The sequence below is a fragment of the Ammodytes marinus genome (genome assembly GCF_949987685.1).
Source record: "Ammodytes marinus genome assembly, chromosome: 3".
NCBI classification, from domain to species: domain Eukaryota; kingdom Metazoa; phylum Chordata; class Actinopteri; order Uranoscopiformes; family Ammodytidae; genus Ammodytes; species Ammodytes marinus.
The window spans coordinates 24,596,655-24,740,833 of record NC_137232.1 but is presented as its reverse complement, the minus strand read 5'-3'; the positions used below and the strand labels follow the sequence as shown (position 1 = coordinate 24,740,833).

Below are 144,179 nucleotides of genomic sequence, written 5' to 3'. Positions count from 1 at the left end.
GCACAAAAGCCTGGTCATATGAATTCATTATGTATGGTCCAGATCATGTGATTAATTTAGCCAATGTCGTAAGGTTATGCGCAAATCGCGCATACACACACACACACACACACACACACACACACACACACACACACACACACACACACACACACACACACACACACACACACACACACACACACACACACACACACACACACACACACACACACACACACACACACACACACACACACACACTTAATTGCAGGTTCAGCAAGGAAAGAAACAAGCACATACCTCAGTATCACTGCTTGTTTTGGATATTTCTGTCATATTCTCCTCTCAGAACTGTTCCTTAAGTTTCACCAGGCAAGAAACAGAAAGCAGTGAAAAAGGCCTTGGAAAGCTCCTCTGACTGTGTCACTTCTTCAGTTTCCGGGCACCCCACGTTACATAAGCGCACCTATTCTTCCTGCCTCACTAATCGGATGGCATCCAGTTCTCCTCTCCAACCTCCCACCCCGCCTTGGCCTGAAAGCGCCTTTTTTTCAAAAACAGGTACACTTTCTGTATCTGCCACTCTGCATCTAGACACGTTTCAACAGCTCCTCCCTGCTTTACAGCTGCAGCCAATCAGCAGCTTGGATGCAGACTCAGAGCTGACTTCAGAAGAAGAGGTGACACTCTGCAGGGAGCTCAACAACATCTGTCCTGTCGCCTGCTACAAGTCTTTCATGCCCTCATTCCAGAAGTGAGATGATTGCACACACACAAACTAAATCTTTGTCACAAACACACCTGATTAATTGAATTGTTGAATGTGTAGATATGTCCTAAATGAAACATAGAAACACCTGGAATAATAAAAAGGCTGAGAAAATAAACCAACAAAATCAGACATACAAAATCAAAGACATGGGGTCTGAAACAACAGCAGTATGCACTTAATTTCTTACAATGGCCGTCACATTCAAGCCAGACCTCCCAGCTGGCAGTGCCAGTTCCAGAGTGACACAAGAGGAATCTGTGTGTGTGTGTGTGTGTGTGTGTGTGTGTGTGTGTGTGTGTGTGTGTGTGTGTGTGTGTGTGTCCATGGTGGGGATGAGAGGTCATTTGTAGCCTACATGCAACAAATAATCTTTTTTATCTCACACACACTTTCTCTGACCTCTCTGTCTTTCTCTCTCAAATACACACACACACACACACACACACACACACACACACACACCCTTAAGTGGGCCATAGCACAAATCTTTTTCATTACTCTAGGTTTTATAATGCTCACCCATTCTTAAGGAATTAGGATTTTGTGATTAAAAGAGAATGGGCTCAATGAGGCTAAGCTATCTATTAACTTTTGATTGACTTTGTAGTCTGTGACAGTTCTAGTGACTTAACCATAGCCTGACACAGTCTAAACAACAGGGATAGAGATGTAGTTTGAAAAGCTATATTATAGTTTATGTTATAATGATATATTTTAACATGAGAAAGAAGGGGAGAGCAAAAACAGAGGCAGAATTCAGCTGAGAATTCCTTTTCTGCCAACGGGAGGAAGAACTTAACATAACATGATCACAATCTCAATAGCTCTCACTGCAAGTGTGCCAAACTATACTACGGTAATAATTACCATAAGTAGTAGAGAGAGAGAGAGAGTAAAACAAATGATATTGGGTCAACAGACATGCCGCGCAGACAAACCAAACAGTAGGCAAATCTCACTAAATCTCCTTTAAATGTGACATATGTAGAGAATTGGCCCAGATGAGAGGGTGAAGTAAAAAAAAAAGTTTGGCTAACAGACGGGAGACGTTACTTCCTGTTAGGCAAGATGGTGTCTGGGGAGATGACTTCAGGTCTGCTGTAATCCTCTCTGGCTGGCCCTCATGAGGGTGATTATCATGGACCGTCTGAAAGGGCTGACAGTACCAAAGACGGCTTTAGATGAGGCTGCGCATGCACACACAAGCGCACGCACACACACACACACACTGACTTACATGTTGTCCTGCACAGACACAGGGGTCAGACACACTACACCTGACATTAAAGGGCTGTAAGGATCACGTTGCCTACCGTAATTAAAAAGTCTCTTTGTGCCTGTTTACATTGTGCTGTCGGCTGGCTCGGGTTCAGCAAGGCTGGAATGCATTCTTTGATGAAAAGTCATTGCACACAGAGCAGCATCAGTAGCTTACAAACACTGGCATTCAGAAATATCAAAGACCCCAGTCAACCCACCAGACAGGAGTCTGACCTACTAATTGCATCTGCACAAAGCACGACTGTCTGATTTTAAATATGTGTGGAGCTGTATGTGAGTGCAGAATGTTATTTACTTAATGCAGTCGATGCAACGTAATCGGTAATGAGCCCCATGGGAACAGACAGCAAAGGGAGGGCAGTGCCACCTTCTGCTCACTACTCGAAACAGCTTGACTATTTTATAGATGTGCATAAAAGTGGTGTGTCATGCATAGTGCTGTACGTGCATGTTTTTTCACAGCAGACATTTTTTCTTTTAGTAGAACAGGAGTTAAAAATGACAATAACAATGGCTTCAAATGTCTGCAGTAATAAAATGATTTACAATCTCAACATCACAAAAAGTTAGAGAAGGTCACAGAAGAAACAGTATAAAATTAGCCAGAATATAGGGCCTTTTGTTTTCTCTGATGAGGGCACCGTTACATGGCACTGGGGTCAAATATTGTAATTCATGCATTGGTATTGTACTGCAGGGGGATGAATTTTGTACGAAACCAGTTCTGAACACGAGAACAACTTTTACCCCAAGCATGAACTCATGTGATTTTGTCAACAGAGCAGCGGTAAAAGCATGTGATCGTTCAGAGAGTAAAACTCAGGGAAGAATGGAAACCAGTGCAGAGGCAGGCGGGAAATATGCAGAACATACGAGTTGGATATACTGGACATTCGCTCATAACAAGCTGTCTGAGAAAACTGGGTGAGACGTCTTCAAAGTAAAATGAACGCTGACGCCCTCTGAAGCCGATATCCACCACCTCTGCAGGAAGGTAAATATTGTTCCACAACAGCAAGGGCTGAGGAGACGCTGGATCTGCTGAACTTACACTTCCTAGGCTTCCTCCTCCATTCAATTAAAGTTCTTTATCTGACACAGAGAGATTCCTGTTGGAAAGCAGCTAAAGCATTCTCTCACATTGTTTTTTCCCCCCTTAAAAAGGGTTAGCATGGGGCTACAAAGGCTCATGTGGCTCTGGTGAAGGGGGTCGGAGGGGGGAGGGTTTCCGTTGGACGACTTAAAGAAAGGGAGAGGCTTTTCCAGATTAAAAGCGAGGAATTCCTTTGTTCATTTTAATTCATTTAAAGTCATCGCATATTTTCAAAATCAGCTCAAACTCAAGTTATTCAGAGAGTATGTTCATGGGATGCTGGATTTATGGTCAGGCGCTGTCACCTGTGGCTTGCCCAGCCTGTACGTCCAAAAACCCACATGGACACACACCAGCTCTGCCTACAGAGAGTGTGATTTAAAGCTGGCCCCAAATCTGTCTCAAGATCATTTTAGCCATGATTTTGTTGATAATTCTTAATAGGGCTGTCAAACAAATGCACCAAGAATCAGAGGGAAAACAGCAGAAAATAAGGCAATTATGACCATACGAACGGTACTCTCAAGTTTGGGGTGTTTTCACTGCCCTGCTTGTAATCTTTTCCAACAGTTTGAGAAGTCTGAACTGCTTCATTAGCAGAGGCACGGATGGTATAATGTTTCCAGGCTAAATCAAGAAAGAATTGTTTAAAAATATCATGCAGATTTAGAGCTTATGGAAATCACCCACACACAGGCTGCTTAAATTACACTTGAGGAGCCACAACAAAGAGTCTGCTTTGCCTTGAGCTCGGTAACTGTGTTTTATTCAAAACCTTTGGCAGAGACATGGACAATTTAATGACTTGTAGTGTTTATTCTCAGTCATTATTCAAAACGTGAACCAGGAATTATTATGTCTACTGGTTTCCACTGAATTCCAGGTAGCTGAGCAAATTTATGAAGGAACCGCAGAACAAATTGCAGGCCTTGGATCCAGGGTAGAAGAGTTCGATTAATATTGATTTAGACTGGTGAGTTGCAGCCGAACAGAGCAGAGAAAGACCAACACCTAGAGGCAACAGCAGACAAAACAAGCCCAACATCTGCTTGGGTGGTGAACTCTGTCTGCCCTGGTCAAAATGAAGTCAGTGGGTTGTGGTGTGGACTCGCTTCAGCAACACTGAACTCCAGCCCGTCTAACTTCCACATTAACTGAACACAGAAACCACCGTGTGTGATTTTTGGCCCTTGTTGAGCCTTATCACACCACTACTGAAGAGGGTGAAGTCGGAGCCACAGATCTGCTGAAACAGTGTTGGCATTGTGTCTCGAACAGATTCAACAAGAGAAATTACATCAGCGTCTGGACTGGGTTTCCTGTCTTGCCAAAGTTGCTGATCAAGTGGAAACAAACACAAAGTAGTTAAACTATTCACAGATTCATTAAGGAACCGCAGACCCCCGCCAGGCAATGTTGGAGGTTGACTATTTGTTACATCATGTATTTTTGCACTACATGCTAAACACCTGCCCTGGGAGACAGGGCGTGTGTGAAGTTTATGAACTTGCAGCTTTACTACTACATTAACATAATCAGCCCTGTGTCTGCAAATTTGAGCTTGGCCTCTAAATGTCTTAAAATGCTTTTATTGACAGTAAAATTCTTCCAAATGTAATGTGAAGCCCAAACCAGCAGCTGTGTGTGCACCCCTGTTTTGTTGTTTCCCAGTATCAACGTAACTGTTTTCCATTTTCTGCATCCCTCAGCTTAAAAGGCAGCAGTGAATCAACAAGCAGAGCGGGTCGTCCACTAACCTTGCAAAAGTATTCATACCCCTTGCAATTTTCGACATTTAGTCACGTTATAACCACACGGCTACATTTATTTTATTGGGATTTTATGTGATAGACCAACACACAATGGCGCATAACTGTGAAGTGGAATGAAAATGATAATTTTATAATTTAATAATTTTTTTTTTATAAATAAACTGAAAAGTGTGGCGTGCAAAAGTATTCAGCCCCCTGAGTCAATGCTTTGTAGAACCACCTATCGCTGCAATTACAGCTGCAAATCTATTTGGGTATGTCTCTACCAGCTTTGCCCATCTACAGACTGACATTTTTGCCCATTCTTCTTTAAAAAATAGCTTGAGCTTCAGATTTAGTATCAGATTGGATGGAGAGCGTCTGTGAACAGCAACTTTAAATTCTTTCCAGAGATTCTCAATTGTATTGAGGTCTGGAATTTGACTGGACCATTCTAACACATGACTATGCTTTGATTTAAACCATCCCATAGTAGATATGGCTGTATTTTTAGGATAGTTGTCCCTCTGGAAGGTGAACCTCCACCCCAGTCTCAAGTCTTTTGCAGACTCTAACAGGTTTTCTGTCCTGTATTTGGCTCAATCCATCGTCCCATCAACTCTAAACAGCTTCCCTGTCCCTGCTGAAGAACAGGACCCCCAAAGCATGATGCTGCCACCACCATGTTTCACGGTGAGGATGGTGTGTATAGGGTGATGTGCAGTGTTAGTTTCCGCCACACATTGCATTTTGCATTCAGGCCAAAAACTTCAAGTTTGGTCTCATCTGAATATGCTGTGTCCCCCGCATGGCTTGTCGCAAGGGTTGGAGGAAGGTGCTCTGGTCAGATGAGACCAAAAACAAAATTTTTGGCCTTAACGCAAAGTCCAATGTGTGGTGGAAAACTAACACTGCAAATCACCCTATACACACCATCCCCACCGTGAAACATGGTGGTGGCAGCATCATGCGTTGGGGGTTCTTTTCTTCAGCAGGGACAGGGAAGCTGGTTAGAGTTGATGGGAAGCTGGATGGAGCCAAATACAGGGCAGAAAAACCTGTTACGCGCCCCACACACATCCTGCGTCTACCTCTGGAGCGCGTCGCGTTACCTTACTGCTGCCTCTCTCGGACTTTTCTCGGACACACATGCAACGTCTCAGCAGCTGCTGCTGCAGCGCTGCTTCTAAAAGCCCTATCTTTCTACATAGAGTTTTCATAGATAATTCCCATTAAAAATGAAGTTCTTTCATGTCATCTATGATGCATATGATTTATATTGAGTCTGGACAGTAATCCGTGCGCCCCATTGCCATTTTTTTTCTTTTTTTTTGCCATATTTTCGCTTGTTGGAAGTTTTATTTTGAAGGGGACACACCAGGAAATGGTGAAACTACAGCGAAAGCTGCCAGTATGAAGTCAATATGACTCTCAGCAGAGTATTTCAAAAATCACTTTACTGATTTATACGGGAGAGAGAGAGGGGGGTGTGGTCGGGGAAGAAGAAGGCCGTAGACACAGATAGAGCAACGGAAAACTGTTGCGCTCATCATGATCTTTTTTATTTCTTCACTATATGGATCTCTATATGTGTCATTTATCCAAAAATGAAATGCCAGAACTAATTGAAAATTAGGTTTTAAATCCCTCGGATTTTGATTCCACAATTAAATCGTGAAATAAAGGCATTATTCGCGTATACGACTGAGGAATGTTTTATTTTGAAATAAACACACCGGGTAAACGTGTAAATAGAGTGAATGCTGCTGGTATGACTGTCAACAGAGTATTTCTCTATCAGTTAAAGCACAGAGACGCGAGAGAGACGCGCTGCTCTCAGAAAAAAAATAGGCGAGCCTCCTGAGGTGAAGGGGAGCGTCGCTGCAGACGTGCCTCCGACGCGCCTCAGCAGTGCGTCTGAGGTTGGATGTGTGCTCGCTCTACGTTGATTTCACAGTCTGTGACAAAAAGTCAGACGCAGATGCGAGGTAGACGCGCAGTAGAGGTAGGATGTGTGTGGGGCGCGTAACAGACTTGAGACTGGGTGGAGGTTCACCTTCCAGAAGATTAAATACCCTAAACATACAGCCAGATCTACTATGGAATGGTTCAAATCAAAGCATAGTCATGTGTTAGAATGGCCCAGTCAAAGTCCAGACCTCAACCCAATTGAGAATATCTGGAAAGACTTGAAAATTGCTGTTGACAGACGCTCTCCATCCAATCTGATGCTGAATCTGAAGCTTGAGCTATTTTGCAAAGAAGAATGGGCAAAAATATCAGTCTCTAGATGGGCAAAGCTGGCGGAGACATACCCCAATAGACTTGCAGCTGTTATTGCAGCGATAGGTGGTTCTACAACGTATTGACTCAGGGAGGCTAAATACTTATGCACGCCACGCTTTTCAGTTTGTTATAAAAAATAAAAATTAAAACCATATTTCATTTTCATTCCACTTCACAATGATGCACTACTTTGTGTTGGTCTATCACATGCAATCTCAGTAAAATAAATGTACGTGTGTGGTTTTAATGTGACAAAATGTGGAAAATTCCAAGGGGTATGAATACTTTTGCAAGCCACTGTAACAGGCCCGGTTCTAGAAAGTCAGACTTGGGGGGGCCCGTAGAAATTTTGGGGGGGCACACTGGGCAGGGAGACTGAAGATGCGAGCGCGCGCAGAGCGCGCGAGCCGAAATTTTTTGCCCTTGTAAGATCTCTGCGTCTGCTTTTTGGCACATTTACTGTGAATTGTGTAGAACACAATATGCAAATAAACGTTGAGTGTTGCTGTGTGGGAAATTTGATTATTGCATGTTTTTTTTCTCCAAAATGTTTATGAATAACATATAATATACATTATATACAACATAATGTGTATGTATATAAAATAAATGATTGTGATGTAAGTGTTTTATTGGCTAATTTTATTTGATGCCTCAAATGGTGAATTAAATAGGCCTACTTCCTATTAGTCAATGCATTGTGTGTCTGAATGTGTTCTCAACAGGATAATGCAGAACTGATTTAAAAAAAAAATACACTTGGTTAACAGCAGCCAACAGTAGCCAGCTAATCTATATTTTACAGTAGGCAATTTAAATCATGTGTGTGTTTGTGTGTCCAACAGGACAAATGCAGAACAGATTTTTTGGGGGTTTTTTGATTTAGTTAACAGCATTCAACAGCAGCCAGCTGATCAATATTAATTTAACAGTAGGCTATTTCAATCATATATATGTGTGTGTGGACCCAATTAATTTTATTTGACATTTTCTTGGACAGCGAACGAAATTTTCCGTCCGATAGTGGGTCGGGAAAAAACCCAGACCCACTATCGGGAAAAAAAAAAAAAAAAAAAAAATCTCAAATTTTGGTTGGGGGGGCACAGCTCACATCTGGGGGGGCACGGCCCCCCCTGGCCCCTGGCTACCGCCGGCCCTGCACTGTAAGTAGGTGGTTCATTCCCCAGCCTCAACTCTCCTCATGTCAAAGTGTCCATGAGCAAGACACTGAGCCCCAAATTGCTCCCAATGAATGGTTAAACTTGTGTCTTGTATGTAGCTCGCTGCCAATCGTTGTATGTGTGTGATGAGGAGGCACATTGTAGAGTGCTGATACTGTGTTCTACCACACCACAGGCCTCGTGAGGACGTTTCCATTAACACATAATCTTAGTATGCCAGTCAAGAGAGCTCAGCTAACAAATTATATGTGGAAATGTTCCTTGAGCCTGGAGTGGATAGACATGGTTTTTAAATGCAACATACTTTACTCTATTATAAAGTAGAATGTACCGGTATACCTAGTTTATCTTGTAATCTCGGAGATCAGTAGGAAAGAGAATAGTTTTAAAATTAATCATAGTCAGAAACAACCAGCATGTACTGTACGTATCACGAGACAGTTTCACATTTAAATAATTTGTTTATGTATAATCTGTATTATTCAATTTTTTTTTAAATAGACGGTCAGTGTGTACCTGTAAAGCCTTGGTACCATTGCACAATACTTGTCATCGACACTTTACAGCTAAAGTGTTACCTCAAGTGAGAAAACAAGTTAGATATTTGATATTGATACATTCTCACATAGGCGGATGTGTGATCCTCTGCACCAACTTATTCCCTATGAAAGCATTATTTAAGAAATCTACCACATATAGGTCTGGAGACTAAGGAGAAAAATATACAATAAGAAAGTTTCTCTCCCAAATTAATAAAACATTTGATGTTTCTTCTAGAGCTACCTTGGTTTCCCTCCGTTCCCGCTGACCTTAGCCTTGAAGGATCATCACCATGGTGATAGATCTATTTATCAACAGCATCATTGATTGACACATTGAGCCTATGACAGCCTGTGAATGACAGGATTCAGTCAATCACAATATTACTCCCTGTGTGCTCAAGATAATGAAGCTGTGAGCATATTAAGCAGGTTAGAAGTTCAAAAATCACATAGCTACAGCTTACTGGTTACTGTACGTTTAGATTAGTCTTTGACAAGAAAAAGACTGAATAAACAGAAAATGTGAAGATTTCTGCCAAATCTTGACAAGGATTCAGAGATATGCAGCAATCGGTGACTCGAAACAGATGGCATTGGTGACTTCTGGGGTGGCGCCAACATGAACTACACATAATTGTCCCCTTCCTTCTCTTTCCATCTGTTCTCCACCCCTCGGATGTTATCCACTTCTCTAATCTTGATGCCCGCACACACGCACACACAAATGGGAAGCCTCGCTAACTGACTCATAGGTGATGTGACACAAGGACATTCAGTTCAAACATACGTTGTGCTATCTAATGTGGAGTCAGGAGGATTCACCCCCTCAAATGGGTTTCACACTCTTTTGCCACTTGATAGATTAACCTTAGCTGCCCAATATACAGCACAGCTAGAATTAAACGATAGAAAACAACTGGCTACCAGAAGATAAAGATAATGATAAAGAACCGTCTAACATGATCATTGTGTCTGCCAACTTTTCACATTACGTATAAACCAGGAGAGGATGTCTGTGACAGACGACTTCTGTCATATAGCCTAGTAGTATTTCACTTCTCGTCACCATTCAGATGACGCTCTGCACTTACCATTCTGAAGACAGCCAGGACACACACACACACAGACACGCAAGACCCAAGCAGAAGGCAGAGACCGACCGAGAGCTGCTGCAGGTCTGTGCGAACAAACGTCCTGCACCTGCAGCTCCAGTAGAGCTACGCAGTCTTACAGCCAAACATTAAGAACGTAATACACATGCTGCATCCTGGGCATGACCGGCTGGTGCTACTGCAAAAAGGAGCAGCGATCAAGGAAAGAGGAGAGAGAGAGGGAGGGAGCTACTCGATTGTGAGCGTCAGACAGTAGGGGGAAGGAAGAGCTGTGTAAGATTGGGCTTACTGAAGAAAAACAGGTTGTATCAGGGATATCAAACACCTGACACAGCAGTGGCTGACAACTGGAACCACAATCTCTGATAATGTTAATATTACAGCACCAAAATAAACATAAACATGATCTCATATGTAATTATTTGGGGTAAACATGGACTAGCTCAAAAGACATACTTAACAGTGTTTTATTGCCTTGATAAATTACTTTTACAAATTAAATAGCAATTACTAATACATCTGAGTTTGTATTTAAGACATGTCATAAATGTTACATTACTTCAATTACGAGACTGCAGCTATAACATGCTGAAATACATGTCAAAGTGTTCTCTTTACCTGTGATTGATGTGGTTTTCTCGCAACTATCTCAGAAATACAATAAACATGTTTATAGTTTATTGAAAGCCAAAACAAATAAACAGCTGTAAGATCACTACAACCAACTTCTGAAACAAGTTAAGATTAAAAATGTGTTGCTGTTTCAAAGCTGCGGACAAAGCTGTCCCCGGTTTGTTTAGGTAACTCCTGATGTGGCTAGGGCGTGTTTGGGTACACTCAGTGGGGCATGATACTATTTAGTTAGGCTGTGCAATGGCTGCTGCCCACTTACACAAGAACAGAATCGTAGAGTTTGACAGCCTTTGACGGTGCAGTGTCAAAGTTCACACTTTAAGCCCAAACTTGTCACTGGACTTGAATGTAACACACAGTGATTAATGGGGCCAGAACCTTTTTCCCTTTGCTAATAATGTTCATTTTCGAAACCTCAGTTGTGCTCAAATATACACAGTCACTATTTCCACTGAGTCTTACTGTCCAATTATCTATGCACCTAAGAAGCGGTCGAAGTGAGTGGCACAGATACACCTGGCATCCTGCAGGCTCTCACAAAGACATAGATTGGTTGCTCAACTGGCAATGGCAACCCATTAACGCTGCCAACTTTAAGCTTGGAAAATGCTTTGTTTCATCATCACCATTTTCATTTGACCCAGAATGTTCTGAGAGGCTGAGTTTTATATTGGGTTTTTTGCAGATGTGAAAACTAGCACAAAACAACCTCAAAGTCTTACTTCTTACAAGAATGCATGGATGAATAGGGTGTACACATATAGTATGCAGGCTATTAAAATTGAGATATGCATTTTCTCTGTAAAAATCTATTTATTTCTATAATGATTGAGAAAAACGCAATCACATTCTTTTGATAAAGCTGCTAAGACCATACCACACCCGGAAACCTGAATAGCTGCTAGACTTGGAGATGAAGCCAGTTTAACCAGGCTGACGACTTGTCAGGGAGACAACGCTAAGTGGCACAGCTTCTCCAGGAGACATATTTCCAACTAATCTGGGAAAGTAAACAGCCTTTTAAAGCAAGCTGCACTCACTGAATGGAGTTAAAAAGCCTATGGGTCTTGATAGCTGTGGAGAACAGCAGGGACTGGGGCACCACGGCACAATGTGACAGTGATGTGGAGAGAAGGATGTGGGTGAAGGGCAAGTTCGGGGGAATGAACCACAACTGACAAGGAGACAACAGCAGAGACTGATGCATAGAGACCCGGAGGTCAGGGGCTGAGAATCAAATAACATCACTTAACTCTCCAAGCCCCCCCCCCCCCCTGCAGGCACAACCCCAAAAGGACAACAATTATTAGCTCACTCAATGTGAACAGACATGCAGTTCACTTTCCTGCATTTCATCCGACTCACTACAATTAGAAGTTATATATGGCAATAATAACCACAAAAAAATGGTTTAACTGTACATAGCAAAAAGCCTCTGCCAATGTCGAGAGCATTCTGTCACTGCATCTGTTGCAGAAACTCTCAAAAACAAATACCACCAGATGTTCATAGTACAATCTCCATAAACCAAAAACAGCAGATTTATGTTACACAAAGTGACCAAAGCAGTCACAAACTAAACTATGCTTGGGCAAAAAAAGCACAGAAGTCAGAGGTTATTTACTATTGTCAAACTGATGCTCAGTGGATTGGATTGTGATCTCTGTGGGTCATGATATACAGACTGGGTAGACAGTGGGTGACATTAATCCTGTCGGGCCATCTGTGACTGAGGAATAGGCTGCTCCTCTGTTGATATTTGTTTAAATTAGTGTGTGATAGTCGGGCCTGTGCGACTGCGAGGTTGAGCTGTAAACTCCAGATGTGTGTGACTGTGTGTTTATGTTCCCCGACCATGGTTTGTCTATTTATCTATCCGTGTAAGTGGACTGTTAGCTGACGAAGCTGTCGTCGTCTAGCCAGCCAGCAGATGGGCTCAGTATAATCCAGCCAGCCACATCTGTAATGTAAAGAAAACACAGCTATTTCATAGGAGAAATAAATGAAATACCATCTGAGCACTAATGTCACAAGCTGGCCAATGGGACAGCCTCCACACACATCCTACCTCTACTGCGCGTCTACTGTGCGTCTGCATCTGAATCTGACTTTTTGTCACTGACCGTGTAACCAACCTAGAGCAGCCACACATCCAACATCAGACACACTGCAGACGGCCGTCTGAGGCACGTCTTCTAAAAGCCCTATCTTTCTACATAGAGTTTTCATTGATAATTCCCATTAAAAATGAAGTTCTCTCGTGTCATTTATGATGCATATGATTTATATTGAGTCTAATATTGAGTCTGGACAGTAATCCGTGCGCCCCATTGCTTTTTTTTAATTATTTTTTTGGACACATTTTCGCTTGTTGGAAGTTTTATTTTGAAAGGGACACACCAGGAAATGGTGAAACTACAGCGAAAGCTGCCGGTATGAAGTCAATATGACTCTCAGCAGAGTATTTCTCTATCAGTTAAAGCAGAGAGACCCAAGAGAGACGCGCGGCTCTCAGAAAAAAATAGGCGAGCCTCCTGAGGTAAAGGGGAGCGTCGCTGCAGACGTGCCTCCGACGCGCATCAGCAGTGCGTCTGAGGTTGGATGTGTGCCCGCTCTAGGTTGATAACACGGTCAGTGACAAAAAGTCAGACGCAGACGCGAGGTAGACGCGCAGTAGAGGTAGGATGTGTGTGGAGGCCGTGTTCTCATGAATGCTTTGAGGGACTTTCTTCCAACTTTGCACAAATGTTCTCTCTTATTCAAGGAAGAATCAATTCGATTTTGGAGGTCATATGTCAAAGGACAAGGGCACTGTCCACTCATGCCATATAAATGCAATATCTCCGGAATGCTTTGTGGTATTTTAATGTAGGCAGCGGGAAGCAGCACTTTCAGGAGTGGGTACGATACCCCTACCTCACATCCTGCATAAATGGAAGTTGACATACATGAATAGAAATGTGAAAAATGCATAATTTCTGGGAGGGACTACTCCTTCTTGTTCCCGTCCACTAGTTGGGAGCAGGAATCTGATTGCTGACCTTAGTCTGAATTCTCAGGCTAGCTCTATAAATAGCCCAGACACCAGCCAATGCAAGACTCCTAAGTAAGCAGCCAGGGCTAACTCGCCAGGCCCAGGCCTTTTGTCAGGCTCTGGAGGGTCCAAGCTGTTGATTTTAAAAGAAAAACAACAACCCCAAATCTTCTTCTCAACTCACTCAAGTAGGTCACTTCTTCAGTGTTTACAGGGAAAAGCACAATGCAGCTATAAATACATGATACAATCCCAACTTGGCAAAGAGCTTATAATTCAGTCAACGCCCTGCCATTCACATTTTAAGATGTCAACATCTGCAACTGCATTCAGATGAAACCAGTGTCTCTTCAAGCAGAATGGTATGCCTGCAAACATAACAATGCACAAGACTTCAACATTTCCCTCTAACGCTCATGCTGCAGAGAAAGGGGGGCACCCCCTTTGGCACGGCTCATAGGGAAGCTGGGCAGCGATGCGAGACAGACACTGGTGCCCCAAACTTTTGCCTCACTATGCAAAAAGAAGATATTTAGAGAATACTGGCGTTCAGCTGATCCAACACCAACATGAGCTGGGTTTTAAATCAGCAGAAAATCTCCCCTAAATCCAGCCAAAGATTAACAGCTTCTGACGGGCCTTGGAGATATGCTTTTAGACACACCAAACTTATCTCACACTTTTTTAACTTTGACATGACATTTACTGTTTAAGCTTCTTCGTGTAAACAGAGCAATTCCAACTGACATGCTGTGTGTGTGTGGTTTGCTTTCCTTAAAGCACAGGGGGATCGCCACACAGTGTCTTGGGATGTTATCCAATTCCAATGTTTCCCTCGACTCGTGCTGAAACTTTCCCAGTGAAAACAATGTCACAACCAAAGTGGCTGAGTGGAAAAGGCCACAAGTGTCATTTTAGATAAACATGGTCTCAGAGCTACATCTTACTGTCCCTATTGTCTTCAAACCAAAACCACAAGAAAACTACATTACTTCACTTCAACAACGCCTGAAATACAGTCTTCTACTTCCTTACCCAAATACATAATTATGCGACGCCTCTCAGACCCATTTAACTTCCTAAGATGAGACGTTACACCGAACCTCTTCACAAGGTCACATCTTTTTAAACACACACTTCCAAATGTCCGCAATGTGCGTTTTGTAATTTGATCCAAACACATCATCAAAGGTTCAACACATTCCACCTCCCTCACGGTCCTCCTAAAATATGTCACATTCCTCACAAACATAAATATCACAAACAGGCGGCACGAGACGCCTGGCAGTCTGCTGTGGCAGTGGTTAACAGGTGTAGTGGAAGGGCAAGGACACTGAGGGCGTTTATTTACTGCCCTCTGTGGTGGGAGACTAAAGGAGCCTGCAGGGTCTAACAACCCTCTAAAACCTGGGCATTTAATGAATCCCTTGACATGAATAGGCCTACCTCCTGAAATAAACATGAGAATAACATTCAGTCTGGGTCCCAAAATCGATATAAAATGCCGGTAAAACTAATTGTAGCACTGCACTGAATAAATAACACTGGTCATTTGGTAAAGCAAGAAAGGAACCTCCAGTAATTAAATTATTATTGAATAGCTCATCAGAATCTAAAATGCTTCCATCCCAGTTTGATTGCCAGCAAAAAGAAAGCTTGGTTCATGTCTCTTCCCCTGGCATCTCAAGGAAACGGACAGTTTCAGGTCAACTTTTCCTCCAAACTCTTTTGAAGGGAATACATGTCGGTTTTCAAGGGTAGCCCTGCAGGCAGGAAGCAGTGTTAATAAAACAGGGAAAATGATTCCGCCCCAATCTACACTGTAATGAGGTCACTTAAAGACTCAAGTGGCCAGTAAGATGTTGACGGTGACTTAGATTTGCTTACAATTTTCCAAAGTGTAACCTGGGTCTGGTCCAGCTGGTGCACATGCTCTGCAGTTAACAGTATGTGAGCTATTAGGAGCTATTTTACAGTTCACTTACACAGGTAAACATTGTTCCGACCTTGAAAGGCTCTATATTTTATGGGAAATTGATTTGATTTAGAATAATGCGGTTACTCTGAGTTAACACAGATTCTCACATAAAAGTTTATTTAAAGACAAATAATGTTCTCTAGTCTCTTCACCTTGTGTTTTTATATCAAGGATTGTTAAAAATATCCCCAGAGGTCAGTGTGACCCCGTTCTTTTTATGGAAAGTAGTGGGAACTGGGATACACCTGCTGTAAAAACCCTGTTTCCTGGGCCTTTGTAAAAAACAACAAAACAACAACAATAATATAAAAACAAACACTAAAGATACTCTGAGATAGGTCTTAATACGAACTGTGTACCACCCCAAAAAGAGTTGCCCCCTGTTAATCTGCTAAAAACTACGGGATGTTTTTCTTGTTTCTTTTCAATGACCAGGAGTCTAAAAAGAGACTGGGAGAGGTTTTCCAACAGTAAAAAATAAGGAAGTCATTAGCTGCTTAAATACTAAGGCCGGCTCCATAAAGGAGAAGGTAATGGGCATCCACGCCTCTGTATCGTCTTAACCTTTGAAGATCACACACACACACACACACACACACACACACACACACACACACACACACACACACACACACACACACACACACACACACACACACACACACACACACACACACACACACACACACACACACACACACACACACACACACACACACACACACACACACACACACACACACACACACACACACACACACACACACACACACACGATAAAACAGACACCTGTAATTAAAACCACCTCACACAGCAACAGTAAATGAGTGTGTGGTTTCCTGCCAGTCAGAGTTTTTTTGGAACACTGTATATTTTCGCAATTTTGGTTAAAACTCAAGCAATATCATAGTAATTTATATCATATTTACTGTGAGAAGGGTTAATATCCTTAATTAGGAAATATAAATAGAAGAACAGGTAAAAGGGAGGTAAGAAGTATTTGAGACTTTACATATTAGGCAGCTAGTATAAAAAAAGTATTTCTTGATTGGTCGACATTTCTAACATCTTCCTTTAAAAAGTAATTAAGAAATTCTAAATTGCACCTAATTTATGGACAAACAGTTAGACAGATACAACGCCGGGATTGCGACTGCAATTTTCACAATCAGGGAAGCGTTCTGCTAATGCTAAATGTTACAGTACATTCATACCACGAGTTATAAAGATGTTTAGGTTCCGAAATGTTTTCCTTTACAGTGAGAGTGGATAAAGGGTGGAGAGAGATGGGCATAATGAGGGATGTTCCTGTAGTTTAAGCGTCTGGATAACAGGGGAGGTCGACACACCACAGGTATGTGAGTGTGTTTATGTGGAGGTTAAAGAAAGAAAGCCTGGAATCCAGAGGGAGTGAAGCCTATAAGCGAGATATACTAGACGGGGAGCTACAGAGGAAGACAAAGAGGAGGGGAAAAAGGTTTAAAAGAAGTTAAAGGGGAGAGAGGTTAAGGGGGAGCAGGCTCCATAGGAACCGAGGGAGCCACATGCCTTCTCTTTGATCCTTCAATGAGACGCACATGTTGTGGTGTTCACCCAGTTCTTATGATCCCAATTCCCCACAGACGCAAACTTAAGACACATCCGTCCCAAATCTCAGCAACAACACCACCGTTTTCAGTCAAAGCAAAAACATAAGATCACGTTTGCAATCTTAACACTGGTCTCATCAACACTGGCCACAGTCAATACACTGAAGTTGTAGCAGCATTTTCCCCCCCAAGAGGTTGAAATGGGAATGTCGAGAAAAGACTGTCTTTCTTCTTAATAAGAGTTTAACAGAAAAGCTCAAATCTGTCAGATTTCAAACATTGTAGCACATTTTTTCAAAGGCTGAAATTTCAAGAAAGATAAAAGAGGCTTTTACCGCATGAAGTAACATCATTATGCGGAAGGTGCAGATCAGATCACAACTGATTCCCAGTATCATTTGAATAATACATATAGAAAATATGTTCCCAGAGGGAGCAAAAGAGCAGGATAAAGTTTCCACCAGTAACTATTCGCATAAAACCGCTCAAAGAGTAGTAAATATTTGCTGAACGGTGGCATGCCAACGCTGCGTTTATTTCAGTGTCTGGCTTCAAAGGAGATGGTTGTGGACAGATGGATTAAAGTAAAACAGACAGGTGGCTCAGACTCCGATTTGATACATACGGAAATCTCACACACTGTGCAACATTGGTCAATAAAAGTCCTCTTGGCCACTGTTTACTCAAGTTGGGGTTCTCCTGCTTATGTTGGCCGAGAGGTCCGGAGGTACATGAAGTAAAGGGGACAACCAAAGTGATAAAAAGGCCACTCAAAACCTCAACGACTGACTGATTGGTTCACTCACGCCAATTTCCTCCGAGTCTCTCACTAAACCACTTCCTAAACCCACTTACAGTAACTTTCTGACATCCATCATCATGTCACAGCATGCTAACACATTCCACTTACACACAAGTGCCTAAATCTGATACCGCCGTCTGGTTAAATATCTGTTTTGTCTGTGTGTGTTTGTGTGACTGCTGGTTGAGGATGGTGTTGACAGAGGAATTCAGTAGGATGATGAGCAATCAAAGTGGTTTCTGTAGTGGAAGTTTGTTTTGAAGATGCAGGCATGCTTCCATCTGTTGAGCTGCTCCATCTACATGCTTTTCATCACTCCTCACACTTTCCAAACAGTTGCTTTGGGTCCGTTTGTGACGATAAGGGGCTCATTTCCACTGGCAGACTGAATCAAGATAGATGGTTTATGTCCTCCAGAGACATTAAGCATCCTTTTACTACATCCCCTCCCCTCGAGAAAAGATCTCCACCATCTCTCCTGCTCTTCCCCTCGGCTTGCTTGGCATTTCCTCCCGCTGTCCTGCAGCACGGTTGGAGCATCTGGAAGTGTTCTAAAGGGGAGTGGAGGGTGCTGCAGCTGAGGACCATGCTGGTTCTAAACAGGCATAACTGTCATCTCTACGCATTAGGCCATACATTATGACCCACACCAGAAAGAATGTTCAGCACAAAGGCTGAAAAAAATGTCTGATCTGCTGCTGCTGATAGGGTTAACACGTGTTGGATATGATATTTAATAACTATATTAGTTGGCATTTCAAAAACATATAAATAAATATCTTAAAGGCTGAAAATGTACAGTCCAAAACATTATGTAAGGCTTGCACCTAAAACTTCAGTGCTACAATCCATTTAAAAAATTCACAAAATCCCCCTCACAATTTCTGCAGACATCACGTCACATTAGACACATCAGATGCTTTCCCTTTGACCAATTTGCATGTAGCTGTTCTACTACCGACATTTTAACGTAACAGTATCTGCCTGATGTGCAGCTGTGTCTTCACAGTGTTTGCAATAAGAGTAAACTATCTGACGTTGCTCTAAGAAGAACAAAGATTATATCAAGGCATCTTGGCTCTCTGCCTAAGGCTAACTGTCCATCCTAACAAAACATCAGTCTGGTTGATAGACCAAAGCTCACAGCAACACATAAAATGTAGGAAGTTGCAGTAGGAGAAAACTCCACAAGGTATACTGCAGTGCAGACTTTAGACGTTACCTAAAATGCAGAACTCAACAGAGCATGTAGAAATACATCTGCTTCATCACTCGCAGGTTTTACATGTCAGCAATAGCAATTCAGAAAATAGTCTGTGTCTGAGAGGATGGATTTTGTTCTTATTTAAAGAGTGTACTGCTGGTTAGTACACCGATATCTTTATGTATTGTGCAATGTATTACTTATGCCATATGCTTTTAAAATGGTGGAAGACAGAAAAAAACCTCTAGGGCGTCTACTACTGACATTTTATAAAACTTTTACCTTTAATAAGCTGCACAGTAGCTGAGGAGGAAATAATGTGTCACTTCGTCAATATATTGTTCCAACAAATAAGCGTTATAAATAAGATAAAGGCTAATAAACAATAACATTATGAAACACACAATGCTTATATCTGTGCTAAAGCTAACAGTGTGTTGTGGTAAAAATTCCCTTTACTCTTTGCTTTTCAGTCACCAAATACTGAAATATGACTGAATGACAGCATTGAGTAGACAAACATAAGCTAAACTATGAACACATTTTCAATGGGCTGATCCCAGGAGATTTGGACATGACTGTGCTCCAAACCACAGACTGAAAATCTGAAGGAATTCATTCCTGTTCCCAAAGGGGCTGGAGGTTAGGAATAGATGTCCCTTGTAGTATAATTGTGCAATGGAATCAGAGTATGCAACAAAAAAATCTAAAATCAGCCACACAAGAGAAGTAAAGTAAGGCAGCATAATGATACATACATATACAGTATGTTGCACTTTTAAGGAAATAACGTTTTCTTGTTATAATGTTATCTGAAAAATGGTCTTTTCTCTGGAAGAGTAAAAGTATGTCTGGGATTGGCGCTGTGGCATCTCCAACCAGAACTTTCCAGAGAGTGGCAATTGCAGTCATACCCCTCTCAAAAGATCTGCATACAGAAATAATCCTGTACTCCCTTCAATCATGGTGGTCAGACTGCTTTGATAACCTGCCCCACTTTCTACCACAACGCTAATCATCTCCTGTTTGGTAGAACTGGGTGCCGGACCTCAGAGGGGGCCATGGGAACTGGGCTGTGAATATTTATAGCGATTGGAGGGCTTGGCAGGGGCCACTTCTATGAGGCTTATAAGGAATGTCTAAGGTCGCCCTCTGACCAAAACTTCTGCAGAGAGAGCTGAGGCTGGAAGATTGGGAGGCAAGCTTGGGCTGACGTGGGACATCTGCAGAGATGACACAAGCCAATTAGTTTGAGGGTCTGGTGAACAGGCCCAGCAGGGACAGGAAGGAAGCGGTGAGCATAGGAAGTTAAGATGTCAGAGGAAGACCAAATAGGGCAATTCAGAAAGCATTTTAAAGCCTTTATAGGGAAAAAACTGTCTTCTAGCAGATATTCCTGAGAGGTTTGTAGGGGAATGCATCCAATTGAGCATAGCGTTAGTTCAGATAGGCCACAGAGTCAAGCTCAGCTCTCATTCTAGCTATATCAGCTGATGTATCTGCTGATTCCTTACTAAGCATTCGATTTGTAAATCTCATAAAGGGCGCCTTATTTAAGCTCCTTTAGCCTTCCTTCCTTCCTATGTTATCTCCTCTGCAAGCCGCTTTGCAACCCACCTCCACCTCAAATACTAATTTTCATTCATGTCCAACTAAATCAATATAATTTGTGGTGCCTGGCTGCTCTCTCACGTAATTATTTGTTGTGTAATGAAGCTGTATGGTCGTTTAAAGTAATAGTTCAACATTTGTTTTTTTCTTCACTCTCTGGTTCCAGAAAAGGCGTAATATAAATGGGCAAAGGTCGCTCATCCACATTAGTTTAGCTCAAACACTGGTAGTAAAGGTGAGCCAGTCAAAAAATAAACTTTACAACATCATTAAATGCTCCAGTGTGCTTGTTTGGACTTGTTTATTCAAAATCAAATACATACTGGAATGTAACCAGCCTTCACAGGCACTTCATGGTTTCCTTCAAGTATCGATTCTATAACCTGGTAAATAAAGAAGTACTAACATGCACACCGGAGCCGTTTTAATTAACCCAGTATGAACAGCAATACGACAATAAAGGAAAGTGATGTTTTTCAGGAAAGACTTGGTAGAAATGTATTCAAATATCCATAAACATGTTTTAATTTGTGTATAATCTCTTGAAAATAAATGTTTTTGTATTACCATGGAGTGGTATCTACATAGGACTGGGGCACGCGGCGGCTATGTTGCACCGCCATGTTTCTACAGTAGCAGAGAACTGACAAACTTAACGGCCTTGTGTGTTTTTATATGGAGTTGTTATCCGCCGGAAATGCACCTGTTGGAAGATGAAGAAAAAGTACTATAGCATAAATAACAAAATACATCTTCGCCTCATCAATTATATTGTAGAAAGAATTGAGGCAGTGATGATACCGTCTTTTCTTTTCTTTTTTACGATATTTTTTTTTAGGCGTTATATAACCTTTATTTGATAGTTGAAGAGCAGAGACTACAGAGTGAAAATGGGGAGATGACAAACTGGAAAATCCCCGGAAACTTAAGTAACTAACTTCTTGTCCTTAAGGCCGCTGTAAATCTGTACATTCTCAGAACGGGAGGGGTACCAACTGCTGATGGCTCAAATAATATTTTGGTGTCCCAGTGAGCCATGACACTCAAGGTAAACCAGCATGCTCAACACCAGGAAACTGAAGCATTTAATCATCATGATGTAGTGGTTAGAGCATCCCCCCCAAAGAGGCCCAGTCCTCGTCGCAGCAGACAGGGGTTCGAATCTGGCCCGGGTCGATCTCTGCATGTCATTACACTTTCTACCCCATTTTATCTCTGTCTCTCCAAACTGTATAATAAAAGCAAAACTATCTTAAAAAAGTATACACCGTGGGGGAGCCCTTAGTTCAGTTGGTAGGGCGTCCCCCCATGCAGAGCCGGCCCAAGCCTTCAGGGGGCCCTAAGCGAAATATGATTAGGGGGCCCCTCTCCAACGTTAGTGCTGCTGAAACTATAGATCTTTGTCAAATATCATTCACACACACAGTGTTTTCCGCTAGTACCTCCACTGTGCGGCTGTGCGAAAATATTTGACAGGCGAGATTCAGACCCTCCTAAGGGGGTCCGGGGGTATGCCCCCCCGGGAGATTTTTTTAACCTTTTTAAAGTGAAATGCATGAATCTGGTGCACTTTGAGAGGAAAATTAAGAGGCTAAATCTGAAAAATTGTGTGAACAAATAATTTGGAGACACTGATGAATTAGAAGCTATTGAAGAAGGACACATGGATTTTCCATAAAAAATATTAATATAGTAAGGCGTCCCCCTCCCGGGCCGGGCCCAGCAGCAGACCCGGGTTCGATTCCCACCCGCAGTCGTTCTCTGCATGTCACTCCCCTCTCTGCCCCATTTCACCTCTGTCTCTCTGCACTATCAATAAAGCATAAAAATGCCCAAAAAATATCTTTAAAAAAATATATATATATATTAATATAAAATTAATTATTATGGAGGGTCCTCTGGGTTGGGCTTGGAGCTCTTTTTCTTTTACGGGACATATTTCTCTGTAATATAGTGAATGCATTTAAATGCAGTGTGAGGAACTAAGCAGAAGAACTCTGTTGTCCAGCTTCTGTATCTTTTTTTCCACAGACAAGGCTGAAATAGGCTATAGACTATACACAGTGCATGGGCAACTGAGGGCAGCCCCATTTCCAATTGTTTTTAAATAAACTCAATACACACTGTGCATGGATGTGAACGTGACATGATCAGATAATTTCGGATTTCCTCCCAGATGAACTGATAAAATTTTTAGGCTATTAATTATCTAGACCAAAACATTGTATTCCTTTTTTTGTATGATAACTCACATTTGCACAATATGATGTTAATATCAAACACACAAACTAAAAAAAAAAAAAAATTATTTTATTTTATTTTTTTTTTGGAGTCGGGGGCCCTAAGCGGCCGCTTAGTTCGCTTATGCCTCGGGCCGGCTCTGCCCCCATGGGCCTCGGCCAGCAGCGGACCCGGGTTCGATTCCAGCCCGCGGTCGTACTCTGCATGTCACTCCCCTCTCTGCCCCATTTCAACTCTGTCTCTACACTATCAACAAAAAAATCTTAAAAAAAGAAAAGAAAAAGTATACACCGTACTTTCTTCTGCTACGTGTTTGGAATACTTTGATTACACCTTTCATTAACATACTTAAGTCAATGTGACGGCTTACAAAGCAGCTTCTCTTCCTGTGGAAAGAAATTGGCCTCCTGAACACATGATTCCATCTAAAATTGACAACAAATCCCTCTTCAAGCGCTCATCTTTTATCATCTCTTTGCTGTTGTCTTACAATGGCCCCATGTCTATAGTGAAGTGTTGCGTGCCTGCTCCCTAACCCGATTGTTTGCCCTCGCATCAAACTGAAAAATCCCAAAGGACCGCCTGTCACAGCCAAGCCAGCAGGCCAAAACCCCACCCCCCTAAAGCCTCTGCTCACAGAATCAACAGCCCACACAATTTACCCAGTGGAGAGTGACACAAAACGATGGGTTGGTTTACACTGATACGCCACCCTTGCTCAGTGAAGGGCTCACACAGCGTGGCACTATTGTTGGAGTGTGGATCAGTGAGATAATGTAATGGTTGATACAACTGCTTCAGACAAGAGTTTTTTGCTAACATTTGATAATAGACAGTCAGGATACCCATGATAACAAATATGATAAGATCTATGTAATGGAAGAGAGAGAGAACGTATGATTAAGTACAACTTAATCATGAATCAAAAAAAAATTCCATGAGTCATTGAAGTGAATGCATTGTAAGTACATCTCACACCCATCTCTTGACATTTCCTTGCCTTAATCGCTTGACTTGTTTGGTTGCCAATAACATGTACTGTATGTGTCTTCTTCAACAATGAAATGATGAGTTGACGAACGGGTGTGGTACTGCATTTTTTTATTTCCAGTTTCTGCCATTCCAGTTTGCCAATGAAAGCGACTAGCATGCACGCACCAGCAGTGACGACAAATGAGAAAAACAGACATAGCTACAGGGGAAACCAAGGAGGTGGGGGGACGGGGTGGCATCCACTGCAGTAGCTAGCAAGCTAATGGGCTAATAAAGTCCAAGTATAGACTGCCTACACTTTGGCTACAATGGCAAGCAGCAATTGAAGGCACAGAAAGCTAATGGCTAGTTCAGTAAAAGCCACAGAGGAATGCACCGTGGTCAATGTGTGTGTGTGTGTGTGTGTGTGTGTGTGTGTGTGTGTGTGTGTGTGTGTGTGTGTGTGTGTGTGTGTGTGTGTGTGTGTGTGTGTGTGTGTGTGTGTTTGACTCTGTGTGTGTGTGGGTTTGTGTGTGTGGGGAGAGAGAGAGAAAACATCCCTTCCTTTGCTTCTCCATCCATAACTGCCCATGAACAGTGATGTTGTCCTACATGTCTCTGTGAGCTTGTGCAGCAATTTTACGCTAACAAAAAGGAAGCCACAGCCGCCACGCTCTTGCACCACCACACCCCAGAGTCCAGCCTGCTTTACAGCAACTGGGTGTGGATGAAGAGGGAAGGGTTAACCTGGAGTGAATGATTGCTGTCAGAGAGGACAGAGACGCATTGTGTTTTTGTAGACATCTGCTTATTTAATCACATACCAAGCAGTGAAAATTGCCAAACCGCACTGACAGTAACCTAGTGAATGCCATGGACCAGCCAGCAGCAGCAGTAGCAGCAGCAGCAACAGCAGCGTCTGGGCCTTGGACAGATGTTGACAGTTTCCTCAGTCAGCAAACTGCAGCTTTGTCACATAGGCTTGGAATGCTGCTAAGGAAGGAACCAGGGTTTGTCGTCACACCCACACAGATCCACTCCTCTCCACCCGTCTGTGAACTGTTTGGGATTGAAAACAAATACGCCCCCGCTTTCATCCCCACTCAGCCGGGGCCAAACACAGCTGTAAGGCCATTGGGACGTAGACAGTGACATGGAGAGGAGGAGTAAAAAAAGAAGAGAGGTTTTGACACCTAGGTGGCAGACCACTGGTTACTGGAAAGCATCTTCACTCTGAAACCGATGATATGCTTGAGGAGAACTGCTGACTCTGCTAAAAGATGGTCAAGGCAACTATGATCACTACAATGTGAAGAGTGAATCTCAAAAATAGGAGCAGCCGGTATAGACGACCTAAGCCAACACGTACACAGTACACATAGCAGATTCTTAGTTGTCACCTTGCGAGACGAGGAACTAGAAAATCTGGGCTTTGAAGACACACCTTTTCTCACAAAGACAATTCCTCTTTGTAAAACCATTAAAGCACATAAGCTCAGAGAAGTCACAGCAGCTCAGAGCATTCACAATATCAAGAACATGTTTAAACACCTTGAGAAGAGGAATCATTTGTCACATAATGTTTCACATTTAGACTGAACAGTAAACTGTAGTGTCGGAGTTTGAAAGCTAACATTTCTAATGCATAAACTTTCAATGAACACAAACTGCACAATCGCCAGCTTGACCAGCAGCGGCTATCGAGGGCACTACAAAGTCCTCCTCTTGCTGAGACAATCAAGGCCAAATCTCCAAATCTTCACCTACGATCTACTTTGAGGATAACTCGTTTTCTTACCTCATCGTCTGCTCAGGGGAGAGGGATTCGATCAGCAGGAGAAATCATTTCACAGTCCGCATCCAATGGAGGTCAGACACATAGGAGAGGGACAGAAACACATTGTTGTCAGCAAGATGAAAATGTTGAATTGGAAAATAACACAAACACGTGGGGGAAGCTGATTGACACTCACATGGTAACATTAGTGTTCTGATCTTTCTGTGGTAATAATTAAAAAATAGTTTTTGATACCTGGATAATCCAGTTTCAAATTACATTGTCAAAGAGAGGGAGATCAACATCCTGTCTAGACGTGTCACATAAAACAAGTTGTGTATTATAGATATAGACTGGTTACATTTTTACATTTTCCCCTGCTTTATGAGTTATAAATATGATGCAAAAGGTTACTTTAACACTAATTGGTGTAAATAGGACTTATTTAAATATGAATTTAGTCTTCACTAGTTGACCGATCAAACAGCCTGTCCAGGGGTCTTTGTTTAAAATGAAACTTTTGCACATCTTTTGACCAAATAAAGCTGTCTAAACGTTTAAAGTTGTGTCAATTATTATTCACACTTTATACAAATAGGACAAACTAGTGTTTAATCAGAAAGATTTTTGGCAACTACATGGCCGGTAAGTATGTGTGTTTGTGTTTGTGTGTATGTTTGCACACATGCGGTATGTCCGTGATAAAGCTTGAGTGAAAGTATCCAAGTTTGCACACTACAGAGGTTGCATGAAACCTCATCTTCAAAGGTTCCTAGATTTACAATGGGCGATAACTGAAAACAAAGTGCAACGATAAAGCAAATTATTACTGGATGACAAATTTGGAAAACCACTACTCCCACACAGAGAAAACAGCCTGCTGGCCTCTCCAGGTATTAGTCAAGAGTTGAGATGCCGGCCTGAATGATTCATTATGTTTGCTGCTTACTGATTCTTACAGTGCTTAAGAGGCAAAACAGGAAACTTACTGGCAGGGTTACAAATATTGATTCCCACTACTCTACTCAGGACCATGGCTGCGCTTTGAGCTCACTGAGCAGACTGTGCTGAGACGCAGGTCAGGTATCTGAAATATCCTTACAGACTCTGCCGTCATTTACAACAGCAGAAATGTTACAGCTGGCAGGCAGTGCTTTGGTTGTCCCTGCATACGGACAATATATAATGAATGAGATGCATGTCGCTGCTGCTGCTGCAATTCAAAACACAATAGGCATTAGTGTGCATCGCTGTTGACAGAGCAAGCACATGAACAGAAAAAATACACATCCAATATGTCATCTGATAAAACAGAGTGTCTCATTACAGAGACGTTCTGCACAATTATGCTGCTCCCTTTCCTAGTTCATTTCTCTTGTGGTTAATTTCTTGACCTACATTGCAGCGGCCCTCCACTAGCGACGCTGCCAGCACAGCCAAAGGTAGCGTCGGAGATAGCAGCATCTCTCCACAAGGCTTTCCCGAGTAATGTTAGCCGCTGCTGACTGTGCCACCCATGCACACCACTCACTCACTTTTCCTACACTTTGTTACTATGAGGGGCAGGGCTGATGTCTGGGCTTCAGTGTTCTAAGAAAAAGGGACATGTTGCTTTATTTGTTAAATGGGTTATGGGCTCTAAATACAGCAGGCCTACATCCCATGTCTATCTACAGCTCGCAGCAGGTCAGTTCAGCTAAAAACGGAGACCAATTGGAAAAGGAAATGTTACGTTTCATAATGTCTTCAATTTCAAGACCGATGTCTCAACCATTCTTCAAAGAAATATCACTAAATGTGGAAAAGATTTTCCAGTGAGATGAAACTGACATAAGTGACGCAAATGTCAGACGTGGATAGTAACATTCTGACTTATCACTAAAATGCACAATTTGAAGCTACTGCCCACAAAAAATGAATCGGCTGAGATGCCAATGGTAAATCTTTGGGTGCACAATTTCATGACTAACCATATAAAGAAGAAACTCTGAAACATGCAACATGAATTTAAAATAGTTGAGTTTATCGTCTAGTAAGGGGTTCTGTCTGGTAAAAGGAAGTAGTATTTAGTGTAATAGAGAGGGAGTAAAAGGGACACAGAGAGAGAAAATTAAAAGCTTCTGAGAATCTTAACTTTGGTTAATGTGTGTGCAGCATAAGACAATCCTAGCACCAGTTCTCGTCATCTCCCACGTTCTCCCGTCTATGTAAACACCACAGGGTAACAGTTTGGACCAGCCAGGTGATTCAGCGTGACTGCAGCCTCCATATCATGAGACTGACATGACAGGAAATAAGCCACTCTCTTTGCAAACAGGCTGGGAGCTTATACAGTCTTCAGACATGATCAGAAACAGGTGACCTGTGTTTGATACAGTTTCAAACAGGGAAACTAAATCTCTTTGATGCCACCAGACAGGCATTTACTCTAGACTGAAAGGAAGTAGGCTATGGAGCTGCACTATGTCCCTAAGTCAGCTGATATTATCTCACTGAAGATGTGCACAAATACAAGGATTTCGAGTTACTTGCAATGTACTTGAATACAGAACTATCTACAGGGAGATAGAAACAGACCAAGGGCTAAAACAAGGAAAACAATGCTGAACAAAGACACATGTAGGTGAAAATATAAGTGCATACAAATATAGCAAAATCAATAATAAATATTGACTGGATGTATTGACAATATGTACATAAAGTGGCTGGTTATGTAATGTGTAGGCTATAGGCTATTGAAACATGCATTGTGCCGGATTCACAGTAATAGGACAAATGTTAAAGCACCGTGTGTAGCATTTTTATACTCTAGTCTAGAGTCTAGATATATAATTGTTGTTAAGTGAAATAAAAGAAGAAATAACTGACAAGTTCTTCAATCTGTGATCTCCGTGTATGATTGAACATTCCGTAATGCGAGGCAGTGAAAGTGAAAAAGCTTCTGCGGAGCTGCCTGAGCTGCTTTTAAAGTCTGCAGCAATAGTTTAGTGTGGCGAATCCCGGTGCCACTCCTGCAATACATTGCAGTGTGGATCTCACAATGCCCAGGCTTTTCGCAGATATTTTGTTAAGCAGAACGAAGTGTTCCCTCTGTCCAGTAAGAGTTTAAATAGAAAATACATTAAGATGTACACACACCTGGATAAAAATGTGAGCAAAGACCAGCCCCTTTTATCAAGACGGTTGTGTGTTTAACGGCTACAAATAAATAAATACAAATAAAGCGATTTAATGGGAAGGTGTCATGAGACGAGCATCCACTGGAGTAACACAACATCTTAAAGCTAATGGTACTCACCGTGGTTGAACATTACGGACCGAAACCGGTTGTTGCTGGACGGATTTTCCATCTCTCAAAGTTTCAGATAGCGCCAACGACTGCGTCCTCATATATTTGATTTTTTTTCCTTCTTCTTCGTCGTCGGTATTTCCGTAATTTCCTCTCTCAATGTGAACGCAACTGCGGTGAAATGACAGTCTGCGCGTGTGTGTGTGAGTGTGTGTTTTGTGTTGGACCGGACAAACCCGTCCCCCCTGCGTGTGTGTGCGCGTGAGTGTGTTTAGTGGTGGCACACACACACACACACACACACACACACACACACACACACACACACACACACACACACACACACACACACACACACACACACACACACACACACACACACACACACACACACACAAACACAAACAAACGCACAGCTCACAGCTAGTCAAGCTGGTGACGTCACGGGGCACCAGCCGTTGCAGCAGCGGCTTGGGAATGAAAACAATCGCACGTGGATGGGATGGGAGAAGAGGATCACATGCACCTGCAGAAAAAAAAGTGCACCTTTCCCGGCGGCAAAGGTACGTTTCTGCATTAAAGGGACAGAACACATGTGTGTTTGACAGTAACATAAGTAGGCTACTATTGCCTGAAGCTACTCACCTAAGCATTTGTCATTTAGGCTATGTTTTTAAAATCTCAAGCACTAATGTAGCAAATTAGCTACAATATCATCCCTGTCATCTTTATTTGGCTGTATTAGTATCAAAAGTAACACTGCTAGTAGTAGGCATGGTATTAGGCCGATAAAGTCAGTGGAGGAATGCAACAAAGTAGACTAGTCCATCTACATTTACAATATACAGTCTAGGGGTTACTTCTACTTTACTTGAGCACCTTAATTATACTTCTACGCTTCTACATTTCGGTACATCTTCATCTGAATTAATTAATTTATGATTAATTTTTTAAAATTAAAATCCACCTTTACTGACTACAACATTACATATTTGGTTTACCCAATAATAGTAAGTCAGTAACCTAGAATAATATAATACTGACAGGGGACAGTTAGGCATTATAAGTAGGCCTACTTTTAATTTAGCTGATAAGTGATAATACCTCTGAACTCTAACGTAAATCAAACTTTCAAACAAGGCTTTCAATCCGAAACGTGTATTTGTACACTGTGGTTTAGTAATGGATCTGAATACCTTTTCCATATGATTTGCCATTTGAATGAGTGACACTAGAATATATAAATACTAACCTGAGGGTCAGGAGATTAGCAGCTGTATTAAGTGTTTTGTAATCATGCTTTGAGATTACCCTTTTTATTTGACCATATATGCAGCAGATATATAGGGACATCTAGTGGTTGTTTGTTTACATATTTTCAAATGAATTCATATTAGGTAGCCTATTCAAGTTAAATATAGGTCACAAAACTGCAGCCTTTCTGTGGCACAAACAGGGAGAGACATTGACAATAATAAACAAATACTTCCAGTTTGTTTTAGAAGAAACAGTTTTATTTTTTAGCTGTGACAAAAGGGGAAAACAGTCGCTTCTTCAGAGTCTTAATGTTTACGTTCAGGATTAAAGTGCAGAATTGTTTTCACAGCTTGTGTAAAAAAAAAATAAGACAAAACAAATTAAAATATCTAAACTGACAATGGAGATCTGGAAAATATAAATATGATACAGAACAAGATGAAATCTCAAACAACACAGTATCAGCAATGGTTTTCAATCCACTTGAATCAGGCTTAAGATATATTAAAAGAAGAAAATCATTTCACGTTTTCGAGTCGTTGGCAAGTCTAGCTTACAACAAAGGCACAGCATTGTTCAGAGGTAACGATCCTTTGCAAAGAAGTGCTGCGGAGACATTGTCATTTATCACCGACGTGTCTCAACAGACACACCTAACATGCTCCATATGGCTTGTACAGGAATGGAGTCAGAAACATGGGAAAGCCACTCATGTACAGTGCATGCCCACGGACCAACCAGTAGGGGAGTGGGCTTGCTAAAACAGAAGCGTATTTTGTGTTATCTACATATTGACAGAAGGTTGCATGCTCTTTGAGTGTCACTATTACGGTTGAAAAGCTGCTTTTTCTATTGAGCTGCTGAATTAACTACATTTTGAAGTAAGCTGCAGAAAATGTATGGTCCTGAGCCAAAAGAGTACGACGAGGAGGTGAGAGGTGAGACAGGCCAGTTTCAGTGCTCTAGTATCAGAAAGACCAGCAGTGGTTGCAGCCTCTGTGGGCATCACACTCAAATCCAAGCAGTCAGAATCAACACAGAAAGTCATTCACAAAGGACCAATCTGTATAGGCAGCAAGCAGAGCCGGGACATCACATCCTATTCATAGCAAAGGCCAGAAATCGTTCAAATTGGAAATTATATGAAAATAATATAAAAATAAAATAAAGTCAGTAGGTTACTTCTAGAGATGTATGACTTCCTGTACAGTAAGATCACAGAGGGATCAATCAGGCTTCTTCCAAAACTGTTCAAATCTAAGTGGAAATATGCATCTAAAAAAATCAAGTCATTTGGTCCAGTTTGCTATGAAGAGGAGGATTTTTCCCGGATCCCATTTTTACAGTTGAAAGGCTCCATCAGTGTCTTGCATTCATATATCAACCTGAACTGACATAATTTATTTCCTTATCACAAGTAGCCCAAGTTAAACAAACATGGCTTCAACGCGCCATTTGGTAATATAGTGCAAATTAAAGTACTCAAATCTATCCAAAAAGATTTCAGTGGTTAAACATATAAAAAAAAACAGATGCTGTATTTTTTTTCCTCATTTTCTTTTTCAGCCTATTTTCGCTTTTGTCTTTTTTTGTCTTTCATTCTGTGTTTTCTTAATTAAAATGACATAATTCAGAGACAAAACTGCACGATTTAAAAGCTTAGTAGATATAGCTAGTACATCATGCAGCTGGTGAAAACAAAGGCAGGAAAAAAGTTTTTGTAGAGAGGAAAGGTATGTTAGAAGGTGCAAGAGAGAAACTTGACGGCGGAAGAGATTATTTCTGTGGCGTGCGCATAAGTATGAAGACACATACAGAAGCAAAGACGGACGAATACATACGTGATATTTACAGAAAACATTTACATGTAAACTAACAGTGGCTTGACCACCGAAGGAGAAGATGTGGACAGACAGCTGACATGGTGATATTAGCCTCACACCTGATCTATTGAACAGTACAGGGAACACATTTGATTGCTCTAAACATTTCCCAAATCTCATATAACTCAGAGCTTCATAAGATGCTCATTTAGTTCACCAATTTTGACATGATTCGACAGTCCAGTATAACATTTAAGTTCACTTCAGCACACCTCTATCTATGGCTGCATGAAAACTCCAAACGAATAATTGGATGGATAGAGGGAAGTGGCTGAATGTAACATCAATGAGCTTGAACTAAGGGTTGGAAATATTTTGTGGTGATAAGATGAACCTCATCTGAAATGCTTAAAGCCCTATATAATGATTATTGCCACAGTGGTGACAATGTTGAAGGAAACAATTGATAAAGCTTTCAGCTGTGCCCTTTTAGTTGCAGTCACACCTTACCTCTCCTTAATTTCAACTCATCGGCCAATAAAAATATGGCAATGTAGCATACGTATACAAAATATGTCTTTACATTTACAATATTTAAAACATTTACAATGTTGCCAGCTACAGCTGGCATGTGTACGATGCCACGTTAATATGAATGAGTAATGCTACAGCTCTTAAAATCGGGAGACAATGTACCAATTTTTATGCAAAAGATGTGTACCTCAAGGTTTAGTTATAGCTCTAAAATCAATGAGGGAGAGGGGCAGCGCCACAGACACATGTACGTGTGGTAGTTCTTGACCAAACCTGGCCAGAGGGACACACTGAGTAGGGACGTGAACTGACAGCAGTATTTACAGTAATGCACTCGTAAGTGAGCTATTGAAAGCCGTAAACGTTTTGTTTGACTTGTACAAGTGGACAGCAAGTTTGGCCCCTCTCCGTTCAGTTTTGATATCCAAACCAAAAGCTAAATCAAACCAAACTTTCACAGAAACACCTCCAAACATATTTGGGACATTGTTCTCTGTAGAGGCCCAAAGGGAGGAGGCTTAAGTTTTTTTTATGCCTTGTTTTTTGGACTATTAATCCATGTCAAAATACACACTGCAGTAAGTATTCTTGAATGGAATGACAGCTAATGTTAAAAACTAAATGGTTCAGGAGTTGAATTGTGATTTGAATGTTTGGGTCTGATTGCATATGACATTACTTTAGCTTCGGGTGCAGCAGGATCAAGCTATCGCAGTTAATGTCTCTTGACTCGACTTGACATTGAGTGTGTGTGTGTGTGTGTGCACATTTAGCACAGGTGGCTTTTCAGATCCACATGTTCCCCCTGAGTCTACTCATTAAGCCTGAGCCAGCCTACACCCGCAGTATCTGCTTCAAACATGGAGGAGTATTAACACCACTCCTACAGCCACTGCACTGCCAGAGGAAGGCGATAGCTGCCCATGCGGGGTAAACTCTAATTTCTCACTCCTTCTGTGGAGTTAAGCCTTACTCCGGCTGTTCGGGGTGGGTGTGCAGGCGGTTTTCAGGGCGCGCAATGCTGTGGTTCTCCCAGAAGGCCTTGTTCAGCTGGACCAGTTCAGACACCAGGGGAAGACCAATGTCCAAGTGCATCTTTAGGTTCTCCAGCCACTCCTCCAGTTTGGTGAAAGCAGGTCTAAAGATTAAGGAAGCAGATAATGATCTTAGTTAAATAATCTATGATCACATCCAAACACAATAAAGACCAGCATGTTTGCTATTCATTTAGATAGCTTCAGACTTGATTTGAATATATTTAAATTATGATTGCCATTATGAGTGTCATGCATACACGGAACTACAGTATATTAGGTTGCAGCCAACAGAAGCAAAACTTAGCAGATTGTTGTCAAACATGGAGTGGGAGGAAAATAATAAATGTGTATGTTGGGTCACTGTTCCTTTAGGTTATATATCAATGTGAAACTTTAGTAGAAAGTCTGACCGTTTGTCTGCATCAAGTTCACAGCACACAGCAGCCATTGGGAAAAAGTTCGGGGGACAATCAGGGGGACAGAAGTGCTCCAGGAAGCCAGACACATTCAGCCCAAAGTCCATCGCCCTGGGGAGGTAGTCAGGGTCTGCGTTCACCCTGCCAATTATCTGAAAAGAGCAAAAAAACAAAAAGACCAAAATTGCGAGAATGAGTTAACAGAGTTAATGATAGAGCTGTCGTAGAAGGAATCCTCTAGTTCCCCCTTGTGCTGTAAAACCAGTACACCCTCCTAACTGAAGCTGATCCTTCCCAACACACCACAACTACTGTTTGTCTGCCCGTCATGTGCCACATGAAAACAACTTTTATTTTCTGCTCCCTCTAATCCCTGCACTGTTCTATGGCTAATCGTGTCCATCTGGGGAAGTCATATTCGGAGCCAACTAAACTGTTGAGTCCAAGTTATGTGGGTGCATTGTGTGCCAGGCCCAAAGCTTACCACACTCGAAGGGCTGGGATATATTTTGGAAAAAATAATATCATTCACTTTTGGGAAAATATAGTTCAAAGGACTTTTACAGTGGTAGACTTGGGCCATATTTGGGGTTTGAAAAGGTTCAAAGGATTTAAGCAGCTTTTACAAAAGACAGGTAAGCATACTTTCAAGGTTTTGGAAAAAGCTACAAAGCAATTTTAGTTCTGCTGATCAAACAATAGCCTGAACCTTGGTTGTCTGTCTGGATTTTCATTATTAGCTAAATTAGAAGGTCACTTCACTCACCTCGCAGAGCATGATACCAAAGGAAAAGATGTCTACTCTCTCATCGTAGCTCTTCCCTGTGAAGGGAAAAGAACAAAGTTAGGCAGTTGTTCATTTTTGTCATGAGTTCAAGAAAATGTGCTGAATATTTAAGAGGAACATAGCCAACATCTTTAGATTTTTTTTAAAAAAGTACCTTAGGAAGATATAAAATAAATAATTTAAATAAATAAATCACTATCTCATCTTCTTGAAAACGTGCCCCCTTATATCATACCATGGATCATCTCAGGAGCCATCCAGTAGGGGTTTCCTACTACGGTGTACCTCTTCCTGCGGTCGTGCCTCTTCAGGCCGGGCAGTTTACCCTGCGACAGCTTCTCTTCGATCTTGTCGTCCACCATGAGCCGAGACAGCCCGAAGTCCGCCACCACCACTGTGTTGTTCTAGACAAAGAAAATACCATGTCAGAAAATATTGGGATACTGCAAAACATACAGTTCATGCAGCTTAACACTACGAGAGAGTGATAACAGAGATAAAAGATTTGGGGAAAAGGGAATGTGGAACTAACGTCAAAGCTTCAATTTCTCTCTGTGTGGATTTTCCAATGTTTTTAGATGCGAGCTATACAGTGCAATCCTTTTGTTTTCACGTGACACTCGTACAATACTTTCTCTGTTTGAGAACGTTAAGCTGGAAGTTTCCACTACACGTGCCTTGTGTGGAGTGTGTTTGAAGAAGGCTTAGTCTCCTGCTAACAAATCTCTCCTTTGTTTTCATATAAGATGTGCCCCAGCAAACGACTGGTGCCCTTTGTTAAACCCTCAAAGAAAACATAATGTATATGCAGAGGTATGTGAGACACACACACACACACACACACACACACACACACACACACACACACACACACACACACACACACACACACACACACACACACACACACACACACACACACACACACACACACACACACACACACACACACACACACACACACACACACACACACGTTCTTACCTCTCGGACCAGGCAATTGTGTGAGTTTAGGTCCCGGTGGATGATGTTCATGGAATGCAGATATGTCTGAATAACAGATAGATGGACAAGTAGAAGAGGACAGAAATTCAGAAAAAATTAACTAGTGGACAGGAGAAGAAAAAAAGCTTTTAGTATTAATCTTGAACCTGCGCCAAGAGAAACAATCCTTCCTTGTTTTAGGTCAAGAAGCTGGTAGCCTATTGTACAAACAATAATCATGTCATGCACAACATTCATTAATGTCTCATTTCATTGGAAAAGATTAGGAACCAGTGGTCTAATCCTGCAGGAATTCATGCTGTAGTTGCCATAGATAAGAGGGGGATGGTAAAGATTGTGCACCTTATTAAAAGTAGTGTTGTAACTCACTAACATGACCACTAGAGGGAGGCAGCAGTGACGATGACTGAATATTCAGTCTTTGAACTCACCATCCCAGCAGCTATGTCTTTGGCAAAACTGACGCGCTGGTTCCAGGGATAGTTGCAGTCCTGTGAGCAAGATAAAAAAATACAATACAAGTCATTGTCATTGTCACCAGTGATAGTCACTGCTGATTTATCATCACATCTAACCAGAACTACAAACACCCCATTTCCTCCATTACTAAAAGGTCTAGTCCATGCATTATCATTACTGAACAGGAAGCACACACACACACACACACACACACACACACACACACACACACACACACACACACACACACACACACACACACACACACACACACACACACACACACACACACACACACACACACACACACACACACACACACACACACACACACACACACACACACACACACACACACACACATCTGCAGGCACACACACCCTTCTTACCATTTTCTTGATGATTTCTCTCAAGGTGCCTCCTTTTATGTATTCTGCAATGAAGTTGAGTCTCTTGTCCTTGTAGAGGACTCCGATGAACTTGAGCACATTCGGGTGCTCCAAGCAACGCATAACCTTCACCTGGTGAAACAAAGTCAGTTGTTTTTAGTCTACGGGATCTTAGCCACTTTGCACACTTGTTTGGAGGGTAAACACTTTCCATGGACAGTTAAATATTAGTGCTCGTCTTATTATCTAACACCGTTAGACACCAAAAACACAAATACATTTTCCCTCAATTTATGCTAGACCCATGAGATGTATAGTGATCACAAATATTCACCAAGACTGACAGATATTTTCTGTATATGTATGGTGCTGCCTTCTTGGCCAGGTCATTCTTGAAAAAGAGATTTTAATCTCAATGAATTTTACCTGGTTAAATAAAGGATATTGATTGATTGATTGAATATATATTTTTTATATTGATTTTCCTGTATGTTCTTCAGTTGAACTGTGTAATATAATTTTTACTTTAGAATTAACAGCAATCAAGAAGTGTTTAAAATTAACATTCTCATGTTAGGTGACAACAACTATGAAATATCATTATGCAATATTATCAAAATAGTATAAATCTGACTGAGTTGACAAGTATATCTGACGGAGTTGACAAGTACGTATATCTTATGGATTTGACATATTTGACGGTGGTGACAAAAACCCAGATGTAGTCATTTTAACCATCAATAATCAATAACAGTGATTTTATCAGACTTGCTCTAACAGACACACCAAATCGCCTATTTTTGTATATCATCCTGTTCTTTTTTAAGAATCATCCACGACAAAAGAACGAAGATTGTGAGAGTTTCCATAAATACAGTATTAGAAAAACTAAACCCTATTTCTATATTTAATATAATTATAATAACTTAAAAACCACCCAAATATGATGCCTTCACATTGAATCTCAACTCAGTCATTGGCCTGTCACCACCGTCAGACAGGAAATCTGACGAAGTTGACGTCTTACGGTGTTGACATATTTAACGTTTCTTAAACAAAACAAATGGAGTTTATCTAGTAGCCATTTGGTTTTTCTGTTGATGATAGGTGCTAGTATGAACTGTTTCAGGAAAATAAAATGATTTCAAATAACTTCTTCAGAAATTGTAAGTCGGTGTTGACACATCATGGTTGTGACATAGGACTTTCAAGATTTGGAATGTAAAATATTCTCAAAGAGGTCCTTCATAGTGACAGCTGCCCCTTATTTTGCCTGATTTTATTACATTTTAATGGATGTCTGACGGTGGTGACAAAAAGTGTCCCACCACTTAGAAACCTTATAAAACATGAATGTGTTGTAGAAAAACAGTTTTTATTGATATGATAGATTATTTGGGGTTGCTTTTGATAAAAAAGTTATGTTTAAATCATTAAAGTACATTTTGAATAGGTTTTATTATGAAAGATTGAAACCCTCTCTGTGGACACACTGTTTTGGACGTCGTGAGAAGATAACAAGTGTGTCATATATTTGACATAATAATGATAAAATAAAATATAAGGGGATAATTGTGCTTCAGAAATTATTTTCTTAATCACAATTTAGAAACAATTATCCTGACTTCAAACATCCCGATTAGAAGGTTGATGATTGAGTTAACGATACTGAAACAACAAACACAGACCTTTCAGGGAGAATTTCAAACACTCCAAGAGTAACAATCTCTCAAAAAGTCGCACAGGAGTCTAAACGTCGGTGTATGAGTCATTCCCTGTTATCTTTTCAAATTAAGGGAAGGACGGTAGCGAGATGAAGTTTGTGTGAGAGGTCAAATAAGAAAGGAATGTTTGAATACTCCCATTCTTCCTATTGCAGAGTTTATGTATTTAACACATTGCGACACATTGACATCAAGCTGCCATCGTATTCAAAAAACTTATTTTTTTCTTCTTAGGAAATGATTTATAGTGAGCATACAGAATATTGTATTATCTGAAGTCAACACTTATTAATTTTAGATTTGCGTCTACCTCTTAAACAGGATTCCCTAACGTGACATTTATGACTGTCCACTCACCTCTTTCAGGAATGTTCTCTGTGTCTCGTCATCAAAGCGAATCAACTCCTTCATCACCATCACCTCCCCCGTCTCTCTGTGGGTCACCTGTAACAAGACACAACAATTCAAGCTGAGCCAGCTTGGGAGACGATATTCTCATGCAAAGTTATCCAGAACAGTGTGTGAGATTTTCATTTCACCTTCTGTATGTTGTCATGGAAACTCAAAGATATGTTATAACCACAAACACTTGACCTACCACCCAGCCACACATCTCTCACTTATTAATGCTGCCATCTTCTGGAAGATGCAAGTATGACTACATTTCCTCCCTAAAGTGTCAACCCATGCTGCGCACACAGGCGTGTATGAAAATATTCTAACAGTGTCTGACCTTGATGGCCTGTCCAAAGCAGCCTTTCCCCAGCACCTCTCCATGTATGAGGTCAGAAGGGCGGAAGATGCGGTGCGTCCGATTGGAAACTACACGGAGCGACTCTGATCGATTGATGTCCTTCCTCTGGGAGATGGGGGATGCTGCGTTGCTGGAGCTCGGCGACTTATCGATGCTACAGCTTCGCCTGGAGGGTGAAAGGGGAGACGGGTTAGAGTGACAGGAAGAGAGAGAAGAGAAGGAAAGGGAAAAAGAGGGACCAAGAGGATACAGCAGTTATTGTCTTACGTGATCATGCGGGATCTCAGGCTGTTGATGTCGGGGTTGGGGGGTTGGGTGATGGGCAGGATAGGGCTGGGGGTGGACAGGGGGCCATCCATCTGCTCTTCAGCCTCTGAGGAGCCTCCCTCCAGCCCAGGACTGTGAGGGTCGTGTTCCAGGGTGAGCTGCAGCAGCCGGCTCGTCTCCTGGATCAGCAGGTCGATCTGTGGAGTAAGAGGGAGATCAGAATGCTCAGTCAATCTACAATGGGAACAGCAGAGATCGCTCTAGTGGCTAACCGACATTTGCATATCTACAGTGAAAAGTAGAATATGACTGTTACAGTGTGGTGAATACCTCATCCAGGGGGACATTGTGAATGGGCGTCCCGTTGATCTCAAGGATCTTATCTCCAACATGAATGGAGTTTTTCATGTCTGGACTGATGCAGTCGGTGTCCACCCTGAAAAAGTAGAATAAGCAGAAACATTTAATCATAAGAACTCCTTTCAGCACGGGTTGAAAACATTATCGTTTGGACCCAAAACTGAGATGTGATTAAGTTGCAGCTCATTTGAATAACAGTGACTTAGAATTCTGCTCATCTCCTATTCCTTCCACTCTATTATACAATAAAAAAAAAAACTTAAACTCCTACGTTTCTTGCACAATGACCATAAAATATGCAAACACACACAAGAGAAAAACTAACAGATGATGGACTCACTGGGAGACTCTGACAGTGGGTCCATTTTCAGGACTGTAGCCGTTGGTCGGGCTGAGTGGTGTGTCGATGGCTACGGAGATACCTCGCCCTCTGCGTCCGTTGTTGCCCTCTGCAGCGGCCGGGATGGACACCAGTGTGACGGTGTGGGGGATCCGTGGACATGGCGATGAGTCCGGCAGCGACACCGGGGTGACGATGGTCTGGTAGTAGCAGTGGCCACTGGAGCCAGAGAGGAAGAGGGGGAAAGGGGGTGGGGAGGAGGCAGTTACGTACAGTGAAGTTTAATGGCTCTACAACCATGACATCATAAGAGGAACGTCAAGTTCTCATTAAAATAGTTTTTACAGTGTCACATGTTGTTGACATCAAGTTGCTTTAGCCGGGTTTTGGAAAACACTGTGCTGGTATTGTTCAGTTTTGTAGGTCAATGTGACTTATAATTAATCAAAACTCTTGTCTCTAAGTTTGGGTTTACAAACAAGAATATTTTCCCCCGAAAAATGAAAAATGCAATGCTACCAAACTAAAACCCGTGCTGAAACACAACACACTCTCTCATTTATTCTTCACCTCTGAGTCAATCACACTCTCATCATCCACTTCCACTCAGAGAAGAGGACAAAGGCTGTTCTGTCTGTGTATCTCTGTGTGGTGCAGCTTTTTTCACTTTGAACCTTCTGTTTTTGAAGCCTGAGGCTTATGATAGTGACAGGCACACTAACACAAGCTACACAAGTCAAGAACAACCTGAACCTGAGACAGACACAATATGAGGATATATATGAAGAGACGGAGGATTTCCAAATGTTCCTGAGTTTAATCCGAGACGTCAAAACTGAGAATGTTAAAGCTCTCAATGTCACGTGACCAGCTTCCAATAACTGTACTTCAAACATGTTTGAGCTGGCTGGAAAATTCAATGCACAAAATACCAAAAACGTGCACCAAATGTTAATTAATAAGCTCAATCATCTGTGATAAATCAGTAGCTGTTGTGAATTTCCCAGCATGCTTTGAGTCAGCTGTCAATGATTTTGGAAGCCAAGTAATAAGCTGCATAAATTTAAGATGTTTTGTCAATCAACTTCAGCTTTAGCTTCTTGTAATTTTTTCTGTGGCTATGGTTTCACTTCAAAGGGATTTCAAGTGTATTCACTTGCTGCAAAAGAGGGAATTAGGAAAACTAACTATAACAAAAATAAATAGTTTAATGTGGTTAATTAGGACGGAACAGAGCTACCACACCACAAAGTTCACAAGCTTTGATTTGCCAGGGTTAGAACATTAGGACAATTAAACCCCTCTCACACAGTCTGATGAATGACAGGCTTTGATATTCGGTTCTTCGCATTTCTTAAAATATTGCCCACGATGCTCACCAGTAGAGTTTGGATCTCTCGACCAGAGCGTATGTGTCTCCATCACCGATGAACGCCCTGCAGTTCAGACAGGTGAAGCATTCTGGGTGATATTTCTGTTCTCCTGCGACCTGCGAAAAAAAAACTGTCAAAATTATATTCTGCCATCCATGTGCTAGGAATATTTGACGTTATGGGATGTCAAATGGGATTGTGTTTTTTCAGAACTCTTGTTAAAGCCCTTCAGAGCAGGAGTTCACTCCAGTTCGTTTGATGTGACGGGGCAACAGGCAATGTGAGGCTTTCATAACTGGTGGGAGATGTAGGGCGAGATCTGGTCAGACTGAGAGCTGATAGATTCAATTTGCTGCTGCCAGATCCCCCCTCCAGAGCTTAGGGGCAGTTTTGCAAACAAGGGAAAGAGAGGGAATTGAGTTATAGCCAAAAAAAACAGGGCAGGCAATGAGCAGATTAATCAAACTGGCAGATCTGAGGGCGAGGCTGGCGCTGGAGATTTTTTCATTTCTTGGTGTTCTTCTTACGACCAACGGGAGAAAATAAAAAGCGTTCAAATTATCAGATAAATCACAAAAACATGACAATTGCCTCATGACACACTTTTACAGTTGCTCATTAAATCGGTTTGTCCTTGCCTGTTGTGACTCTGAATGACTGGGAAAATCAATGAAATGGGCCTCCACATACCGTTATTGACCCCTTTTAACTCCTTCAGGTAATTTTTCACCCAACCATGCAAAAGATCCACCCACTCAAATACCTAATGACTTCCATGATTAAACATGAGCTCAGATGTTAAGCACTGAAGGTCGAGTCCACCAGAGCTGTTCATTCGCTCCCCGGAGGCTGTGGCTTGTGGTTTCATTTTGTGCTTTTAATGGCAGAAAACATTTTGGAGGGAGTGGGGCCCCGTGACAGCACTTCTCAACTGCAACGATCTGCAATGCTAATTCAGTATGACTGAGGAGGGGCCTTGCATGGAGGAGTGCAGAACAAAGAACAATCAATTCAATTCAAAATTGAAATTGAAAGCATAGAAATTATTCAAAATTGAAATTGAAAGCATAGAAATTAAATATTTTTATTTAGAAAATTTTACAATAAGTAATTCAGAGAACATTGCTGGATCATAAATGTGTTACTGATTTAATTTGTAAAAAAGGCTTTTACAGTATTTATCAAACCACAATCAAAGAAAAGCAAAAGCTCATGGCTAATCGCTCAAAGAGAGGATGGAGACTTCTAAATGGGACCATAAATCTGAAACCAAAAGGGGAACCTGAGACAAAAAGGAAGAAAATTTAAAGATCAAAGAATCAATAATGTCATCGCTAACAGCCATATGTCTGCTGCCCCACCCTCCTGGGAGAGCAGCAGTGAAACCACGGGCGCACACAAACAGATAAACACATGCCGAGGGCCCTCAGGCTGCAGGGAGGAAGACACTGTACAAGCATGATAATTAACTGCTTTTTAAGTCATTCATCTGAGCAGCTCCTTCCAGCTAAATACCGGGAAAACATGCCTTCACTTCATAAGGAGTAAGAAGTAAGATAACGCTCCAAACTTGACTGTTTCTACCCTCTATTTTCCTGTTTTTGGAGTGGGAACAATAAAGACTTTACAACAACTAAAAGCCACAAGACATTCAACCAGCAGAATAGGGATTGTTCTCCTCATTCCAGAGAGACAGATAGAGAGAGCCAGAGGAAGAAACCGAGATGTAATGGCCTTGTAATAGACAAGGGACCAGGGCAGCTGCAAGCCTTACTGACCAAATTAATTTCTTTATTTGCCCTCCAAGCAGCCCCATGAAAAGCAGCCACAAACAATTGCTGCCTTACATCTGCAGTGAGTTGAAACCCATAGCATTAGAAAAACAGAAGTATGTAAGAGACATGAGTATATAGAGAAGGTAAGGTCTTAACCCTTTTTTAAAGTTATATACAGCAATTTTTTTAGAATTATAATTATTTGTGGTAACACAGCTGTGAATTTTCTCTTTATGTGTGAGCGTGAATCACTTAGGAGCAGCCAGACAAATGGGATAAAGAGGAAGAGAGAACAGCTGGACGGAGACGGACCTGACACTATGGCTGCCATTTGCTCCCTATGCCATGCGGGCATTTTAACACACACACACACACACACACACACACACACACACACACACACACACACACACACACACACACACACACACACACACACACACACACACACACACACACACACACACACACACACACACACACACACACACACACACACACACACACACACACACACACACACACCCTTTTCTACAACCACATTTGACAGGCGACAGCTGCTGCCCTCACAATTACGATAAGCTTGCTCTCTAAAGTAGACATAAAGATGAATAGGGAGAAAGAAGTTTCAAAATAATTTGTCACTGCATGTGACATCAAACCATTTGACTGCTTGACCAACGGCTTTCAAAAGACAGATTCAAGGAACATCACATGTATGACCAAATTACAGCCTTTACTTTTATCCCCACGCAACACGAAAATGTTGTGCGTGTGTGTGAGATATGAATGACTTTAGTAATGTGTATACGCTCATCATGCTCACGAGTGCGTGACTGTTCTAGCTGGTCATAGCCTTGCAGCCCCTTCTACTGATAACAAACCAAACTGTGCACATGTCTCCCTCTGGGAAGGATGACAGGGTCATGGAGTAACCATGTAAAGTTGCCCCACAATGTTCAGTTGCCAGTTAAAGACCATAGTGCTATGTAAATCAATCACTAAGAAAGATATCTTGAAGAGTTCAATCAACAATTATCAACTACAGTAACACACAATCCCAAATTTGTCAAATATCTCAAAAAATTCAGTTTCAGAGGCCAATCAAAAATAAATAATTGTATTTATTCATGCGTACATTTTAGAATAATTTTATAGTTCTTCAGTTTATAGGCTGTTTAGAGCGGGAAAACTCAGATTATGCTTACATGGCTAACATTAATTACCTCTTAACGGGTCGCATTAGCAAGCTAACGTTAGTTATGTCACTTTTTTAGTTAAGTTAGCTACGCAGCAGTTACAACTAAGTTCCTGAGTGATATATGGTATCAACTTATCTCTGAAGGAACTAGTTTTGGTGGGGCGACCAATTTTCAATTAGTGTTGGGTAAATCTCAATTTAGTAAACACTTACATTACAACCAGGCTAAAGCTCTTGAAGGGATACAAATATATTCTATAAGAAAAGGATCAAAGCTTTAAGAAAAGCCTACAAACATTATTCTAGTTGCGACATTGTGTTCACTCCAGTTATCGTCTTGTGAACCCCAAGCAGTTCCCCACCACTTGGTTAGGAAGCGCTGACTTAGTCTTTTAGTTGGAGGGTGACAGCAGTCACTCTTTGTGCACTAGATTATGAGGCATCATTACACTAATTGGCTCTGACATATTATGCTAAATAATGCCTTTCTCAATGCAAAATTGCTTAAGCCAACAACGCCCAACTTGAGCCAATGCTGCTGAACACACATACAATTATCCTGCAGCAGAGAGTGTTGGCCTGGCATGTCAGGGGCCTTAAGCTTTATTTTATTTTTTATGATTTATATGAGTGCCCTTAAGAGCTGTGGAATGTGAACGATCTTCCTTAGCCGTTTGAAGAAATTTATGATGGCCTAACGCGCTCAGTTACACTAAACAGCTAAGAAACATGTTGGTAATAAGTCAGAGATACAACTACTTGTCAACTATGTTGACTTTTCCGGAGCTGAGGTCTAGCTAATCACTGCCCTGGACATCAAAATGACTGGATGTTAATGGTTTAGATTTTACTTGAAAACTATAAAGTGACAATCATCAATCAGAGGCTACTAAATGTTTCAAAAGGGAAAGTAACGACATGAATAATAATAATAATAATACGGATCATTAATAAAATCCTATCATGTAGACGCAAAATACTGACGTAAATGAGTATTTGTGTACACACTATCATAAAAGTAACATGGAAAATGTTTGATTAGATAACATTTTTAACACCCATTTTACTTTTATAATATTTATAATTATTAATAGGATTTTTGTGTGTATACGGTGACATTTGATCCATCAGACTGTTGCCGGGAGTCTGTTGCTTCTGGGGCTCCACAGAAGAGAAGTACATTTTTAGTTTATCTAAAACAAATAATAAATAAAGTAATTTAAGCAAAGATGAATTAATTTCACTCCCTAAATTAAATTGCTTCCACCCGCTTATACTTGAATATTTCTGTATTTCCTGTAGCCCTCCATGACATTATTATAAATAGCTTTGGGACTGTTTTCAATGTTAAACACATGGGTTGAAAGAGATTGAGAAAAACATATCACTGCACCTTTGTTAGTGATTGTGTTCATACACAGCAGGATCTCATCAGGAACCTCTACATGCCTTGTGGTCCCTTTACTTCCACAAGTCCCACATAAACACTAGTTGGACCCTCTGACTTCACTCTGCTCTGGCTAAATGTGGAGCTATGACCTCATAACAACACTGCTGAAGGTGCTTCTGAAAGGCCTCACTAAATTATGGGAGAGCTGGCTCTGCTTAACCTCATGCTTAATGTAATCAACTTCACTCCAAAAGCCTCCTTCACTGGCTAAAGTCAAAAACTCCATATGTGACACATAGCGGAATAATTGTGTTTTTAAAGTGACCTTAGGTGGATGTTTTGAAGAAATAGTAAAAACAGCATGTGCATTAGGTATCTGATAGTCACCAAAGAGAGGCATACAACTGAGTTAGATACCCAACATGTGCCAAAGGGAATCTCTCAAGCAAAAATGGACAAAATAAAAAACACAATATATGTTCTAAGGGTAAGTAACACACTGCAGGCAGCAATCAAGGCTGTTGGAGTAGAACTAAAGTCAAAGGCAGACATGATTCCCTTTTAGACTGTCTAAAAGCAGGCATCATTTAAGCAAATACAATTAGACTGAAATCCTGAGATAGAAGACAGTGGTCCACATTGATTTTCACTGAATGGAAACCCCCTTTTAGTCACAACCAGTACATTACCACAGTATACATAGGCTCCAGCTTTAGAAAATGCTGCACATGTATTCAGCTTCTTCTCTTCTCTCTCGAAGTCTAAAGTCCATTGTGGTAAAATATGGAAGTTATTTACAGTGTGGTCTGCAATGTAAATAAAAATAACACGGTGCAGGCAGTGACACAGTTATTAGACATGAAAACTGTCGTCCGTATCTGAATATGTGCACACTTTGTATCCTACTTTTATCTAAAGAAAGAATAGCTGTCTAAAAATAGCAAACGTGCCATGGCTCATCAGTTTTTCATGACATGAAATAGAAAAAGAAAAAAACTGGAGCACCGGGGAAGCAGATCTGTAATTACTAGGCAATACACTGACCCAGTTTAAAATGACACACAAAACACAGAAGCGTAAAAGATGCTTTAGCTTTTAGTTTTCAAATTAAAGAGATAAAGACGAAGAGAGAGAGAGAGCGAAGAAGCAACCGGCAAACCATCTCAACCGGCCACTTGAGACTGTCTGCCTCCCTGCCTCTCCACCGGCCCATGTACATCACCCAATAGATACCCAGTTACCCCGAGCAGCAGCAAGAACAGCCTCACCTTCTTGTCCCTCTTCCAAAGCCTGAGACAGCAGAAGCTCCAGAAAAACAAGTCTCCCACCATGTCAGCGAGAGCTGGCGTGTCTCCTCGCTGTTCTAGTTCATTCTACTGAGGCAGGCGATTCCCCCAATGTCACAACAAAACACTGGCATTTGCCAAGCTGGCCGGAGAGAGGGAGCTGCCGGGGGAGGGAGGACAGACAGAGAGAGAGAGAGAGAGAGAGCCCACGCCTTTGCAGCTGAGCTCATCTCTGAATCAATGTCACTCCTCCTGCCTCCACCCCGCCTCCCAGCATGCTTTCCTCTACTCGTTCACTTTTGCTATGACCTCATCGTTTCCTGTTTGGCCCCGCCCACTCTTGCACACGCGCCACCCGGCGGCTTTAACCACACACACACACACACACACCCCCCCACCCCCTGGTGTCTTCAGCAAATTCCTCCCTCCTGCTCTTCTGACATGCTGCCCCCATTTCTGCAATCACATTTCCAAACTGCAGAGTGACAGTGACAGGCTTGACACTATGTGGGGGAATCATGTTTTTCATTAGATAACTTGTTGTTGTGCTAATGCTAAATACATTAAAAAAATCTCTGAACATACAGTATACTGTATGAGCTTTTCAATCTATTCCTATGATCACTATAACATATCCTTATTAGAGCTGACCTTTTTTAAATTCACTAATAACATTAAATCAATAAAATGATAGAAATTAACGAAAAAGGTTATGTCTTCAAGTTTCTAATTTCAAATCACATGAAAATCAAAAACTCAACTTAAAATGGCATGAGTTAAGGGAATAACAGCCATCTTTACATTTGACAGGTTGAAACAGGAAGGTGTGCTATATTTATGCTTGTCATTGTAGCTCTCACTGTGTGAGTTTCAACTATATACATTTTTTAAACTGCTTATCTGACCAACTTTCAATGGAGACACGTCCTTTAGTCACGAGCAGAATACGTTTAATTTGACTGTCTCTGATTACATGTAGAGAACAGATTACATTACATAACAGTACAGTAATTAAGACACATATGCTTGTGTGGTCTTTATTATCGCCATGTCCTTCCTCTCCTGCCTCATATAATCTTTTGCCCCTGTTTATCTTTTGCTGCCGCGTCACTCTTTCTTCCACCCTCCTCTCTCCCTGTTCATGTCCCTAAAAATGTCCTGCCGCCCCTCCCCTTGATACAGGCCAGAGCTGGGGGAACATCTGAGTGGGCAGATATTAATAGATGGTCAGATGTTAAGCATCAGTTAAAGACTGCAGAGGAAGATGGCTGGACAGAAAGCTTGATTGAGTTACTGTGAGAGTTGCATTAGAACCAGGAAATCAACTGTGGCACCAACATCTAGGGTAAATATCAACAAGCAGATGATGCAACAAATATTCATGTTCAGTTTCAATATTTGGATTGTTCACACAACTTGCTGTATGGAAACGGCATTATTCAGCTGTTTTTAATCTTTTACGAGCCAAATATTGTTGAATTTTCCCACTTCTAAAGTCTGTGAACAATATATCTTTAAACAGAAGGTAAATAGTAATAAGTTAAAATACTCGTTACTGGAAAAAGTTAGAACGCGTTACTGCCCAACACTGACAACAGTGAAATGTTGTGTCTATGTGACTTCATGTTCAATAGGGTGAGGTTGAGTTGCTGGAGGAAGCTCAGAAGTGAAACCCAGCAGCACACGGCCGTGACACCGGGGGGGATTTCAGTCTACAGAGACCGCTGCTGTTTTCGTCAGGGTTTCCACTCTGGAAAGAGGAAACGCTAAACAAGCTTCAAAACACACTTTAGTCAAGATTTCTATTCAGGTTATGTTGATATTTATTGCAACATATAAAATAAAATAAAAACACATTTGTCTTTATACAATATCAACCTGTGAGCAGTTGGTCGACATAAATCCTGAAGTTCAAGCCTCTATCACAGCAAAGAGCCGTGCAGCTGAAGTGTTCTTGAGAAAGCTGCTGTGGCAGGACACCCTGACCTCTGACCTCCCTCTGGAGTTTCAATAAATAAAACCCTCGCTTATAAATATAATGCAAGCGCCAAGTTCAGAACAGACTGGAAACTGTTTTCAATGTCACTGATGAGATCATCAACAACAGCAGATCTGGTTGCTAAGAAAAGAATGCCATATGCTGACCAGCAACAACAACTTAATAAAAAACATTTCCCAACACTTATTACACATGTGTCTGTCTTCAATAAAAAAACAATCATTTACTGAAACAACTGGCAAATTCCTACTCAACCACATAGCCACCTCACACCAGTGGGAGTCGATAAAGGTTAACTGTAGATCTGGGACATTCCACTGTTTTTTTGGCCAAACCAAAATATCTACATTTCTCAATACCACATATGTATATTACAGTATCATAAAATCAGAATACAAATATGAAAAGAATGCACTGATTCAAAATCTGCTGTCTCTCACCGTTGGCCTCTGGTTTTAGATTCTGAAAGTACCTACATGACATAAAACCTTTCAAATGTGTATCTATTGGAATATAATTAGTAAAATCCTAATTTATCACATTGTACGTCATAAAAACAAAGCAGGTCCGATATTTAAACCAATACCCCTCAATGTTTTACTCTTTAATTTCCTTCTTTATCTTGTCCATTACAACTAAGAAAATGTATTGTGATTTAAACAGAAATGGTTTGAGAATGTAGGAGGAAGGAGGTATTTCACGTGTCGTAACTTTCACAACATGTGATTTGAATTTCATGAGGGAACATATGATGCCGAAAAAATCCCAAAGAAACTTAAGCACTTGTGGTTTCAGGGAAACTTCTTGAATTTTGACCTCCAAGTGTATCGGTGCTTTTTGCAATCTCAAAAATATAGAAAGAGAAAAAAGAAACAAAGAAAGTCCCCAGATGTAACATACTACCAGTATTACAAAGTAACCTTCTGATTGGAGTTGTTCTGTAAGAACAAACATGATGAATGCATACAAAACTGAAATTTCAATATTGGTCAAAATAATAATGGCATCTGGTGGTTTGTGCTTCAAAGGTTTTGGACACTGAAAGAAAGCATCTTGCATACTACTTCAACAGCTTCACTAGAAATTGACATAAATAGGACCAAAAGTATCAGCCGGATGCATAATTTTCAGTCATTGGAAAGAAACTACTTGTCCTAGGAAAGCCTTAAGGTGACATCAGACAGGTGTTGTACGATCATCGAACAGCTTCGGACTTTGTCCGACTTTTTCCGAAACTTCAAACTGATATTCACACCCACTTCAGCGATTTTCTATGTGTATGTACGTGAGAAATAAAGATGGTTTGACCTTCTCTCTAAGCTCTTCTTTTTTAATTTCACAACTACTTCTTGTACTCGGTCAGTAGCAGCAGACCACGGGTTCGAATCCGGCCGGTGGTCGTTCTCTGCATGTCATTCCCTTTTCTCTGCACCATTTCATCTCTGTCTCTCCAAAACTGTCTAATAAAGCATAAAAATGGCAACAACAAAAAAATCTTTACATTTTTCTCTCAAATATATAAACACCCACTATGCTCAGTATCATATTTTTGTATTTGAATATGCTGTGACGGTCACTCAAGAGTCCAGGACCTTTACTGGCCCAGACACAGAGATCTAACCACGGTGTCACACAATCGTTCGATGAAGAAGGTTTGATCCAAAGACATGGTAATTGACAACATTGTCAAGTGTCAACATTGACCTGATGCCCTCAGAGTGCTGTGGCACAAATAATGCAGTAAGGGTTAGAAACCATGAAACCAGAAGCTTCTCCGTCGACATCTCACAGACCCAGGTCGATGTCTGGCTCTCAGCCCTGACTGCAGAAGGGCTGACTGACTCTAAACCGAATGTGTGATGGACAGACAGGGAGTGAAGGAGGGCTGGTAGGAGAGGAAATTCAATCACATCAGTAACTTAGTATAAAGCACATCAATCAGCCTCAGTAAGGGTGGTAAATAACTGAGTAACTTCCTCTGGCTGAATTACCACCAGCTTACTCAAGGCTGAAGGTGCGGACAGGAGCAGAAGCTGCAGACTCACTCCTATTTTTAACATAACATAAAAACAACAGCACACTCACACTGTACAAAACACACAGACAGTGTCTTCAATTTAATATTATAATCGAAAAGCATATTCAATCAGAACAATAGCCCCATCCACAGGCCAGCTCTGGTTATGGACAAACACATTAAAATGATAAGGAATCAAACTTTGAAAAAATGCACACTGCCAAGACACAAAGTTATAATGAGCTTGATAGGTTCTTCTTGAGCTTGATAACAGAGGACGACAAACCCAACTGCACTCAAAGTCCACTCCACTGACTCACTTTTCCGGAGCCTTCAAGCATTTTTACATGTCATTTTTAAAATGCTTATTTATATGTAAGTATAATGTTCAAAACTTTAAGTCATGATATCTGGCCACTGGTCACTTATCTCATGGTTTTCTTATTAACTTCTCATCATGTTTTGTTACAATAATGTAAACTATCCAAAAAAAGGCAAGCAATCAGTATCAAAAATATCATCTCCTTGTTGGAAGTAAAAAAATAAAAATAAAAAAGTATTTAAAAAGAGCAAAGTAAGGAACAACTTGTATGAATTACGAACTCACTTGAAATCACAAACACAGTTTGTTCTCAGTGTTCTACTCATCCCTTGTGTATGTCTGGCTGACCACCATTAGATCTATGTTTTCTGTCTGCAGACACTGACTCATCATTGCATCATGAAGAGTATTCACTGACTGTCACAGCTACTTTTTCAGCTACAGTGGCATGAGTGGATTTTTAAAATTAGAACTGTGTTTCCCTGCTAATCTACGCAGAGTGACATTGCAGAACCAGAGTAGACATTGCCTTTTCTCTGGGCATGGAGAGGGAGCTGACCTTGGTGTGCAAGTCTACACAACATCCCAATTGGATTTGGCCATATTGGCAATCCAAGCCTGATTGGCTGGCCCATCTCAAATTTACTAAAGTGTAATTGCAGAGACAGTCAATCAGCGAGTTTGTGCTGTAAGAGAGGCAATAAACAAGAGAAGGAGAAAGAAGGGGAAGGGTAGTGCAGCAATCTCTCAATCTAATTCACTTTAGAGTCTCCTACATGTTTCATTACTGAGATTGCACAGCAAAGGGCAAGCTGTCTGCAGGCAGTGTAAATGATGAAATACACACACGCGCGCACACACTCAGAGATGCAGAGAATGAATGATTTCTGTTCATCGTAGCCATGACACATGACCTACCAAAGCTGCTGGCTGGTGCATCTGACCTGGAGGCAAATGTGTCACATAAGATGCCCAATGTACAACAAATTAACTCAGTTTTGTATTTTAACCAGTTTCTCTTTTGAAAGGACCGTGAATTATTGATCAAAAGTCTGCGTTTTGGATGGCTTTTGAGGCCCTTTATCGCCTAATAATTATTTCTTAATAAAAAGTCTGAAAGAAAAATTTAAATAACAATTTAAATTTCAGGAGTTGAATATCCATAATTTTGTGCAATATTAGCAATACCACACCTTAACATTTTACTGTCAGCTATTAGTGTCCTAGCTTCTAAAATGCAAATGATAGTGTTTTCTGTGGATCATTTCCCTGACAAATGAGCTCCACATTAAGTAGACAGGCGGTAGGTATTCCAGAATATGAGCCTCAATATTTCCACACACAGCTGACAAGCTTTTCATATCGTCTGCTGCTATGGCTGATAAGTCTAATTTTACCTCACTGTGGGAACACAGCGAAGATTAACGAAAAAAACCTCAGCAGAGTTTACCAGCGATGAATGAGCAGTCGCTGTTGTTGAACATGATCAAACTGTTTCCGACCACATCACAAGTTTATGCATAAACCCTTTTTATTTATTTTTATCAGGTATTTAAACTCCATAGAAAGCGTCCTGCTGCTCGGTCACCTTTTAAAAACGTTTAACAGTTAAAACACCTGATAAGTGACTCTGTACAAGGAGACACTGACATTCAGTATTAATTAGGTTCTTGACCAATCAAGAAATACACACTCTCCTTTGATGCTAGCATATTGTCTTTTCTATAGCGCAGTAGCACTTATCAGCAGAAGCTCAGTCTATTGTTTATGTTCTTTGCTGTGCTTTGACCGTATCTACTCTGCACTGAGCCTCTCTGCTCTCCTGTGCCACAACAACAGCTCCCACTTTCCCTGGTGATCCGTAAAATAATCTGACCAATCAGCCAAAGGCTTCAGGGTCAGTTACAGGTCAGGCACAACAGTGGCACGCAGCAACTGGCGAGGCTGTAAATCTATGGACTCAGGCATGTGTTTGCATGCATGCTCCAAGTGTCACAGCTCAAAGCTGTAACTCAAGATTTATCAATAAAGAACGAGGGAGGTGATGAGAGATGAGAGTCAATGGATAGATCTTCTTACCATGATGAGGCCGGTGGTGATCGGGTCGTTGCAGCCGTGGCACAGCTCCCCGTATTTGGCCCAGTAGTCCTTCTTGCAGAAGAGCTTTCCATCTTTTTCATAATAGCAGTGGGACAGCGAGGTGCTGCACTGACAACACCTGATTTAAGAAGAGACAGAAAGAGATACATGAGCAGTTGAGCAATTAGATCAATACTGAATGTGAGTGACGCATCCAAAATGTCAGCATAAAAAAAAAGTCAGAAATATGAAAGAGATGCATGATACAACATGATATACATAACTAGTTATTTCATTTTGATTAGTCTAATAATTATTGATTCTCTTCGATGTCAAAGAATAGTGACTCAGTCCAAAACCTTCAGTTTACTACAATAGAAAAATCTCCAAATCGTCACATGTATCTTGCTTTTTTAAATAGATGACTTAAACGAGTAATTTATAAGGATATTTTGGATCAATTGCCTTTCAAAAGACTAATTGATACGATCGAACAACTATTATTTTAGCAATGATTGTAACATATTTCAACATTTTAGTGAGCAGAAAACGCAGCAAACATAGTCCCCAATATCGACAGCCTGTCACTGAATAAGCAGAGCAGTTCAGACCTCCATAAAAGGTGCACAGCAAATGAAGCTGTTAATGTGTTGATGGAACATTATGTTGCCATGTGACACACTGCAGGGCCCCAAATTATAGTTGTTAGGCAATAATAGTCTCTTTGTGGATCTATCACTCACCACCACACCAAAATAAGGTGGAACAGACAGCAGGTGAGATCACACAAACAATGATTGGCCTTAGAATACATGTGATGGATGAAAACAAAGATAAAACAATGTCATTTCAGTCAACTACAACATGCTGTTCGATATAGATTCCCCTCACTGTCTGAACACAACATTTAATCAGTCCCGTAAAATTAGAAAGATTTTAAAACTTCAATCAGTGTCAGAACTGAATTGTTTTTTTGCCGACAAATCTGCATGACACGGTGAGACATCGCTGTTAAGGGACTAGCCCTGCCTAAGTTACCTGTTTCTGTGATTTTCGACGGTCTGGTCGGTTTCCTTCACCGCAACTGTACCCATGAAAGAGAGGATGGTAGCTACTGCTTGCTAGCCAGGCATTTAAGTAATGTGGGTCAAACACCAAGCTGCCAGAGACTAAGCAGGTGTTGAAATATAAAAGTATTTAGCTTATGTCTTACAATAGCAGGCTAACCTAACTATCTTCCACTTTCCCGAATGTGGGCTACTTAGCCTTAATTGCTAGCTCTACTTTTAAGGCTGGAATAGCCTACTAACATAACAAAAGGGATGAGCTCTACCAAAATGCGAAAAGCCAAATTTAACCAAAACAACGCGTCTTGTAGCCATGGCTTGTAGCCTACAAACAAGTTGCAGCGCACCACGGAAGTTGACAGCGCGTCTCCAAGTAACAACGGCTGTCACACTCACATGTGATGATGTTTTCTCAGATTTATACACAAGAAGAAGAAAATATGCCTATAGATTTTTAATTTACTTAGAAGAAAGTATACTATTGTGCGGCAGTAACTTTAGTTTCTATATCCCATATATTACACTAAGTGCTCGTCGTGTTTCAGGTTTCTGCAGGTGTTAACCAATTCAATTAAGGATTTGCAATTTAAGACCTAATAGGCCTAATGAATAAGACAATTCAGATTTTTGGATTTTAGACTATAAAGACTTTTTCAGAACCTGCGGAAATCCTGAATTGGAAAAAAAAAACCTGTGTTGTTGAGTGTGTTTTTCTTGGTTGATTTCATCAATGCGACCATTCAAAAGTAATTTTTCTGCACATAGGGCCTACAGTCTGTCTGACCCTGAGCACCGTTGGACATGTTTTTCTGCAGAGCACTGTTTGGTCTGTCCATTTGCCGCCATAGTCCACCAAACACCAATACCAAAGTGGCTCTAAAAGTCCAGGATGACGTCAACCTAATAGGCATCAGATGCTGACAGAGTGAGCGGCGGATGACAAAGAGTCGTGGACAGACCGAGGCTGATTATGTGGTGACAGAGAGAATGCGTGGAGGATGTGACAAACACTTTGAGTTCACCTACAATGCAAATAACCAAACACAGGCTGCTGCACATGCTGGGCTGATATTCAAAACAAGGATAGCACACAGGTGTGTAAAGATTGTTTCCTGGTAATTGAAGACTAACGATAACAGGCATTAGATTTCTGAAGAACACAGCAGGTAGAATAACACACTAACATAACCTCAGTAGCACTGTATTATTATTACTATTGATATAACAATGTGTCTGTACTGTGCATGTATATACTTAAGTCTTTGAAAAACAAAAAAACATGATGTCTCTTTAAATGCCATGAAGCAAAATGTGTGCTAATCCCTTTACTTATGGTGAACTCATTTCAGAACAGTACATGCGACTTGCATCTGTGGGCATGCATGCTTGTACAGTATGTGCTTGTTTGTAATCTCTATAAATCTGTGTCAAACGGCAATGACTAAGTGACTGTCTCCCCACTCCTTCCCAGTGGAGCTTCCCTCCCATCAGCCAGCCGTCTGGCCCGGTCCCCTCTCAGGGCGGCTTAATACTAGTCATATTTGCTCTGACAATATTGTGCGAGTGTGCAATGGCTTCAAAGGCAGCAGCAGAATAATTCACTTTATCCCCTCGTCTAATCCAGATTTCTTAGATTTTAGTGACATTGCTTCGTTCTCTGTGTCTGGTTGGTGCTTATTCTTGCAAAAATCTTCCTGAAGAAACCGAACAGATCACATTTGAATTTTTGTCAAATCTTTTAGTATCAAAACATATTTAGTACATTTCCTGAAGCCAGGTCCATACGTCATGAAACATGTAATCTAAATATTACATACTACTTTCAACATTAGCAATTTAAGGTTTTCGCTTTTCTTTGTCTCATTTTATTAGTAAATTCAATATTTCAATATCTTTGAACTGTTTGTTGGACAAACCATCAGTTTAGGCTTTAGAAAACTGTGAGGGTATTCTCACGATTTTCTGACATTAATGGACAAAACGATTTATCGGTGGAGCAAGACAATAATCAATCTAGTTGCAGTAGAATTGTTTAGACCCCAAATCTGTGCCCTTCAATTTCCTTTCATTCCTTCTATCCTGCTCTTTATCCCACGTGGCCTGTTGGTACAGTACCAACTAGTGAAGGACTCAATATTCAGCAGAAGCAGCAACTCTCTATGACTTTGCCCCAAGGTCTTGCACCAACTGTAAGCCTGCACATGCCAGCGCACACACACACACACACACACACACACACACACACACACACACACACACACACACACACACACACACTTTATTTATTTATTAGACAGACAGACACACCCACTGTACCCGGCATCTGCATGAGGAGCTTCAGTGCAGCTCAGCAGACTGAGGCAGAGCTCAGTCTGCCTCAGTCTGGGGGGGAGAAGAGGAGGAGAATTGGAAGTGGGACAAGGCTTTCAGAAGACGTTGGCAGCATCTTTGGCTCTCTGAAGCTCAATAACTGCCTTTCACTGCACACACACACACACACACACACACACACACACACACACACACACACACACACACACACACACACACACACACACACACACACACACACACACACACACACACACAGACACACACACACACACACACACACACACACACACACACACACACCTTCATACCTGGGGAGAACGCACACACCCTTACACAGGAGGGATCTTAATGCTCTGAGGTTCAGTTCCTTCATGGTAAATCCTCGAAAAAGCTGAGCTGGGAGCGGCAGGAAAGTATTGAAGATATGAGTGAATACATTAGTGACTCCCAGATGGAGAGGACAGAATTTGATAATCTTATCTCAGAGGTAGAGGAGGCAGGCAGCAACGCTGTTACAACTCTTACATGATGAATATAACAAAGTTAAAACCCACCACCATATTTAAAGATCCAGTGCTTTTTCCATTTAGTGTATTAATGTGTGACTGTGTTTGCATGTGCGCATCGGCACAGACGTGTAAGAGGATTATCAGAGTGAAAGACTCAGAGAGAGTCTTCACCCGTGCTGCTATGATGCTTTGAAAATCCGCCAAATCTAGCTGAATGAGGAGCCTAACAGCCTCTCACCTTACTGTGCAAAAAAAAGAAAAAAAAGAGACAAACTAAATATAACACGCCATTCTGCAATGCAGTGGATAAAAATGTGAAAAGACTAATATAAGACAAGGAGATATCAAAGACTTTATATCGTTTGACGAAAAACTCGAACACAAAGAGAAGGAGGCTCTGGTTGCTCAGATATTAAAAGCGGCCATCAATGAGTGAGAAGAGCACATTTCAGACATCATGACTGAAGCTGGATTTCACGAGGTTCAGGAAACAAACAATGACAGAGACGAAGAGAGCGCTGGGGTGGGGGTAAGTAAAGCTGCAACCGTCCCCCCCTTCAGCTCAAATCCCCAATGGTATTAGCTAAAAGTGTCTGGGAGAGTATAAATTCCCTTTTTTCAGGGTCAGTAGGAGACAGCCTTTTTCCTCCAGACTCTCACCTTCCTCTGTCTGCTTTCACCAACACTCAACTCCAGCTGAGTGCTGTCAAATCTACTTACTCCGTGTCTGTAATCTGTAGAGACTAGTTTTCATTATCTGAGAGCAATGTTTAGCCTTCTAGGTCAGTGGTCCAAGGTTCATAAGGTAGGAGAGAAGAAAAAAGTGAGGCTAACGTGCTGATGTTGAGCAGGTAAAATGTTTTCCATGGTCAATGTATTCAATAGTTAATTAGACATTTAAGTCTAAACCAAAGTGGTGGACTGAACAAAACCACAGTGCCTAGAACCACTTTGCAAGCATGGCTAAAACCAGGCCCGGAGTGGCTAATCGGGAGAACCGGGAGCATTCCCGGTGGGCCGCTCTGGTTTTTGGGCTGCGAGGGCCGGCCCAGTCATGGCACTGGGTTAAAATATCATTTTACCTATTGGTGCATTAAAAATCATATTATTAGTCCGCAGTTAAGTTACTGCTAATGGAAACTGACCATTTCCTACAGCTTCAGTTTCACATTAAAAGCATCTAACTGGCGTAACGTGAGATTACTTTTATTTTGAAGCAGAATTTAGGGCCTCCTAGCCCTGCTGCGTGTCTCTCTCTAGCAGCATGTCGGACTACGAGGTGAAAGATAACTTGTAATTCTGCGCTCATACCAAAGGCTTTATGAAAGTTAGTCACAGCCCCCAGTCATATATGTTCAATGCATGCTCGGGACAATGGCGACTGGAGCGTCGGCTGCACTGGGATGAGCCAGAATCCGAACATGTAGGCCTATTCGGATGAGCACGGATAATGAGATGATCGATCCGAATATGTTTATTTCGCGAATAATCTCGTTATTATTCAGGAAACAACTATTTATTTATTTTGCCTATCATGCACTAAATTGACGCGGCGCGTTCTGCCTTAACTTGAGTGGCACCTATCAGCTGTTCATCTCCGCTGCCGTGGCAGAAAAGAGATAGGCCTAGACCAGCTGCGTTTATGCATGGCCCCGTGAGCTGCGGTCTCTCCATTCCGCTGGATGTTTGTGACCCCGAGTCACCTTCAGTCCCTCCTGACTTTTATTTATTTCAAATCTCTGAACGTGAACCACGTCTCTTCATTTAATAAAATCGATCTTTAAATATTCGATCTGCAAACACTTCGCTTGTTTAGTTCATACAATCTGTTTATAACTAAGAGATTTGCTCAAAAAAAGTTTCGTTTTTGTGCGTTGATCAATTAGACCACTAGATTATAAAACGCTGTTTCCTAGTCTAAAGTAATTATTCATTGAACTAAGTTAGAAATTAAAAAAGAGAGGGAGAGAGAGATAGCGAGACAGAGATAGGCCTATGAGAGACAGAGGGAGAGAGAGAGAGTGAGAGAGAAGAGGGAAATAAACGGGCAAAATAAATCTTATCTAGATCGATGATACAACTTAGTTTAGTTAAAAATAAAAAGGGACAGAGATGAAAAAATAAAATAAATTGGGCAAGTTTATGATTTACTGTGATGTAATAGGCCTACTGTTTCAGACTCTGAATGTTCAATGTCCCCCAGTCAAACGTGTAGGGGCTTAGACAGTTATAATGAGAGAGAGAAACAGATGAGTACAGTATGAGGAAAATATGCCTATCTCATTATTGATAATATGCCAATATTAAATCAATTTGAGGCTCTGAAGGGACAATAATTGTTGTTTTTTTCACACATAAGCCCATAAGCCCCAGCCACTTCCGGTTTCATATCCGAATACAGGTAGCCTACATATAGATAGGCTAATTGTGTTTGTTGAACAGATAGCCTACAGATAATGACGTCTCCGTACACTCCTACTGCACATAGTAGCACCATGGCAGGCACCTGAGTAGGCTATAGGCTAAACAGGAGCATTTGAGTCCACACAGTCTAAAAACACAGAATTACAAGGGTGCAGAGAACAGTGCACTGCAAAACCTAGAGCAGACGTACATATTAAGGTTGTTATTACATTACATTAATAATGTCGGCGTGAAAGTGGGCTGATCTGAGGCATGAAACTCCAGGGCTGAAAATGAGTCCCACTCCGGCCCTGGCTAAAACATATTAACATAATACTTCTAACAACATTTCTCTTATTTTACTCTATTCTTGTTGTTATTCCTTTTAAGACATATCCAAAAGAAAAACAATCTTGCATCATATGAAACATATAGAGGGGTCAAAAGAAGATATAGGTATATATAAAAATCTTTTAGTTTTAAGGTTGTTGTAAATCTGAATTTGAGAGCATTAAATATAAATCAGGATATGAGGATTAGATATACTTAAATTGTGTGGACATATGGCATGTGTTCGTGTTCGTGTGTGTATAGAGGATATACATCTTTTTTTAAATTATTGTACACCAGATGCATTATCCAGCTGCTCTTTAGTTTTCTGCTATTATTCATATTTATTATTCCCTGTGAGCTTGTCGCGTTGGACAGTTTCATGATGTTAAATGTTTTTGAATGACTGTGCTTCCTATTAATCATTATGACCCGGGTCAATACCTGACATCATTCATTTGTCTCGGTTTGTATGAAAAGAGCTTAACGTTGAAAACATCAGGACTGAACAAATGAATGGAAATAAAATTCCATGAGGGGCCCAAGTGCTGAAGAGGAGGAAAATGTAAGTATACTGAGCGAGAATCGATAACGTGAATAAACTAGAACAAATTTTAAAAATTGATTTTCTGCAATAACCATTCAGCATGTTCAGTCCATACAAACACTGTATTGTACGCACACATAATCTAGAAACTATGTTTAATAAACAAAACAATAAATAGATGAAAATAGAAAAAAATGAACTAAATAAAATAATCCACGTAAGACAGGCAGATAGAGAATGTATTATTAATCAGGGCTAAATGTTTCCATTATTTCATTTGTTGAACTGATGTGCAGAGCGAAACGGTCTGACATGTCAGCTGCGTCTCAAGTATGAATCTGTCCTGCAGCTGCCAAACTGGTCCTGAGATGATGCATATGTCTTGTATCTTCTGCCAAATGTGTCTATAGCATAGTACACGTTTGAACTAATGTCTGCAACTAGGCATGGGACGATGATAATTGAATGTCGTGATTATCCTGGACAAAATAACTGCGATTCAGATATTATCCAACACAACACAAATGCTAATTTTTAAATGTGTAGTTCATCCCAGAATGCAGATATTCAATCTTCCATGATATCTGACGAAGAACAGCGAATCAAATCCTCAGATTTCAGACGCATGGAGTAAAGAATAATTGGCATGTTTTTACTATTTTTGCTTAAAAAACGACTGAAACAATTAGATGATCAAAATAGCAACAGATCAACTTATCAATCAATCGCCTAATCTACACAAATCAGCATGTGAAGTTCCTTTATGTAAACATGCAGCTCTTGTATTTTATATATTGTCTGATCTCAGTGTGGCTTAAGAAGAGCCCTCGAATGCCTCACGGTGAAATAAAGCCAAAGCAGAATTTAATACAACCCCCACACAAACCTTCCTGACCATCCTGCTCTGGTGTCAGCGTTTTATGGTTTGTGTGTGTGTGTGTGTGTGTGAGTGTGTGTGTGTGTGGGTTGGTGTATGTGTGTGTGCGTGGCCACAGGTCATTAAAGGATGCGTGGGCTGACACTTCTACAGGAAGCAGGAGCTGTCAAAAAGGAAACAGTGTGTGTGTTCTGGTGGAGGTGTGATCAGTACACACACTAATGACAGATGCAAAGCTGAAAGATTTACGAGTAACCACACCTCTCTCAGACACACGTGTGTATTTCCTCATTAACTATTAAATCTTTCACTGTAAACTAAGAAGGATATCCATCTCCTTTCTATGTGCAAAGACAGCAGAAACGCCTTTGAGTACCTCTGATCAATATACCATTACACATTGGTCGGCCCAGCCTTGAAGTCAAATGGACAATAAAGCTCAAGCATATTGTATCTGAAACAAATGTGTCTACTGCATGAAAAAGATGTCAGCTGCTGTCACTGTGCTTGCAGGCTATGCTGAAATCCTCACAGACAAAGAGAACACACAACCTATGGGAAAGAGACGAGGGGGTTAGAAGGATGTGTACCACACACACACACCCACACAAAACCACACACACACAGACGGGGGAAAGTCAAGCCGAGGAAATGGCAGACGTGTCTGGGGGAGACCCCTCTCTTCCCCCTCGGAAGAGACACAAATAGACAGAGATTCCTGGTACAGTGCCGATATTTCCATTGCTGAAAACTAAATGAGCCTCCCCACGGATGTACCTGTGTGACGAGGCTTCCCACTAACAATAAAACACAACTTTTAAATGGATTCAGCTGAATGAGTTTGGCTCACACACAATAACACGTTCAAGGCAACATTTGTCCCATTCCCACGCACCCCTCCCCTCCCCCTTCTCCATGGCAACACAGAATGCCACAGCGATGATGTCACCCTCTCACACAAAAAAGAAAACAAGAGGCATTACCTCATCCCTGAAATGATAAGTCTCCCTCTAGTGGGTGCTTTCGACACAGTCTCACCCGCATTGACACCAACATTAACTCCTCAAGACTCAAACACAGTAGAGAAGAGAACCAGCGGCCTGTGCATTTTAAACAGTAGCTGTTATTGTGGCCCTTTCTTTAGCCCTGGCTCTGCTTTGGATGCTGAACAAATGTTTCAGACTGTGGGAGACCATCTCTTTATTTGTCGCCCGGTGGTTTGTTCAGTGGGTAAACGGGAGCCCTGGCAGACTGTGAGTAAATGATGTGCACGGCAGCAGTTTCCTTTGTGGCGTTAAGTCGTCCGGACTGAATGACTGTCCGCAGCACAGTCTCCATAGTTCCACTGAGTGGGGGGCAGGGACAAAAGGTTTCAGCGAGATCTGGGAACCAATATGAGTGTTGTTCAGCAGCAGGATTCAGCAGAGCTACTATTCACCATCAGGTCTCTTTTGACAAAATAGTTTAGAGTGACAGCTTCAACACATACAGAGGAAACTAATACAGGAACCAAACCTTGTGGGGGAACGAAAACCAGTCCAGTGAGTCAGTTCAGGTAGCAGAATCTCAGTCCCATGTGCAATTAAATTAAAAAAATTACAATAATAATCAAAACTGGAGACTTCCGGTTGGCACGCGGTAGAGGATGGCAGGCTAGCAAATCGCTCTCCCACCTTCTAAATATATTTCCCCGGAATCAAGTATGTTAATGAAATAAGACACGTCCAAACATATGGAAGGGGATAAGAACATGCGAGCCAGGGGCAGAACGGCCACAAGGACTGAAAGAAATGAGAAATCAGCCATGGAGAGTGACGACGGTGTCAATGCTAACTCGCCTAGCCCGCACAGGCTTGATACTACCGAAGCTAGCTTGCTGGCTAATATCCACCCCGAGATCAGGGCGATGCGTGCAGATGTAAAAAAGGAGCTTAGTGCACATTGTCATAAGCTAAGAGAGGACGTTAAGAACGATTTGGCTGAGTTCAGAGAGGAGATCAACCAGACACTGGGAAACATCAGGGAAGGTTTGAAAACTACAACAACACAGGTGGATGAGGCGGAGCAGCGCGTAGCTGAAATAGAGGAGTTCAACATGGAGTTCGAAGTCGAGCATTGAACATGTTCAATCGACGGCGGGCAGTCTTTCAGTTGGAGCAATTTGATTTGTGGAGGGCTAGCGAATCAGTGAAGCCCGGAAGTGAGGCGGGTAGCACAAACAGCTAACAACAGTTAGCCATTGTTTTAATGTGTTTATTTGTTTCGTTCAGCGAGTACTCACATGCATCAACCCTTGTTGACTGCTCGACACCATGCTCGACACTCTGCTAAAAATGGTGCTCTTTATGGTCCATAAATATAAATACGTATTTCTATCTATGTTTATGGTCTAGAGAGCCGTCCCACCATTTCCGGCTTCCGTATTTTTTCGGGCCACAATACAGATTAGCGCCGCCTGCTGTTATGGAGAAATTACGTCCCGCGCAAGCGCAGAGCGTACGGAAAGTCAGCAGTCGGCTTGGTGTGTTCTTTGCACTTTTTTGGCCGCGACGGGAAGACTGGAGCTGCCTGAATCGGCAAACTCCATTTTTGGGTAGTCGGACTGGTGTGTCCTGGCCTTAACAATACTGTAAACTAAAGATTCGGGTAAAAATATGACAAGTTAAGAATCATTTACCAGACACCTTTGTGTTTACAGTGATGCACTTTGACTATTTTGGAATTTAAGACTGAGGCATGTTTGTGTCCCTCTCAAACAACATAAATAAAAAATTTTAAATGACTTAATAATACATTTTTAATGACTTTGGACTGTTTTTTTACATTCACACTATGTCAGAGCAAGTCGAGATCAAGTCAGACAGAAAAAAATGTAACATTGTTTTTTACACGATACAAGAATTTAACAATGAGCTTTAATACTTAACTTTTAAGCATACAGGGAGGTCCTTAAGGTACTGTCACTTCACCAGATGTGTGAGACAAAACGGCACATTTTCGATGAAAAGATCAAGGTCAAATATAAATGTGACAGGACTCCCACAATATAGAGAAAATGAGGGAGTTAATCTTCCTTTTCTTTAATCACATAAGTCTATCTACCCCACTAACGCGACAAAATTGAATTTCCAAAGTGTGATTAAAGTATTGTAGTGCGAGGCAAAGATTAGAGCTCAGGAACAAGTGATTAATCAAAACATGCCGACACTCAGGACGACTCTTTTCTCCTCTCTGCAAATGTTATCATCGGGTTTGAACTCTGGGGCCTGGTGGGGAGGAGGAAGAGGTGTTCTTGGTGCAAACACAGAGCGAAGTCGCAATGGAAAAAGAGTAGCTTAAATCAAAAAGTCTAACAGCTTAAAAAGGAGAATTTCAGTGCAATACTGACAGGAAACCTTACTAAAGGAGCTGTGTTGAAATAAAATGTATGTGATGGACTAGGAAGATAAAACAGCACAGACGTCTTTGTCTTTAAAAGTTTACTCTTTTCTGACTCAATCTGTGTTCTATTCATGTAGCACTAAAACAACATATGTAGTGTAAAGTGAATTTTCATATATGGCTGAAATCCCATTTAATACCTAAAAGGGAAAAGTGTATTCTCTAACAGTTTCAGGTCTGTAACAATGAGCTATTTGAAGAAAATAATAATTTATAAATCCAAATATAAATATAGGTAGTCAAACTGTGGGAAGACTTAACTTCTTCTTTACTTTGCAAAGAAATACTTCAATGCAAGGTGGGAGGTGCCATAGAAATCGGACTGTAAAACTGTCACAAAAGTGATTTATGTTTAGCTATTCCTGATTGTAGCATTTTTACATTTACATTTACATTGCATTTTATTTCTGTAATTTTAGGTTGCCCCTTGAATATCTGCCAGGGGACAACAGATGAAAACTAGCCTCTTAGGCTAACTCTGGCTCACTCACATGTTGAATGTTGATTAGTGTGCAATGTCCCTGAACTAAACCAATAAATAAATAAATCATCTTTGTCTGTAGATGGATCAATAGATTATACAAATCTAATGCAAGGATGCATTCTCAATAAATATGTATAAATCTAATTATGTATGAACATATTTTATTCACATGAAAGTAAGGATGGGTGTATTTACAGTTGTGAAGTTATTCGCAATATAAAAACTGACAAGATACTGATCATTAATCAGCTGACAAGCTGTCTAGCGCGCTAATGATTAGTACATGAGTTGGTGACGATATAACAATATTTGATTCTAAATAAAACACACACACACACACACACACACACACACACACACACACACACACACACACACACACACACACAGCTTCCTGCCTAACAAGCAGTAAGGAGTTTTCCTTCACTTTTTTGACTCACTGAAACATAATTTTGCTTAAAGCTGGCAATACAAATGAAATTTGAGGATGATACTAAAGTCGACACATACAAGGTCAGTCACATGTAGGAGAGCAAGCAGGGTTTAAAAGTGTTATTGTTCAAAGCCTTGAAAAAAAGAGGGAAGTCCCAGACAAATCCAGAAAGACAGAAGTGTGACAGTTGTGTGGTGTGGTGTTAGAGAAGTGATGCAAAAACATTAGTGAAACACCGAAACCCACAGAGTGACACATTTCTGTCTCTGTATTATTAGACATTGAGTGTAATTTAAGCATTTATAGCGTTGGATGATGCAATTGTTGTTTTAATTCAGATTTATGTCAGTTTTAAAGTGTTTCTGTGTGACAACATAAGTGGAAGTGACACAGATGGTCAGCTGATCCACCTGACAACCACACTAAACACAGAGCAGCCACTCAGCTAAATAATGAATTGGACGTTCGGATTGAGAATGAAATATATATATGAAAATTAGACAGACCAATAATTAATAATTATAAATTGCAAAAAGTAAATACCTAAAATTTCAGTTAAAGTGATCGAAAGTATTTTGTTGGCTTGCTTTACTTTAAAATGATGTAACGTAATCTCAATTTCATCTGTATTCCTAAATTCAAAAATAGAGCTTCAACTATTAGATAAATAATCAATCACTGAATAGAAATAAAACTGCAATTATTTTGACAAACTATTATGACATTTTGAAGCAAAAATGCTAAATCGTTTGATGGTTCTTGAAGTTATTTGAGGGATTTTACATTTTAAAGTCGTTAATGCAGTACAACTCGCTATTAGGTCATGTTCATTATAGTTATTTGAATATTTCTGTATTTCTTTAGTTTTTTTAGACCAAATTAGAAAAAACGAAAATTGACAAAGTTGAAAAACGTAAAAACAACGAAAAGTCCTAAAAGCGCTTAAAATAATGGAAAGTTGAATAAAATCTATCACTTTATGAAAACTAAAGCAAACTCTCTACGGAGGAAAGGCGAGTGATAAGAGTTGACCTAATGTAAAAGTTTGTTTCGTTCCGTTTCACTCTGTTTACAAACTATAAACTTTTTCTTTCTCTGGTCCACTTACTTTCTGTGCTGCCTCTTGCTGCGTTGGCTCTTCGCCGACATGTCACCCGTGGGAGCGACGGTTGCTCTTGTTTTGACAGTCAGAAGACAGACTCGTGTCAGCAGCTCTGATGTTGTACGGCCTCGCTGTCATGGGCATTAACGTCTCTCTCTCTCTCTCTCTCTCTCTCTCTCTCTCTCTCCCCCTTCCTAAGCTTCCTATCTCCCTGCAGCTGCACAGAGGTTCGCTCATCACCATCAACCACTTCCTGTTATCTGCCCCACCTCCCTTGTGGCTGCTTAATTCTTTATTTTAACCTCATGAAGACTCATAATGGGAACTGCCCACTTCCTGTGCCTGTGCTCAATACCCTTTCCTTTTATTATACAGTGCCTTGCAAAAGTATTCATACCCCCTGAACTTTTCCACATACAACCACACAGGTTAATTTATTATATTGGGATTTTATGTGATAGACCAACACAAAGTGACGCACAATTGTGAAGTGGAATGAAAATGAAATATGTTTTACAATTCTTTTTATAAATAAAAAACTGAAAAATGTGGTGTGCATAAGTATTCAGCCCCCCTGAGTCAATACGTTGTAGAACAACCTATCTCTGCAATTACAGCTCCAAATCTATTGGGGTATGTCTCTACCAGCTTTGTACATCTACAGACTGACATTTTTGCCCATTCTTCTTTGCAAAATACCTCGAGCTTCAGATTCTGCGTCAGGTTGGATGGTAAGCGTCTGTGAACAGCAATTTTCAAGTCTTTCCAGATATTCTCAATTGTATTTAGGTCTGAACATTGACTGGGCCATTCTATCACATGAATATGCTTTGATCTAAACCAGGGGTTCTCAACCTTCTGCAAGCTGGGCCCCCCCAAAGCTGGGTCATTGCAGTTGGGCCCCCCCACCGACCCTGACACCCCCCCCCCCCCCCCACACACACACACACACACACCACCCTACACAGATAGATAGATAGATAGATAGATAGATAGATAGATAGATAGATAGATAGATAGATAGATAGATAGATAGATAGATAGATAGATAGATAGATAGATAGATAGATAGATAGATAGATAGATAGATAGATAGATAGATAGATAGATAGATAGATAGATAGATAGATAGATAGATAGATAATCTATTATTGTTATTATCACAAGGGCTAGGCCAGTGGCGCACCTTTGAGTTGAACATTGGGTTTAGGGTTGGGGTCCGGAAATTTCTTATATTTTAACGTTAAATTCTGGTGCACTTTAAAAGCTAATTATGAGATTGTATCAATGAGACACTGAGGAAATGTTTTTTTTTTAAATCTCCTTAGAAGAGAAGAAAATAGTAGCCTAAATAGAACATACACAGAATAAATTCTACAATAGGTATACCTGTTATGAAAAAGCTTCACAAAACAAAGTCTATGATCAATGGGAAACACTGCTGTCTGACAACCCAGTTCAGAGAATGTTTCAACTATTGAGTCTTGGATTTGGAAAGTGGCCAGATTTAGCTCAAAATGCTACCTGCGATTAATGTGCTGTGCAGCCTGAACGCGGAGTTGTGAGTGTCTTAGTGGCGATTCCAGGAAATTTTGACTGGGGGTGGCCAAGGTGGGCCACAGAGCTAGAGTGGGGTGGCCATCGCACCCCTGAATTAATAGCATGTGATATGCTGTACAACCAATTCAAAGATGATTTATAATCCCAAATGCCCAAATCATGTTAGTATCCATTGTAATGTTTGTCAGAAAACTAAACCCCTAAAGGGGGTCTGGGGGCATCCCCCCCAGAAGATTTTTTTGTGTTTTTAACATGTAATCTAAGCATTCTGGTGCATTCTGGCGAAGATAATAAAGGAAAAAGTCAATATTTATTTCAGTTCAGATGAATAGTAAAATTAGCAAGACAACATAACTTGCTAGCAGCCAGATGCCTAACAACTGGACAGAGGGACGGACAACTAGCTTTTGACCAAATATCTTGCTAAAAAAATAAACCTTTATTTATGAAATTCTGCCCTAAGAACATGTTACACTTGCTAACTACAAACTTATATTTTTTTATTCAGATTTCAAAAATCTGCTGGGACACGTGCCCATACACATGCATGGGTGGCACGCATGTCACAAGCACACTTATGCTGTTTTCAAGACCTTTGCTGACCAGAGACCAGTTCTAGTGGCCACAGTCCTACCATTAATTCAGTACTTGAAAATTGCAAACTGATCTCATATCAGTGGATTGGAGTGTTTGTGTGATGAACTTGGCAACTACCTATCAAAAAAAGTTAAGAAAGAAAAAAAATACATATCATCTCTGAACTAGGCTACATATCAGGAAAAAAATTTAAATTACAAAAAAAAAAAAAAAAAAAAAAAAAAATTAAGTTTTTTTTTTTTTTTTCCCATCCCCCTCGCGCCCCCCCGGCAGAGTGTCCGCGCCCCCCCGGGGGGGCGCGCCCCACCGGTTGAGAACCACTGATCTAAACCATTCAATTGTAGATCTGGCTGTATATTTAGGGTAGTTGTCCTGCTGGAAGGTGAACCGCCGCCCCAGCCTCAAGTCTTTTTCTGCCCTGTATTTGGCTCCATCCATCTTCCCATCAACTCTAACCAGCTTCCCCGTCCCTGCTGCAGAAAAGGACCCCCAAAGCATGATGCTGCCAACACCATGTTTCATAGTGGGGATGGTACGTTCAGGGGGATGTGCAGTGTTAGTTTTCCACCACACATTGCATTTTGCCAAAAACTAAAATGTTGGTCTCATCTAACCAGAGCACCATACTCTAACCCTTGCCACAAGCCATTCGGGGGACACAGCATAGTCAGATGAGACCAAACTTGAAGTTTTTGGCCTTAATGCAAAATACAATGTGTGGCGGAAAACTAACACTGCGCATCATTCACCCTATACACACCATCCCCACTGTGAAACATGGTGGTGGCAGCATCATGCTGTGGAGATGCTTTTCTTCAGCAGGGACAGGGAAGCTGGTCAGAGTTGATGGGAAGCTGGATGGAGCCAAATACAGAGCAGAAAACCTGTTAGAGTCTGCAAGAGAGTTGAGAGTGGGTGTAGGTTCACCTTCCAGAAGGACAACTACCCTCAACATACAGCCAGATCTACAATGGAATGGTTTAGATCAAAGCATAGTCATGTGTTACAATGGCCCAGTCAAAGTCCAGACCTAAATACAATTGAGAATATCTGGAAAGACTTGAAAATTGCTGTTCACAGATGCTTTCCATCCAATCTGATGCTGAATCTGAAGCTCAAGCTATTTTGCAAAGAAGAATGGGCAATAATGTCAGTCTGTAGATGTGCAAAGCTGGTAGGGACATACCCCAATAGACTTGGAGCTGTAATTGCAGTGATAGGTGGTTCTACAGCGTATTGACTCAGGGGGAATGAATACTTTTGCACACTACACTTTTCAGTTTTTCATTTATAAAAAAAATTGTAAAACATATTTCATTTTCATTCCACTTCACAATTGTGCGTCACTTTGTGTTGGTCTATCACATAAAATCCCAATATAATAAATTAACCTGTGTGGTTGTAATTTAACAAAAAGTGGAAAAGTTCAGGGGATATGAATACTTTTGCAAGGCACTGTACATCATCTGTTAAAGCCCTTCCACCTCCTCACAACTCATCTGGTTTGCCTACCTCCTCACAGGGGCCCCTGCCTGAGGTGTTGTGTTTTTTGAGGATAAGAGTGTAACCTCACACACAGATAACCTAAAATGTAGTCTCATTCAGACTGTAATCCCGTCTGATCACGCAGTCTCAGACGAGCCAGCTGTGTCAGATATCGCTGAGTAATAAAAGCCGATACAGTAATAAGTGTAAACGGATGGAGAGGCCGCTGCACTGACAACAAGACAAACTGACGCATAAGTTCATCTCAGGAAACACATTAATGATATCTTGACTGGAGATGGCCAGAGACGGAAAGCAATAATTTATTTATGCTACTTTATACTTCTACTTCACTTTGAGTGAAAAGATATAGTTACTAAAATATACTTTACAGATTAAAATAGTAAATAAAACATTAGATCAGCTTAGGAAAAACAACACATTGTCACAAATATTGGTCTTCAGATGTTGAAAGACCAATATCTCTCCGTTATAAATAGAGATGCACGATCCTCTATTTTTCAGTACGATCCGATTCCGATATCTGGGTTTTGGATATCGGTCGATACCGATACTGTCCAATATCATAATAATTATACATTTCTTTGTTGGTGGTGATGTTATGTATAAGGTGAGAAGGCTAATTTCTTTTAATTGTATCTCAATTTAACTAAGACCTCACAGGGTCATATTTGATGCATAACCTACACATCAGGGGCCTAGTTCAGGTAGCTGGTTTTACATACTCTGAGTTTAATCCTGCGCTCTGAGTTGGTCAACTCAGAGCGCAGGGTTGATGAGTAACTCTGGGTTTTCGGTTACAGAACAGTGGATCAGCGTTGGGTCAATCAACTCTGAGCGTGTGCATAAAAGCCATCGTCAATGGATCGCTGATAACATGATTCACCATGGAAACAGAAGAAACAAATGTGTGATCCTCCCACTTCTCCACTTCTCAAAAAAAACAACTTCTCCGCTACTCCCACTGGAGTTAGAAATATTAACGAATGAGTTTATGGTAGCCTATGGAGAAGAATTAACGGGGATATTGTCACATAACTCTGATCTAATCTCCTCGGCAATTCAGAAAAAAACAGAGCAATCATTTCGCTTCTGTATGAGAAGCCATAGTCTATTTTAAAAAGTTACACATATCAGCAGTAAAGTAATAAAGCTGGCGCGGCACAGCATTTCTGACAGTGTTTTATATTCGCTGTATAATATGTTGGGAAGCTATAGCCTAATAGCCCACTGTGCAGTAAATAGACTAAACTGTCACTTCTTTTAAATGGGGAGTGAAAGACATTAACGTCTGACACATAAGGTGACAGTTTCCATTGAAGAGCCTGATTGATTTATTACCAGATCCATTTTCCTCAAGTGATCACAGTTTAAATTATTATATCATATTCATATTAACGAGGCTCGTCTGTGACTTTAGGATCGCACAAGTGAACAGTAAAAATCGCGTGCAGCCGCAGCGTTACATAAATCTGTTCAGTGGCACAGACGTTAAAAAAGCATACAATACAAATAGGTTTATTAATCTGAATGTAGAGCATGTCACGATGTGTAAGGTGGCCGCCTATATGAACGGACCGAGGGCTGAGAACAAGGCTACTGATCAGATAAATGATCGGTCAAACGTAAAATCATCAAATCATCATTAAATGATAAAAACATCCCGATGGAGATTTCTATGGAGTGATTTTGCTTCAAACTGTACAGGGACGCGTGTGACAGTGACAGATCTTTCTTCAGTCGGAGCTGCAGCGTAAAGTGAAAACAAACTCAGGGTAGGTCTAACCACCTATCGAGCAGGTTAGACCCACGGCGCATGTTGCCGCAGTAACTGACTCTCGGTTGCGCTGAACCTGCTACCTGAAACGGAAAACCCAGAGTTTCCACTAACTCAGAGCGAACAAACTCTGGGTTGCCTCAAAACCAGCTACCTGAAATAGGCCCCAGGTCTGCAACTGATGATTAGGCTATCTTATTTTATCATTGATTGTTCGGCTAGTAAAGCGATTAATAACTTTGTCTATAAATGTGAAAACAAGTTAAACAATGTCTGTTATTGTTTTCCCACAGCCCAGTTGATTCAACTAACAGTCCAGATCCCAAAAATATTTAAATTAAATCATTAAATCGTCTCATGAGAGGCTGGAGCCAGCAGATTTTGATCAATTTATCAAGTGATCACTTAAATATCACTAAAAATACCCAGCTTTGTTTGTATAGAAAATCTCCTTGTTGAGAGTCTTTATGATACACTGTGCTCATTAGCGTCCATAATAACTTTACTGCCTTGTTAATTAGCTCAGTGTGCAAGTTATGCACCAAGATTTATTTTCCGACTAAATAATCAGACACACCATGTACTATCCACGGCTTCCTGCAGCGTCTGTCACTGGGCAGAGTTCATCTGCAGGTATTAACAGCTGAGTCACTGCAGCCATTTATTTCTGATTTCGCCCCCCTTCTCATCTTTTGTTTTTTTTCAATGTTCTGTATTAAGTCTTCACGCTCATAGATCATGTAATCCGAAGCAGTTTATTCTACAGTTAATTTGCAGCGAGGTTGCTAGTGCAGACGTGACTCAGGATGTAGCCTACATGGAACAGATGGACAGAAAAGTGTCCTGCAGCACGGGGAACCCAGGGACCAGCTCTGTGTCAGCTCGTCCTTGAGAAAGACTTGCCATGCATAAGCAGCTTTTAACTTCTGTTTTTATTATACTTTAGTACTATTATACCAAATAATATGCGAGCAAGCACAATATGAGTGCAGGTGCACGCTGGTTGTAAAGAAGAAGGTTGTTAGCGTAAGTGCTGACACAGCACCAGCCTTTGTGGTCCTTTGGGACGTCTGCTGGAGCCGTGAGTGTGAAGTAGACATATTTTTTTTGGGAGGAGCATGGTGCTGCACTGTGCTGCAGAGAGACTGCAGAACAAAATGAACAGATTGTTAAGAGGATGCTGACTAGCTTTGCTTCACCATGTTCATTGCAGTTTCAAACACACAGAAGCAAAAGGATCATAGAGGATGCTTACAAAGAGTACAAAACTAGAGGTTGGGAGTGATTCCAGAGTCCAATCTTACTGATGCTACACACCTTACTGGTGTCTCAAATCAATGCCATAAACGACTTTAACCTAATCCCCTCAAATCCACAGCAGAGGCAATGTAACTCAGCATCTAAAGAGCCTTTAGTTTGAGTCCTCAAGGCCTTTTCATAACTGCTGAATGAGTAGTTTGAAATAATGATCCAACATGTAATTTAACAGCGAAGCAGGTTTTTGAAGATAAAAACATTTTTTAGACACACAATGTAATGGACTTAGTAGAATTCTAATGGATGAAGGATCTCCAAATATTTTTGATTTGTTTAGAGTTAAACCTGCAGAAACTCTTCTGACTCTTGCCCCAATGTCAAGAAATAATAATAATAATAATAATAATAATAATAATAATAATAATAATAATAATAATATAATAATAATAATAATAATAATAATAATAATAATAATAATAATAATAATAATAATAATAATAATAATAATAATAATAATAGTGTTGATAAAATATACATTTCCTTTAAGCAAAGGGTTAGGGTACATTTGTTGATGTTCATTAGTAGGAAAATGCCATGGATTAAACAAAAATTAACACATTTGGTCAAATGATGGAAACAGTCATAAAGATCAACCTAAGCCAAGCTGGTAGTCGTCACCATAGACATAATAAAGGATAGACGCCGCGTTGGGCGTTGAGCGCGAGAAATGCGGGCGCCATCTTGGACCGGTCAAAACTGATGAAAACAAATGTGCCTACTCGGTGATAGTAAACAAGATGCCTCCCTGTAGCTTTTGAAAATAATTGCTTTGTAGCTTTTTTTTAAAAGTCAATGGGCCCCCCTTACCCATTACTCCTATCAACAATGAGTGTGAGTGTGCTCATCCCTCAATAATAATAATATAATGATACATTTTATTTATATAGCGCTCTTCTCTCACTCAGAGTGCTTAACATTTTTCAATAAACACATACATGTATTTGTAGAGAGACTAACTATCTTATCAACCAGGGACTTGTAGGGACAGTTGGGGGAACAAGGGCTTATTATTTTAAAATAGTAGCACATTTCTGACTTAGCCCAGCATACCAATTTATTTTTATTCCCTTACACTCACACAATTGTTTAACAGATCAACAGATCTCTACAAAATAATCAGTTCACACAGATACATTGTTCTTCTTTATTCACTAAAGCAAACAGTTTTTTCACAATTTGCATGTTTTCTACTGTATGCTACTAGTTTCTCGTATAAGATACATTTACACTAATCGACTGCACCAAATATTGCAATTTTTTGTATTTCTGCACATGACATTAAATAATTTGAAATCTGTTGGTGGTATTGTTGAAATAAATAACACTTAAAAAACAACATCAACAAATTCTTCACACACAAATGAAAAAAGGCGGTTCTCTACATGAATAACCAAACCAATCTACCCTCAAAACTATAAAGTTGGCCTATGTTTGGTTGCAACATTTGGGCTTAGTTCATTCTCCTCTCATCACTGCAAAAGCACTGAAATCATTACAAAAAAGTTCTTAATCTTTGAACTCAAATCTGTTCCTTCAATTATTTCCAACTTCTTTGTGCCTTGTGTCTTTCTTTGCATTAAGAACTTTTTAGGTCTATTTTTACTTTTTAGAAAAAATACAGAAAGCAGGACCTTGGTGGTTACGGCAATAATTAAAAGAGGAGGATGCTGCTCGTCAGCTTCATTGTGGTATGACCCGGCTGGTTGGTCAATTGGCCAGGTTTGTGAAAAACTGGTCAGACCTGGCTGGTTGTGTCAACCTGAAGACTTATGTCAAAGCCTTTAGAAGGTATAGTCCCCAAAGGGAAATTCTTTTTCACAAAAATGTACGTTATGTGGAGAGATAATTTAAACCTGTTTGTAGACTCAGGACAATTACAGAGTAACTAATGTAGAAGAACTACAAAAGGTACCCAACCTGTTTTTTCATGGGGTCCAAATACTTTTCACAACCACACCCAGACACAAGTAGCAGGTAGGCCTACATGTGTTTTCCGTGAGCAGGAACGACTCAGGAAATATAATCCAGCCAAAACTGTTTAATATCAAAACCCAATCTTGTCACCATTTGGCACACAAAGGGTTTATAGGATGGATTATGTTTGAAACAGTTACTCCACTGTGCTCAATCTGAAACATTTTGAACATTTCTGCTTTTCTACTGCTTTTTAAATGGCCGTAAGCGGAGCTGCGGCTCTGTGTAAACACCCAACTTTGAATAGATATTGACATAAATATCTAAAAATAAAGTTCAGCTTACTTAGGTTCTTGGCTTCCAAAGACCATGGGCCCCCCAAGTGGCTGGGCCCTAGAAAGCCTTCCCACTTTCTACCCCTTATGGGCGGCCCTGACTAGTGGTAGCAAGGCAAGGCAAGTTTATTTATATAGCACAATTCAGATACAAGGCTATTCAAAGTGCTTTACAGGGGCAAGATTAAAATACACAATACACATTAGAAAAGCGAATTAATAGAAATAAAACATTTAAATAAAATTACAGGTTAAAATTGAAACAGAAAAGTCTTCAGACTTGATTTAAAAGCGCTGAGAGTTGCAGCAGACCAAGTTTTCTAGCAGTGAGCTTTTGTAAGTTAAATAAATAGATAATGTCTGTACTTGTTTTACAATTATTGCACATTGTCCTTGTGTGTGTGTTTCAGTGCCGTTTGTGTTCAGTGCAGTGATGGCTTGTGGAAAGAAGCTGTTTCTAAGTCTTCTACCATAGGCCTAAAACAACTGTCATGTATCTAATGTATGGCTATTCTATTATTGTTTATAGGCTATGTATATTTATATATCCCTAATCATATATTTTTTATTCAACTTATTAAAATAGCTGACGTTATGCTCCTATCTGTGTCTGCTTCTCTATCATATTCATAGTGTGTGATTTGCAAAATACCGATCATAGCCTACATCACATCATAGGCTATCATAAAGGTGACCAGACGTCCCCATTGTTGGTTGCCTGTCCATGGCTTAACAGAAAAAACTACATGTTCCCGTTTTGTTTTTGAAGACACAACATTAGGTTTTTCAATATGATTGCTAGTCAAAATGGAAATGTCTCCGTTTTCCCCCTTTTCGGGGATTATGATCCTCGTTTTGATCTCGGACGTCTGGTTACTTTAGCCTATATCATATCAGAATCTTCTATGATTGTTAAGCCCACTATGAATATTAAAACACGTCGAAACGTGTGCCCTTTATCATAGCTACATGTATGATCTTTGCAGCAAAGAAAACCACGTGAAAATCAGTTTGGTATTTAATGAGATATGATTAATTACATGCGCTGACAGTTCATTGCACCTGCCAAACAGACTACACTGAGTGGAACGTTTGACCGGTTCAAGATGGCGGCCCCACGGCTCGTCAGCGCCAATAGGCAGTAGCGGCCAACGCGGCGTCTATCCTTTATTATGTCTATGGTCGTCACTACTCGTGATGGTTGCTACTGCTAATAAAGTTAAGACAGTCTCTGTTGTATTTTGCCAAGCGTACAGTGGACAAACAGAAAGTCTTGTTTTCCCATGAAGGCCACAGTACGTACAGAGAGAGTTGCTGCTATTTACTGAGGACCCAAGGGAGGCACTACAGTCTTTAATTTAGAATTTCCCCCACCCTTTCACTCATCATGTCCATTTCCTTTTCACTGCTGTAATGCTTTCCTTTGCAGTGCCGGGCCCTGCAGCTGGAGATTTTCTGTTTGGATTTAAGCTCCAGTCCCACTCGTCCACTTCACACAAAAGTCTTGTCTGACTTGCAAAGCGATCTTAAATCCTACATTTTAATGACAACTCTGCTCCAACAGAGGATTTGGATTTTAAAAAGATTATTATCCTTATTCCTTGAAAAGGTGGGGGAAACGTCAGGAAGATTTCTAACAGGCTACAGCTCACATGACTTCACTACTCTTTATTCAACAATCCTGGTATCTGAAGTGTCACTGTGTGTTGGGCAGAAGAGCTTCAGGCTGCAGGCTGATATCTGACACTTCAATGGAGTGTGATGGAGCTGGCACAGCACCCGGATTGGACTCAGCTGCACAAGGCTGTTGTGCACCAACATACAGTAAAAAGGAAATGCAAGGGGGCGCTCGTGCAATGCAAAGTAGTGCTTTTCTTTAAAAGGGCAGAGTGCATAAATATGCAAACTAACAAAATAGCTGTCCTTAATCCGCACTGAGGCAGTAAGGATGTAACTTTCTATCTGTACTCTCTCACACACACGTTCACACACCACAAAACCATTGTTCCCTACTCAGATTTCCCATTTGGACATCCGGCCAGGGCCAATCATTAATGAGACACTAAGCGCTGAGTTTTCTACACAGCGAGAGCCAATCTGCCGACCGGCTTAGATGAACAAAGTGAAATGAGAAAGTGGACATTTATGACCTCGACAATACTAAACACCAATAGAATGAAATTAAACACAAGCATTTTTACAGATGTTTGAAAGAGTCACATAAAGATGCTCAAACCACTGTGAAATGTTTCTATTCGACTTGCAGCAAACAACAGCTTAGTAAAACGCAAACTAAATTCCTGTTGCACTGGATTTATGTGAACCGATTGTGTCATGACCACGTCCACAATCCATGACCAGTAAATATTAGCTCATGTGGCTAATGTGAGCAGATACCCATGTTACCAGCAGAGTAAAAGGTCAACTGACAGATAAGTTTAAATAAGGCAGAATGTGTGAAGGTTTGCTGTTGATAATATCAGGGTTCGTACAGCTTTTTAAGAGTAAAATTCAAGCACTTTTCCAGCACTTTCAAGATACAATGTCAACTTTTTCAAGGAAGCCGAAGCTTTAAATATATACAGTATATAAATAAATGCTTATGATTTCATACATTGCCTTACCTGTAAAATGGGAGTGTTCATAATATAATGTGTATGGACAATCACCAAATTGCAGTATGGCCCTAAGGAGACCTTTATCAGTTTAGTTCATATGCCAAAAATGACCATCTATCAGGTTAATAACAACATGACTATACTTGAGCAATATCACATGAGATGGAGCATATTGTCACTCTATATCAGTGCTGCTGCAGTGTCCTCTCTCCCAGCCAATTATTTTTGCTAGTGTCCTGCAAGTTTACATATTGTTCATAATAAATCAGAAATAAAGACAATTGGAAAATGTGATAAAACATAAAAAATCTTATTAAAATAAACTAATTCATGAATTGCAAAGTCGTAGGACAAGTTTTAAGTAAACATTGGGTGTGGACACATTAGAAGTGGAGGTATGGGGGTCCCCCCCAAAAATCTTTGAGCATTAAACACTTAATTTCCTGCATTCTGGTGAATTTTTATGAAGCAATGTGTGCCTTTTCTGCATTCATTTTAATGAAAAAAAGGAGAACATTCACGGTTCCGCTGACACAAATTTAATTGAATAGCCTACAATGCATGTGTAGTGCTTTCAAATATCTCCTGTAGCCTATTGTTAAAACATTTGGTTAAACTGTAATAAAGGTAATTATTCTATATCATGTCTACTATTGAGGGTTGAGTGGCTGGTGGTATTTTACTAGCAGCATTAGGCTTTATTCAAAGAAGAAAACAAGTAGGGAACAGTTCAACACCAATGCAAACCAACCTACTAAAATAAAAACATCTGGGGACCAACCCAGATATTTTATTTTAGTAGGCTCCCTCCTCTATGCTACCTTAATTTGTGTTATGAAAAGTGCTATAAATGTGCAATACATAGGATACAGTTAATTACACAGAAGAATAAAAGCATTTTTATTGGCGGATGAGCCATTAATAACTTTGCAGACCTAATTTTCAAACAAATGTACCAAAAACAATGTACAAAACGATCCAAAGAACTTCTGAATTTACTTGAGTGAAATTGAAGCGTTAATATGTTTGATGCATGCGCGATTGCGCGCTCACCGGCCGGCGGGGACACAATTCTTATCAGCGGAAACTTGGCACGCTATCAACACACATAGAGAAGGTGCAGGGAGGGGGCTCGCCTCACGCTTCGAATGCACAGTGCACATCAAAGTATAACGTTAATGCGCGTTCAGAAAGAGGAAGTCACGGCACTCATGTCTGTTAAGCCCGTATCTCACTGGGCTGCAACAGTTTGCGACAAGTTGGAGACTGCAGTCGCGAGGGAGTCTCTAAACTGTCTCCAAACGTTCGCGGAGGTCTCAATTTCCTCGCATGAGTGTAACATCACGTTACAATGAAGTAACCCCCAAGCTTACGTTATCTAGCTAACAACATGAATTTGGAGCAATACATTATTGAAAACTAGCTGGTCAGCTAATTGCTAACGGTGTTGAGCATCAATTTAGCATGCTATTTATTTGTATCAACAAGTCAATTACACATACAAACTCGGGATTTGGTGTAACTTGCAAAGAAGAACATGATTGAACAGTCAACCAGAGTGACATAGTCCGATACGTTTTAACGAAAAAAAATTCTCAACTGATTTACCTTTGGCAGGAACTCTAAGTGCCGATTCCCCCATTGTGTACAGCTGGAGGTACTTAAAGCAGACCGTACAGTAGCCTATGCCTGTCGGTTATTAGGGCCTCGTCATAACCAAATGGAAACGGATATCTGATATGGAAGTATCGGGAGCAATAGGTCCATGAGCAGCGACTCGTGGTTCTGGATAATTCCTGGAGCGATCGCCAGGTGTGGCGCGTGTCCCAGGAAAGAAAACACGGGGAGCAACTGCACTCGTGCATACAAGACGGCGGCGAAGAAAACATTGCGACAGATTTTTTTTTTAATTTACAGAATAAAAAAATTAAAGAATTTGATGAATTACGACACTGGTCAATAAAGAGAAAATCCAGCATTTTCCAGCACAGTGTTCAGATTTCAAGCACATTTCAAACCTTGAAAACACTCGATTGAAAATCAAGCATTTTCCAGACTTTCAAGCATCTGTACGAACCCTGTAATATGCTTTTATTACACTTCTACTTTCAGTTAACAACAGGGTACAAAAGGGCCTGGTGTGATGCAGCAGGAAAAACAGAGCTGGACACAGCCACTGAACTTTTTCCAGGGTCCATTAAAATAAACATCATTAACCATTTTTCTCAGTTCTTTAACCATATCTATTATTTGTATTTCACGGTGGGTTTATGCCTGTACTGGATGGCTGACAGTGTTAAGATGACAGAAAATGGAGAGAAAGTGAATGAGGAATGAAATTGACATTGTGTAAACGTGTTTGAGAGACTCTGTGTTACCTGAAGCAGACAGTGTGCCAGTCACTGCTGAGGGCCTGGAGGTACTGCTCATCGTAGATCCTCTGTTTGCATCCCGCACAGATGGGCAAACTTCCTCCAGCTGTAATGACAGCAACACGGCAGGTCACAGGTTATGCTGATAGCAGCCATGTCATAGATCATCATGCTTATAATTTGTCAGAGATGGGACTGATTCCATCATATATCGCTGTCAAGGAGCAATACGGCCAAAATTCACTCATCAGATATGACGTCAGAAATCCACGTAGTCTACTGATACATATTCCACACACCAATTTATTAATCCAGTTCTCTTTTCTATACATTTTAAAGGATTCAATGCTTTTGTTGTGAATGCTTTTCAAGTTGGGGTATGGGTGCTCCGTGGCGTAGTAGTAGGTAGAGTCCGTACCATATTGACTAAGGCCTCGTCGCAACCTTTATTGCATGTCATCTCCCCATTTCAACTCTGCTCTTCATGCGTAGTAACAGTTTAAATAAATTGTTTTAGAAAACATTTTAAATTTGATGCATATTCCTATATTTCTGCTCTTTTAGTAAGAAGTGCTGTGCTGTTTACTACATTCCGTGTAACGTTACACATAATACTAACAACATCAATAATAGTAAAAATTATAATTATTATCATCATATAAAAAGCTCTGGTATTGTAATCAGTATCGTTTCGGCAGATATCAAGGTGCATGTTTCGAAATCAGCAGACAAAAAGAGAATAGGTGGATCCTATTCAATCAATAACAGTTATTTGATGAGATGCTAAATTGCTGATTGTATGTTTGCATTTGATTGTTGTCTTTCTCGTACAATGCAATTGTTAATAACACTCCCTCAGGCTTCAGATATCAACACACTGATCGACTGGCAGATTTGAATGAGACTATCACTCAACAGAGGTGAAACCATTCACTATTTAATGGAAAGTGTTTATTGTTTGGAATCAAATCAAAACATTTAGTGAAATAATGGTAACATATTAACAAAAAAAAAGAGCATCAAATGGCTTTTAAGTCAATGATTCATATTCCACCTAATCATTGCAGAAAGATATAGATAAAAATAAGATGTAATACCTATATTTTTTGCCTACGACATAAGGGAACTTGCTTTTGGCAAAAATCTATAGGTTTTCAAAGGAAACTGGAAGTAGCATCTGTGATATTTCCCAAAGGTTATTTATGGGGTTTTAGTCAGAAAAATCTAAGTTTGTTCAAAGATGAATAAGCCCGTTCATGAAATACACCCTTTACTTCTCTTTAAACTTTCATAACAATTACGCCTAAAAGTGCCAACAACACAATTATAAGAATAACTGTAATAAATAGTAATAAAAACTCTTACTTCTTGTGGGAAACATAGAAACGTTTGTTTGAGTTTCTCCTTTGATGTGAACACAGATTGACTTGAACTGTTTCCATGAGTCGATCCTCCCACTCTCTAATGAGGAAAATGTTCATTATGATTAGAGTTGGAACACCTAATTCTGTAAACTCAATTCTGTATTCATCTAACAGAGAGCAGCACAGTGTGTGTGTGTGTGTGTGTGTGTGTGTGTGTGTGTGTGTGTGTGAGTGTGTGTGTGTGTGTGTGTCCTTGAAGCAGATAGCAGGCATCAGGCCACTAGAGCAGATATTATTGTTGCTGCTGCAGTACATCCGCCCGAGAACAAATCACATGCCCTTCATATCCTGAGCAGATATATCCTTTACTGTCAATTCCTCCTGTAACTCCTACAGTGTCCATGTTTTGTTTAGTTCTCTCTGGAAAGGTACTGCCTGAGATCCCAAACCTTCATTTCACTTAAAGATAACTCCAGGGACATTAAGTGCATGTTGTCACCTTTTCACATTTAGATTTTTAGACTTAAACTATTACCATAGCACTCTGAATGGGTGTGGGAACGATTTGTTCTGATACTAGGAAAATGCATTATGCATTATGATAATATCAGTGGCATCCCTGTTATTATGTAAGCTGTAATGTAACAACAATATTCAAATACAGTATACTATTTTTTACCTTCACTACATTATGTCTTCAGTGTAAGCAAAACCACGTGTAGGCCTATCTGAGTGCCATCGCTCAAAAGTCAAAACAGCTGTTAACCACATCTGGATATTGGTGCCAGTGTTTTGATGCTGTATCACAAAAGAAGGGATGGTGTGGATTGCTTTGTTTACGTCCATCAATTGATTTGAAGGTCGCTGAGTTGGCACTGGCAGTATTGGAGCTTGCCTTGTTACAGTGATGCCTGAGTGAGCAAACCCTGCTGTAGTAGCTTTATTGATTATACTGGCTGGAAGGCAGGTCAGATTTGTGCAGAAGCCTTCTTATCTCCTATCCTTTTACCTTATCTTGTGGACTCATATTCCTCAGTAAATACACACTACCTGTGCAGGAATGGGACTAGGCGCCCCTCCCTTCCTGAAATGACTTTATACAGAAACTTCCTCCTGCAGACTGAACTCACTCGCCACACAAAGGGTCTATTGTGAAGTGCAGTGTGAACCTGACTGACAGCTTCAGTGCAGCGACACATATCAGCAGTAGATAACACAAAGCGTACAGTATCTCTATGTGTACACATAACATCCTATTAATCTAACAGTCACAGTGATTACACAATGTTGTGAAACCAAAGCTGGTCCCATGGCAACTTTTCCCAAACATTATTTTAAACAAATATCTACTTTCGTAATTTCTGACCAGTTCAATCCGAAGTCCCGAAGATGTAAAGAGACATTAAATTACTATGAATAGCATGAATATATTAATCCCTTTTCTATCAACCATGAATTTTGTATGGCTGGTAGGTTGGTAACCACTGTAGGCTACACAAGTGATTCTCCATGTAATACTGCTTTAAACTAATAAGAAAGAGGTAGACCTAGATATCACCTACTGATTTTTTACCCATAGAAGTCACACAAGGACATAGAACAGGAATAACAATTCATCTTTAAAGGCCTACTTCACCGGTTTGAATATGAAAGTGTATTGAATTCTGAGATCCTATGTAGTATAAATGTGCGAAAAAAATTGAAATCGGTTCATCCTAGCCTGAGAAAAGGCAGAAAGAGTGTTTTTTTAACCCTATATTTCTCTTTCTCGTGACATCACAGAAAGAGAAATATAGGGTTAAAAAAAACGTACTTTGTAAATATTACTGTGATGTCACAGTAAAAGACATCACAGTAATATTTACAAAGTAAGTTTTTTTTTTTGCACATTTATACTACATAGGATCTCAGAATTCAATACACCTTCATATTCAAACCGGTGAAGTAGGCCTTTAAACATTAGATGTGCAGCTTCACATCAGATAAATGCCCTTAACGTGTTCATGTTCACTTAAGTTTAAGTTTATATTGTGATGGGCTGCACCTAATAATGTTGAGCAATTGTGCACGAATCCTTCCGTAGAGCCCTTATTTATTGAATTAACGTGACAACATGTTTATAAGCAGAATGCGGTATGGCTATCCTGGGAGATTGCCAGCATATGTGAACACAGTCACTGAATCCAAACATCACGGGGGCTAAATAAAAACATGGCTTCAGTTGCAGCAGGCAGCAGCAGTAGTGTGGAAATGCATTCTGACGCTCCCTGCAGATGCACCAGTGCTTCACTATTATCTGTTTATCACTGACAATAAAACGACGCCAAAGTCTTGTAGCCTATTTGCTGCCTGTTTCGGTGGAGCATCTTCCGAGTGCGGAGGCTCCGGTGTGCATGTCCCGCCCGCCGCCCCATGCCCCCCTCGGCTCCTTTCTCACCTTCCTCCTCTCCCATGCGTTCGTCCTTCCAGGTGCAGCAGAGCAGCATCAACCTCATTCACTCTCCGTAACCAGAGCTCCGGGAGAGAGCAAGCCGCCTCTGGTCGACAGAAATCCGGTGTGCGACCACCAGCAACACCGCTGTTGTGTTGTGTTGATCGCACCCTCCCTGCGGCCAACGCAGCTTCTTCCTGCTGCCCGCACGTTTCTGCGGCGTTTCATTCAAGAGAGCAGCCGACCAATGAGAACGCCGAGCCGGGGAGAGGTAGACACGGTCCGACCAACCAGCGACACTGACCGGGTAATTAATGCACTTCTTCAGTGGTGATGGAGGCGGGGTCTGAGGGCAGTGCAGAGAACACCACGGTGGATTCATAGTCATAGCTATATAATAATTTGTTGTCCCTATTTTATTTGCCCATTTTAACTAGGCTACAAAAGGCAACATTTTCCGAGGAGAAACAAAAACAACGTTTCACATGTTGACAATTTGAAGCTTTGCAACGATAGATTGCATTTGTTTTCTAAATGTGTGAGAGAGAGGGATTAAATCATTTAAACGTAAATTGATTGGTAAACTCGTAGTTGCAGTAGGCCTAGTAATTGCAGTTGTAGGACTACATGCGAAAATATGAGATGTTCTAGTGGCACACAATCCAAAAAATATGGAAGAAAGTGTAAACGGTTAACGGGAATGTTCTTGGGTTTGAAGATCCTGTCAGAAAATAACTGAAATCAACAGTGGCTTTTAAATGCAACATTTAACAACACAGAACACAGCTGTCCCAAAACGTTTAGCCTACTCTATTCCACCAATAATTGGTACCAACATACTTTCTGGTGTTAAAAATTAAAGTAAGCATAAGCCCCTTTTAAACAGAGATTGCGGCATATTGACGGAACGAAAGAGCGGCAATTTGCTGGCTCTGCTTGGTTAGGTGTTATTTACACAGAAGTGCTGGGGCTTGCACTAAGAGGGCACAGTGTGTGAGTCACGTAACTGTAGACAGAAATATAGTGTGGATATACGCTCAGACTTTGGATTATAATAGCGGCGGCGATCCGGTCGCAGCCTAGTTTAGCCTAGCCTAGCTTTCCTACTTCATTGTACACTTCCCCCGGGCAGAAATAGACTACTGCAAAATGAAGCGTGGGGGTTTGGATTGAGCAGCGGACTTTATGATCAGCTAGATTATACGCCGTTCCTTTTATTTGGTGATTTTTACTGGACATCAGGCCGCCGTGGTTAATGTTAAACACACGTCCTTCAACTGCTAACATGGTCGCATGTTTAGAACGTAGGCTATGGAACGTCAAACGCCCCCCTGTTCCGCAACAACAAGCTGGCCACATTTATACAGAGAGGCAGAACTGATTGTGTCGGCAATCTTACTACCCCCTGAGGTAGTAAAATTCCTGGAACAATCTCTCTCACTTTTCTTCCCCCGTTCCGCAACGGTTGCATTTATACAGCATGGCGGAGGGCCGAAATTCCGGCATATTCCCGGCTTTCACTGGCTGTTTAAAAGGGGCATTGATTCAGCCTATGTTAATATAGTGTTAAATCGCTCTGTATTCATACAGTGATCACTTACTATATGGTGTGCGCGTTTCATAAAGCCGATCTCTCAGTCACTCGCTCTGCGTGCAATTGGCAAACAAACTTTACGGGGTACCACTTCCAATTACCAATCAGAAGAGACAAAGCTACAACCGGCACCCGTCTCACTGCAGGTGCACGAGCAGAGCGACAGATGGGTGAATGTGTATGAGCAGGTAAAAGTCCTTCCCAATGTCTGTTTTGATGGTTTTTATCATGTTTTTTCACACTTATGGATCTGAGATGATGCTAGATAACTCGCTGCTTGAAGACCGCAGTGCATTAATGTGGTGACGTAGGGACGAGGGAGGGGACTGCTAACTGCAGTAACTGACAGGAAGTTAGCTAAACTGACCATTCCGCTTACTGAACCTTTAACTAAATAAATTATTAAAAAATTATGAATATCTCCTTTACTGTAATTTGAAATATTTGTGCCAGAGGGGTTTGTAGTTTTTATTATTAAACATTTTAAATCAGTAAACTGCAGTTCATGGTGACATTGTAGTATTTCTGAAGTGTGTTTACAGCTTACGTAAAAGACCTCAGGTCATGTAACAACATTGTGTGAGCTTGGCCTACAGGATCATGGGTCAGTTGTTTATCCTCCCAGGAGATCTTCAGGGAACGGCAACGTGAGTTCATTATTTCCAGCTGGCACAACAAGAACAGTTGATAGTCACGACTGGGGCACTGGCAGACTGTCTGCTCTCAACCTGGGGTTTGTTGTCATTGCAATGAAGAGCTCTGCCAAATCATCCACACATCTGATTTTATAAATGCTCTTATCTGATGCTTTCTGTTTTATTTTGCCCAGTGGGAGAGACGGTGAAGATTTGGCAGAGTTGAGATGCAACAAGAAGACAGGACAGGAACCTGAGATATTATCGCTATATGTGGTATGTGGGGCTTATAGCAAACCTTGATCCCTTGACACCCAAGCCCAGGTGGTTTTGATCAACTCACAGTGCGAGCTGCTGCTGCGGTGGAGGAATGCACATATACACAGAGGGGGAAAAAACAACCAAGAAGACACAATATCTTTTAAAACATTTATTTTGTTAGTTAATTAAGCAAATAAAATGCCAGGATATCCGCGAACAAGTCACATGTGTGTCGTGGAAATATAAAAAGTGCAAAACCACACTGTTTCTCCTTATAAAAACAGTTTTAAATAAAGATGAAGGGTATCCAACGGCACATAAGACCAGGTTTGACCCAGCGAGGCTCAAAGACAGTTCTTACATAGCACCGAGTGACGGAACCGAAGCCGGCTTTCATCAAATTAGTACAAAATACAGTACACAGTTACAGAAAGAGATGGAGTCGCTTGGCAACAGCGCTCATGAACCTTTGGTCAGTAAGCCTTTTAAAAAGCATCTCAAGTACATGAAGAACAATAAAGCGTGTGCCTCACATAAACGCACCCATTAGACTAAGTCTTGTAGGCTACTGTATTACAATTTTAAACATTGAATAAATGCAAAAAGCAAAGGATTGTTCTGGTTTTTATGTCCACGCATTCCTGATAAACAATAAAGCTATGAATCAAATCATGGTGCAAAAAAATTGAAAATAATCTTGAATAATCACAAGTTACATGAATGTAAATAACGTATGCAATGGGACAAAACATTCGAGTCGGACTGAAGTTACACATTATTAAACATTTATAATGTACGTGCCAGAGTAGTATCTACACTTTTTAAAGGCAACACTGGTTTTCCCATAGGTTTTTAAAGATCCTGTAGCGCTTTGATTGTTTTCAGCATAACGTTCCTCAGAGCTGAAAGTGCTCTTCATACATCACAAGTTTGGCAACATAACAAATGCTGAGAAAACTGAACTGCATAGCAACTAGAATCAGCAAAGTTGCTGAGAGCAGATGGGTTGGCCGGAGCCCCAACTCCTGCGGCTTTATACCCAGCAAGCCTAAAAATAGCGGCAGAGTCGGTGGAGCCAGGAACGATGCTGAGATTGGCAGGATTTTTATCAGGTTTTGGACGAGCCTCGACCAACCCCAAACCCTCGGCGCGGTAAGCAAGTTACGCTAAGGACAGTTCACCTTGGTTTATAGGATTAAAAACCAGTAATCATTCATTGGTCACATTGGCAGCCGATGGTTCAGACAGTCTTTCGCACAACACACACATAGACGCACATACATATACACATTATTGCATAAGAAGAACACACGGTGACACAAACACGCTCTTCGTTTTGTAAATAGGCTGGTGCAGTACGGGGAGTTAAAGCTGATTAACTTGACCATAATTAACGATTAAACAATCGATAACATACGTCACATCAGAACACGTACACAATTGGGTTGGTGGGTTTTGTATAAAAACACGTTGGAAGTCAAGTCAAAGAAAAAAACATTCTTAAAGGTTTTTGTAATGGGGTTTGTTTTTGCATATAAAATGTACATTCTAGATCATGCAGTAGCACCATGGTTTCTTGAAGTCACTCTGGATCTCAAGACATCTTCTACTTTCTCCTCCCACAGTATTTGCCCTGGCATCCTGCTGCAACTCCACCTGCAGCAAAGACCAGCAGGGATACACTATTAGTCTTTTCACAGCACACACTGGGGATAACTGTTTTGCTGTAGCAGACTTTTGTATACAGTATTTCATTTGGACAAAACTGACTGGAGTAATGTTTATGTCCCTTACCTCTGTTGACCCCCGCCCCTCCGGCACTACCCAGGAATGCCTGCAATGGACCGTACTTGGCTGCTTTGGCTGCAAAACAACAAAGAGAACAAACAATATGAGCTATTTACCTTTGACTTAAAAATGCTCTTCTGGTGTACAAATGTTTAATGACTCAATGCGATTACCACTAGCCACCCATAGAAGAATTATAAAATTCCTGCCTGTGTAAGAATCACAATCTACTTTCTTTACATTTAAAGTCACCCTCAAAGGCCCTCAGCAACTCTTAAGTATTTATTTACTTGATATAATCCCACCAGAGAGACTGTGGTTGTGTCGTGCCATCTGCACTGACAAGCACACACAGTACCAACTCACACTCCAATCTTATCCAAATGATCTGACATGTTCACAGAGAAATAGGAAAATTGGACTGTGATTCAGGCGACACAAACGACTTATCACATATCATAATGTGGTGGTTTTAAGGTGGATGGAGAGATGTTAGGAGGTGTTTGTTACCTTGTTGAGGAGTCAGTGGGGCTGGTACATATCCACCTAGGCAAAATGAAATACAATGACGCGATTAGACTAAAGATGAGGTGAAACCATTGTGGATCTGTCGCAGCGGTTTCAGTGACAGAGGTTTTCCTTTCTTTATATTGCCACACAAAAGTAAGTAGTCAAAGCTAAGAAAAATCTTTTTGTTTTGCTCAATAAGCTGCTGAAATTTGAATGAAGTGGGAGAAAGATTGCAACCAACATCAATATATTTTTAATTTGCTCCACTGTCTGTTGTATTACAATAATCTCTTTGTAATTTGGGGCTCAGGAGAAATATGCATGTTGCAATCAATCAAACACAATTAAATTCCCTTATGCAAAATCAGCCTCCCATGAGTGTTAACAATTTGAGTGTGAAAAATTAGAAATACAATTATTTTATGTTAAAATTGAAAAGCCCTCAATCGAAGTTTGTTTGAAAAAAATCAAGTGAACATATGTATTGTTTGAAATCAGAATATGATATGCATTCATGAACAAAATTAATAATTTTACCACAGAAATTCAGGACTTTCCAATTTGAATGTGATATGAACAGAATCAGGGTTATAATCTTTCACTCTATGTCAACTAGCAACATGGTGAAAAATAGATATGTTTGCAGGGGAGATAACATAGAAACAGTAAACATAGATTACATGGAAGTGTGCAGAAGCTGGAGCTGCATTGTGTTTAGTTGGAAGTGTCATAAAGGGAAGGAGAGAAGGGTTATAGAACTGGTCTCCTCTCCATTTCTTTATGCTCTCAGGTCTAAAATGGGGAAGAGAGGGGTCAGTTTCCCTTTCCTGTCATGCGTCCAGCTGCGTTACCTGGCTGCTGGCAGGTGTACAATAATCGGCCTCCTGATCCAGAAACAGCGGATGAAAAGTTTATGAATCTTTTTTGAACTTTGGAATTCTGCTCTAAGTGGAGGCAGTTTGGATGCCAGAAAACCTTAGTTTAATGATTTCCCTTCAGTAGCAAACCAAAAACAGAGATGAAAAAATATTAATGAAACGTTTATAAAAACCTTTCAGTAACTACATTGATATAAACATGGTGATGGACACTTTTGTGAGGCTGAAGAGTATAGATCATAAACTAAATCAATATTATGTTATATGTATAATGTTTAACCCCTACTGTTTAAAGCTTACACTTAACATCACTCTAACCACATCCTCCTATACTGTTTTCTCTTGCCTCCAACTCCATAAGATAAATGGCTCTATTCTAGCATTTGTTGAGTCAATTCCATTGATTTATGACATAGCCGATGGCCCTCAAAGGTCCCTACACATAACACTGTTTACCACCCAACACAATTATAATGTTTGTCATATTCAGCAGGGAAGATTTGAACAAAATCCTCGTTAGCAAGTGAAAGACACATAACATGCACATGAAGCTACTGGTACCTTGGTAGTATTGTTGGGGGTAAGCTCCTCCATACTGTGGTACCACAGGACCCACACCTGTAAAATGAATAAACTGTTACCATTGAGACTCAACAAAACCATTGACAAAAAACAACTTCAGTGTATAGTAGTGTATAGCGTTAGTGACAATATTTGTAAATCAACAACCTAGTTGTAAAACCTCTCTGTTTGGAAAAAACTACACTGGCAAATGAGGAAAGTTGTTAAACCATAGTTGGAAAAATATCTCTCTGGCCTTTGGGAGAAGGATTAGGGCCATGCGTTTTAATAATCAGCCAGTTCAATATCTGTGGGGCAGTGAGGAGCTTGCACTGCCGGCTGCTGCTGTATGATTACACTCATCCCTCATTGATGTGCAGAGGAAGGGACCGAGGAGGAGGAGAGGCAGGATCAGAAGCTACACTGCATAAAGTGTTAAGTGTGTTACGGACAGTTAAAGTGAAATGTGTGCAATACAGAAAGAGACAGAAAGTGGTAAATACTGAACAAAATTGTGTTTTTTCCTCACCTGGCTGATATCCAGCGCCACCTCCAAGATTGCCATAGCCTGTTCCAATGAAATTCAAATACACAAATCATGATAGTGTGTCTATTCTTAGGGTTTTGTGCATGCAGTACTATCAGTTTATTTGTCTCCAGTGACCTGAAGCCGAGATCAAAGTAGCAACCTCACCCAAACGTCCTCTGGCACAGTTTTGCTTTTTAGGGCAGGACTCTGCAGATTTTTTTTTGTTATCTCCTAATTACCAAACTTTGATGTTGTCCACAGTATTACTAACGGTAATCAGGAAATGTTGTGTTGTTGACTCACTCCATTTACAAACTCCTAACGGTACTGTAACCCATAGGGATTTCTGATTTCCGTTGGAGGAGCTGGATTTTGCTAAATATTTGTCCATACAACTAGCATGGCAGATTTTACAGTGCAATTGTATAACTTACTCCAATAATACATGTATTTTCCTTATGGCTCATACAGAATACAAAATGATGTTCATACTAAAAAGGATCCTTAAATATAGTGAATTTCTATAAACTTAGTCATTCTTATCCTTCAGCAGGATTCTTTTTCACAATTAAAAGGGAACTAATGCTTTCTTATTATAAAAACAATAACAGTTTATAAGGTACATTACTAAAATATTCTAGTATCATATTAACGGGTGAATTTTTAGGGATGATACCAAGTTAATCCATTTCCATGTGCTGTAACAGTAACATGCCTGTTACACTACCTGGTTTGGGTGCTTTAGCTCCTCCACCACCAACACCTCCCAGTCCACCAGCAGAGGGATACGTCAGCCCACCTGTCATACGAAACAGAAGACTGGATGAGATGTGGTGACAAAGACTCCTAAAAGGTTTACCTCTTGATGTCCGGCACAGGATTGTAAGCCGGACAAATAAAGACTGTAATAACTGTCTCCACTAAAACACCAGTTGATTTCCTTCACGGTGGTATCCGGCTGCCTTCTCATTCCTGAAGCTATTCCCCACACGGAAACTTATCAGCATGTTGTCCTATTTCCTGCACAGGAAGTGCAATGCGATGGCACCTCCTGACCAACTGTCACTTTGGGCACTGGGAAGAACCCAGCTCTTTCTTATTTTTAGTCAGGGGAACATTGTGTATAAGAGTTTGGCCTCCTCTCCTCTCATTCATACCCTGCCCATAACCATGATGATACTGCCTGTATCCGCCTGAATCATGATGACAGAGAATAGTTTTATCAAGCATTATTGTCTGGTAGGTCAATTAATCTCCTACAGTTTATACCGGGGTCCTTTTTTTCTTAGAAATAGCAATAATTGAAGAATTTAAGAGAAATAGCCAGGCAGTTAGTTATGATTTGCCTTGTTTCTACCCATCAACAGACACCTATGTCAAGTGTTCCTAGCATTGTTGGATGAAGTGATGTAAGTGTGTTCTGACCTTGATAACCTCCTGCTGCCAGTGGGATTCCTGCTCCACCTCCTGCTCCACCCACTGCTACAAAACAGGACAACACAAAATTGCGGAATTCACATGCAAAAAGTGAAATACTTTACATCCACAAAAAAAAAAAAAAAAAACACACAAGAAATCATCCATTGGATAAACTTTGGATCAAGTGGTTTGTCAACAACACATACCTGGGGGTTTCAAAGGCTTAGCTCCAGGCAGCGTTCCAGCTCCAGTTCCAGCACCAGTGCCGATACCAGCACCATAAGGGACTAAAGCATAGAATACAGAGAAGTAATGTCACTGCAATTTAAACCAAGTATGTAAATGTAAAAGAAAAAGAAAACATAGGGAACTTGCCTCCATAGGCTCCATAGGGATATCCACCTCCAGCTGGACCAACACCTGCTCCGGTACCTGTAGAGTAGGGGTAGGGTAATAATAATAATATAATTGGGCAGCGAAAGGCTGGATGCAGCTTTTTGTTATACTTTAACTGCTGCTGTTATCGATTCAAATTTGAATCATTTCTGCCTAGACAGAATGTACACAGTAAGATCAATATTGCACATTAAGAGAAAGTTTGATCTATAACATTGAGGATAATAAACAGTGTATAGATAACGTACTTTGGTTGTTTACTCTGAAATGTCTTGAAGGAGTTAAGATGCTGTGTGTGTGTGTGTGTGTGTGTGTGTGTGTGTGTGTGTGTGTGTTTGTTTAAGTACTTTAATGTTTAAGAAAGAGCTACACAATCATTTTGAAGGTAATACTGAATATTCTTGATTAAGTTCATTCATTTCATGTTGATTTGTGGTAATAGAAAGAGTAAGATCAACTGAGCAAGAACACTTTTTGCCTATAAAAGGTAAATATTAGCCATGTTTACCTGGTATAAACGGTTTAGGGGCTTTGCCACCTGTGCCAACACCAACACCTAAAAATAGCAGTGTTAAGTTAGAATGCAGCAGAGGCAGACGACCATAGCTGTTGTATTTGTCTATGTCTCCCCCATGTGGTAAGATGGGTACAGTTTACATTACAATGACATAGTTTCGATGGCTTCAGGCTAAATACAACATGGCGTCCTTAAATTAATAAAAGTATTAATAATGTCCTAGCTCCCGGTTGTTGAACTGTGGTTCCAACTTAAGGAGCAAACAGAACACATTAACCATCTATCATTCAATATTACAAAAATGTTAACAAAGAAAAACATCTGGTAAAGGTATCAATACATGAGCAAAATAAAAAGAAGCCTGCTCTTACCACCAGAAGGCACTGCAACACCTGCTCCACCTGTGGCATTAAATACACAAGAAGTGTTGTCAAATTTATAATGTCTGAATAACACATGAAATTAAATTTTGTTGAGTGTTTGTTGGTATATTTGCAATATGAGAAAATGTATCTTTATTTACCAACTCCTGTGCCGGCTGTGAATAAAAAAGTATCATCAAGTTTAGCTACAGTATATAAAGTAATGACATATTCAGTACAAGGATTGACTAAAAACAATTTCATATGTACAACTTACCACCAGGCTGAATAATTCCACCGGATTCTGTTAAAACAACCAGAGGAAAAAAGGCAGAGCAAGACAGGTCAAGACAAAACAAAACAAAACAAAACAACAGAATCTAATTAATTAACTGCAAAAATATAAACTCTGAACTCACCGCCTGTTTTCATGCATCGATCACAAAGGCACGTGGTGCAAAAAGAACGAAAACTAGATTAGTCAAATTGTCTTTTAATGTATTTCCTACACTTGGTTATTTCAATAGTAACAAAATATTTAGTTGTGTTAATAGTGAAACTATAAAATAGCTTAATTTAACATGTTGGAACGGTATAGGACAAACAAACAAACAAACAAACAAAAGACATAGCCTACTAAGGCCTTGTTCAGACTGCCAGCCCAAATCGGATTTTTTGCCTATTCAGATTGTATCCATATTGATTTTATTAAGTCAGCAAAAAGTTTTTACCAATCATACCCAAACCACAGGGCTAGGTGGTTTGAAACGTGATTCAAAACGGAATTCTACAGATGTGTCTTAATTTAAGTTAGGGTGCCCTGGTCTTTCGAATCAGATCGTATAGTAGATTGTCTATTGCATCACTCACAACGCGGCACACAATGACACAATGACCAATTTGACAGGCATCGACACGGAATATAATAAAAGCCCAGACAGATGTGGAAATATCTTGACTGTCTGGTGCGGCGGAGTAGTTCGACACCATGACTTGACAGCGCAAATGTTTGGATGGCGAGAGGATTTATCTCCATTCTTCCATTTGTCATACTGAAAAATGCATCACCAGCAAAAATAATGACGTGTAGGCCTACATCGTAACCACAGTAACCCATGCAGATATGTCGGCACAGAGCGGTGATGTATGGACCCAATTGTTTACTTGCAATTGACAGTGTGGACAGTCAAACTGTTGAAAATCAGATATGAGAAACAAATCAGATTTGCCTGCAGTCTGTATATACAGCATATCTATATATACACACAACAAATGTTTGATTTGCAATTCCCATGCAAAGATATACAAGACAGGTATTGTATGCATGAAAGTAATCCATCAAGCAAAGTGAGCTGTTAGTAAAAAAGAAGGGAACACACAAGACAAGTACTGTTGAGAGAGAAAGAGACAACAACAACTGGCATTATAATGAGGAGGTGGCAGGTTCCGGATACTAAATCAACTTCTCTTTTAACATAAAATGAAGACTGCTTACTAAGGATTGTACATACTGTATATAAGGCACAGATGTCAAATGTTAATATTCTTGTAACTGAAAGGCCATACCAAAACCATATTTCACTTCGCTAGATTATGTGTAATGCTGAAAGAAGTTACTGAATTGTTTGTTTCTATCTTACAGTCTCAAAATGAAGCTTAATACTACCTAGCAAAATAATTTATTTATATTTATATTTATATTATTTTATATTATATTTAAGAACGTTCTTTTTATAATTTTTTCCAAACAGTATTAAGAAGATGAACAACTCTCATTAAGGTTAAATAAAAGAAGCAATTACCCAAAAACACTAGTAGGTTTCAAAGTTGGTGACCCTTTTGTTTACATTTGGATAAAACATTATGCTTAATATAATCTGTAATCATTATTATGCTAAATCTTGTTGCTGTGCAACACTGATGTAGACCTGCAAACACCTGTGTTAATAAAAACAAGATTCTCGAGTGCATGATTTTGGAGAAATAATCATATTCATAATGTTTAACATCTGTAGCAAATACCTAACAACTCAACTACAATTTGATACATGTTAAATATTAAATATTTTGCTATATAGTCAAAGGTTGCATGCAAACAGCAAGTCTTACTGGGCGCTGGGACCTCTGGGGCCTTGTCAGTTGCAGAAATAGGCGTGGTCTCTGCTAAAAGACAACAAGTTCCAGTTTCATCAATTGTGTTTTAAACAGGTGCAGAGCGACAGAGTCTAGCTATGGTAAAAGCTGTGAGGTGGACCTTGATACTGCCACAGCTGGGAGGCTGTAAGCTAGAGATGGTCAATAGCTTGTAGCATTAGCAATACAAACAACATGTAAGCTTTATGGGCAGGAAATGGATGAGGAAAATGTAGATGTAATAAATGATGGCACAGTACTGGTGCAGTCACACCAAGGTGCAATTGTCAATATAAGTGGAAATGATGCTTCTCCCTCTGCCTCCTATATGGTGTACAGATATACTGCAAAAACATATGTGTATACGTGTGTGCATAGTAGATTTTTATAGGTATCAGATTCCGGGCAGTTTACTGTACCTGGTTGAGGAGTTCCAGAAAGATCTACATCCTTTGCTGTAAAAGCAATACACATATAATTTAAAATGCAAAGCTCATAAAGAAGGGTCACCTCAGAAAATAAAATTCTGTATTCCAAGCTTTACCCGGTTTTCCAGGAACACCTGTACCACCTGGTACCACCACAGCAGAACCGTCTGGAACACCACTGATGCCTGTGCCTGGAGTAGCTCCTGGCACAGCAAGTCCTGATCCACCAACCCCTCCTACGAGAGTCACACATTGAGTCAGCAAATTGAAACCCCCCTGCTATCTTCAGTAAGTTTGACTCCTACTTGAATGCTTATTATAATTTTCAAATGTATCAGACTTTTTCACAATGCTGCCACTTTTCGGGCTACTGCTCTGGAACACAACTTGTGGATAGGGCCTGGACTTCCTCCCCCCCCCCAGAGTTGCCATGAGTAAAGAGCACCTTTAACACTTGGCCTTGGCAATGACAGATAAACCTGATCTGAACTCAAATGGTGTCTTGTTATTGGACTTTTGAGCAAGTCATGGATTGTCCAAACAAACACCGTATTCCAGGATACATTGGTTTGTAAGTGTGGCTGGTACCAGAACTTCTTAGGCCAAAGGTAGATGAGTAAAAGAGGCAGAGCTGGAAGGCTTGTGTGAAGAAGTCTCTCTGGCAGTCAAAAAGCAAAGCCATGCAGTGGCAAGGTGCTAGGTTGTGTTCATTTGATTTTAAAATAATGATCCCATTGCTAAGTCTTCTGAAAAAGCATTTGCTATGGTGCTTCAGGAGGCTCTGGATAATTGTAGAACCTCAGATTCAGGAGAAGCAATGCCAATTCAATGGACCTGCTTTAAACTCCTGGAGTTGTCATTCCAGTACATCTTATTGGGTTATGCGAGGGTATAAGGCACCAGTACCTTTATAATAAGGCATTTGATCATTGCCTTACCATAGAGAGAGCTATCCCTACCTTTTTGACTGGGTGATGGGCTGTACAAGACTAGCGCCTTGATTTTCATTGACAGAATCTTGAGGATGTTTGCCCAGGTATAGGGGCCACCGGACTAGGTATTATCTTCATGTAATTGAGGTGGTTTAGGCTTCTTAACAACCATGATTTCCTGTGAAAGCTGGAATTTTTTGTGGCTCAGTGTAAAATAGTTAGGGTGAGGGTCAAAACCTGCACGTCTGTAGCCCTTGTACTTTTGTGAAATAAGAGGATTGCTCTCTTCAGGTTGAGTGGTGAAGAAGTATCTTGAGGTCTTCTTCACGAGGGAGAGTAAAGTTTAGCATGATCGACTGATGGTTGGTGCTGCAGCAGCAGCAGTAACCTTTGAAACTGTCAAGGTAATGATGCAGCTGAGCCTGAAGGCTGAGCTCTCAATCGACCCGTCAATCTACGTTCCCTCACCTATGGCCAGAAGCTTTGCATTATGACCAAATTAACCACATCATAGATTCTGAAGTTCGAAAGTATTTTCGTAGGGTGGCTAGCTCATCATTAGACAAGGTCACAAACTCAGACATCCGGACAGAGTTTTGAGTTGTACCATTGCTTCTTTGCGCAAGAGTCAGCTGAGGTGGTTCAGCGGAACAAATGCCTATTAGACACCTCCCTGTGGAGGTGTTTTGCCCCCATCCAATTAGGAGGAGACACAGGGGCAGACCCAGAATATCCTGGGGGAACTACGTATCCCATCTGGCCTGGGCATGCCCACATGAAGAACTAGAAGACATGGCTATGGGAATCACTTATGGGCTACCTTACTTTGGATGGATTGAAATTGTCTATAGTCATTGTCAAATTTTCACCGTTTTACTTAAAGTTCCTTGTAGCAACTTTAAATCTAACATTGAACAGGATCAGATAAACTGAGATAATAGATTCATAATTATATAAATCTTACACTTCCTATGATAATTTATGTATTTGAAAGAAAATGTTTCTGAAAGTGTAGTTTATGAGCTCATTTTCATTTACCGTATTTAGCAGCTTTTGCGGCAGCATTGTATTGTCCAGCTCCTGCTCCTGGTACTAGACCTGGTGTTAATCCTGCTCCTCCTGGAACTCCAAGTCCTCCAGCTCCCAGCCCTGCTCCTGCTCCTCCTGGAACTCCTAATTTAGAGAACTTACATATTTAGTTTACAGATAATTAAATATAATATTGAACAGGATCAGATAAAGTGAGACATATTAATCATTATTAAAATCTTACCCTTCCTTTGTGAATTATTTTATTCCCAATTTGTTTTTCTTCTAAATGTGTAGTCTTCTAAATGTGTGTGCTCATTTCATCTACCGTATTTTGCAGCTTTTGCGGCAGCAGAGTATTGTCCAGCTCCTGCTCCTGGTACTAGACCTGGTGTTAATCCTGCTCCTCCTGGAACTCCCCATCCTCCGGCTCCCTGCCCTGCTCCAGCCCCTGCTCCTCCTGCGACACCTGATTAAGGGAGGTAAAGCAAGTTGGATAAATTGTACAATACCGTAAAATTGAGCCCTAACAATTAAAAAAAGTTAATGTACAAAAAAGTAAGACGTAGTCATACAATAATTAATACATCTTTATAAAAAGCACGGCAAGATAAAGTTATTGAGAATAGTTCTGTAATGATTGAAAACTGAATTATGTAGATCCTATCAGAATGAGTTCATATAGCTACTATTGAATGCCTCTGCATGTGTCAAATTTGTTTTTGTGTGCTTATTTATTATACCATATTTAGCAGCTTTTGCGGCAGCAGAGTATTGTCCAGCTCCTGCTCCTGGTACTAGACCTGGTGCTAATCCTGCTCCTGCTCCTCCTGGAACTCCCCATCCTCCGGCTCCCTGCCCTGCTCCTGCTCCTCCTGGAACTCCTGATTTAGAAAAATAAAGCAGGTTGCATTACAAATAATTAAATATAACATTGAACAGGATCAGCGAATGTGAGGTAACAGATTTATAATCATTGAAAATCTTACCCTTCCTTTGTGAATTATTTTATTCACATTTTTTTTCTTCCCAAATGTGTAGTTTATGTGTGCTTATTTCGATTACCGTATTTAGCAGCTTTTGCGGCAGCAGAGTATTGTCCAGCTCCTGCTCCTGGTACTAGACCTGGTGCTAATCCTGCTCCTCCTGGAACTCCCCATCCTCCAGCTCCCTGCCCTGCTCCAGCTCCTGCTCCTCCTGCGACACCTGATTAAGGGAGGTAAAGCAAGTTGGATAAATTGTACAATACCGTAAAATTGAGCCCTAACAATTAAAAAAAGTTAATGTACAAAAAAGTAAGACGTAGTCATACAATAATTAATACATCTTTATAAAAAGCACGGCAAGATAAAGTTATTGAGAATAGTTCTGAAATGATTGAAAACTGAATTCTGTAGATCCTATCAGAATGAGTTCATATAGCTACTATTGAATGCCTCTGCATGTATCAAATTAGTTTTTGTGTGCTTATTTATTATACCATATTTTGCAGCTTTTGCGGCAGCAGAGTATTGTCCAGCTCCTGCTCCTGGTACTAGACCTGGTGCTAATCCTGCTCCTCCTGGAACTCCCCATCCTCCGGCTCCCTGCCCTGCTCCTGCTCCTCCTGGAACTCCTGATTTAGAAAAATAAAGCAGGTTGCATTACAAATAATTAAATATAACATTGAACAGGATCAGCGAATGTGAGGTAACAGATTTATAATCATTGAAAATCTTACCCTTCCTTTGTGAATTATTTTATTCACATTTTTTTTCTTCCCAAATGTGTAGTTTATGTGTGCTTATTTCGATTACCGTATTTAGCAGCTTTTGCGGCAGCAGAGTATTGTCCAGCTCCTGCTCCTGGTACTAGACCTGGTGCTAATCCTGCTCCTCCTGGAACTCCCCATCCTCCAGCTCCCTGCCCTGCTCCAGCTCCTGCTCCTCCTGCGACACCTGATTAAGGGAGGTAAAGCAAGTTGGATAAATTGTACAATACCGTAAAATTGAGCCCTAACAATTAAAAAAAGTTAATGTACAAAAAAGTAAGACGTAGTCATACAATAATTAATACATCTTTATAAAAAGCACGGCAAGATAAAGTTATTGAGAATAGTTCTGTAATGATTGAAAACTGAATTCTGTAGATCCTATCAGAATGAGTTCATATAGCTACTATTGAATGCCTCTGCATGTATCAAATTAGTTTTTGTGTGCTTATTTATTATACCATATTTTGCAGCTTTTGCGGCAGCAGAGTATTGTCCAGCTCCTGCTCCTGGTACTAGACCTGGTGCTAATCCTGCTCCTGCTCCTCCTGGAACTCCCCATCCTCCGGCTCCCTGCCCTGCTCCTGCTCCTCCTGGAACTCCTGATTTAGAAAAATAAAGCAGGTTGCATTACAGATAATTAAATATAACATTGAACAGGATCAGCGAATGTGAGATAACAGATTTATAATCATTGAAAATCTTACCCTTCCTTTGTGAATTATTTTATTCACATTTTTTTTCTTCCCAAATGTGTAGCTTATGTGTGCTTATTTTGATTACCGTATTTAGCAGCTTTTGCAGCAGCAGAGTATTGTCCAGCTCCTGCTCCTGGTACTAGACCTGGTGTTAATCCTGCTCCTCCTGGAACTCCCCATCCTCCGGCTCCCTGCCCTGCTCCTGCTCCTCCTGCGACACCTGATTAAGGGAAGTAGAGCACATTAGATAGATTGTACAAAACCCTTAAGGTGAGCTCTAACAATTAAATTAAATCATACAAAAAAAAGTAGTATAAAGGTGTAATTTATACAATAATTAATTAAATCCATAAACAGTATGGCTAGAGAAAGTTAATGAGGAAAGAGTTTTGTAATTATTGAAAACTGAAGTCTGTTGATCCTATCAGAATGATTTCATATAGGGGAAGGTGGGGTGATTTGTGCATTTTGGAAGTTGCAAAACCCCTTGTTTCTAGAAAACCGTGGAAGAAATTGGAAATGTGACCACATATTTAAGAAGAGCCATCCATTTGACTCATCCTGTAAAGAAGGGAGACACAAGGAATAAGATATAAGCACATTTAAGCTCAAAAAACTGTGTTTTGCCTTTCAAAGTAAAATTTCCATGATCAAGGTTTTTTGATTATTGTGTCTGAACAATTATAGACACGTTTGAAAACATTTGACACATGTTTTAGTGCTTTGGTATGCTACACTTTGAGTCTATATAGTTAGCACAATGTCAGCCCTAAATTGCTGCATCATGCCTATTATCCAAAATTCTGGGGATGGGGTGATTTGTGCGCAAGGGCCTGGGTGAGTTATAAGTAAGTAAGTAAGTAAAATGTATTTATAAAAGCACATTTATGACAGTTTGCACTGTCCAAAGTGCTGTACATAGTGCATTCAGTAGGTAAACAATGAAGGTAAAATAACAATAACCAAAATAAAAGACGTAAAGCCCATACATCCACATAAACACAGATAGTAGTGCAGAGGTAAGTAAGTAGTGCAGAGGTTAATGGGGAGGAAACACCAGGGTGTACATATGGGTTTTGAGCCTTGATTTAAAGGCAGAAATGTAGGGGGAATCACATTTGTCAGGTGGCAGTTGGTTCCACAAGCACGGAGCAACTAGTGCAAAGTACATTTCTGAGAGTTGTGCCAGTGGCATGGCTGTATACGCTGGTCACCAAAAGAAAGTGATTGTCTACAGTAGCTCAGAAGAGAGTGACATCTCAATTCCACTTAACGACACCACTGATGAGAGTTCAGATGGCCAGAAAGATGATGATGGTGACTTTGTCATTGTGACACAATGACGCACAAATCACCCCACTACGTGGGGTGATTTGTGCGACAAGACAACTTTTTTTCCGAAAGCTATATTTCTTAAACAGTTTATTCCAGATCCAAAGTTTTTATTGCCAGGGATGCACAACATCCTGAAATATATGTACATATTTGAGTTGGAGACATAACTGTCAAGGCCTCACTTTAAAATCACTTTGAGTAAAAAGTTGCACAAATCACCCCACCTTCCCCTACTATTGAATGCCTCTGCATATGTGAAATTAGTTAATTTTTTGTGTTTATTTTTTATACAATATTTAGCAGCTTTTGTGACAGCAGAGTATTTTCCACCTCCTACTCCTGGTACAACTCAGGTTGCATCTTTATTTTACAGATAATAAAATATAACATTGAATTTTTTTTTGATTTGCAATTATTTTTCCCTTAAATTGTAGTTTGTGTGTGCTCATTTCATCTACCATATTTAGCAGCTTTTGCGGCAGCAGAGTATTGTCCAGCTCCTGCTCCTGGTACTAGACCTGGTGCTAATCCTGCTCCTCCTGGAACTCCCCATCCTCCGGCTCCCCGCGCTGCTCCTGCTCCAGCTCCTCCTGGAACTCCTAATTTAGAAAATTGTAGCAGGTTGCATATTAAATTTACAGTTATTTAAGCTATGTGGAACTTTTAAATATTTTTGAAACAGTACATTTTTCCCCTGATGATCATAAATGACATGTAACAGCAAACAAGACCATCAGTGCACAGAACGCTATTTTTATATAGTTTTTCTTAAGGACTTTGACCATGCACGCTTACCCAGGAATAACAGCTTGCATTGTAAAAACAGTACCGCTTTTGTCCAAATGGGCCGCTAGAATTAACACAATCTGAAAGTTCCTCGTAGCCACTTTAAATCTAACGTTGAACAGGATCAGATTAACTGAGATAAAAGATTCATAAGTAGCTATATACATCTTACACTTCCTACGATAATTCATTTAATTGAAAGAAAATGTTTCTGAATGTGTAAATTATGTGCAACGTGTATTAAGTTGTTCCACCCCTTGTTTCTAGAAAACCGTGGAAGAAATTGGAAATGTGACCACATATTTAAGAAGAGCCATCCATTTGACTCATCCTGTAAAGAAGGGAGACACAAGGAATAAGATATAAGCACATTTAAGCTCAAAAAACTGTGTTTTGCCTTTCAAAGTAAAATTTCCATGATCAAGGTTTTTTGATTATTGTGTCTGAACAATTATAGACAAGTTTGAAAACATTTGACACATGTTTTAGTGCTTTGGTATGCTACATTTTGAGTCTATACAGTTAGCACGATGTCAGCCCTAAACTACTGCATCATGCTTATTATCCAAAATTCTGGGGATGGGGTGATTTGTGCCAAAGGGCCTGGGTGAGTTATAAGTAAGTAAGTAAGTAAATAAAATGTATTTATAAAAGCACATGTATGACAGTTTGCACTGTCCAAAGTGCTGTACATAGTGCATTCAGTAGGTAAACAATGAAGGTAAAATAACAATAACCAAAATAAAAGACGTAAAGGCCATACATCCACATAAACACAGATAGTAGTGCAGAGGTAAGATAGTTAATGGGGAGGAAACACCAGGGTGTCCATATGGGTTTTGAGCCTTGATTTAAAGGTAGAAATGTAGGGGAATCACATTTGTCAGGTGGCAGTTGGTTCCACAAGCACGGAGCAACTAGTGCAAAGTACATTTCTGAGAGTTGTGCCAGTGGCATGGCTGTATACGCTGGTCACCAAAAGAAAGTGATTGTCTACAGTAGCTCAGAAGAGAGTGACATCTCAATTCCACTTAACGACACCACTGATGAGAGTTCAGATGGCCAGAAAGATGATGATGGTGACTTTGTCATTGTGAGCTTTGCAGGTAAAACCATTAGATCTGCTAGGCCTTGTTTAAGAAAATTGTCCTTCAATCTTTGTCAACTATTTACTTTATTTACTTTAAATAAACCTTAAATAAGTAATTGTCTAATGGATTTGTCTGGCATTAAAGTTTATGAGATATGTAGCAATGGCACAATTCACAATTCTTCCCAAATGTGTAGCTTATGTGTGCTTATTTTGATTACCGTATTTAGCAGCTTTTGCGGCAGCAGAGTATTGTCCAGCTCCTGCTCCTGGTACTAGACCTGGTGCTAATCCTGCTCCTCCTGGAACTCCCCATCCTCCGGCTCCCCGCCCTGCTCCTGCTCCAGCTCCTCCTGGAACTCCTAATTTAGAAAATTGAGCAGGTTTTAACTGGTTTACAGTTAAATAAATCTAACATTGAACAGGATCAGATATAGTGAAGTAATTGATTTGTAATTATTGAAATTTGTAACCTTCCTATTATAATGAGTTTATTCATAAGTGAATGTCTCTTGATGTGAAGTATTTGTGTGCTCATTTAATTTACCATATTTTGCAGCTTTTGCGGCAGCAGAGTATTGTCCACCTCCCTGTCCTGGTACTAGACCCGGTGTTAATCCTGCTCCTCCTGGAACTCCCCATCCTCCGGCTCCCTGCCCTGCTCCAGCTCCTGCTCCTCCTGCGACACCTGATTAAGGGAGGTAAAGCAAGTTGGATAAATTGTACAATACTCTAAAGGTCGGCCCTAACAATATACAAACATATAATTCAAAACAAACAAAAATAAGTAGTTGTTGGAGCTATTCAGTTGTAAGATTTAATTATAAAACATTTATTGAGTATTTTTTGCTTAAAGGTGAAGTGAGCAAAATATTTATGTTAATATACGTGTTAAATCGCTCTATATTCATACAGTGATCACTTATATAGTGTGCACGCTTCATAACACAGGTCTCTCAGTCACCCACTCTGCACGTAATCGTCAAATAAACTTTTCTGGGATCCCACAACCTGATATCCAATCAGAAGAGAGAACGCTACAAACGGGGACGTCTCTCTGCCGTTTAACGCGCAGAGAGCGGCAGAGGGGTTAATGTTTATGCGCCTACAATGGCGGAGCAGGAAAAAATCCTTCCCAATGTCTGTTTTGATGGTTTTTATCATGTTTTATCGCACTTACGGATCTGAGATGATGCTAGATAACTCGCTGCTTGAAGACATTAATGTGGTGATGTAGGGACGAGGGAGGGGACTGCTAACTGCAGTCACTGACAGGAAGTTAACTAAAAGAACCATTTCGCTCACAGCACCTTTATTTTATGTTTATGTTCTCGTCTGTATTATAAGCTAAAGTTAATTTGAGTTTGTTTATGCTTTTGTTTTGAAATGATTGGCCAGCTGTGGCAGACCGGGTGTCTATATATAGAGGTAGGCGGGCATAGGTAAGACAGGCACTGGGTAGGGTCATGGCTTTTTACCAGCTGTAAGAGAGACAAAGGAGATGAGGCTGCAAGTTCCCACTGTTGCTCATTTGTTTGTTTGCTTATACTAATAAACCTTCAGAAACCCCAAATCCTGGCTGGACAATTGTCTTTTTCCCTGCACTGCGTAAGATTCTTCCAACAGGTGCCTCAGTGGCTGGTGATTACTTTGCTTATTTTGATTTCTTTATTTTCAAGTTATTGTTTTATTGAGGACAAATCGCCATTACAGTAGTATAAAGGTGTTATTTGAACAATAATGAATAAATCCTTACAACAAGTACGGTAAGATAAATGTAAATGAGAAACAGGTCTGTAATTATTGAAATGTGAATACCGGTAGATCCTATCAGAATGAGTTAATCCACTATTGAATGCCTCTGCATGAGTGTTTTTGTGTGTTAGTTTATTATACCATATTTAGCAGCTTTTGCGGCAGCAGAGTATTGTCCACCTCCTACTCCTGGTACAACTCCTGCTCCTCCTGTTCCTCCCAGTCCTCCAGCTCCCAACCCCGCTCCAGCTCCTCCTGGAACTCCTAATGTAGAGAAATGTAGAAGGTTGCATCTTTAGTTCACAGTTATTATTGAAAATCTTACTCTTCCTTTGTGAACTATTTTATTTGCAATATTTTTTTTCATGAATGTGTTCATTTGCTCATTTCATCTACCGTATTTAGCAGCTTTTGCGGCAGCATTGTATTGTCCTGCTCCTGGTACTAGACCTGGTGTTAATCCTGCTCCTCCTGGAACTCCCCATCCTCCGGCTCCCCGCCCTGCTCCGGCTCCCTGCCCTGCTCCAGCTCCTCCTGGAACTCCTAATTTAGGAAAATGGAGAAGGTTGCATCTTTAGTTTACAGGTAATTAAATATTACATTGAACAGGATCAGATAAAGTCAGATAAGATTTAATTATGAAAAATCTTTCCCCTTTTTTTTTTTTTTTACGTTTGCTGTTTTTAGAAAAAAGAACATAGAGAGAGAATAAAAAACATAACATACAGTACAGAACGGGCACATCTAAATTTGCAGCAGCAGTCCATGGCCAAAATTTAAATAGCAAAGCAGATGTGTTGTCAAAAAGACAAGAAGTGGATACAAGAAAAAAAAGATAAAGTTCAAACATAACCATATTTATACAGTATATGCGCACAGTAAAGCACTATAAAGCAGATGCAGTCTCCCCGTCAAATAATCTCAGTACAGGGTCCCATATCTTTTCAAATACATCTCTTCTATCTTGGTTACAGTATGTCAGTTTCTCCAAATGTAGCGTGTTAGACATTTCTCCTAAACACAGGTCAAATGTAATCACAGAGTCCAATTTCAACACACGTAAAACCAATTTCTTCGCAACCACCTCCTTATTAACCATTAACAAGAGATGAACATGAAAGAAACAACACAAGAAAACCCAATTGGTCAGGATGAATAATGGAACATATGTGCTCCTTTACTCTGTTAGCTAGGACTTTACTCAAGATTTTGGTTTTGATAGGCAACATTGAAATGGGACGGTATGATTAGACAAGGTTAGGGTCACGGTCCGTTTTGGGAATAAGTGAGATATTGGTTTTATATAAGGTAGGGGGTAACCTAAAGTTCAGCATTGAGTGATTCAGCATACGTAATAAGAGAGGCTATAATTTAGGGCTAAATATTTTGAAAAATTCTATATTGAAGCCATCTGGTCTGGCTGGTCCTCTTTGTTGGGAAATGTGGAGACTAGTTCTGTTATCTCATTCAAATTGATGTCATTATCTATTGAGAGAGGTGATTCTCTAGACAATTTAGTTAGTTGGAAAGGTTTGAAAATCGCATTCTCCTATGAGAATTTGTTTATTTGCAAGAACATGTTTTTGTGTGCTCATTTCATCTACCGTATTTAGCAGCTTTTGCGGCAGCAGAGTATTGTCCAGCTCCTGCTCCTGGTACTAGACCTGGTGCTAATCCTGCTCCTCCTGGAACTCCCCATCCTCCGGCTCCCCGCCCTGCTCCTGCTCCAGCTCCTCCTGGAACTCCTAATTTAGAAAATTGAGCAGGTTTTAACTGGTTTACAGTTAAATAAATCTAACATTGAACAGGATCAGATATAGTGAAGTAATTGATTTGTAATTATTGAAATGTTTAACCTTCCTATTATAATGAGTTTATTCATAAGTGAATGTCTCTTGATGTGAAGTATTTGTGTGCTCATTTAATTTACCATATTTTGCAGCTTTTGCAGCAGCAGAGTATTGTCCACCTCCCTGTCCTGGTACTAGACCCGGTGTTAATCCTGCTCCTCCTGGAACTCCCCATCCTCCGGCTCCCTGCCCTGCTCCAGCTCCTGCTCCTCCTGCGACACCTGATTAAGGGAGGTAAAGCAAGTTGGATAAATTGTACAATACTCTTAACATCAGCCCTAACAAATAAATTCAAAACATACAAGCTCCAGCTCCTCCTGAAACTCCTATTTAAGACGAAAGGAGAAGTTTGCATCATTAGTTAACAATTCATACAATTGTTTGTTAGAAAAAGTAGCAATTACTTAAACCTCTATCTTACCTACATTCAGGAGATGTATTTCTTTTAATAATTTATTCTAAATGTATTTTTTGTGTGGCATTTTTCCATGCTTTATTTGACAGTGTGTATAGATGAGATGAAATGGGGTAAAGAGGGGGAAGACATGCAGAGAGCGACCTGGGCCGGAGTGGAACCTGGGTCCACTGCGACGAGGACTGAGCCTCCATGGTAAGGTCAAGAAAGCATAAGGATGATCACGATGATTGTTCAATTTCTTTTTTAAATAAAGAACTAGATAAAGAAAAAACATCCTACCATACTTCGGTGGTTTGACTCCAGCACCAGCTCCATAACCTTTCAGGAAGCAAAACAATGTTTGTAACTGAAAATGTATTGATCCTTACTGAATTATCATAAAGGAAACAGTAGAAGTACGTTCATTGAACAAAATATTTTTGTCTACACAGATACTTCAATTAACAACTTACCAGCACCAGGCAGTACCTGTCCTGCTCCCCCTGGAACTCCGCCTCCTCCAAGGCCTGCTCCTGGGACACCTATTAGGGAGTGAATAAAGAACTAATCTGTTTGGATTGATTTTTTTTTTATGTAACAGTGTGTTCGTGAATACTTTAGCACTGCATAAATAAATAAGACCAGCTACACCTTATGATGTCATGACTATCACAGTCTCTGAAATGCAACGCTCTTGTGTGCAATATTTCTTTCCAATATCTTTTAAAGAGATTGAATTCCATTTACCATATTTAGCAGCTTTAGCAGCAGCAGAATATCCTCCGCCTCCGAGTCCTCCTGCTCCTGCTCCTGCTCCTCCTTGCCCTCCTGCTCCTCCTAGTCCCCCTGCTCCTGTAGAAGTTTAAGCAAGCAACTGAAATCAAATTGCATAATTTTTGCATCATCTCAATGTCAATATGTTATTGACATGCATTGTTGTAATATAAAATGCAAAGAAGAAGAAAGAAAAAGGGTATTTGAAATGTTGTGTCAACGGCTATGAGGGGCGTGCCGACACCATTGTTTGACTAGGAGCTGGCAGGTTGAGCTTGATACGGCATGGGAACAAGACACAAAGTTCATATTTATGCGTGAGGTAATAAAGAGACTCCAGTCTGCATCTTGTGTTTTGCAGCAGGCTCATTTCGGGCTCCAAATACAGTTAAAAATGAAACAACATGATTGGCATATGGAAGTACTCTATGTAGTATTCCTAGTAAAATCTAATTAATCAGCTTATGCCTTTGAGATCAGAATCTCTTGCAACAGGACAAAATGTAACAAATAATGATGATTCTGTTTTTTAATTTTTTATTTATTTGACACAAAAAAAATGCCATACCATATTTAGCAGCTTTGGCAGCAGCAGAATATCCTCCACCTCCTCCCAGTGCTCCAGTCCCCAATTGTCCTCCTGTCCCCAATTGTCCTCCTGCGCCTCCTACTCCTTATAGAAGTGTACATTTATATATGTAAGTAAATATGTATAGGGAAAGAAAGACCAAAAAAAGAATTAAAACATAATTACTCTACATGAAGTGAATATTTTTAACTTGTGAAGACATAGGTATAACATTTGGAGCTTAATGTTTTAAGGTCAGGTCACTAATGCTAATTTCAAGGTTCAAAATTGCAATTTGTGTTTCTACTAGAAATAGTTTTTATGTGGTAGTTAAAGAAAACTAAAAAACATTATATTTCTCACATGGCCATTGCCGAAACTCCTCTTTTCGACCAGTCTGCTCTGATTGGCACTGAATGTACCTGCCAGATACATTCAGGGGTATTTGGAGGTGTGCTTATTACAGAGGTAGTGCCATTTTAGGTTTTTATTGGGGGGGGCAGGGGGGGGACGTGGCCCTTATAACGTCATAAGGGGAGAGAAATCTGATGGGGGTTTTTGAACACAGGTTTTCGTAAAGTTTGAGGCTGAGAAAAGAGTAAGGTTTGTTTTTTCTTATACTTTAGAAGTCTCTGTCATAACGGGGATTATAATAATTATTATGTTGAAAAAACTAGGTGACCTTTAAGTTATAACGTTAATTCGACAGAAGTACATGTGATTAATGCCATATTCATGTACATACATACCATATTTTGCAGCTTTAGCTGCTGGTGAATATCCACCAAACCCTAATCCTGGGACTCCAAGTGGTGCACCTCCCGGTACCCCTCCAGGTACCCCTCCCGGTACTCCTCCCGGTACTCCTGTATAAATGGAGAGGTACTTACTTAAGTTAAAGTTGTACTTGGTACTTAAGACTTTTCAGCTACTTACAAGAATAGATAATGTGAAAAAAGATGTGTGACAATATGAGTTTCAATATGCTTCCATGATTACCCAAAACATGAAAGTTCTCACCATATTTAGCAGCCTTGGCCCCGGCTCCATATCCTGCTGTCAAATGTTTAGATAGGGAGACATATAATTCCATCCAAAGAAAAACGGCTATAAACAGTTCTTTTGTTTTGTAAGCCATACTAGTGTTGATCAATAAATTGTAATGTCTTCCGGGTGGCATATTTGAATGATATAACTTATTTATTAACAGATAAAAGCTGACAATTGATAGCTGGGTCTCACATACCATTTAAGCCATTTTAATCTGTAGCAAAGTTCTAAGATTGCTGTTTTATTATCCACCATCTAACAATTCAGTTTGTCGGGTGTTGAATGAATTTTAGTGACTTGTTTTGCTCTTCTCCTACTTTGTGTAGATATTATACCTCCTGGCACCTGCCCTGGATACAGTCCACCAGTGCTACCAACACCTCCAATGCCGCCAGCTCCACCTAAACCTGGGTTAGAGACTTTGGTAAAATAGAAATATATTCCTGACTGATGTTACACAACTTGTATAATGTTTGACTTGATAAGAGAGTATTGAATGAATGTTGTAGTCTACCATATTTGGCAGCTTTAGCCTGAGCAGGTGAAATGCCCCCGGGACCCACTCCTGCGAGAGAGAGAGAGAGAAAAATCAAGTGTTTTATTGGTCTTTACTATCTTTCTACTCCATATCAATCATCATCGGTGCATTTGTAAAAACACACCAGTTCCAACAGGATAACCACCGGGACCACCTTGTCCTCCTGGAAGTCCAGGGCCAACATTACCCACACCGCCATAACCTTAACCATTGTAATGCATCACATTATTAACCCCCAGATTTCCATTGATAACACTAAATATTTGCAAAATTGTAAAAAAGTTTTTATACCAAAAGGAAGTTTGCCAGCTCCAGCTTTTGCTCCATAGCCACCTGAAGACAGAAAACAATGTGAATTTATGATTATATCCAAGTACTTAAATTACATAACAAAAATGAATCAACTCAGAAATGCTTCACATACTTCAATATGCTGCGGTTTTTATTTCATGAAAACAGCTGTTTATAACTTAATGTAACCACTGAGGAGGTTAGTCAGTCCTATAAACATTACAGATTTAAGCCAACTAGTTCATTGCTATACTTTTGATTTGTAGCATGTAGAAATAACATGACTTGGACAACAATATTTATTGTACGATATTGGTGAGTTGGAAAACTGAATCCATTGCAGCAAGGTTTAGTAACAGCATTTTGGACAGTTTCATGCATTGCGGGACTAGGTCCACAGCAGTATTGCATTAGGAATCTCCAAAAAGCAGGCAATAAAGGCAACTCTCTCACTGCTTTTGGTGCTATCAGAACATTGGCAAGTGGAACCTAATGATTATAATCTTTCCGAGGTCCCAAAGACAAAACATCTCTCTTAAGAACAAACAGTGATAAACATAACACAAAAAACCTTACAGCCAGTACCCATAGAAGTGCCCTTTGGGTATAAGGCCATAAGAGAAAAAAAATTAACATTGAGAAAGTTCAAATAGTTGCTGTGAACATAAATTATATGAGCTCAAAAATGCAACCACTGAATAACACAGTGTATAGATTCAGATCCCACCTTGAACTTTGGGTGATTTGAGGGGATATCCGTGGAACACTCCTGGCTGCATTGGTGAACCAAACCTGCCACCTGTGATGAACAAAATTAATTTTAACACCGATCAGCTAATACCAATAATACTGACAATAATATAAATATACTTGTATTAATGCATCAGTTATTATAATTAAAATAACCTTGTCCTTGACCTCCTTGACCTCCTTGTCCTCCCCCTCCAACTGCATGAAAAAGCACATAATTCAATCAGACACACAGATGAAAAATCATTTTTGTAACATAAATACTAGCCAGAGAGTCAGCAATGATACAAACATAGCAACCTGAACACTGGCCCTGAATAGAAAAACAAACATTACTTGATTTCTGATTTAGGTCAGAGCCAGTCGCCACCCCAGGCAAAACTCCCCGTCCACCAAACCCTGAATGAGCCATAAACAACAAAAAATAAGCAACATTAAAGTCCTGTAAACTACTTGTTTGCAAAAGCTCTGACCATTCGCAAGGTGAAACACTTGACAAATAGTGACACAACGTCTATGAAAAATCAGAGAGAGAGACAAACCTTGTCCTGGCACCAGACCACCTTGGTAAAGTCCAGGGACACCCATACCTGCAACAACCAAAGGACAGTAGAGTAAAGCACTTCTGAATCCACAATAAAAAATATGAGAGGTATCCGGCATGAATGAGCAACAATGATCTTTTTAAGCATCCATGACAACATTGACCAGGAAAATTATTATGTTGGAAACACTACCACAGAAATAGCCATACAGGATGCATTAAAGCCAGGCAAGTGCTCCTGCTTAGCTTAATCATTAGCATCAATTAATTATTTTATCGAAGAGACATATTGTATACTGGATTTTTAAAAACAGCAAAAAATACTACAGAATTCATTACACAAGTTTATAGACACAATTATATATGTACAAAAAACAAATATCCCTTAATTAATGAATTCATTCATTTATTTACTTTATTTTATTCCTGTTCTATTTTTGTGCAATCTAAATAAAGTTAAGTATTGTATGAAATTCTGAAAATCTGTACAGATTTCAAGGAAACCGATTTAAATAAGAGACTTATGATTTCACATGAAGAGGGCAAATTTTAAAAAAAAAAGCCCAAAATGAGTAGAACACCATTATTTTGAGAATATCTGGCAGGTGTTTTCAAAACAATTAGGTACCACATCGGCCACATGCAATGGAAAATGAAATTGATGCGGTTCTGCTGCCTAGTGAACTGCATCCTGTCTGACTCAGTCTGTGAGTTAATTGTTTAGTCTACAAAACCTGGCACTTTGGCAGCTTTCTTTCCAGCACCAGCCCCTCCTGGAAGGCCTGTCTGAGGAATAACAGGCACTGAAAAAAAGATTAAATGTTACTTGGCTTATCGAATCTAATATGACAAATATACAGTGTGAAAACATGTGCACAACTTTCTTCTCCAAGTGCTGAATCCAAACAACTGTAAATGGAATTCCTGCCTCCCGGGATCCACAACACATTAATCACACTGTTTAAAAATGTTTACTTTGAAAAAGTACTGTTTTGAGCCCAATTGGCTCTTCATCAAACAAATCAATTCTGCTGAGCCAATTTGGCATTTGAAATGTTGTACCTTTCCTTAAGCATTAAAGTTAGTTTTTAAGCAGAACTTTTACAGTGTTGCAAGTCAAATAAGTGTGTAGGTAGAAGAAAGTATGAAAAATGGGTAAAGGATGGACGGATTGAAGTGCTGTATGTGTGTCTTGCCTCCAGCAGGCACTGCAGCTCCAGTTCCTGTGCCTCCGTGACCTCCTCCTGTTCCTATTTGTATACAAAATGCAAAGACATAAATATAAAATAAGAATGCAAAATGTCAGGTTTGAGGTTATTCTGGCATACTGGAGTTATGGCAAATGTGTGAACATCATTGTAAAGAAAACCTTGCAACACAAATGTTCTATCATTTTACATCCCATGACCAATAGAGGGCACTGTGATACTGAAAGAGTGCACAGCCCAGGTGTGTAGATGTGCCAGACTTGACTTCTTCAGCAGAGAGCCAGATCCTTGAGCCTGCTGCCCATTGGTATTGAGAGCAGCTAATCTGGCTCTACTAGTCTGTCATCACTCCATGATCAAAAGCAACATGGCTGACTATTAATCTAATCAGGGGAGGCAGCCAGCATGCATGGCATTTGCCTTGCCTCATCAAATGCCTAATTTATTTGGCTTTCCCCTTGTGCAGGAAATTAGCTGTCAGTTTCACTTGTAAGGGAGCTTGGCAGGAGGATAAAACACATTGAGTTTATTTGTTAAACCTTTTTTTTCCTTCTTTTTTTAAATATGTTTTTATCGTAAATTCCCCATACTCTGCCGGGCAGACATTGCACACTGCCTCTAAGTATTTCGCCTGGAAGATTTGTTGAGGAAAATTTGGCAAGGGAATGTTTTGTTTTATATGTATTCCTTCAGAGGAATTAATTGTTATTTTGAGTATCATGCAAAGAGTACAGGCAGATTCTGGTGACTGAAGTTTTGTCATTGCCAACCTGCATTTAAGAATAGGCTCTTTGCCACAGTACAGTCCTGGCCATGATTGGGCCGTTCCAAGTCCATGTTTAATCAGCCTGCCTTATTTAAAGCAAATCATGTGCACATACACAGCACAGACTTTAAGGTCACACAAGGCTCTGGTGAAGTTCAAACTGTCCAAGGTTTCCAGGTATGTGATAAAAATGTACATGTGTGCGCCAAACATTGTTTTTTCATGCTACGTTATTATTAATGTGAAACATTCGTTCTGGCTTTCTCATAAAATGCAAGCATGCAGCTCTATCAAAGTCTAGTAGTAGTCAGTTGTCTGTCATCAGACCAATAATCAACTTACCTCCATGTGGTAGCAGAGAGCCTCCTGCACCTGTGATTAGGACAACCAGAATTTCAGCAGTATATTTGTCAGTATAACAAATTGATGGAATAAAAATCAAAGAAAGGTTACCAGGATGATTGTGTTTTTAAACTGTATTCTTGTTTCATAATTTTTTAATTTAGTAAGCTAAACAGCTACTGATTTTAGCATAGGCACACTTGAACTCATGATGACTTCCTGAACCAGGCAGGAAGGCAGATGATAATGAAGGCCACTGATTACACTTAATGTTGATAACATCTAAACTGTTTACTCATGCTTCAAATTTTAACTTGAGGAAGTTATAATATTTCTCAATGGCAAACCATGGCCATTCCACCTCAACAGAAATGTACCACAATGAGAGGCATTCTTACTGAAAGGTTGATACAGAGAGTGGAGAACTATATAGTATCACGCTAGCCATCAAAACAAACAACTTAAAACAAGCAAATGGGACATAATCATTACCTTGTTCAAACAACCAATATGCCATCATCATGTTTGATTACCCCTCTTTCCATAACAGTCATTCAACTAGTTTTTTACTCAGTTTTTAAAAGGCCTGTCTGATTGTTAAGAAATCAAGAAAAGAGCGCAACTATAAGCAAAATATGCCAAGATTATTATCTGATGTACCCACCAATCTTACATAGTTATTAAAGTAAGAAGAAATGCTCAGTAATCTCCCAGTTAAAGTTATTGAACATGTAAAGTACCTATGAGCCACTATTCCAAAACAATCAAACCTGCTTTACAAATTGAACCACAGTGCTGTGACTGATAAACTCATACATGATATTGAATGTTGGCGGACATGAATGTTTGCAAACCTAAAGATCTAGGTCTTCCTGCACTATTATTGGGCAGCAAATGCCCGTGCCCTTACCTACTGGCAGGACGCATATCCTGATGAGCTTAAAGATACGACCCCATCATGGGAAGCCATATAACAGGAGATGAGAGACACTTCTCTTCCAGCGTTACTCCATGCAGAAGGAAAACCTCTAGTATCATTTAAAGATATTGGTTTTGTAGTTAAAAACTCACTGCGGATCAAATATAAAAATGTGTGAATTGCCAAACACCTCCATTCTAGCCCCCATTTGCCACAACCATGCATTTCCCCCTTAACAAATAGATACTGTTTTCTCAGTCTGGAAAAGCAGAGGTATTGTTACTTTTAAGGACTTGTACACTGATAATGTATTCTCTTCATTTGCTCAGCTGAGGGATAGATCCAAACTGCAGCCATCCCATTTTTTCAGATACCTGCGAATAAGGAACTATGTCAGAGGTAACATTTTAAATGTTGCAATTTATAATCCCCCTGTTGAACTCCAATCCTTACTGACAACTAAACCTGATACCAAAAAACTAGTCTCTAATTTTGTAGACTTGTTTACGGATCACACTGGCCCGTCCATGCAGCATTTGAGGGAGTCCTGGGAGAACGCAGCAATAGGAGTAGACATTTCAGAAGATGCTTGGGCTAAGTGTCTTCGAAGCATACACTCTTGCGCGATTTACTCTAGTCACCAATTAATTCAATGTCAGCGTGTTTGGTTGTTATTCAGATGTCTACGGCCACATCCTTCATCCCAACCCAGAAACAGCCATTCTAGGCTCGTCACAACAACTACAGACTTTAAGTCATATGAAAGCTTTGTCGGTCCAGTATGGGATGGTGATCACAAAAAAATATTCCTATGGTTTGGAATAAAGAGATACCCCCTGCTTTGACCTAGGCTCTGGCTAACGGAGTTCAATCGTTATGAGATTTAAGGGAAAGCAGAAAAATGTAATCAGATATGGCAGCCTTTCCTTGACTATATAACAGTACCTATAGTACAGTTACCTTCATTACACCTTATTGACTTTTTATTGTTTGTTTAACATTTGCCTACAGTTTCAACAATGTCCTTAGAAACCTGTAAAGTGGTTGTTTGTTTTGTCTTTTGTTTTTGTTGCAACCATTTTTTTTGCAATTTCATGGCACCAATTTACTGGTGCCATCACTCCCTTAACAGGAAGCTGATGTTACATTTATATCCAGACATTTTCTATCATCTGCTGTACCTCTTTTAGCAGCCTTCTGTCCACCTCCTGGGAAAAAGCCCCCTGCACCATATCCACCATAACCACCTAAGTGAAACAAAACGGTAAATATTAGTGGGTGCGCAGCCTTATAGTTTAATGTAAGCTTTCAAACACATGCTTCCATTCAGAACATTCAGACCTTTGGTGTGAAAGAATAGTTTAAAATGTATGATGTTTTATTAAGAATATAAAGTTTACTCATTCCAATTAAGCACTCACCTCCTCCAGCACCCAGGCCACCACCTCCAAGACCACCAACTCCTAGATTGCCATAGCCTGGATGGGAAGCAAAATGATAGACAGGCTGTCAAGTAAAGCAAAAGACATTTGTGTGTGTGTATAGTGCAGCAAAATGTAGATAGGAGCAAGGAGAGTAAAACATAAATAAAAAATGTACTTTCTTTTTCTTTCTTTTAACTGTGGCTATAAGCAGTTATGAGTGAATTATTCAGCAGTAATTACCATTCAATAAAGAGAACCCATCACTCAATATTTTATAAATAATTTTTCAGGGTCTGCAAATACATTCATATAAAAAAATAAAACACATGGAATATGACACCATATGTGCTTTATTAAGTTTGAGTGAACACACTCACATTTATGTTTCTAGAGCCAAGGACTGCACCTTGAGCACAGGGGAAGGAATTGGGCCCCTATGACTAAACATGCATGATAGACAAAATATCAAAAATTATTGACTTTCTGTTTAGTGTATTTTATACACCCTGAACTAATCTATGGTTGGCAAAATATTTTGCCTTGATGTGAACCATGAATAAAGTCATAACTCAGCTCGGGTTTCTGCTTACTTAAAAGAACAGATAATGTGAGAAGAAACTGATAAAGAGAGGTTAAGGACATGGAATAAAATGCTTACCACCGGCTCATGGATTAAAAGAGACTAACATATTCCTAAAATTAGATGCCAAAACAATACAGTAGAGTCCACTGTAAGCCAATAAAGTTTAGAAAATATTTAACGTATTCTGCCTTGTTAGTTTACTATCTCATCCAGAGATGATGAAACATGCATTTCTACAAGTGCCATTAGAAGATTTTAAATTGTAAAATACTTAACTGAATGCTTACATTCCTTGGATTTAATGGCTATGACATAAAAAAGCATATAAGCAGTGAGACCCAAAGGCCATCTTCCTATATCAGTTACATGTCAAACATGTCCAAAAAGCAAAACAACCAAATTAAAAAACTTTTACTGAAGTTTAATAGTACTATATACAAAAAATAATAATAAAGTTAAGTCAAGGTATTATTTTTATAATTAATTAATAAATATTCAAGTTAAACTGAAGTATCTCTAAAAAGTAACACATGGGACTCCATGTTTTACAACATGGCAGGCCCATGATTCTCAGTGTTGTATTAAAATAATCTGTAAACCAAACATGCTCCCCAATCACAGACAAGTAGGTTGGAGTAACGGCTGTTTTTGAAGGAGAATTTTGCTGCCAGCAAGCTAGTCCACCAACAAACTTGTTTTCAACATTACTTGTAAGCCAAAAAGTCTGGGGTGGGAGCAAGTAAGCATGGGAAACAAGCTGAACAACCGGGAAGGGGGTCCAGAATGGGGGGGGGGGTGACAGTTTAGAGCCCAGCAATCTGCAGGGTGCAGCTAATGATACTGACAGGGAAGAGGAATGCGTTGGAAGAGAAAGATGGAAGTGTGGAGTTTCATGACCTAGTCAAAACAAATGTGGGCAATGGCCTTGCCAAGGGCTTGGCAAACAGACTGGGCATGAAATGCGAGCCCAGACGCTAAGGGTCTTTGCAATAATCCATCTCATTCAAAGTTTTCGACTTGATCCTATAGTAAAAACGACAGTAATAAATTCTTATATAAATCAGACAAATCTAGAGCTTTCCCTTTTCCATTGTCTCTTGTGTTTACACGTCTCATTTGTCATTTGCTTTTCATTGAGCCCAACATTCTAATAAAATGTTATGGAATTGACAGGAAAATGACAAAAAACAAGAAATTTAAGAGATATATTGATCATTGCTTATGCCTAAAACCCTTAAAATGACTATGTCTGGACTGTCTGGTTTAGCTTAAAGAGCTTTCCATATCAGTGCATCTCATTTGCCAGTGAGAGAGCTGGAAATATACAGCAAAGTATGTGCAACAGAGAGAGAAACATGACGAGAGAGAAGACAGGCAGCACCGTGGAGACTCTTAGCCTATTCATCCATCATCTGGCCCACCCGTCTTTGCATGTGCATGATCCAACCTGGCCCTGGCTCCAGCAGACAGGCTCAGGGTCGACCAGCACCTGCCATGTTGAGCTCAACTTTCTGATTTGAGCTCAAGAGACAAGATGCAGACACGCTGAAGTCAGCCTGTGTGTCTGTGTGTTTAACCATCAGCACAGGCCCTGGACAGACCACAAGGTTTAGACAAAGAAGAAAGGAAAAAAGACTTCATTTTTCTGTCATTCAAAAGACACTTGCAAAGTGTCTTGTCGGTTTGAGATCCATCCATCCATAATTGTATATTTGAGAGATTGAGGGTAGAGTTTGAGAACAAAATCTCTTTCTTTAGCCATATCTACGCAATCTTGTCAGCTCAAACAAGCATGCTTTTGTTGGGCTACTAATATTACAGCACGTCACCTCACACAAATGGACCTTGTCTTAGCTCACACATTATTGGAAATCTACACCAATGTTGTTTGTAGTCATGAACCACACACATGGAAACTCTGCACCATAACCCTGATATCAAATCATCACTTTTCTTTGTTGCTGCTTCCAGTTTAGTTGATTGCTGACAAGCTGAAGGCTTTTCGGTAAACTAATGTAGTGGCAATATTTTCTTGGTGATCCTCAAGGCTTAACAGAAAGCCCGGGAGACCATTTGAAACTGAGACTGCTTTTGGACCTTGGACAAAGGAACCATAAATAAGGTCAACACTCAACAATACAAGATGGAAGGGACAGAAACCCAATACTACACAAGAGGGAGGAAATTGGAAGGTAAGTGATGCAAGGACTGCAATGCATCATAGTTTCCTCTATTTAGATTTCTGAAAATGTGACAGAAACATGAATTACTAGCCAGTTTCCATTCAGAGAGTGCCATTGGTCTTCACAGTTGTGCAATCACAAGTGCACAAGCAGGAAGGTGAAATTTCGGGTCTGCAAATAAATGCAAGTCCATACCTTCCCAGACTATGAAGGAATCTTGTTTATTTTGAAGAATTAATATTGAAGAGAGAGAGGCTTCCATATTCATTGCCTCCTGCTGTACCATGTAATGTGCACTTGTATTTATGCATTTGACTGACACAAGAATAAAACTGGCCAGACAGCATGGCTGTTTTTTTCAGTCACCAGTTATGTTCTCAACCTCAGGGTCCAGTACAAGTGATGGATATGAGCCAGTGTGGACAGAAATATCTGGTTTCAATCTCAAAACTCAAACGTGTTGCTCATGCTCCATTGGGGTTAGGTAAGGTAAGTTTCAGATCCAGAGGAATACAAGAGACATTAATCAAAACATTCTCTTCGGCTCTTGTATTACTCCTGTTCTCTCCGTATCTCCATCCTTTTCTCTTTTGTCTCGCTTTTCCTCTCCAAAAGTTGTCTCAAAAAGCGGTTATGCCAACCAGACATGAGGTGTTAATAGCAGCAATCAGAGGAAGCCAAATGTGAGAAGTAAAAGATGGATTTTCTCGCCCTTACCATCTCCTCCCTTTTCCTCCCCCTCTCTCTACTCTGTGAACCAGCTGGGCCTAGTGAAGGGTTTAATTTGAGAGAGCAAAGAATTCCATGGCAGAGAGCCACTATAACTGACGGCAGACACAGAAAGCAGACTTCAGAGCTGGAGTTGTGGAATGTCCATGACATTTTTGGTACTTGTTTCTTACTGTAGTCTTTGTTTTAGCTCATATTTAATCATGTAATTGGTAGTAGAAGAACCAATGTTTTTATTACTGACAAGCCAGGGAACAAAATTACAAGTCTCTTTATTACTGTTGTCTAAGTGTCACTGGCACAATTTAAGGGAGAGTCACAAAATAACAGTTAATTGTGAGTCTTGTGTTGAGGCAAACATTGGATTTTCTTTACAAACTATCACAATAAATCCAACCACAAAAATACAAAGTGTCAATGGTAGTTGAAAGGAGCACATAAGCATGTTATTGCTGTCCAAATACGGCTATTTTCTGTAATGTCAGATAACTCGCGATATGAAATCCCAATCAGCATTTTAGTGTGATTGAGAGGCAGATTTGTTCCTCGGCTGTAGTCACATATAACATTTCACTCAGAAAGCTAACCCCATCATTATGTCCTCCACAGTCATGACAGCATATTTTCAGTATCAAATTATCACATTGTTCCATGTCCAAGTTGGTGGATAGATTGCATTCTTATGAGATGACTCAGAACAAGCTGGATGAAAGCATAATGTTGTAAGGTGCTACAATGATGCCAGATCGCGTGAGACAAGTGGACACAATGATGATCCCCTTGCTTCCTCTCCCCCTCCCTCTCCTGTGACCTCCCTGGTGCCTTGTCACTTACAGGTTCTCTGTGCTGTCAGTCTATGGCACAGAGCTGTGAGAAGCAAGACTAGTCACATGTTGGACTAATTAAGCATTCACACAGTCATACCACTACACACAAACCCTCTCCCTCTCTGGTTGGTGTAAGCCAGCTGCCTTTGGCGGTAAGACTTTTATTGTTTTTACTTTCCTTTTCCATACAGTCATTGACACTATCAATGAGAGGTCCCAAGGCCTCAGCCCAAGTCTTTGCCAAATGACCCCAAGTACACAACTGCCAGGGCTCCCAGAGACATGCAGGGAAAGGGTCTAAACTGTAGAATTATATAAATTGATTATTATAATAATCTTTGCTTTTGGGGTACCCAAGTAAAAATCTGTGTTACAATTTAACTGTAATACAAATAGCTAATTTGATTTGTTTCACTGTGTGATAAACATGTACAGTACATTGCAGAGACAACACAGTTGGGCATCAGAACATACACATCATCTCTGAGGCATTGAGTAGTTCAAATGGCTCCAAATGAATGGTAACTGTTAAAGTCACCATCACACGTTTACAAGCATTGCCAGCGTGCCAAACTACTTAGGCTGCGATGTTACCAAGTGACGTCTATGTCTGTCTGATCTCACCAGCTTCCAGAACTTAAGTCTTTCCTCCACAAACAGATGTCTTATTTCAAACTCATCTGTGCAAAGATCATTACTGATGTCCCTTAATTCAAACAGGGTTAATCTGTATCTATGTTTGTGATGTAATCGTTTATACTACAAGTCAAACAGAGCAAAACAAGCTATGCTATTAGCTTTCAAGTCAACTAACCAGTTCTGCATTTTCCTAGTTTCTGTGAGAAATGAGAGCCTCTGCTTTTTTAATCTTTATCCACTTCTAAAGGAATGTCACAGTTGCTCTGCCAACACTGAGCCGTGAATATGTCTTAAGAGCATCCCTGACCCAGTGCTCATACCATCACCCATTTGAGCTTGGCACACAAACTTACAACCTGTACTTTAAAGGCATGCAGATGAGGCAGAACCAGACTGCAAGCATTAGATTGTGCACTCAAGCTGGGGTCAAATTACACAATATCAGTACTATTAGAGCCTGATCAGTTAGATGTCGAGTGCTGGGTTGGGTCGGGAACATTGGGCTTTGGCCGCAACAACTGGATCGAAATCAAACCTGGGACAATGTCTCAACAAAAAGACAAACCCTTTGCCTTTCATGATGTGTTTGGTCATGTCTGTGATGGCACTAGTATAGCCAGGTGGAACTGTGAAAGAGAGGACAAGTTTGCAAATCATATCCCCCTTCTCTTTCCCCATGTGTACTGTCATGTATAAAATTAATGACTTTATAATAACCTTATCTGACACGGTGACCCATCGTAACAGACGACCAAAAACTGCTAATATCTAATAAGTATTTTCAATGCTAGAGTAAGTTTAGCTGTGTAAATTATGTATGCTGCAAGTCAAAACCAGTGGACAAACTCAGCCGGTGGCCAAGGATCTTTTAAGTTGGCCAAGTGTGTTTCCTTGCCCAGATGGTCCACATATGCGTCTTACTGCCACTCCACCAAATTCTTTTCTGACAACTCAGGGTTGAGTAAAGCATGCAATACTAATGTTAGATTCATTGAGATTCCAAGTTCCTCTGTCATTGTGAAACCATCTGAGGCAGTTCACAAAAATATGGGATGTTTCACAAAGGAAAACAAGTGAGAGATAAATTGCATCATTGACAGAGGAATAGCCGTTAACCAAATACAATTGAATAAGTGACCTTTACATGTATGCAGAGGTATTGAAGTAATTTAAAAACCATTCATCCTCACATAATCATCATTTGGTCCAGTACTGCGTCTGGATTAAGTATGGAGAAATTCAGAAACCCTAAACATATCACTGAGGTGAAGTAATTTCAGTGACTCATATCAAAATTAAGTCACTTTCAAAATGATTGTTTTATAAATGACTAAAATTGCTCAGGAAACACAAGCCTTCTCACAAAGAAATGCATAAACAATAACTTACTAAAAGACAAATTTAGCAATTTAAGAAATTACAAAGACTTGCTTCAACAGTAATTACAACTTATAACAAAACTTTACATTTGTAATACCCTGGATAACAATTCAGCATTCATTGTAAGCCATGTTTCTGACCTTGCCATGCCACCTTCCACCCCTTGTGTTGCAAATTGGGATGAGCTATAGCTACTGTATGTCTACTCAATGTGAAACACAAACATAATTAAATCTTCTGTGAATGGAACTCTCAACGCAACAAAAGCATAACATTGTTTACTCAGTCACAAATCAGACCCTCAAATCTTTAGTCCACTTCTATGACTTCAACAAGGTCGTTCAACTGGTGATCTATCTTTATGGACTTAATTACGTGCTGCCAGATGAACAATGATAGTGGAGTGGTTAATGCATAAGACCTTTTGGCAAAAGGGGCCGCGGAGCGGTTGTGAGAGCAGGCTAACGGTTGGCTCATCAACTAACACAGTGAACACGGAAAACAAATACATTGGTGGGAACATGCTCACAAGAGAACAGCAAGCAAGTATGATGCAAAACAGGCTGGTGAATGGCTGGGGAGCAATTACTGAGTCATAGTGAAATTATCAGTTCAATGTGTGGGGAAAATACCACAGAAGCAGTAATGGGTGGCATGCAAGACTGATTAGGCACCAATAAAAACTAATAAAGCTCTTATCTTATCTTATAATAACTCCGGTGTCATTTTCATTCCTGAGATGAATTTGTGAGATTATTGAAGACGATTAAGACAACATCTGGTGACACCGTCCAAGATAAATTATTTGTGAGCAACAGGCATTTCCAATGTGAACAAACAAGCTGTGTTGGCTGCGTGTTCACTGAGTCGAGTGCGATGCTCCAATATATTATAAAAAAAGTCTCCTGTGCAGACAGGGGAGAGGGGGGGAGAGAGATATATATGGGTAAGAATAGAGGAAATTGCCATCTTTCACATATTATTGTGTATAAGCAGTGTGAATGTAAGTCTACCAGCTGGAAAGGATTATGTATGTCCCCAAAGCAATGTCAGAATCCATCATCAGTATTTGTGTCATTGTGTGCACATGTGCTCACACTTGTAATTACACACATGTTAAGACAATAAACATATTTGCATACATCTCGTTGTCATGCACATTATCATGCAGATGCTTCCAGTCTCTGACAGCTCAGAGGACAGGTCTGAGCTCCAGTAATGAAAAGCATATGTGCTCCAGGAGACTGAACCTCCTCCAAACTCATCTTACCTTGGCTAAACACTTTCATCCTAACCTCAATCTATCAGTCTCCTTTATTTCAGCAAGCTCTCTAAGCATGTGTGTTGCACAAATGAATGTTCATTTAATGTGTGTGTTTGCAAGTGGTATATGTAGGCCTATGCCACAGAATACGGTCGCAAGAGTAATTTTTTGGTTTTTGTGCTGTATGTTATTGTCTCTCCTCTCCCCCCTCCTTCAAGAAAAACCCACAAGAATTTTTTTGTATTTTCCCATCCTTAAACAACTTCACTCAGACTCTATAAACTCATTCAAAAGCCAACTCGAAAAACACCTCTTCAAGAAAGCATATGACACCTGACTCCACCCATACCACACCTGACTCTATTTTGAGTTTGTTTTTGTATCTTGTTTTCGTGTTTTTTATTTTCTTTATGTATATTCTATGCAATGTAAAGCGTCTTTGAGTGACCTCCAAAAAAGCGCTATATAAAACCTATCAATTATTATTATTATTATTATTATTATTATTATTATTATTATTATTATTATTATTATTATTATTATTTTTATTATTAATTGGTCCTTTTGTTCTTCTTGCTTCACTCTGTCTTTTTCTGCCACCGTATACATTTGAACTTTTAATTTTTGGACTGACAGGAACCTACAACTAGCCGACTTCATTCATATTTATTTCCTATTCAACCAACCACAAACAATAAAACTAGTTTTGTACAAGAAAGTCTCTGCAAAACACTGTCTTTGCAAGGCTCAGCCTACTGATGCCAGCTCGATGGAAGCCCCAAAAGACCCACTGCCAGACAGCCTTCAACTTATTTAGTCACCACACAAACACACACACACATACACACACATACACACACACACACACACACACACACACACACACACACACACACACACACACACACACACACACACACACACACACACACACACACACACACACACACACACACACACACACACATGCACGTAGACCCTTATTAATAGGAATTAACAAAATATTAGAAATACAACTTTGAATATTTAATTTTATCCGTTGACAACTATGATATCTGTTACCACACAGAGAAGTTCTAAATGATTCTCACTGCGTATGTGATTTTTCATTGCTCTAAGATTGATGTAGCGTTCTGTGATATTGCTTTTGTCTGTTTTGAAACAGTGAGAGAAGGGTTAAGACTTACAGCATGTTGTCCCTCTATCCATCTTGTTCAACTTGGAGAGTCAAACGGCAAGCTAAGCTTGGACACATTCAGTTGATATCCCTACCAGACGCATCCTTTTCAACCAAAAACAGATTATTGTAATCGCAAAATAAAACTACACCACCAGCGGAAACAGTAAACTCTATGTTACTTGTTAAATGCATTCATACTGCCTGACAGTGACAAGAGCCTAGCCTATGAAAGCCATATTTTGGCAGTCCCTCCATGAAACAACCTTTGCTTGAGGGAACACAGGAAAGGAGAAGGTGTCCAACAGCTGTTCATAAAGAGAATGTTCCTCTTTCCAGCTTTCAGTGTTTTGTCAAAGGTGGATGCTGACAGGATTCACAATTAGAGTAACATTTACAAGGTCTTGCATGAGCTACACTGCAATTCAGTGCAGTCACGCTACTCACATAGCCAGCTGCTGTTCTCCATTACTGGCCAGGTAATGCGCTTATCAGTGGAATGCAATGTCCCTACTTGACTTCCACATAAGAGTGTGTGTGTGTGCATCTAGAAGTTTACCGTTGTTTGCATTTGGGCCTCTTAAGTTATAGAGTCGGCTTTATATATAAATGTTAATAAAAAAGGGTCAATATGTCATATGCTGGTAGAATATAATTCTGGTGTCTTTTCTACAGCACAAGCAGAACACTGACTGACTGATGCTGTTAGATTCAACTTTCTTTTGAGAGAGGCTTTAGATTTAAAAATGTATACAGTAGTCATATTTAGAGATTACTTAACACAATTACAACCACAAATTGGAACATATGAATGTACTTACTGAATGTATGTCTCCTTTCATTTAAAAAAAAGTGTAAAGCCTTAGCTGACCCGTGTATGTTCTATCTGTTCTAGGTAAAACCTTAGCTGACCCGTATCTGTTAAAGGTACCCCCACCCCCCACCCATAAAACAGAAGTTAGTATGAAGTGTGGTAGGGACCACCCAGAACCAAATTCATCTAATTTCAAAAACACAATGAGCCGCTTTTAAAATTATTTGACTTCCTTTTTCTCACAAATGTTATTCATACCATGTAAGCCTGGTGAGGGAGAGGGAGAACCCAAATGAATACAAGAACCAGGGCCATACTTCCAAAGTAAGACTCAGCCAAAATCAACTTCCACCAAATACTTGATATAAGGTCATAGGGGTTACAGAAGGGTCCCTGTAAACTCGCTCCATCTGTTATCAGGACTGTAAGACGAATGCTGGGTTCCTTATCTTTCTTAACACATAGAGGTAGGCTGATTGTATCAGCATTGCTTACAGAAATTAAACGATGGCTAAACCTTGCTAAAGCCCCAATGTAGATCCGTCTGGAATATAGCAAAGGAAAATATTTACTGTACAGTATCAGAGAGAAGGGCTGTGATAAATTTCAACATGGAAGTTTCCAGATATTGTAAGGGTATAACATTACAATAACAGTAATCAGTTCTCTGGCACCATTGTTTGGCCAGCGTTGATGGCCATTTGCACTCTGCCAATCATCACTCCATAATACAGCAGAGGTGAAGGAGTGGTGGAAAAATCTACATGGTCCCACCCTGTCCAGAAGCCTCAGACAGCAGCCAGTGTTAACCAATTGTAATGAAAACACAGGGGCGATAAGAAACACTAGGTGACAACCAGTCAAAAATAATTTTTCTCTCGCAATTGTCCTGCCACTGTCCCCCTATTCTGTCTGTGTGTGAACATAATGCAGTATGTACCTACTTTATCCACCGCATAACAAAACATTCCATGTCCTCGCTTTTAAACAACTTCAACAGTAAATGTAATGCAGATGAATTTTCCATGTAGTGAACAAACAAAACCAGTTTGCCTCTATTACAGTACTGTAGTACAGCTATTGCTCTATAATGAAAACCCAGAAGGAACACAAGGTTGTAACTACATCTTCTAGCACCTCTAAAAAGTATGTGCATAACAATCTCTGGGGTGAATTTGTGGAATGGTTTGATGCAGGAGTCAAAGCACAAACATAATTCACTGTAAAAAGAAAGTAGTTATATACAATTCACTGTTGTATATAACTAAAAGATGAGATACTGTATAGTATTTAAGGGTTTTTCTTTCTACTTATTTTGCATGGCTTTATAAATATTGGAATAGTGTATACATGTGAATAATTTGGTGTGCATATGGATATATGTGTTTATACATACTGTAGCTGTTTTATATAATTATCAGCAGTTGAAAAAGGGATGAGAATTATTAAGCTTTGGCTACCTCCTGCACCTTTTCGGACACATACGATTAATTTATTTATAAATATTGTTTATAGCTATTTATAAATATTTTTGTTTTGTTTTTTGATTGTTGTGTGCTGTTTAACACTTGCTTTGTAATTTTATTTTTTGATTTTTAAAATCTGTTCAAAATAAAGAGGAAATTAAAATAAATTAAATTAAACAATTTATTATTTCTTACTTTTCCTCACAGGAACATTTGAATGTATTTTACATACTATTTTAATATATTTACATACAACATTTAACCTTCTCATTCTATTACTTTACACCACATTTGACAAAAGTTGATAACTTGTGTGTGTAAATGTTCCAACAAACCTGGTTTAGGAGCCTTTCCACCTTGTCCTGTTGGATGAAAGAAAGTAAAAAATGTATGTGAGGCAATGTTTTTCCACTATCAAATCAAAACATTTCAATTTTTTCCAGATATGATTTTATGAAGTAAAGTCAAGATCATTTCAAAAGACCCCTGCTTATGTATTAAAGACAATGTTTTACAAAGTTTTCAAACCACTTTTCAAACATTGCAAAAAATAATTTGTCAAATGTCCGTTTTACTTTTCCAGAACGATTTATGCTTATTTTCCTTGAATTGAACTGAGATGAAGAAAAGGCCTGGAAAAAAAGTGTCTGCTAGGTTTTCCTTATTTCTTAACATAATACCTGCTCCCAGTCCTCCGATCCCCAAGCCACCAGCTCCAACACCTCCTGGCACCAAACCCGCTTGACCGACACCACGGCCCAAACCTCCATAAGCTCCTATTGTCAGGGTCAAACATGTTCAGGTGTGATTATGATCAGTACCGTCATCGTCATTACTGATGTCAACATTCATAATTATTCTTCTCAGAAAATGTTGTCATTATCATCACTATTTATGGTTGTCATCATTGAGATCACCATAATCAGTATTAATGGCAACTGAGGTTGTATGAGAGAAAAGTGTAATTGGCCTCAAATTTCCAAACCTCAAACCTTATAATATCTTCCAATAAGCTTTGCACATTGTTTATTCCCACAGCAATAATATTCCTAGGACTTTCCTAAGGAAGTCCCCCCCCCCCAGATCTGACCAAACCAAAGCTGAGTTTAGACAAATAGTTTGTCCTTAGAACATCAATCTGTTTCTTCTTGTTTTTGGTAATATAAATGCTAAATTGTTGGACGTGTCACACAGAATTCACAAGCACGTAACAACTTTCAACTCAGAGTAGAGTTATCACAACTCAAAAATCTCATCACATCAATTCTTACATAAAACATGGCTTAAGTACTTCTAGCAATAAAAAGGTGCACAGGGTCAAACTTTTTCAGAAAATAATATCACTCGTACTCACCTGCAGCTTTAGCTGGTTTATAGCCTGCAGGGACTCCTCCAGCAGCCCCTTGTAAAACAACAATCATTCAGAGTATTGAGTTATGGTATGCCTATATAGTGATGTATGAATGGACTTTTTTTTGGTTAAGCAATTCAGCATTCCATCAGTTGACTTTCGATGATGGAAAGTTTGATGGAAAAGGTTCAGTTAGTTGTACTATAGTTTTGTGTTTTTGACATTTAATGTTACATTAATTATACCTATATTTACTTTTTAATTCCATTTCAGGTTGGCATTCGGATATTTAAGTGTTTATTAGTTATACCTCTGGTCTACAGTAGTATCATTTTCTTGTTAGACCTATGCTAAAGACAAACAGACTTTGTTTGTTGTGACTGTGTCCTGGAGTATTTCTGATTAAATTGTCCAGACAGTCACTGTAGGCTGTGTTACCTGGAAAGAGTCCAGTTCCTGGTCCAGCGCCTCCTGGTCCAAACCCAGCACCAGGTGGTACATACACACCTGCAACACAGACAAGCAAAAGGTCATCATCTATCACAAACATGTGTGGCACAGCCATCAATGTGTTTTAGTTGTTATTGCAACCCATTTAACAGCATTTCTAAACAGTGACCCCATTTATTAGACAAACATTTTTTAACACATTCATCATCTATGACCCAGACGGCAAATCTGAAATCTGTCCTTGGCATGTACATCTGCCCCAGGTCATAGCAGTGATGGGAACACAATGAAACATGAACATAGCAGTTCCAGCCAGAGCCAGAAAGAAAGAAAGAAAGAAAAAAAGAAAAAGAAAAACTTTACAGGCTTGATTATGAGAAAATTCCAATTGTTTTCATTCTGATGAGGTATTGCAGTTGGAGACGTTCTTTCATAAAGCTGTTGAAGCACTGTGGATACCCTCAACCCCCACCTACACTCCCTTGCCTCATTTCACGCCTGATTTTTGGCTGCAACCCAGAGTAACTCCTGAGATGGTCGTTCTGGATCCCAGACATGGTGGCCTCATGAGTGCAAGTAACAGCTACAGAAATAAAAGAAAGGGAGGAATTTAAAAATGCCTGCAGTTGTTCTGGGACGACTAACAGCTAAATCCGACGGGACCTGTGAGCTAAGTCCAAAGTTATATTTTTGAGGGAAAAACCTGGTTTACATCTCCAAAAACACAACACAGTGGAGAGAATGGGACAGGATGTATAATGACTGTTACATGTGTTGAGAGGCCAATTTATTTAAACTACCTGTCAAAGGTGTTCATGTGTTTATTAGCAAATACTGTATGAAGACTTTGCCTTGAGTGCTGTCCACTGAGTGTGGAAGAACATTACAAGGTGTCACTGTCCATTTTAGTTGAATGACAATTCATGAAAGACACATGAAAAACATTTAGAAAAGTAAAAATCATATTATCAATATTCTTTCTGTTGTTTCAAATACGCAGTGAGCAGAAATTAATAGAAGAAAGAAATCATACAAAATCCACAATCGTATTTCGAGAATCATTGGATAGGCTGCACAGATATTACAGCGTACAGGATACTGTAGAGAAAGAGAAGTGTGATGACTTGTTAGAAAGAAAATTAGCAAGCGAGAATGGCTTCATATTTGGTAGATTATATTATATTGTAAATATAATAAACTACACTGCAGAATCTGAAGGTTTTTATGTACCTGTAAGTTTTATGATGAAGTAAGCAAGGACAACATTTTCATATAAACTTAGATTACTACAGAAACATACTTTATATCTGAATAGAAAAGGGTTAAACAGTCGTCTGATTTTGTTGAAAGAAATTTTTTTTTTGTGTGTTTGATATTAACATCATATTATGCAAATGTAAGTTATCATACAAAAAAAGTAATACAATGTTTTGGTCTAAATAATTAATAGTCTCATAATTGAATCAGTTCATCTCGGAGGTAATCCAAGTAATCCAATTTATCACATCACGTTCACATCCATGCACAGTGTGTATTGAGTTTATTTAAAAACATTTGGAAATGGGGCCTGCCCTCAGTTGCCCATGCACCTGTGTATAGTCTATAGCCTATTTCAGCCTCGTCTGTGAAAAAAAAGATACCCCCGGACCTAATCATATTCCGCTTAGGGCCCCATGAAGGCTTGGGCCGGCTCTGGTCATGTGCAATAGGTGAATGGGCCACCATTAAGTTTTGTTTTCAGTGGCAGTAAAAAGGGGAATAGTTATGGTGTCAGCTGTGGCTTTGGACAAAATATTACCTCATAAAGAAACAAATGGACAAATGAGAGGGAGATTGCATTTTAACTCATTCTGACGAGAATCTGGGAGCTGGACAATAGAGCTGATCACATTTCTTGAGGTTTGGCCTTGTAATACTGAGGACTCACTGAAACCACTCGTAATCCTGTCTGCTCAAAAAAGGAAGAATGTAAAATAAATAATAACGTCCAGTAATGTGTGTGCATGCGTTATGTTTAAGTGCTTCTCTCTCAGTTTGTTCATGCCATTGGCTCCATGTCAAATATCTCAGGTGCAGGCACCACACAACCGAGGTGATTGTTCTCAATTCTGCTCTGTCATTTCACAATCAAAAGAAGGATTTCCTGTCTCGGTGGTGCAAGCGAGAAGGAGTTTGTGTCTGCTCCAGTTTTTCTTTTGCCTAGAATTCCATCAAGCTACTGTGCCACTTATACACAGTGCATTAGGTTCATCAAGACTACACAACCAAGAAATATACATAAAGACCTCTGCCAAATTACCTGACCTAGCTCAATACATTTGAAGATTTCTTCATGATTGTCCTAATTATCATCATAATCATCATGCACTTATGTTCCTTGTGAACTCAGCCAGGTCGTGGGAATGTGCTGGAATGTGAGTAAAGGACAAGATTGAAGCCCAAGGGATTAGACAAAGCTCAATTTAATATAATATAATATATTACAGTGTTTGTGATATGATAATGTTGGGGAATTAAAAAACCTTGTGATAGAAGATATTAAAATGCATTTCAATGTAATTACTTTTATAAGTTATCTGAGCAGCTGAAACAAGGCCCTTTAAAATATATGAAGATATGACAGGATAAAGGGCTAACAACGTTGATTACAGCCTTATGTGTATAAACTTAGTAAACTAGAGGATGAGAAGAGCCGTTGCTAATATTATTCTGCTTGGGGCAGGTTCATTTCACCTGAATACCTATTTAAGAACTTTTTGAGTTATATGATTTGTAAAAGAAAAGACAGGGAAACCTCAGTGACAGTGATTTTTTTCCGTCACAGGGAATGGGGTGTCATTAAGCTTTTTCTAAACCCATCCCACCAGACACATATCCCCAGCAAACATTAGGAGTAGCTTTTGCAAGCCAGGACAAGGACATGGAGGGATTAGAAAATGACTCTAAGCCTAATACATCAAACAACATGAATCCTGAACATCTAAGTATGCATAACAGTATTAGGATTTTAAGGTGAATTTTCCTATTTCAGCTTCGACGCTTTAACATTGTTATTAGACACCATTTATTAGAACAAGGCAGCCCACTAGCTGACATTTCATACTCAATGTATACACATAATTTTTTATTCACTAAGTGATTGTTTTTTTTTTCTTTTAATATTTCCCCTTTCTAGAGTTTTTAATAAATTAGCTGCCAAACACAGGCTAACAGGTGGAAAGGACCATATCTATGCCTTGTATGTTTTCATTTGCATTATGTTTTTAATAGTTTCTTTGATATTTTTTCCAAAGCATCAAAACTAGTGATTGCGCCTACAGAAGAGGGTTACTGAGCTCAGAAATAATGGCAAAACTGATTTGGTTATTGAATAAATTCAAGGCAAATGATGATTTATTCCATTGTTTACAGTTTACAGTTGCTCTTTGTGACTTGAAAGAGTTCAGTTTTACATGCTGGTGAGTAATGTGACATTTCTACGACCCTGCGCTTTAGTAGTTTAGTAATTGGCCTTTTACTAAACAATTACATGCCTAAGTTGATGGAACAATTTGCATGGTACTTAGGCGTGCAATACAAACTCATGTGAGTACAATCACAACACTCACACATTCATCCTCAAGGAAATTAATTACATCATTCCCAATCCTTTAAAAAAGACTTACAGAATGAAAACAACTCCTAGTCGCAGTGCTGCGCACCACATAGTTCGGGAAATCCCGTAGGAATGTGTTTTCACCACTTTAACCACCTGACATTTACACAATTCTACTCTCCATTACTTCAAACTATCAACTGTTTGCTGTGTTCAGACGTATCTAAAACCACTGTCCCAGAAGAGGAGGTTTGGTTTTCTCTACGTGAATAGGTCTCATACTGCAACCCAGAGCAACAGTGCAGTGAATCAAACACTGTGGTTCCTGGCGCCCTTGCATCTCCCGTTATCAGACATGTGACAGCTGGCCTACTATCAGTCACCCCTTGCACTGTCTATTTTCCACTGCCTGTTGGAAAGGGGGAAGAGGAAAGTGTGAGGAGCATCCAGGATAGTAAAAATGAAAATGGGAAAATCCATCTTATTCTTGCTTCAACCCCAACCCAACTGCACATTCCCTTTCTACTCTTGCCGAGCCTTGACTTATTGACACGTCTCTGAGGCAGAACCTTAATCAGTTTGAGGAAGGCACCGGCAAACAAATTCACAGATGCCATTATCTGAATGACGAACAAGACCTGATTCCGATCTTCTTTGTACATTTTCTCACCTTTTAGTGTCTTGGGTGGAGCATTCCCATTGGAAGCTGACAGGAAATCATTACTGTATAAGAAAGACATGCGTTTGAAACTAAAAAATGGGTTTGTAACAGCTGTGGATGCTACTGTATAATTACTAGAGTTAAGCATGACAAGAGAATGTGCCAGATAACCATCATACATGTGAAATTACAAAAGCTAGTTGAAAGAACAGTTAACATTAGGACTCAATTCCAGAAACTGATATAAGTGATTATACATACATACAAAACATTCATTGTTAGACATCAAATGTCATAAGACCATTTTGAGCTACAATTCACGATTGTGTATATAATTTCCACAATTCCTTTGCATTTTTTTGCCCTTGTATAAAACACTTAAATAAAGTGAAATATAGGACCGAAACAACGTGTTTCTGTGCAAGGTCATCGCACATATGCGTGCACATATAAGGGGCAGAAAGCTGACTCTTCTATATTTTTTTCTAGTTGAGCCAAGCAGCAAAGCTGAAATTACGAGCAGTTGTTGTGCAATTAACTGCACCAACCACCAAAAAGATGGATGGAAAATGTTAACAAAATACCCCCCTTTTATCAGTTTGCTAAAAGAAGTAGAAGATTATTGCAACGGGCCATTAACAGGGAGGACTGGAGTCCCAAAGTGTGACTCTGCCATGCAGATAGCTGCTAGGATACATCGCGTAGATCCCTATTCACGTGAACACAGTCATCATAAAGTTTACTGTTTAGTGCTTGTCTCTGGCTGGGCAAGATACGTGTTTTCAAAAAGCAAGCCATGTCACACAAATGTAAATCTTGCACATGACCACAAAGTACATACAGTAATATCAGTTGACTTGCGTTGCTATCTCGGCTACTGAAGCAGTCTTTTGCCCCTTGGTTGCACACGCACCCAGTTTGTACACAAGTACGTGTCTATACAACGAGTCATCTCTTTTTTCTACGAACAATATGTATAAAATGAACCTATAGGACTCCTGAAAACATAAAAAATAAGACAAAAGGAAAGTTCATGTTTTCAAATAATTTCATAATTTTCTTTGCCATGAAATATTATGAACATTGAACTGAACATTTTTCTGTAGTAGTTTTGTTGGTTAAACCTGACAAAACACTAACAGAAAGGCCATTTTGTTAGGTTTACACCAAAGTATTAATGCTAAAGGCCTAAGGTGTCACGTCCATCCCCACCCTCTCCCACAAAAATGGGCACCAAAACTAAAACAACGCAGGAAACAATGTTGTCAAGCCAGATGATTTTGATTATATTTATGTAACGTTTTAATCGGAATTTCATTTTATTATACATTTTTATAGTAGTATTGTTCTCATGTTGTCTGCAAACCTAGAAGAGCTTGAACGTCAGTAGGCAAAGACAGGTCGAGACAAAAACATTCCTGGCAGGAGCTATTTCAGTTGCTGGCCCAGTGAGACTGCTCTAAGCAACAGCCTGGTGAGGGCTGCTTAATGAGTGGCTAGAATGAATCATCTGAGTTAATGTTGCTTCTTTGTTAAAGACTTGGCACTGGTCAATTGCAGACCAAACATCTCTCTGGGAGATGTTGGACTAACATTTGTCCACAACCAAATAGTAAGAGCTAAACAAATTATAAACTAAATAGTGAGGACTCACGACTATGTGAATACCCTCACATTCACTGTGCACATGCTGCATCTTCATATACTGTAGGAGTGTTGCCTTTGCATGAAACACTGTAGGCCTTTGTGTCATCACCATGTTGGATTGCAAATCAGCGAGTCAGTCATCCATTTATATGACGGCATTGAATTGCATTAAACATTCCATCAGTTTTAAAGACATTAGACTAGAGAGTGAAAAATGATGTGTAGTGCTGAGGAGTTGCCTTCCCAAATTTGCAGAGCAGTTCATTTTAATTAAGTGACTATTAAAACAAACCATCCATCCCAAACCTCTGGTCTGATCCCGACAACGCTGTTACAATACAGTAAAGCCGGTGACAGGAAAACCTGTAAGCCAAAATGTAATGCTTTGAGGCGGAGTGACTTCCCTGCCAGGCAACATGCTTTGATGTCAAACTGCAAACCGTGGATCAAATTGTTCAATCTTTCCCAGGAGGTGTGCCAGAGTAAGACACGAATACATGGAATAACAGCTCTTTCACAATAGCAAACCTTCGTCTGTCAGTGCTTGTAACCAAAAGGCTCCTTCCCAAATCAGCGCTGAATGAGGTCACCTCTCTGAAAATTAAACCAAATCACTCAACATCAACAAAAATGAAAAGGCCTTGGTGGGTACAAAAACCTCACTGAAGAAAAGCCTCTGTGTCTTGCTCAGATGGCACTTGAGATGGTCTGTTTCTTTAATTGCAGTGTAGAGCTGTTTAGCACTATGGTGCCTATGTGTCACATTAATCCAGTATGCTGTGGTTGGCACTTAACCTTGCCAAAAGTGGAATTGGTGCCAGAGAGTTGTCCACAACACACGCTACCAATAAGGCATGAATCACCACTTACTTAAGGTAATCAAGACAATCAAGTTTGTCAACCAGAAATGCTGGGATAGTGCTGCAATTCATCACTTGTGTTTTGTAAGAACCAAGGCATGCCATCAAATCTGCACTGATTTTGTTAACCTCTTCTTTATAGCCAAGCAAGTGTAACTGATTAATGTATTACATTCCACTTAAGTCTCAGGGCTAAATCTGGCCAGTGCCAAATGAGGCAAACTGGCTTCCAGCTGTGACGAAAAACATCACACAACCTCTTTAATTATTTGGTAACAGAGATGAAGGTACAGAGGAGCTAGTTAGCCCTTGTCATCTCCCACTGGCACATCAGAATTGTGCTATTAATTGTGTCTCTCATGAGTGCCAATCTAATGACTTTGACAGAAGTACACCAATTGGTTGTTGAGGTTGTCTGGAGGAATACAACATATGTCATGGTGAGAAACAGAGAGATTTTATACTTGATGCACTCGGGGCATTTAACAATGTAAAAGGTAAATAATAAAAAGCATTGTAGTAATTTATTATTATTTTTTATTTATCAAGACAAATAGGAATAAGCTTGATTAAATTAATAAGTTAATGAACCTATTCAAATAATTGTATCAACCATCTAAGCCTGAGTTTGATTTATCCTTCAAATTCAGCAACAAAATGGCTTTTGAGCCCAAGCTGCATCAACACATACCATTTCCATTTCGATAATAACAGTTAACAATACCAAATTTACTGTACCTATGTTACTCATAGATAATTGATCCTTGGACCATGCTGAGTTATTTTTCATCTATGTTTTACAAGTAAGGATGCATTGACACATATGGAACTTGTTTGAGCACCACAAAAAGGTATGATATGTATGAATTCAACACTTACTTGAGTTCAAAGTTGTGCTGCTAAGACAATGTTGATATTTTTTGGCTCCTTAACCTGCAATATATTTTGCCTGAGTGCACCTAAAAAGCTCACACGAAATGTGGCTGGCACAAAAAAAGAAAGGATACATGTGCTGTGAGACAGAGAGAAAAAGGCAGATCAATAGATGATAGACTCTATGACCTGACAGGAACATACTTGGTGGACTCTCTCAACATAGAGTAATCAATAGTGGGCCAACAAAACAAATAAGAAATAAGTCTTTACGTGGACAAAATACTTCCTTAGGAAACTAACAATATAAACATAATTAATCTGAAAGGACTCATGGACACTGGAAGATAATTTCCATTTGGGGGCTGAATAACTCAGAGACTCTAAGCCAAAACAACGAAACAAATCAAATCGAAGCAGAAAAGGTAGAGAAAGCCAAATCACAGGGTGGAGGGGAGTGGTAGAAAAGGCATGCGTCCAACCACTAGCTCTCTTTCTTTCTCTCCGAAACAATTAAAGCCATAACTTCAAACTGCAATTAACCTTCAAATCGGCATGTTGCTGCTTCATGGATAATGGGCAGAACAGTCCTCTAACTTCCGGAGAGAACCCGGTCAAAGCTGTAGAGGTGACACCTGCATACACTATGTTCACTTGGGAATTCATGGGTCGTTTCGCTAAGCGGAAAGAGGGACCAGCTGCCTTCTCTTCCTGACATGTTATAGGATATGGTCTGCAGCCATGTAAACATACACTATGCAGTCATAGTTGTGTGTAGTATGTAATTAAACTGTCTGAAATCCATTCCAAACTACCATAAGGGACTACAAGAATGAATAGTTGCTTCGTTTGATTTCAAATTTAGATTGCACACACAGAATAACAATATGAAATCATGATATGAGCATGATTACAAAAGTAATGATACAAGGTTATTTTTTGTAGTTTAACCTTATAAGAATGTGAAGCCCTAAGACAAAAATATCAGGTCAAGTTTTGGACAGAAGGCCTACTGAACCTCACATTAAAAACCTTTAATTAGGGAATAAAACATGTACATATATGATACAAACTTCCTCTCTTTATATTATTGTGTCTTCTTTAACTGTAGTATAATGGAACACTTCTGGATCTAGTAAGTGCGCATTAGCAAGACTAAAAAGCCTTAAATTATCACAAATTAAGCACGGGAGCTTTATATTATTTACTTAAATCAGCAAACCAAAAAACATTGCAATGAAATTGCAGAACTCTTTAAGTTATAGTTAAACCAAAATAAACAATAAAACAATCAAAGTTAGTACACAACACATTACTTTTATTTCACATGAATCCACATTAAGTTACATTGCAACAGATACATATTATATGCTTTAAAGATTAAATAAAAGGTTTTAATCAAAATGATTGAATGTACTTATTGATACCTTATACTCGAATAATTACTTAGTTCAGTTGTATGCATTAGTGAACCCGTTCTAAATAAGTGATTGATGCTGCAAAGATCATGGCTCAGTTTACCTGTAGTACACACTTACCTCCTTGAAGAGAGGGTTGAATCAGTGCAAAGAGGAAGAGTCCACAGAAGAGCAACAGCATGTTTCTGTTAGCCATCTCGCTCCAAAATGCACCAGCCCTCTCCCGATCAGCTGGTTTTATTCTCTTCTAACTAATTACCACAAGCACAAAGTCTGAAAGAGTGAGGAAAAATGTGAAAAAAAGGGAAAAGATATGGGACTCGACGTCATTAAGTGAGGGCAAAGACCCTGGTTCAATGGATCAATTTGCTTTTTTCCTTCTCTATGTCTGGTGTTGCTGTTTTTATTCTGGTCCCTCCTGCCAACAGTATAGACGCTGCTGCCAGCAAGGAAAGAGGGAGAGAGGGAAAGAGCCACACACACACATGCAGGACGAGAGAGAGGGAGAGAGAGGTAGACAAATCCCCCCCCCCCCCACCAGCCTCCATCCAGAAGGAATTGAACCATCTGCCAAGCCTGGATAATGAGCGTACTTATCTACAAGAGTGACTGAGGAAGAGCAAAGCACATACCCAAATAATTTCCTGTCTTCCGCGGCTTTAATTTCCAGCTGGTTGGTTTTCAAAATAAGCAGTAACATTAGTTGGTGCTGCTTCTCTTAAGCTAGCGATCCAGAAAACTTTGATGGTGAGGGAAAATAACACAGCAACATTCAGCACATGTCCAGAAAATATCCGAACAAGACATTACAAAGTCACTGGCTGCATGACTATGCTGTAAATAGCAGTCCATTGTGCCAGGCAGTCCATGTGTGGAAGCCAATCAGTGTTTCTATTAAATAAATGAAAAAAACTGTCTGCATCACACAGAGATGACAGGCAGGATAGAATTCAAGAAATATCAGCCTGATAGTCTGTGCAGACTCTCAGCCATTGCCTCAGGATAATTATCAGTAACAAAGATCAGAAGTAGAACAATGGCCAGCCTCAGTCCATCTTCGGTTCATCATCTTACTCTAGAGGGTTTAAGTGTCTGTTGGAACTGTACTGTTGTGAAGACTTAACCTGGACCCTCAAAGAGATTTCCAAATCCTCCATAAGGCTTGTGTATTTCTTTTATGTTTTTCCACAGTCAGAACTCAGCGTATTAAGCGAAATCAATTTAGCAGGACTTTTCGCTTTCCTGATAATACCTATATATAATCAGTTGTCAACTGTATCATCAGACCAACACAAGCATCTTCTTAAGTGTCTTTTACAACTCTTTTTTATTTACCAAATAAACTATCAACAAATAACTTGAAAAACATCTTTGTAAACTCCTGACTAACTAGGAGATTTGCACTTGCAGAGTTCCATCACTAACAGGACAAATGTTGTCCAGACACCTGTGTACAGATTCATTTAGGCTTTATGTCTCGCCATTACTGAGGAAACACCTCACCACACAAGGCACTTGTCCATCCTTTTGTTCTTTCCTGGGACACATTTTTGGAATTTCAAGTACAAGAGGTTGAGCAGAGTTACTTTTAACTGGCAAGAGCTGCAGCCAAAGTCATTACTCTCTCAGACACAAACCTGACAGACTGGGCTGTTGTATGCATGCTAATGGATTCTACTTTCCAAGAAACACAGTATCCTTCATAGTAGTGGCGGCCACCATTAGTATTCATATTCTCTCATGCTGATTTCCTAAGTCAGACACCCTAACAATAAAGGGTGTTTTAGACTGAATAGAAAGTATATTTTAATTTGAATTATGAAGCAGAATGACACAGCTAAACTTGCATTCTTCACTCAAGTACAAACAATAATGAATAATTTTTTATTGAATATACTATGTTACCTAAAAGTCAGACATCAGGCTAATTAATTACTCCTAAAAAGCTATAGTAGTGAGGCAGCAATACATTAACATCCATCACACAACTGCATGTAAACAAATTAAGTGGTCCAACAAATAAATACAATGAGCTGCCAATTTTGGTTATTTACTTGGTGGAACAGGTGTGTTTATACCCTCAACAAATTGTTTAAATTCCCTTTAACTATTTATGTTTTCTTGGCTTTTCTTAGGGCACACTTGAGATCAACTTGCACCATTGTGCCCTACCACGCCATTACAATATTTCTATATGCTGGAGTGGTGGAACATCTGTTCTCCAAAGATAACTCATCAGATACGAGACAAAAACCACACTGAATTTGTCCCAATAAATCTAGCAAGGTTAATAACAGGGAAAGATTTGATGTGCTCTCAGCTCTTATGATTATACTAAATCATTAGTTACTATCCAAACATAAGGACACTGACCTAATGTTGTATCCTGCACAGTACTAATCTTTCCACATTTGATTCAAGACCAAAAGCCCCAGCTGAGTAGTCTGTTTGGGAAGCAGAAGTGTATTCTGGCTGAGAGTAGTGTTTTTCTCCATTTATTTGCGTGGCTAAATGTCGTTTTTAGCTCATGTCTGGTATTCCTTCTTCGGGCTGAGTTAACAGGTGTTTTTGCCAAAAAGGCTGAGAATGAACATAGACGTAGGTGAAGGTTGATGAGAGGTCACACAAAACTCACTGTTCGTAATTACACAATAAGCTGGTTATATAAATTGCAATGATGGCTTGACATGGCTGATGATGGCTAAGTTACCTAGTGTGACTACGATCCCATTGCAAAATTGTTTAATCATGTGTTTCACCTTGATAAAATGTAATTCACTTAACTGTACACAGCAACATGAAAGCATCCTTGGTTCTTTCTTGGAGAAAACCAAGGATTACAACAGAAACTTGCTTTAATGGCTCTGCATCTGTAGACACAGTTGGCAGTGCATCGCAATACAATCCACTTCAAACTTCCAAGTACTTTTGGCTTTGGCAGAAGGGAAATTAAGTCTGTAAAGACAACTTTTGAGATCATTGCCTGAGACCATATCAAGTGACTGACGTATAGTATACATTAAAGACACTGGAAGCTTTATTTACTAGCCGTCATATTGATAACTTGTCTATAGCCCCTTTGACACTCAGGAAAATATCCGGAGTGTGAAAGGGGCATTCATGAGAATAAACAGATCTACGTATTCAAACATACAACACACAGCAGGAGATTGTTTGTGAGGGACTGTTCATATATGCTAGAGATAGTCTGGGTATTGCAAGAGGGCCGGCGCCTGGAATTGTGCGATGATGTCTACGTCATCCTTAACTGCCATAAGCTCACAGATCTCTTAATTCCTCCAGTTTGCAGACATTTTCATTTTTCTAGTTTAAAATGACTACTGTCCATCAGCCTCAGACATTTGTATTCTTGCAGTAATGCGCCAGTTGCGCGATATCGATATGGCTGACCTGGAATCAGGACAAGGGGGCACCATAATACAGCAGGACGAGTTAGAATATAAATCCGTTTCTGTTAGTATTAAATGCCAGACATAATTACAAGTGAAACTGATGTGTTTTGGTTAAGTAAACCAGACAGCGTTAGAAATTAATTTAAGGGATAGATTTATAAATGCTAGTTTGCCACAACTATAGTCCACTTACAGGATTTAGCTGCAATGCAGCTTTATTATTCAATGCTTAATTAATGTGGGTTGTGAATTTTACCAACTATTGACAGACTATAAAAACAGACTGCCTAGCTAAAAGATTTGGATGAAATTGATGAGATGCTAAAATAATGGGCACATTATTCCTCTGAGTGGCTGGCAATTCTGCTTTGAGAAGGGGATTCCATTTTACAGTGTGTTTACAACATACAATTTTATTCAGCTATATTTTTTTCATTTCAAAAATGTTATTTAAGGATAAGCCCCTTGAGATGTATCATCTCGTTTTCGAGGGGGTCCTCAAAAAAAAAGAAAAAAACATACAATACAAATACAATACACAAAACAAACTATTCAAAACAAACACACACAGTACATACACAGGCTCTCACAATTCTCCAAAAATAGCAACAATAAAAATAAATAAATAAACAATAACAAAAACAAATAAATATGTGCATTCAAAAACAAGAGCAAGGTGATTTAAGATAGATAAGCAAAGAAATCTTGAAGCGTTGTAAAGAAGTGATTGATCTAAGTGAAAAAGGCAAATTATTCCAGTTCAAAGGGGCTTTAAACTTAAACGCTCGTCTCCCAACTTCTTTAAAAATTCTAGGGACAACAAAAAAAGGTTGTTGAATATATGTAAAATTGTCTTAACTAAGACTCCAACAATCCATTCTCCCTTTCCAACCCACTCATACTGTTACTGGGACATGATGTCACGTGTGTTGCCTGAGCGAAAACATATTACCTTTATTGGTGGCAACCAAAGTGAATTGATTTGGCTGCAGGTGATGGT

At 39.9% G+C, this 144,179-nt stretch overlaps 2 protein-coding genes across 11 annotated transcripts; both read right to left on the bottom strand.

Moving 5' to 3' along the window:
* Positions 1 to 32,219: 32,219 nt before the first annotated feature.
* Positions 32,220 to 85,212, bottom strand: limk1a (LIM domain kinase 1a). Of its 2 annotated transcripts, XM_080025151.1 has the most exons (17): positions 85,049 to 85,212; positions 82,613 to 82,708; positions 81,254 to 81,353; positions 53,725 to 53,863; positions 41,662 to 41,771; positions 40,283 to 40,501; positions 39,913 to 40,018; positions 39,583 to 39,779; positions 39,295 to 39,481; positions 38,919 to 39,005; positions 36,838 to 36,969; positions 36,421 to 36,480; positions 35,969 to 36,034; positions 35,220 to 35,388; positions 34,964 to 35,019; positions 34,192 to 34,349; positions 32,220 to 33,882 (listed from the first exon to the last, which is right to left on the bottom strand). In XM_080025151.1, exons 1-17 carry the CDS (start codon positions 85,104 to 85,106, stop codon positions 33,714 to 33,716), a joined length of 2,109 nt encoding a protein of 702 aa, XP_079881277.1. In that variant the 5' UTR covers positions 85,107 to 85,212; the 3' UTR covers positions 32,220 to 33,713. The 2 variants fall into 2 exon arrangements, with proteins under 2 accessions (XP_079881277.1, XP_079881278.1); XM_080025152.1 differs by lacking the exons at positions 53,725 to 53,863; positions 81,254 to 81,353; positions 82,613 to 82,708; positions 85,049 to 85,212 and adding an exon at positions 47,290 to 47,414.
* Positions 85,213 to 87,686: 2,474 nt separating this feature from the next.
* On the bottom strand, positions 87,687 to 140,180 carry elna (elastin a). Of its 9 annotated transcripts, none has more exons than XM_080054087.1 (52): positions 139,887 to 140,180; positions 130,701 to 130,769; positions 130,266 to 130,313; positions 129,592 to 129,687; positions 129,247 to 129,273; positions 117,847 to 117,903; positions 117,607 to 117,672; positions 115,507 to 115,536; positions 114,387 to 114,440; positions 113,925 to 113,993; positions 113,189 to 113,236; positions 112,983 to 113,045; positions 112,803 to 112,844; positions 112,624 to 112,695; positions 111,897 to 111,938; positions 111,730 to 111,807; positions 111,582 to 111,632; positions 111,403 to 111,486; positions 111,038 to 111,073; positions 110,767 to 110,883; positions 110,018 to 110,122; positions 109,423 to 109,527; positions 109,149 to 109,217; positions 108,976 to 109,014; positions 108,359 to 108,499; positions 108,033 to 108,173; positions 106,825 to 106,971; positions 106,570 to 106,692; positions 105,221 to 105,361; positions 104,895 to 105,035; positions 103,256 to 103,396; positions 101,548 to 101,682; positions 101,226 to 101,366; positions 100,811 to 100,951; positions 100,495 to 100,629; positions 100,080 to 100,220; positions 99,758 to 99,898; positions 99,343 to 99,483; positions 99,024 to 99,158; positions 94,770 to 94,796; positions 94,654 to 94,668; positions 94,502 to 94,531; positions 94,122 to 94,169; positions 93,593 to 93,649; positions 93,424 to 93,504; positions 93,224 to 93,280; positions 92,526 to 92,597; positions 91,799 to 91,837; positions 91,270 to 91,326; positions 89,831 to 89,866; positions 89,327 to 89,395; positions 87,687 to 89,188 (listed from the first exon to the last, which is right to left on the bottom strand). In XM_080054087.1, the coding sequence occupies exons 1-52, from the start codon at positions 139,960 to 139,962 to the stop codon at positions 89,139 to 89,141; spliced, it is 4,266 nt and encodes a 1,421-aa protein (XP_079910213.1). In that variant the 5' UTR covers positions 139,963 to 140,180; the 3' UTR covers positions 87,687 to 89,138. The 9 variants fall into 9 exon arrangements, with proteins under 9 accessions (XP_079910213.1, XP_079910216.1, XP_079910214.1 ...); XM_080054090.1 differs by having other exon boundaries at positions 106,825 to 106,959; XM_080054088.1 differs by having other exon boundaries at positions 110,018 to 110,116.
* Between the last annotated feature and the right edge of the window lie 3,999 nt (positions 140,181 to 144,179).

Excerpts from the sequence above, each read along its gene's own strand:
- limk1a (XM_080025151.1), bottom strand. The coding sequence starts at position 85,106 with ATGAGGTTGATGCTGCTCTGCTGCACCTGGAAGGACGAACGCATGGGA. Across the intron at positions 82,709-85,048 it reads ACGCATGGGAGAGGAGGAAG|AGAGTGGGAGGATCGACTCA; the intron begins GTGAGAAAGGAG and ends TTTCCTCATTAG. Across the intron at positions 35,020-35,219 it reads GGCTCCTGAGATGATCCATG|GGAAGAGCTACGATGAGAGA; the intron begins GTATGATATAAG and ends TTCCCTTCACAG.
- elna (XM_080054087.1), bottom strand. The coding sequence starts at position 139,962 with ATGGCTAACAGAAACATGCTGTTGCTCTTCTGTGGACTCTTCCTCTTT. Across the intron at positions 113,237-113,924 it reads GAAAGCTGCCAAAGTGCCAG|GTATGGGTGTCCCTGGACTT; the intron begins GTTTTGTAGACT and ends TGGTTGTTGCAG. Across the intron at positions 111,487-111,581 it reads GGCTAAAGCTGCCAAATATG|TCTCTAACCCAGGTTTAGGT; the intron begins GTAGACTACAAC and ends ATTTTACCAAAG.